The following is a 144179-nucleotide window of genomic DNA, read 5'->3' on the forward strand; positions in this document are numbered from 1 at the left end:
TTGACCTATCACTGTGGGAATAAAGTTGGGTATGAACACTTTCACCCCAAGAACATTCCATTGTGTCATTTTTTGGTCTCACTGAATCAAGAGTGAACTTGCCCGGGGCTGAAACCCACTGGCAACTAGGAGTCACTGATGACCTCTGAAAGATCAGTTTTGGAATAGTGGGGCAGAAATCACATCTCAGTCCCCTGACATATGAAGAGGGTGGGATGAAAAGATGCAGGTAGAGATTCAAGATTTCACTTCGGTGTGACTTGAGCTTCAAGGGTACCTGAAATACTTGTTGAATACATGAGTACAAAATGAACGAACACATACAATTTCCTCACCAGAAACAAATGTGGCTGAGGTCATGAGTAATGGTAAACAAAACATTATTTTCAACAGCAGAAGTTGTATAAAAATATTTTCCTAACCCAAATCAATTTTAAGAGCTGTTTTCCCTCAATATACACAGTCTATTCCTGTAGCTCTATTTTAATGAGCTCCTCTGACTTTCATTTGTACTTTTTTTTTTTTTTTTTTTTTGTAAAAATACATTCTTGGTTAATGCAGCCTTTAGAAATTTACCTTGAAGCCCCATCTCTGTCCTGGGGGATCTAACTTTTGTATTCTTTGGAAATGAGGGCCTCTCAGCTGTGCTTCACTGATTTAGCTCCCCAAGTATACCAGAGGCAACTATGATGCATGAAGAAGTATGTCCTGAAGCAAACTAATAAAAAGTCTAGTAAGGAAGGTAACATGGTAATAAAATATGCAGAAGATGAAAATCCACTGGGCTCTCCACTAGGAGGACCACCAAAGAGTTACATGTGTAAACATATTTATAGTGGTATTAACATATCAATATAAGAGTATGATTCAATTTCTTAAATTTTCTGAATCCACAGAAAATTTATCTTAGTCTGTCCCTGTGGTTCTCAAATGAGAATGTGCATCTAAATAACCTCGAGTATCTGTTAAAACAGATTGCTGACCTGTACTCCCCCAGTTTTTGATTTAGTAGGTCTGGGATGGGGCCAGATAATTTTCACTTTTAACAAGTTCTCACGTGATGCAGATGCTGCTGGACAGAACTATACTTCCAACACCACTGGTCTATGCGGACTCTCCCCTGCGGTTCCTAACTTCCTTCCCTACTTTTCTGTTGTCCTTCTGAGAAAACGAGGCAAATTCTCATTTCAACACTACTTCCCTGGCTTCTGTTAATTTCTCTTGAGAAAAATAAAATAAAATAAAACCTTAAAGCAAGAACAAAGTGATGTTAGTAGTAACCGAGCCTGGATTTCCAACCTTCCACACATTTTTAAGTGGAATGAAGGTTTCATTTTAGTCAATAAGATGTCAGTGCCTCTTAAAAAATAAGAGCTCAACTGAAATAATACAAATGTGATACAACTGACTAGCACTACAACTCTTTCAGTTGAAAAATATGCATAAAAATGCATAAAATACTTATCTTCATCCATGTCTCTTAATACTTAGAAAATAAGTGTGGTAGTCAGAAAATGATAGGAAAAATAGAACTCACTTGCCACACAGATATTTATTTTTTTTGTTTATTTTGTCAAAGAAGAAATAGCACATCTACAGTTTAAACAATCTAAGGTAGACTATAGTGCTTAAATTGGGATCTTTACAAGTAAGTTAATTATTTCCTTTTCTTAATGTATTGACAAAACAAAGAGGCACAGGATGGTATCATAAGTAGGGCATAATCTGATTGTTGTGCAGAGCTGATGGAGCAAATCATGTGAGGCTCTAAATGAGCTTCCCACCTGCTCTACACCTGAGCAATTCCAAAGAGGTTAGGGCCACGTTGATTAAAACATTTGTAAGAACAAATTAATATTCGAAGAGGTACCAGGTGTAGGTTTCTGCTTATCTTCCATTTCTAAAAAGTAGAGATTAAAAATAAAATTAAGGCCTTGCTTAATAAGTATTTTTTAATAAAATAAATATTAGTTTTCCTTAGAGATTTCACAACACTAATTTCAATAAGGACACACTATTCATTTATGCCTGATTTGCTCTTTTCTCACACAACCAACTAAGAAAGGCATACTCAATACTAACCAAAATTCAAATGATAAAGGATTATCTATGCTTTTAACCAAACATATTAGTACATTGTCTAGCCACAAAGTGTTTGGGATAGAGATAAAAAATGCACAATCCACACAAACCTGATTCTGTCCTACAGGGATGTTAAGTTGATTGATTAACATTTACTGAATTCCCCAACGGACATGTTGGTTTTGCCTATCCAGAGTTCATTTCCCATGGAAATTAATTGTTCTAGAACTCTTTGTTCACTGTCTACAATGTTCATTAAGATAGTCACTAGCTGAATTTTAGGCAAGTTGCCCAATATATGACTTAAATTTTTATACTTCAAATATTTTTTATTACTTCTCAGTGCACGAACAGGCCATCACCTGACCACTAATGTTGGAAATAAAGGCAACCTCAAAGCTCGCGGTTTGTTTTATAAACAACTTCTGAAGTCAAAACAGTTCTCAGTCACACAGCTAGTAGTTTAATTAGCTGATAATGATACTTGGTTTTATCTGAACCTATTGGGTCATCATCATCATAATCCACAGTGACAGAATCATGATTGTTCTGTACACTGTTCCACAAAAGAACTTTGAGGGCCCATTTAAAGTTTTGAACACCTAAGCACAGTTATTAATCCATCCTTGAGAGAGTAATAGCCTTTCAACCCTGGTAATAAATTAGTGGAGAGTCAAGGTCATACATAAATAAATATTACCTTCACATCCACCTCCAACAGTCACTATGAAGTATTCAGAGGATAATGGCACTATTCTAATGATAAAATATTTTGAATGAAGGTAGATAATGGTACAAAATCTTACAAACTGGACCTCTTTCCTAGAAGGAAGTTCAGTTGATCAATCAGCAAACATTTACTGAAATACCCAATAGGCATTTTGTTTGCCCTTGTCCAGTGTCCATTTCCTATTTTGCTGGCACAAAAAGTGTACCTTTTCCTTTGGGTGACCACCCCTTCTCCAATTTCAGTGTATATGTTACAGGTGGGACAGGGCAACTTATCTCACTCCCTGACTCAAGCCACATCACTCAGGCCCAGCACATAAATCAACAGCCCAATAAAGCCAATGAACATCAGCCCCAGGGCATTCCCTGGATCTCATGCAGAGGGAAACTCTCCCTCTACTAACAGAAGGCACAGTTTTAGGGAGCTTCCTCCTGAGAGCAAACCAAGACAAAGGAAAACAGATAATACAAAGAGAAGAACAGATTCTTTGGGTACCTAATTCAGCATGACTAAATATTCACCCAGACCTGTCCCTGGACCTTCTTTATTACTTGAGCTGGTATGTGAGTTGTGTTTCTTTAACTTGCAATGAAGAGTTCTAACAAATGATAAGAAACAACTTAAAACCTGTACCACATTAGGCAAAGTGACAAGCATACAAAAACATATAACAAACAATCCCTGATTCTAAGAAGCTTTTTCACAAAGAAGTTGTAAAGATAAGACATAAGCATACACAAAAAATACTAGAAACACAAGGCTTAACCCAGTGGTAGGTTCCATATGAGTGCAGAGAAGGGAGACACCACCATAGGCTGCATATTAAGCAAGATTTGAGAAAATAAGAAAATGATGAGCTGGGTTTTGACGGAGACTAGGAAGTGGCTGCTTGGAGAGGACATGAAAGGACATTCATAAAGGGTGAACCATGAGAGCAGAAATTCAAGAATGTGCATACTGTATTGTGGAAACAACACAGTGTAAACAATAAATAGACCTTAAAATGTTGAATCATAGTATATGAACAATAAATATATTAGCCCAAGGGTAAAAAGAATTCATAAGTGGTTTTCTAATGATAGACATATATTATGTATAATATTTTAATTCTTTTCCGTATAAAGACATATTGATTAGTTAGATTATAATGACTAGCTGGTGTTGTGATTGTGCTCGAAGAACTAGTGATGAAAGTCAAAAGCTACATGGTCCTTTTCCTTTCCATATAGCAGAAAACCCTTTCATCAACCAGCTGTTCCTGCCCACTACTGTGACATGTCATCTAGAACTAAAGGGCCATCAAAATAAACCATGCTACATACATTTTGCTCAGCTTCTGTTTAAGAAATTGGAACAAAGAGTAGAGCCATGAACCAAGAGGAGGTTACTAAAAAAAGACAAACATAAACCAAGGACGCAAGTGGGGCCATACAGTTTTCTGATTTGCTTAGTCCAATTTCTCCATGAGATAAGAAGTTTATAGCAGAAACTATTAAAGGCATTTTCTTTTTCCACTAAGGCTTTAGCCATTTACCTTTTGTCATTATGTCACTAAGAAATTATATGGCCAGAATATGGATTGACTTTTGCTACAAGCAGGAATGCAAGGTGTCTGTGCTCATTTTTCTTCTTCTTGGTGTCCTACTTTTTAATTAATTAGAATTACATGCTTTTTTTAAGGAACTTATTGTACCAAAGCCCATTTTCAGTTTTGTATTGAATAGGGAACTTCGCTTGTGATTATTTTCTAACTTAATAATTTCTACTTCAGATATAATATTTCTCAGGGCTATCAGTTATTTCTTGGAAATTTTACTGAGAACAAATCAACTCAATGTAATTCTTTGGTGACATACTTTTCCATCTAGAGTCATTGGGCTCAGTAATGTCTGCATGAAAAAGAAGTCTCTAATATCTTACCCCTTGTTATCTATTTAAATTTCTATTTCCATTTGTGACATCATGACAGCAGTTTCTATCTGTATGACATATGTCCATTTGAAATGAACATATTACAAAGGAATAATGACACACTCTTTTTAAAGGACATCTTTTCACAAATCTCTATTAACAAAACCTCACGATTCTGTCAAAGATAATTACTGCTTTGGTCATTGTTTATGATAGAAATTGAAACACTGAAAGATCTTTTTTGTCAAGCTCAAGTCAGAGAAGAGGAAAAGGAGTTGTCTATGATTAGACATGCTTTTATATTGAAAGTATATCTTTTTAGCAAAAAGCTTTAAAATCTGAAATGCTATACTAAAGTCTAATTTGTTGCTCTTTACTATTCACAGTGGAATGCATTATTTTATTTCCTAAAACAAAACACATGATGATATCTTCTCCCTATTTTAGGGAAAAGTAGTTTCACACTTTAAGTTTAAATATGCATGTTTACTAAGTTTTGTATTTGTTGAAGGACAGAATTGAGAGATTTTAAAATATCACTCACATACCTTGGTGACAATCACTGTCATATTTTAAACTTTGAGAAATCAAAGATTATTAAATAATATGTTTATATTATACAGTAAAGCTTTGGATAAAGTTTCAATATTACTTGAAGTACAAGGAATAGGAAAAAAGAGTATGATGGTTTTCTGTTTTCTCAGGAAAAAGTGTCACGGTAGGCAGGATAATGGCCCCACAAAAATGCCCATGTCCTAATCCCTGGACTGTGTGAGTATGTGTGTTACCTTACACGGCAAAGGGATTTTGCAGGTGTGATGAAGTTAAGGACCTTGAGATGAGGAGGTTATTCTGGATTATGCAGGTGGACCCAATTTCATCACAAGGATTGCTCAAATTGGAAGAAGGAGGCAAAAGAGAAAGTCCAAGTGATGTGGTGTGAGGAGTACTAGATCTTCCAATGCGGCTTTGAGGGTGGAAGAAGGGGTCCATGAGCCAAGGAATGTGGTTGGCCTCTAAAAGCTGGAAAGAGCAAGAATATGGATTCTCCCCTAGAGCATCCAGAAAGGAATACAGCCCTGCTGACATCCTGATTTAGCTGAGATGAATGGTAGGCTTCGGACCTAGTAAACTGTAAGATAAAGTAATTGGTTACGGTAGCAAAAGAAAACTAATACTGGTATAATGTTTCAAATTAGCAGGACCATTAAAAATATGACTATGACAGTCCCTTGTCCTCTTAGGAACTAGAAGAGATTTTGTTATAATCCCTTCATTGTCCAAACGAGGAAAATAGTCCAGATACAGTGAGAAGAATGGTAACTTTCTTTAGGCTTCACAGTTCGATGCAGAGAGAGGACTAGAATCAAAGTTCACTAAATTCTAAGTCAGTATTTGTCATAGTATGCCTCCCAGCTTTTTTCACCAATGTGGGGTTTTGATTATAGTTTAATAATAATTTGTAGAACTGTTTGGAAGAATGAACCATTGTTGGAAAGTGCACAGGTTTTCAGATAATGCAGGGAAGTATATTGCCTTGCTCTTCTGATCTGCCTCCAATTGATGGTTAAACATATTCACTTAAATTATCCACACATCACTTGAAACTCAGCCTGTCCAAGATGAAACTTGGGATCTTGCCTCCAAATCAGCTTCCCCTGGGATTATCTGGTTTTCTCCTTCACACACCTCCAAGATTCCCACATCCAATCCTTCAACAAGTTCTGTCATCCGAATTCCTCAAGGTGCTTCCTTTCCTTGCATTCCTACTGCTGTAGCTCACACCCACACTCAGCAACCAATGTAATAGGTCTCCTCGTCAGCTTTCCTTCTCTACAACTTTCAGTTAATCTAACACAGTAGTACCAGCTCACTCCTTCTGAAATACATCTTTCTTTATATCATTGATTTGTCCCCACACATTGAATAGGACTCCATTTCCAAACAGGATCAAGTTCAAACTCTTTATTCTATCCTTTGACAGATACAGAGAATTTGACTCAATTTATGGAAATGCCTCTTCTTCCCATTCCCATCCACAAACAACTTAATAGATTCACTGCCTGATGAACATGATCTATTCTCCTTTACATCATTCTTTTCCTCTAAAATAGCCATGCTGGTTCTTTCTCCATGTATCTGAATTCTGCCTGTCAAGATCCTATACAAGTTCCAGCATCTTTCTGGGCACTTTCCAGGACAGACAACCTAGAGTGATTTCACCTCCCACTTTGACACCCTAAATCAATTGGTCTCTACCACTCATTTAACATTTAGTTTTTATTGTTAGTGTATCTTACATGTTCAAAATTTAAACTCTGAGATTTTAAACCATTTGGGACAAACTAGGTCTTCTTATTTGCCTTTAGCACCCAGATTTTCTGCTTAAAGCAAATTCTCAAATTTTTTTTTTTTTTTTTAGATAATTATTTTTTATTGAAGGGTAGTTGACACACAGTATTACATTACATTAGTTTCAGGTGTACAACACAGTGATTCAACATTTATATACATGATAATTCTAGGTACCAGCTATCACCATACCAAGTTGTTACAATATTTTGACTATATTCCTTATGCTATACATTACATCCTGGTTACTTATTTATTTTACAATTGGAAGTGTGTACTTTTTTTTGGTTGTTGTTGTTAGGGCATCTCTCATATTTATTGATCAAATGGTTGTTAACAACAATAAAATTCTGTATAGGGGAGTCAATGCTCAATGCACAATCATTAATCCACCCCAAGCCTAATTTTCGTCAGTCTCCAATCTTCTGAAGCATAACGAACAAGTTCTTACATGGAGAACAAATTCTTACATAGTGAATAAGTTACATGGTGAGCAGTACAAGGGCAGTCATCACAGAAACTTTTGGTTTTGCTCATGCATTATGAACTATAAACAGTCAGTTCAAATATGAATACACATTTGATTTTTATACTTGATTTATATGTGGATACCACATTTCTCTCTTTATTATTTTTAATAAAATGCTGAAGTGGTAGGTAGATACAACATAAAGGTAGAAAACATAGTTTAGTGTTGTAAGAGAGCAAATGTAGATGATCAGGTGTGTGCCTGTAGACTATGTGTTAATCCAAGCTAGACAAGGGCAATAAAACATCCACATATGCAGAAGATTTCTCTCAGAACGGGGGGGTGAGGTTCTAAGCCTCACCTCTGTTGATCCCCAATTTCTCACCTGATGACCCCCCTGCGACTGTGCCTGTCTTAGGTTGTTCCTCTCTTGAGGAATCTTACCCGTCTCTGGCTAACCAGTCATCTTCCGGGGCCATACAGGGAAATGTTAAGTTGGTAAGTGAGAGAGAAGCCTTATTGTTTGAAATGGTTAGCTTTTTATTTCTTTGCATATTTATGCCCTGTGGCTTCTATGCCCAGCATTTGTCTTGAGGTATCTTTACCACTTGGAGGAGTTATGATACTCGGTAAATTTGATATGAGGCACGAATTCTATTTAAGAATTCGTTGTAATTAGGAAGGAAGAAGAAAAGCTATAGAAGTAGCAGGCGGGAGAAAACATGGGAAGATTGATTATTTCTTTGACATATCTTCTTGTAGAGTAACTTCAGCATGTATAGATTTTAAGCTACTACTTAAATTGCGCACATACATTAACATAATTGGAGTATAGTTACATAACCAAAGCATACCTGTAATTACCAGCCATCTCCAGTGAAACCAAGAAAACCAGTTAGGCACCCTAGGCATTTGTGAAAACTTATCAATGATATGATGGTTATTATCTAACTGAATTTGAATAGTTTGAGAAAAATCAGACAAATTAAAACAACCCATTCCTGGGCACTGTTCACATCCCATATGTTCTTTTAACAGTAAATAGTCTGTAGTTGTAAGATTTTGGAGCGCTACAATTTGCACTTCTCCTAATTCTTGGTTGAGTTCCAACAGTATAGATCCAGTCAAATTTGTTGTTTTACTGTATGCACAGGCCAGCTTAGATATCTCCTTCATTCCCATGGCAAGTCCAGGAGCTGGTGGGATGAGTGCATCTACAGCTGTAGCAGTGCGTGGATCTTTGTTGGGGTTTTTTGATGATCATCTTCTGGCATGAGTCTTCCCGAGAGTGCTGATGTTGGAAGTTCTCTTTCATATCATATCTTAGTTCATTTTCGGGGTAGCCAAATTAGGCTTTGATCCTCTGTATAAACACAAACAGACCCTTTGCCTACACTTTTATATGTCCTTTATATCATTGTGTAGAACTCATTAGAGGTCACCATATAGGAACTGCATTTTTTTTTTTTTAATCATTAATCTACACTTACATGACGAATACTTTGTTTACTAGGCTCTCCCCTATACCAGGTCCCCCCTATATACTCCTTTACAGTCACTGTCCATCAGCGTAGCAACCTGTTGTAGAATCACTACTTGTCTTCTCTGTGTTGTACAGCCCTCCCCTTTCTCCCACCCCGCTATGGATGCTAATCTTAATACCCCCCTACTTCTCCCCCCCTTATCCCTCCCTACCCACCCATCCTCCCCAGTCCCTTTCCCTTTGGTACCTGTTAGTCCATTCTTGAGTTCTGTGATTCTGCTGCTGTTTTGTTCCTTCAGTTTTTCCTTTGTTCTTATATTCCACAGATGAGTGAAATCATTTGGTATTTCTCTTTCTCTGCTTGGCTTGTTTCACTGAGCAAAATACACTCCAGCTCCATCCATGTTGCTGCAAATGGTTGGATTTGCCCTTTTCTTATGGCTGAGTAGTATTCCATTGTGTATATGTACCACATCTTCTTTATCCATTCATCTATCGATGGACATTTAGGTTGCTTCCAATTCTTGGCTATTGTAAATAGTGCTGCGATAAACATAGGGGTGCACTGATCTTTCTCATACTTGATTGCCGCATTCTTAGGGTAAATTCCTAGGAGTGCAATTCCTGGGTCAAATGGTAAGTCTGTTTTGAGCATTTTGATGTACCTCCATACTGCTTTCCACAATGGTTGAACTAACTTACATTCCCACCAGCAGTGCATGAGGGTTCCGCTTTCTCCACAGCCTCGCCAACATTTGTTGTTGTTTGTCTTTTGGATGGCAGCCATCCTTACTGGTGTGAGGTGATACCTCATTGTAGTTTTAATTTGCATTTCTCTGATAATTAGCGATGTGGAGCATCTTTTCATGTGTCTGTTGGCCATCTGTATTTCTTTTTTGGAGAACTGTCTGTTCAGTTCCTCTGCCCATTTTTAAATTGGGTTATTTGTTTTTTGTTTGTTGAGGCGTGTGAGCTCTTTATATATTCTGGACGTCAAGCCTTTATCGGATGTGTCATTTTCAAATATATTCTCCCATACTGTAGGGTTCCTTTTTGTTCTATTGATGGTGTCTTTTGCTGTACAGAAGCTTTTCAGCTTAATATAGTCCCACTTGTTCATTTTTGCTGTTGTTTTCCTTGCCCGGGGAGATATGTTCAAGAAGAGGTCACTCATGTTTATGTCTAAGAGGTTTGTGCCTATGTTTTCTTCCAAGAGTTTAATGGTTTCATGACTTACATTCAGGTCTTTGATCCATTTTGAGTTTACTTTTGTATATGGGGTTAGACGATGGTCCAGTTTCATTCTCCTACATGTAGCTGTCCAGTTCAAATATTTATGAAGTAACTGAAAATAATTTTAAAAATCCAAGATGAACACTCAGAATGACAGCTCCTCCATACCAGCAGTGATAAGGGCCAGCAATGAGCACTACTCTAAAGCTAACAGCTATATTTAGGATGTACAGTAATACATTCAGATTTGCCCAGATAGCTTGGTTTCCTGCTTTTTTTCCAGCTCTTAATAATGTCCACTTTCACTCTCAAAAGCATCTTGGCTTAGATGATACATTATATAGTCATTCTACCCTTAGGGCAGTTTTGACCATGGTGAGGGCAGAAACCAGAAAGGAAATCCTGCTCACGTTCCAGCCACCCAACGCAACAAAGCAGCATTCTCTCTTCTGCAGAGTGATCCTGTTCTCCATCGCCACCTCCAAATAAATCAATGGCCTCTGGATTTCATGTGGAAGGTTCAAACACTTTGGTTATGCTCAGCTTCAGATAAATGTACTGAAGCTGAATGCAGTTTAAAATTTTTAGAAGAAAAAAAAATAGATGCTGAATACAACAGTGACTCTACCCAGCAGTTTAAGAACAAAAGAAAGTACTCTAAAGGGAAAGGAGAATTCAGTGCATTCCCATAGGAATAGAAGTAATCAAGACACAATATGGGAGTTCATTTATACTATAATTGCTTTGCTATTTTTCTGAATAAAATAATAACATTCACACCATTTCAATTTTTCTAAACAATAAATACATATTACTTTCAGGACTGTTTAGAATTAGAAATGTGATTCCTTCTGATCCTTTTAGTGCCTAATGTACATCCAATTGACTAACCACTGCATAAATGTTTTAAAACCTATATTCATTTTCACAGTTGACTGGTTGAAATGATCAGTTTTATAAATGAATGTCAGTGGTATCTAAACAGTAATAACTTTTTACTGCAAAGTAAGATTTTGCTCTATAAGTAATGAGTAAAATTATTAAATGTAATCTTATGTTTCATTACTGACAGCTTGTCATAAAAAAGGAATTAAGGTTGCAAATTTTCATTTATTTTCATAAAGTAGATCAGCATTTTCACTCATTTGTAGTGAAAACTACTCAATCTAATCTCTTTTGAGGGTAGTTTTAATTACATTACATCATTCAATACAGGGTTGAGAGTTCATGTTTCAAACTGTTCCCTCCCTAAACTCTTCAACTTTAAAGGAATCTGGGGAAATGTTAAGTTCAACTAATGTAACTATAGGAAATGAAAACTATCAAATGCATAACTTGGGCACAGGATCACTCAAGTGTTTGGAAAGGATTTTATGAGACTATTAGATTACCTCTAAGTCACTAGTTCAAATATGGCCCAAGTTGGTAGTAACTGAAAAGGATTAATTTTTGATACCATTTCAAAGATTTATGTCATTAGTAGTTAATATTTAAATATCAAATTACATTAAAATTATTGATAATTCTGTACTTGCTGAGGACTAACTGAACTCAGATGGCAGGGACTAATCACATTTGGAAAAAGACAAGAGCATCTGGAGGAATTATGGTAAAGGTTAACATTTCATGTTGAATAAAATTGTTCAATGACTATTTTCCAATCCTCATCTCACTACTTCATAAGATAAGCATGACATAATTTCATATTTGCCTGAAGAGAAGCAATTATAATTTGATATTTGGTTGTTTCTAGTTCTATGTCAAGAATAAAGACCCATTTGTCACCAAGTGTCTCCATCCTTCAACTGTGCCTTCAAATGGCAAACTCCATCAAAACAGAACATTCTGTAAAACATAACAGCATAACCAGACGTTGGCATTATCAAATGGGTTCTCCCTTCATGATAAAGTATTTACTCCAAAGGTCAGAATTCTCTAAGCTTAGTTCCCGTTAGGATATTGAAAATTTTATAGAAAGGGAGGCTTCTAAGTGAACTAATTTTGAATAATCTCTCTAAAGTAGAAAAGCAGCATAAAATCCTAAAGATATATCAAAGCAACTGTTAAGCAACATAGTTAATCTGACTATCATTCTCACATATTTTGTGCATGTTTTCACTCTAAAAATAGGGAGGTAAACAACACCATTCAAATAACATGTTTCAATTGCAAAGCACATGGTAATGTATATTCCAAACTAAATTTTCTTCATCCAATTTGATTATATCTTTAAATTGATTTAGTATAATTTATAAAGTCATACTATACACTTATTCTAATTCAGTTATCATATACATTTTTCACTGTCACATACTTACTAAATGGTACTTGTTAAATTTTTTCAGTTATTTTAATAAGGTTAGAATCAATGGTTGTTTCAAAATAAAACAATTTTCTTTTCAAAAATTTTCTCTCACAATTTCCACCACTCCCATTTATTTTACCTATCAACTTACCTAGGTATACAATTCCAGATTTTGAGTTATTTTCTCTTAGTGCTTTGAAGATATTACACCGTTTTATTCTAGCATCTGCTTTCAGTCCATTTCCATTTCTTTGTAGGTGATCTATTTTTCTTAGAAAATTTTATCTTTAGCTCTTAATAGCTTCCCTTTGGTAGTATGCAGTTTTATCAAAATGTGTTTAGGTATGGATTTGGTCTTATATAATCTGCTTAACACTCGGTATGTTTTTTCAATATGAGAGACCATGAATGTTTTTCTTCACTATTTGAACACTTTCTGCCATTAACAAGGTTCACATGCAGGTCTCTGAGTTATTTTTTAACCATTACGTTTTTAACTCATGCTATATTCTTATGACACTCCATTGCTGTTTTTGTAATGCCCTCAGAACATATTTAATTGATAAAAATGTACCTTACTTCCGTTTTACGTTGTAAAATAAAATGTAGATAAACAAATATATTTATTCTCCTATTCTTTCTTCTATCCTTATTGTTTCTTCAGTGATGATAAATGTTAACCTACATATGTGTGTATGTATACAGTCCTGTAAGAAAATTCTTTCATTTATCTGGCCCAAATACCAGTGGCTCTATGTTCCACTCCACAGATGAACAGAGAAGCCTCATCTTCCTTCCATATGCCAGTCTTTCAAATAGGTTAAGGCAGCTGTTGTGAATAATTGTATCACCACCAATCAGTGAATTTACTTGTGCTTTCTCTTGTGGTTCAAAATAAAAATATGCACGCTATATTACAATGAAAGAAACCTCAAGGTGATATCAGGAGGCATAATCTAAAGTCTTAATTCTGTTATTTCCCAGTTTTGAAACATATGAGCGAGCTACTTGGTTGCCTCACTTGTGAATGGAGACAATGAAAACCAAGTCACCGAGTTAATATGAGGATCAGGAGGAAGTCATGTTATTAAAAACTACCTCCTCAGGAAAGTTTCCCTTAAGCCTCCTGATACAGGCTGAATGTTTGTGTTCCCTCCAACCAAAATTCATATATTGAAATCTTCATGGCTAATGTGGTGGTATCAGGAGGTACTGAGGCCTTTGGGAGATGATTAGGTCATGAGAGAAGAGTCCTCACGATCAGGATGAGTACTCTTATAAAAGAGACCGTACAGAGCTCCCGAGCTGCTCCTGCCATGTGAGGATACAACCAGAAGTCTGCAACCCAAAAGAGGGCCCTCACCCAACCATGCTGGTATCCTGATCTCAGACCTCCAGCCTCTTCTTTTTGGCCTACTCAGTCCTGTAAGGTGATGCAACAGATGAGGCTCATCACTTGGTAACCAAATTCTAGCCCTATTAATTACTTAAAGTAGGAAGTACATAATCAGAACATTAAACTCTTCCTGAATTGGCATGCAATAGATACTAATTTCAAGTTTCATCTTCTACTAGCTCCTTCTACAGCCTACAATCATGCACATATTTCCCCATCCTCAAAATCTTTCCTCAAGCCTTCCTCAACCCCCAGGGAACACCCTATTGCTGTTTTCCCTGTCACCCTGTACATTTCATGGAGATTAGTCAGAGCATGCTGGTTTCACTTTCTGTTCCTATTCAAGATTCTGGGTAATACAACCTGCTTCTAGCCCTCCCACTTAATGACACAAGGGACACCATCTTCCACCCCAATTTTCTAGCCTGTTTTTTCTCCTCACCCCTGAATTTCTCAACTTTAATCAACTCACTCTTGAGCCCATATTGTAGTAAGAGAAGAGCCAAGTTTTCTCATGACCAGAGAATAGTGTGGAAGTGGCTGAAAAAGGGACCAGCGGGCTGAAGAGACTTCAGTGTCAGAACAAGAAGGCACAGGACACATGGGTAGATAAGCAGAGACCAATGTCAAGTGGACAACTCATCATGGAGATAGGACCATATCTGAGGTCTTGACAGGATGACCATATACCTCAAGGGATACCCACGTGGAAGAGAGGACATCTACTTCCTATTGCTATGAGACTACTTAAAGAGCTCCAAAAGTTGGAGAGTACAAGAAGAAAGGGAGGGGAAGGAAATCCTGATGGGTCAAGAGTAAATCTGAAATAACCAAGAACATCCTAAAATTACCACATAAACCTGGAATTAACTAGAATAAGTTTTCCAGTAGAATAGGGGCCCAAATAGAAGTTAAGTTCAGCAGAAGAAAAAGTAAAAACAAAAAACAAAAAACTATTTCTTGCCTGTGTTATAGCTAGAAAACTGTACCTGTTCTACTTGGTTTTGCCCCTCCCTCCTTGATGGCATTTCCTTTGCTGACTCCTGCTTTTGTCCACACCTTTAATATTGTTGTTCTCAAGGGTTCTGTCCATCTGATCTTCTCACTTCATAATGTAAGTCTCTTTAGGAAATCTTCATTCCTGGTTTCAAGTGTCACACTTACATATAAACAGTCCTTAAATCAACATCACCAGATCCAACTTCTTTGTGTCAAAAAAAGTTTTCGTCTTGTCATCCACTGCTTCCACTGCTCTACTCTGAGTAACTGTTACAGGCTGAATTGTGTCCTCCCCAAATTTATATGTTGTAGTTTTAACCCCTAGTACCTCCAAAGGAAGCTGTATTTGGAGATAGGGTCTTTAAAGTGGTAATTAAGTTAAAATGATGTCATTAGGGTGGACCTTAATTCACAATGTGTGTTCCTATAAGAGGAGGAAATTTGGACACAGACATGCACAGAAGGAAGACAATGTGAAGACACAGGGAGAAGACAGCCATCTACAAGCCAAGGAGAGGGGCCTCAGAAGAAACCAAGCTTTCTGATACTTGTCTTGAACTTCAAGCCACCAGAACTGTGAGAAAATTAATTTTTGTTGTTTAAGCCATTTAGTTTGTGGCACTCTGTTATGGCAGCTATACCTGACTAATACGGAACCTTTCAAACTTATGTTCAAACTTCACATCAAAAGTCATCCTGATCTCACACCTGCTTCTCTCTCTAATCTCAACCCCTATACCTCATACTCACTGAGTTCCCTGTACTCATTGTACAATTTATTTATTTGTACAGTGTTACCTCTGCCCAGGCAGTTCCTTCACCTGAAATGACTGTCACTGTTCTTTATCTATTCTAATGCCTTCCTATCATTCAAAGTGCACATTTATAAGCAAGGTCTATTAACATAATTTTAACATGTATTATATATTCTCTAAGTACCAAATACAATCACTGTGTTTGTCCCAGAGATAGACTAGAGAATGCTCCATTTACCTGAGATAACTTCTTCTCATAGCACTCTATTCACTCCTCCATCACAGTACTCATCACAAGACTAGCCATTCTTTCTTGTCTTAAGGACTTGATTAAAAATATATATATATTCTTACTAAGCATTTACTATATACTATCCTTATTAAACACCTGCTGTGCTAAGCACTGTCTATGCATTGTCTCATCTATAATTCATCACAGCCCATGAGATAGGTACTATTACTATTGCAGTTTTACAGAAACTTAGCCTCAAAGAGGAAATTAAGATGACACAGGTGGTAAGTGGTAGCTGGTCATCAAGCCTAATTTGCCAAGTTCCAGTTACCTTATTATACCACTTTTGTGAACATGTGAGCTCCTGGAGGGCTGTATCCCCAGCCCTTGGTAAAGGAACTGACACATAGTTGGGAAAAATTAATGAGTTTGAATGGATTAATCAATGATGATAGAAGAAGTCTCCTTAACATAAATGCCTTAAATTCAGTTAAAGCAAATAAGGAATAACTAAGTGGGAAAGCATAGGAAAGATGGTCCAGAATGTCTGGTTAAGAGCAAGGAATTACACATGTGGGTTCCCTCCCCAGAGTCTCTACTTAACAGCTTTGTGAACATGGCCAAATTACTTTGTTCCTCTGTACCCTGGATTTCTCACTGGTGTCATGGGTTATTCTGAACATTAATTGAGGTATTCCATGTGACAGCTTAGCCCAATGTCAGACACACACTCAATATCAAATAAATGTTGGCTGTGGTTACTATTATTAGTTTACAATTTCTTTACTTGAAATGAGACTAGCAGCTCATCAAAGAATTCTGAGAGGGAATCTATCAGAGCAAGAATACTTTTCCCAAGAAAAAAAATGTTCATTGGGAGAAAATGCAACATGGCAACTTGTCCAAGGTGTTCATGTCATGGTCAGTGAACACAGAGTGTTCTGGAACTTTTTCCAAGTAATATGGTGTGTTAGATTCATTAAATGTCTCCTAAATGTAACAAGCTATTCCAGATGGTAATGTGAAAAATTTACAGATACGTTACACAAGTGATCCTGATTAAAGATTTACTCCCATCTTGAGAACTAACATACATTTCTATTTTCATTTTCCCACTGATGATCTCTGTTTCCTTTTGGTGTTTAATGTCCAGCTGGTTTGACTTTTAAATTTCTCCTCAACCATATTTCACCTTAACATTAGCCCCCATTAGCAATGGCTTGGCCAGATTTTTCTCCATTATACATTTGGTGAAATATATTAATAACCTAAAAAACAGAGGAGCTGGTATTCAAATCCAGATCTTGTGATTTATCAGTTATTCTTATAAATAAAATATGTACCAACTACTGTGCTAAGCTCTATCTATATAATGGGTACCCATCTTTAACACTCCTGCTTACATAGTACTGGAAATCCTAGCCAGAGCAGTCAGGCTGTAAAATGAAATAAAAGGCACCCAAAATGAAAATAAAGAAGTAAAACCGTGTTTGTTTGCAGATGAGGTGACCTAATATATAGAAAATGCTAAAGACTCCTCCAAAAATCTGCTACAAGTAATCAAAAAATTCAGTAAAGTTGCAGAAATACAAAATCAACATACAGAAAACAGTTATATTTCTATACACTAACCATAAAATATATAAAAAAGAATCCCATTCACCAGTTCATTAAAAACAATACAGTTCTTAGGTAGAAATCTAACCAAGGAAATGAAAGATCTCTACAACGAAAACTATAAGACTTTGATGAAAGACACCAAGGAAGACACAAATGTGAAGATATCCCATATTCATGGGTCAGAAGTATTAATACTGTCAAAATGTCCATATTACAGATTACACATTAATCTGTAGATTCAATGAAATAGCTATCAATACCTATCAAATCTCCAATGGTATTTTTCACAGAAATAGAAAAAAATCCTAAAATTTGTATGCAACCACAATAGACCCCAAATAGTCAAGGCAATCTTGAGAAAGAACAAAGCAGGATGCAACACACATTCTGGTTTTGGACTATACCACAAAGCTATAGTAATTAAAACAGTATGGTATTGGCCTAAAAGTAAACCCATAGAACAATAGAACATAACTGAGAGTCCAGAAATAAATCTCCACATATACAATCAACTAATATTTGACAAGAGAGCCAAGAATACTCAATGAGGAAAGGATAATCTCTTCAACAAATGGTATTGGAAAAACTGCATAAAACCACATGCAGAAGAATAAAACTGGATCCCTTCTTACACCACACTCAAAAATGAAGTCAAAATGGACTAAAGGCTTAATTTAAGAATTGAAGCCATAAAACTCCTAAAAGAAAATAGAGGGGGAAAAAACTCTTTGAAACTGGTATATGCCATGATTTTCTGGATATGACAGCAAAAGCATAGCAACAAAAGCAAAAGTAAATAATTGGGGCAATATCAAATTAAAAAGTGTCTGTGCAGCAAAAGAAACAACAAAATGTAATGGCAACCTATGGGATGGGATAAATCATTTGCAAATTACATATCTAACAAGGAGCTAATATCCTAAACACATAAGGAGCTCATACAACACAACAGCAAACAAAAAGAAGAAAAAGGAACCCAATTAAAAATTGGACAGAGGAACTGAATAGACATTTTTCCAAAGAAGACATATAAACGGACAATCAGTACATGAAAAGGGGCTCGACATCACTAACTGGGAACTCAAATCAAAGTCATAATTAAGTATCACTGCACACCAGTTAGAATGGCCACGATCAAAAAGACAAGAAATAACAGTGTTGGTGAGGATGTGGAGAAAAGGGAACACGTGCACTTTTAGTGGAATGTAAATTGGTACAACCACTATGGAAAATAGTATGCAGGCTCCTCAAAAGTTGAGAATCACCATAATCCAGCAATCCTGTTTCTGAGTATATATTCAAAGAAACTGAAATCAGGATCTCAGAGATATTTGCACTCTCCTGTTCACTACCACATTACTCACAGTAGCCAAGATACAGAAGCAACCTAAGTGTCTGTCAATGCATGAATGGATACAGAAGATGTGATATAGATATATACACAAAAGAATGTGATTCAGCCATGAGAAAGAAGGAAAAACTTGTCATTCACAATGACTTGCTTGGATCTTGAGGGTATTATGCTAAGTGAAATAAGTCCGACAGAGAAAGACAAATACTGTAAATCATTTATATATGGAATCTAAAAAAGACAACTCAGAGAAACAGTAAAGTGGTGGTTACCAGGAGTAGAGAGGTGGGGAAAATGGGGAATACTGGTCAAAGTATACAAACGTATTAACAAGTTTGGGAATCTAATGTACAGCATGATGATTACAGCTAATAATACTGCATCATATATTTGAATGTTGGTAAGAGTAGATCTTAAGTGTTCTCAATATATAAAAAAGAAATGATAACTATGTAAAAGGTAGCTAATACTATGGGGTAATCATGTTGCAATTTATAAATGTATTAAGTCAGCACATAAGATATCTTAAACTTATGTGTCAATTATATCTCAATAAAGCTGGAAAAGAAACATTATACTATCATCGATGTTAATTCTTAGATTTAAATCTTGCTTGTATTGGTTGACTTAGATAAGGACAAACAATAAGAGATATTATGCTCACATTCACACAAAAAACACAATTTACCTTTGATGGAGGAACAAACTCAACACATTCCAGCCATATGGCTAAAAAGAAGTTTCCACATATTGCACATTTTCTTCCTTGAGAGATTATGTCCCTGACCTGTGGGTGCCATGTTATAGCTTGCATTAGGAAAGGATTATTTGCTGCTAGCTGATTCATTATAAATCTTGATGTTATTTCCTAGATTAAAAAAAGAGTATAGTTCTTCAGATTATTTTCAAAGTAACTGTTTTACACTACATTTATTTCCATTCATTAATCTTTCTTTTGGTTTATTCCTCAGTTTCTGTTAAATTAATTTTCTACAGTATATATAATCAATTGTATTGTATTGTCAATGACTGGCATTGTTAATAAGTTCAGTCTTCAATAGCATAAGAAAAGTAAGTTACTTCTATAGTAAGATTTCTATGTCTCATTTACAGGAATCCTTGTTATAATAAACTTAACATCATTAGATAAAGTTTAGATTCAAATTTTATACCTCTCATTACAATAAGCAAGGACTATACAGATATTTAGATTGGATTCAAAAACTGACTCTGTCATATTTATAATGTGTAAATCCTTACTACTTAAACTGTGGGTCATGGACCAGTAGAATTTGAATCACTTAGAAGCCCATTTAAAAAAATAAGATTCCAAGCTGCACCCTAGACCTACTGAATAAAACCTGCAATTTACCAAGTTTGCCAGGTAATCCATATCTGAATCTTAATCTTAAACTGTTAAAGTTTGAGAAGCAGTGGTATAAGTTATCTAGTGCACTAAGTACCTGAATAAAGTTATATTGGTAAAGGGTACTGATTTCTATTAACCAAATCTCTGAATTCAATCTGTATTTAACCTATCCACATAGATATGTTTGGAAACTTCATTTTAGTTAGTAATAATAATAATAATATAGTAACATTAAAAAATAAAAGGGGTGGTGAGGAAATTTAAACTTTCACCAGGACCAACAACAAAATAAACATCTTAAAGTAAAAAAATATATATGTAACATTAAATCTTCACTGATGTGGGGAAACAAAATAAACTTATGCAAAAAAAATTATGCAAACAAAATAAACATTCGATTTACTCCACTACATGCCCCCCATTGTTTGGGACAGTAGCATATGAGTTCTGTATATATACAAGCATTGCATGAATTTCAATAGCATATGGGATGATTTTTTCTGGTCAAAACAAAAGATTTCTGTTTTATTAAAAATGTCCACAATATAGTCTTTGATAGAAATCTTTGGGAATTCATATATACATACACACACACACACACACACACACACACACACACATACATGCATACGTGCATCATAATCTTTTACTCATTTCTTAAAAATAATTAAATTCTTAAAAATAACAACAAAATCCTATAAATTGCTACCTTGCTTTCCTAATTACTCTATCCTTCCACGTAACTAGCATCTGGACAAGCTGCCTTTATAACACAAACAGCCCGAGTATGGGTTCCTTAAATGTCTGATCCTTCAACAGTAGAACCTCCTACCCACTTAAGATCATCCTCCTGGATGGTTACATAATGAGACCATCCTTTCTGACAGAATTACCCTTTTACACTAATATGACCAGAACTTCTAAACTAGATGTCTATTATCACCCTTTCTCTTACACAGAGCATAGCTTGTGAATCTGATGAAATATTGATTTTAGAGGTCAGTTTTAGCTCCCAGAATTCAGTGCTAGGTCAGAAAACAGACAACGGTTCACTTACTCAAATAGCAGATGGTAGAAGAATTTGTTGAAATACATGGACCTATAAATAGGTCACTATTCATACAGCTTAGTTTCCGTTTATGATTTTTGGAACCAAACATGATTGCTGCACCCAGTATGTCTCTTGTCAACTCTTACATTACCCATTATTTATATTCTCCTACTTGCTGCCAATGCGTTACTTTGAAAGAATAACATATACCATTGAAATATAAAGTTATTACTTGGAAATGGGAGTATATACAAAATGAGATAGTATTGGCATGACCAATAGTATCTTTTAGGATACCTTTTAAAGATTTATACAATCTAATATCATCTAGAAGTCAAAAAACCTTTTGTGAACAAATAAATTGTTCCTTTGGATTAGTTATATGCTATTTCATTAAAATATTTGCTAGTTAACTCTATATAGGTCAGAGTTTATTCATTCCTATGTTTAAGCTGTCATAGGTTAAAATTAGTTTCAGTTGTTTTCTTTACATGTGATGACTGAATTTGAATTATAAAATTATCCATAAACCAATTATATTAATAGAAATATGAAAAATTATAAAATGTAAAAACAAATATGAAGTCTTAGAAGCAAATGATGAATTCTGGAACTGTAGTGTGGTCCGTTGTCACTGTATGAATGATAGGCACTAACCAATAGCATCAAGAGTGAGGATTCTGAGTTAGAGTCAGATATACAAATAGGTACAAGTCCTGGCTCTGTGACTTACTACTTGTATGATCCTATTTGGCCAAGTGCTTAACTTCCCTGGCCTTGGATGGCTAATCTGTAAACAGGGATTTTTCCCAGTACTATCACACAGAATTCAGAGAATTAAGTCAGGTAACAAGGGAAAAACTCTTCATCTAGCATCTACCAATGCAGTATTTTCTGGTTCACATTTTATTATAACTGAGTTAACATTAAATTTTAGTTCATAAATCTCTTAGGTAAAGAAGTGTTTAAAAATATTAGCCAAAGCATAGCCTGAACCAACAGCCCTATAATTCTTTGACAGCCCACATTATTTAACCAATAATGTTAACCAAACATCCAGTAGAAATAACTTATATTCTAAGTATAAATACGAAATGTATAATAAATTTGTCACCTAAGAAAAAATCTTAGAGATACTTTCAAAATGCCCAAATCATTTATAGATACAATAAATGAAAATCGTTATTTCTACAAAGTATATAAAAAAATAATAACTCTTCTGTTCCTAGACCCTTACTATTTTGAAAATGAGAAGGAAGAAATGCTGCTTTCTCACCCTGTGTCTGGGTCTCAGCTACAGGGCAACATCCTTGGCCTGAAGGGCTCCCTGTAAGACCACTGCCACATTGGGTTAGTTGCTCATCCAGCTGCCTCCACAAACCAAAACCCCCTCCACCGAGGGAGCACTCTTGTTTCCTTTCTCAAGCCTTCCAACAGCCCTTTCTGGGGTAACACTGCAGGACAGACTCTGGAGCTCAACTGCTTGGTTGGCATCTTCATCCCAATACATACAAGTTCTGCGAACTCAGACAAGGTAATTAACTTCTCTGGGTCTCAGTTTATCTATAAAAAGGGGGCAATAATGGTACCCATCTTTTTGCAGTTATTAGAGAACTAAATTACTTCATTCCTGTTAAGCACTTACAACAATGCTTTGCCCACAGTAAGCTTAATTAGTGCTAGTTGTTATTATTATTATTGTTATTTAATTATTGTATGAAATGCTTGATTCCAGGAGAATGGGTTATAAGGGATTAAACAAATTCTGCAAATTCTTGGAATTTGCAATTCTTGGAACTCTATGCAATTCTTGGAAATCTTAAGACTTCCCTGCACACTCAGTTACAGACCTAAATAGACCCAAAAAGTCCAAATTCTTGATGGAGACTCATACTCAAAGGAGGGAAGATCTGTAATCTTTAATTCATCTACCACCAGAAGATACCCAAAGACAGTCCTCTACTATGCTTTCCTATTCCTTCTTTTAATATCATCAACTTACACGACTAAAGTGAACATTTTTTCTGGATCACAGTCATTCATCCACTAGGAATAGGACAAATGAAAAGGGGTTGGAAGAAGCAAAGGAGCCTAGTAAAATACCAATCAAATACATCCTTAGATAGCAGTGAAAAAATACTTAGAGGGTTAAGGTGAAAACAAAGTCCTCCCTTTTCTTTTTATCCAACAAAATGTTTCCATTTCTCTGAATTTAGTTACTCTAGAAATCATATATAGTCACACCACACAGGATTCTGTAAGCAAGTCAAAGATTATCTCTAAGATCCACATTGCCAATGGACTTGGGTTACATTAATTATCTGCTGGTTTGGCAATAATACTTTAAAATAAAACTCTTTAAAATTTAAATCATGATTTTAGTTAAAGACCTGTGTGAATAATATAAGGCTTCACCTGTAGACTCCAAACATCTTCCTGTTTTATAGCAGTAACTGGTTGTTTCAGAAACAGTGGGTTTTCTTCACAGTACAATTCCCTCAGCTTCAGAACCTGAAACTTTCAAAACAAAACAAAATCTTCATTACCTGCCAAAATAATAAACCACTTCTGAAGCTACATCTTCAATAAAATTAGATTAAAATTATTTAAGACTTATATTGCAAATCAGTATTTTAATAGCAGGACATAGTCTTGTTAGAAGCATGAGAATTGTCATGCTGGCATTAATGGCATTGACCTTAGAGGTCACTGGTGGCATTCTCCCATACTAGACAGCTGAGAAAACCTTTTCAGGATCATAGAACTAAAGTAATAAAACAGGAGTTAATTAACTAAATGCTGAGGCCATTTTACAAATAATATATTAGTTAGAAAACCAAGTATCATAAAAAATAACATTTTAACATACACCAAATTCCAGGTCTCAAAGACTGTCTTATAATCCATTTATGTTCAGTGAAGAAGGTAAGAGAGACAAACGAACATCAAAATGTTCTCATTATAACCTGCTGTGCACAGTGAAAATAAAAAGGGAAACATTCAGTTGACAAGTATACTGAATCTTCTATGAAGAAAACCTAAACTCAACTGGAGTTTACAATTGGAGTAGAAAAATAAGGAGTTCTCTTATATTATTGTGCCTCACCTCCCAAAAACTCATGTGTTTTTCAAAGTTAAACACATTTGGGAGTTCCTTTTCTGAACCTTAGTTTCACCTGTGAAATGGGGAAAGTAAGACCTATCTTCAGTGGTGTGCTGGTTCTCTGGAAAAAAGAAAAAAGCACTGATTTGTGGCATGTTTTGATTCCATGATGTAAATACTACTAACATGGCTGATTCCCATCACTGAACACAGAGTTGAGATGTAGAAAATCTGCTCTTGTAAGCAAGAACAACCTGTAGCCATTATATTAGTTCATCTCATATTTATGGGAGAATTAGAGATACTTCCCTGATTTCAGACCAGGGTTTGAGACATAGCAGGCACTCAACAAATTAAAAGTAATTGATTTAAAACATTTTTCCAGGGTATCATGTCTTTAAGGTTTCAACAGTCTCAGGAAATTTCTACAACACAGACAAGATGTAAGAATAAATATAAAGCTCAAAGTTGTGCTGGAATCACCCGTCTCTTGGTCTCACACATTCTGATTTTGCTTAATTCAGTTTCCTATGTTACCAGTCAACAAGAAGCAGCCTAAAGAGTTGAATCCATTGGTAGTCCCCAGTCAGTGCTAGGTGTGCTGAAATGAAAAGGGCACTCTTGTGCTTAATGGAACCACAGTTTTTCCCCTCTGTCCTAAAGAATGAGATCCTATAACCTAAACCAAAACTCACAGGCCTTTTCTCCAAAACTCATACAAACTTGAACATCTTTGGTATATATAAATATCATTAACATATAGGAACCTCATTTCAAATTTGACCTTGGTACAAAGGGCATATGTTTCTCTTTAGGGGTCATGTTTGTCTTCCTTCAAATTCTGTCACTATTCTTCCACTAAACATGGTAATAAATAACCTAGCTTACTAACTTACTATAAATAATTTATCAGAAAGAAGTTATCTCAATGAAAAGAAATTAATTAATGAAATTCATTAGCATGTGTTTTGCAGTTTTGCAGCAGGTAAGTTTCAATAACCTGAAGTCACATAATCTTTCAATGTATACTCTGAATATTCCTCAGAGCAACATTCCTCCCTATCTTCTCTCTATATGGACTACTGGTTTCCTATCAGCTTAGCTTCTGAAATAGAACAATATTCTTTGCTATTGTCCTCACCCCAGTAATGTAATCAGCTACATTGTCTTTTACTAATAAAGTTGTTTTAGCTTTCCAGCATCTCTTTACCATGCCTACTCAAACAACTGCTGTTACCTGAGCTAACCTCAGTAAACAATTTTGTGCTTCCCCACCAAACAGGAATCTACAGATATTTTTGTCTGTCTCAACTGGGATACAGAGAAGTGTCACTGGCACTTATGTAGTAAAGACCAGGGAGGCTGCTGAACACCCTGCAATGCACAGCAGAGTTCCCACAACATACAATTATCAGACCCCAAATAATGCTGAAGTTGGGAAGAGTCTGGTTTGAAGACATGATGTCATAAACATTCACTGACCCTTCTTATCTGGAGAGGGGTTGGCAGCTGGAGGGAAAGAAAGGTTCAGATGTGGGTTTTATTTTTTAAGATAAAACATGTAAAAAGTAAATGCCAACACAGAGAGACTGATGTGGAGAAGAAGGAACAATTGTAAGAGTAATCATGAGTTGAAGAACACAGAATGACCTTTGAATACTAACATCTTTGAATTGCTTCTCTTCTGTAGCCAGAATGACAGTGTAGATGCAGACATGGACAAGTTTGAAGGTGTGGGATTGGATAGTTGAAGGAGTCAGACATGATCCCTTAAATTGTCTCTTTGAAATAGAGAGTAAGACCATCTGCCAATTGAGTTGTGAAACAAGGTGTCAATATGGATGGAATCATAAAGAAGGGGGTGAAAGTCTGGAGGATGTTTGGAGGAAGGAACGTTTGGAGGAAGGAACCCGTTCAGGGCCAAAAAAAATATTATACAGAGATGTCGAGGGACCGACTAGAATCCACACAATTGTCAAGGTCGCTGTCCTTATGTGGTATGCCTCTGTATAGCACCCAGCAGTCCAGATCCAACACTAAGAATCCACAGAATGGATATGTCAGAAAGAAAGGGAACAAGCACGTTGTATGTACTAAAAGTAAATGGCTTGGCCTGGGTCTTTTATGACTAAATAGACAAAGAAGTAGCAGTACAAAGTTTCAGTGGATCAGGAGCAAAAGAAAAAGTGAAGGTACATGAAGTCTCAGTGACCTAAAAGAAAAGATGAGCTACAAAGCAATAAAGAGCTGGAACCTAGGAAAAGCCTGTGATCAAACTCTGACGCTGAACTTTATTTCTTCAAATTTAGAGCAGGTGAAGGTGATGAAGGTGATGTTAAGATGTAGACATGCCTGTGGTGGTGGCTTGGTGAAGCGAAGACCACGAAAGCTTATTAAAATCAAGGATTCAAGGAACTTTAGACTAAGTTGTTTGTATCACATCTTCACAAATCAACTTCCTGAGAAATGCTTCAAATATTTGGATGTCTACTGGACATTCTCCACCTGGAAGTCTCACAGTCACTGTAAATACTAACATTTGTAAAATGAACTCATGTTTTCCCCCAAATTTCCTCCTTCCTTTTCCTTATCACCCATATCAAATTTCCCACCATGTCCTCTCAATTCTATCTTCTGAAAACTTCTGGAATTATCCTTTATTTCCATGCCCCATCCTACCCACCTCCTCACCACCTCTGCACAATCTCCCCCTACTCCCCTCCTCAGTCGCTAGCTTTTGTTTGATTGAGGCCTGCGTCTTATATGAATTATTGCAATAGCACTCCAACTGGTCTCAGTGAACATTTTTGCTGCTGAAGTGGTCTCTTAAAATGAGACTTTGGTCATGATACAACCACAACTGAGATTCTATCCTAATACAACCTTTCAAAGCTCCCTTTTATCCATAGGTTAAATCCAAAAACCCTAGTGAGTCATAGTTGGCTCTCCTTGGCCTGTTTCTCCAACCATATACCCTGAAAAGCCCCACCTTTGCCCTTATACACCAGCCACTTTGAGGTACCCAGTGGTCTCACAAGAGGCCTGCACCTTATCTCACAGTTACTACTCTTGCTGGGCCTTTTACTCACCTCACTCATGAATCATCTCTTCAAGACTAAATATCACCCGTCTAAGCTTCTCCAGCTTCTACCAAATGTGTCTTCTCCTTGGGCTGAATATATGAATTTATCATACAACTTATAAATACCATGAGGCAATCATTGTTGAAAAGTCTATCTTCATCTATCAGGTTTTGTTCTAAGGACTGCATCTTAAGTGACTATATAATGCAAGCTCTAAATTCAGTACCTAGTACATAGTTGATGCCCAATAAATAATGGATAAATAAATGAATGTCTTCTCAGAAACTCAGCATACACCACTCTCCCTCAGCACTCAAGATTTTCACAAGCCTTCTCCTCCAGACTTGGTCAATTGTTAGAATTGTTCCTACAAAGTCTCCTGCCTCAGGAACAATGTATTAGTTTGGCCAATCCTTCCATTGCTTCAGACTAGCCTAATATAATGAAGGGCATCAGAAGGAGTTTGGTCTAGCAAGAACATTGTTTACGTAAACACAGAGGAAGGAGGCTGAGATTTTACATGGACTCAAAAACAGAACAGGTAAGTAGGCTATGGCAAATTACCATGTATGTACTCTTCAGACCATCTCAAAGCTCACAGGGTTACCCTTTCACACAGAATTGGAATTTCTAAATAAGGTAAAGATCAACGTGAGAGGAAGGTAAGATTTTAAGTATGGGGATTATAGCACCCAAAATATATTAACTAACAGTTTTAAAAAAGGACTGAATAAGATTTAGGATCAATGGGAAATATAAGAAAATGTATGATAAACTTGGTATCTACTCAGAATTGTGGAGTGATTAGGCTGGTAATACCGTCTGAACATAAGAAAGCCAAAAACAATGTTTTGGGAATTCCTCTTTTACACACCCTATATGAGTGGGAGGAAAAATAGGCAGAAGGTGACCTAGAGTCAGAATCCTTCAGTATCTACTAGATGCTTATTCCAAAAGAAGGCCCTTAGAAGTTGCTAAGAGTGGAAACCAAGAAAAGCCTGCAGGGGAGGAGATAAGTGAACTCCCAGGTTCTAAACACACACACACACACACATCCCACAGACCTTCCTCATTCTGGGCAGGGAGAAGCAGCTGAAGGTCCTCAAGCCCAGGTCCCTCCTTGCCTTCAATACCCTGGGCCTTAAAGCTAATAGGACAGTGGCTCCAGTGTCCTCTTCAGGACTCTCAATTTAAATACCACTGTAGAAAGAACTACTCATATGGGAAGGCTTATGTGTATCTACTCACAATCTTCATCCCATATGTTCTCCAGACCCCAGTCCTGTCCTTGAACTACCCAAGACCAGTGGCTGAAGAAGCCTTGTTCCTACTATGTTCCATCCCCAACAGTGTGATCTCCTCACAATGTGAATCGGATCACAGCACTCCCTTGCTCAAAACCATCCAGTGGTTCTCATCTCGCTCAAAATGAAATGCTAAGTCCTCACCTTGGCTTACAGGACTGTTATGACTGGACCCTGTACTGTCTCCCTGACCTCATTGCCTAGAAGTCACTCCCTCTTTCTCTTTTTCTCTCTTCACTCTGGCAACACAGGCTTTCTTTCCAAGCATTCTTCACCTCTGGGCTTTTGTACTTTCCTTTACTTGGAACACTTTGGTCTCAGATTTGTCCATACCATTAAAGTTCAAAATAAAATGAAGTCATATGGTTAGCAGTTTGAAAGAAGAAATACTTATGACCTTATGACCCATAGTTTCAAAAACCAGACAAGTTTTCTTTAATGTGCAAAGGCAATGGAAAGACATTCTCATATGCATGAGTTATGTACCTTAACCAAAAAAAATTACTCAAGACACATAGCAGCTGAGAGAGAGTAACAAAAACCAACACTTTAGGAAATACATTCATTTTGCCTGTCAAAATGCTAAGAATGAAAATTAGAACACCCACTGCCCCAATACAAACAAGATTAGGGCAATCTGTTTATAAGCAAATTGCAATGTCATTAAGAAGCCTGAAAGTTATTCTTACACTTTGTTAATTCTACTTACAGGAATGCATCCAAAATAAATATTTGAAATAAGGACAAATACTTATGCACAAAATTTATCTCAGAATTATTTAAAACAAAAATCCCATCCTATATTTTTTAAAATTTGTAAGTTATATTACATATTGAATCCTCTGGTCCTCTGCCTTTTCAATGCCTATGTCTAGCAAAACCTAACCCTGGGTTATCACTGCCGTCAACTTTCCCTGCCTCTGCATCCAAGCAAATAAGTGCTATTTGCAGAGTCACACCTCAGGACAGAGAGAGATCACAATAAATTCATCATCACCAACTTGCAATATGCCCTCAGTGGTTGCCAGAAATTCTACTCTAGTCAACATTTCTTCAACATAACTCTACGTTTTTATTACTGGCCTGTCACTCTTTGCTCAGCCATGAAATACTTCTCCCCAGAGCCTAACACATTCTCATTTCACTTTATTTTCTTTTCTCTTGGCAATTTTACCCATATCCATGACTTAAATGAAATCTTTATGCCTATGACTCTAGTTCCATACCCTATAGCCAACTGCCTACTCAAAATCTTCACCTAGATGTCTTTAATACATGCCAAAAACACTGCGTCCAAAATTGAACTCATGATCTGCCCTCCCAAAGTCTTTTTCCAAACATTTTCTATCTCAGTCCATAGAAAGCTTACTAGATCATCACCACTTCCAAATTCACCTCTTTAATGTCCAGGTCTTTCCACCCTGACTGGTACAACCTTAGTCCAAGTTGCCATAATTTTCTTACTTGGCTTCAACAAGGTCTACCCAAAGAACTCTCCACATTCCCTCTGGCCTCCTTCCAGTGTGTCCCCCACACTTTAGACAGATGATCTTTTTAAAATACAAATCTGATTATTTCACTCCCTACCTAAAACCCTTTGAGATTTGCACTGTCCTTCAAATAAAGATCAAAATCCTTAGCATATTCTACATTTCCTGGCCATGGCCCCCTCCCACCCAATCTCTGAACTCCAGCCACAGTGAATTTCTTCCAGTTCCCTGATCATATCCATGGTCCCTCTCACACCAAGGCCTTTCCACATTCTGTTCACTCTGTCTAGAATGTGCCTTTCCCCTTCACCAAACTGCCTCCTACTGATTCTTCAAGATGTCAGTTTATGTCACTTCACCTAGGAAGCCTTCCCCAACCTACCTGTTTAGACAGGCTCCTGTTCTCTCTCATAAATCAGTGGTTCTTTCTTTTGTGTACTAAACTGAGTACATAATAAGACACTCATAATGTTACTTATTTGATTAATATGCTTTCCCACCACACTATACCTCTAGGAGAGCAGAGATTATGTCTGGTTTCCTCTCCATTATATCCCTAGTTTCTAGTGTAGGGCTTAGAATACAGGCATACCTCAGAAATAGTATGAATTCCAAACCACCACAATTAAGTGATACTGCTATAAAGTGAGTCAAATGAATTTTTTGGTTTCCCAGGGCATATAGAAGTTATACTTATACTGTACTATAGTCTATTAAGTGTGCGATTCTGAAAAAAAAGATGTATGTCTTCATTAAAAAACACTCTACTGCTTAAAAAATCCTGACCACCATCATTGTTATCATCTGAGCTTTCAGCAAATCGTATTCTCCTTGCTGGTGAAGGGTCTCACCACAATGTTGATCGTGGCACATGGTTAGCGTGGTGGGTTGCTGAAGGCTGGAGGGGCTGTGGCAATTTCTTAAAATAATACAATTAAGTTCACTCCAGCAATTGGCTCCTTCTTCCACAAATGGTTTCTCTGTAGCATGTGATATTTCATAGCATTTTACGCACAGAACTTCTTTCAAATTAGAGTCAATCCTTTCAAACCCTGACATTGCTTTATCAACTAAGTTTATGAAATATTTTAAATCCTTCGTTGTCATGTTAACAGTCTTCACCACATCTTCACCAGGAGTAGATTCCATCTGAGAAGCCATTTTCTTTGCTCATCCATAAGGAACAACTCATCTGTTCAAGTTTTACTATGAGAGGCAGCAAGTCAATCACATGTTCAGGCTCTGCTCCCAATTCTAGTTCTCTTACTCTTTCTACCACATCGGCAGTTACTTCCTCCACTGAAATCTTGAACCCCTCAAACTCATCCATGAGGGTTGGAATCAACTTCTTCCAAGCTCCTGTTCATGTTGATATTTTGACCTCTGCCCATGAGCCATGAATATTCTTAGTGGCATCTAGAACGGTGAATCCCTTCCAGAAAGTTTTCAACTTAATTTGCCCAGATCCATTGGAAGAATCACTATCTACGGCAACTATAATCTTATGAAATATATTTCTTAAATAATAAAAACTCCTTGACCTGCAGAATGGATGTTGTGATAGTAGGCATGAAAACAACATTAATCTCATTGTACATCCCCATCAGGGCTCTTGGGTGATCAGGTGTGCTATCAATGAACAGTACTATTTTGAAAGGAATCTTCTTTTCTAAGCAGTAGGTCTCAATAGTGGGCTTAAAATATTCATTTAACCATGTTATACACAGATGTGCTGTCACCTAGGCTTTGTTCCACTTACAAAGCACAGGCAAAGCAGATTTAGCACAATTCTTAAGGGCCCTAGGATTTTAGGAATGCTCAATGAGCACTGGCTTCAACTTGAAGTCACCAGCTGCGTTAGCCCCTAACAAAAGCGTCAGCCTGTCCTATGAAGCTTGGAAGCCAGGCATTGACTTCTCCCCCTTCAGTTATGAATGTCCTAGATGGCATCTTCTTCCAGTAGAAAGTGTTCCCTTTACATTCAAAATCTGTTGTTTACTGCAGCCACCTTCATTAAAGATCTTAGCTAGATCTGCATTAGCACTTGCTGCTTCACTTGCACTTTTATTTTACAAAGAGCATCTTTCCATAAACTTCATGAGCCAATCTCTGCTAGCTTCAAATTTTTCATGTGGTGCTTCCTCACCTCTCTCAGCCTTCAGAAATTGAACAGAGTTAGGGCTTTGCCCTGGATTAGGCTTTGGCTTAAGGGAATGTTGTAGCTGGTTCGATCTTTTATCCAAACCACTAAAACTTTCTCTGTATCAGCAATAAGGTTGTTTCTTATTATTCCTTGGTGTTCACTGGAAGAGCACTTCTAATCTCCCTGAAGAACTCTGCCTTTGCACTTCAACTTGGCTAACTGTTTGGTGCAAGAGGCCTAGCTTTTGGCCTGTCCAGTCTTTCAATGTGCCTTCCTTACTAAGGTTAATCATTTTATGCAACTCTTCCTTTCACTTAAACACTTAGATGCCATGATAGGGTTATTAATGGCCTAATTTCAAAATTGTTGTGTCTTGGAGAATAGGGAGGACAACATAAAGGGAGAGAGATGGTGAAGTAGTCAAAACACACACATTTTTCTATTAACTTTGCCATATTATAGTGTGGGCATGGTTCATGGCACCCCAAAAGTATTATTATAGTATCGAAGATCACTGATCACAGATCCCCGTAACAAGTAAAAATAAAAATGAAAAAGTTTGAAATACTGTGAGAATTACCAAAATGTGACAGAGACGTGAAGGAAGCAAATGCTGTTAGAAAAAATGGTGCCAATAGACTTTCAACACAGGGTTGTCACAAAACTTCCATTGATTAAAAAATCTCAGTATCTGTGAAGCTCAATAAAATGAGGTATGCCTGTACAGTATAAAATGTATTAGTTTAGGAAGACAGACTTGGGAGTCAAAGTGCCTTGACTGAATTTCAGCTCCATTAAACATATGCTAAGACAGTCAAAATTCTCCTACTTTGCTGATGCTGCCCCCGTTCCCACACACTGTAAGTGAAGCCACCCACCCGGGAACCCTGCCACTTACAAATTTTACATGCTTTGACTCTAGTGCTTAGACACTTGAACAGGGACTTGACTCTTGAGCCAAAGAAAGCTAATCATAGGCCTGGCACAATCATCTGGAATCCAACAGGCTGGTCTAATCATATACTCTTTTTGGAATCTGAACCAGGAAACATGGAAATAATTTGCCATTTAGTTCTGGAAGCTAGAAGAATAGCTATTATGTCAAGGAGCTGAAGAGTCCATACTGGGCTATGTGTATGTTGAAGATACAGGACAACAGAAACAAGGTATAAGCAAAGCAAGCATTTGGAATATGCCTAAAAGGATACCATTATTTAAAAAGTGTGATGACCTATCAGTTTATGTACTGAAGATACCAGAAGCTCCTTGAACTGAGAGCACCACACTCATTCCAGTACTTCTGAGCTCTGCATAACCTTACCATATATTCTGCTTGAATATTTAATTAAATTCCACTTGTGTTGCAAAGAATGAAATAGAATTCATTCTTGCCCTACCTTTAGCAGATAGACGATTCTTTCCAATGTCTCTGAAATGCTCCAACTAACCAACCAGGGTGCTGTTCTGTGCATCCTCCCTTGCAAAACATAAAAATCTACTTTCTTCCCTCAACCTAGCTAAGACTTTCAGAGCTTAGTCACTCACTCTTGGAAATAGTCTTCTTTCCAGGTTTTGAATGAGAATTGTATATTTAATACCTGTCTATTTGACAGAACAGCTATATATCCATCTTTCATCTACATTTCTAAACCTCAGAGATCTGGTTACAGAGAAAAAGCAGAAACGAGTAGGAACCAAAATAAAAGGCACTTTCCTCAGAGAATAACAAAGAAATCAGTTCTTAACCTCTGCTCTGAGATAGTCTGAAATTTAAACTGAAGAATTCCATTTTAAAATTTACTCAAGACCAGGCAACAATTCAGAGCAGTGAACTAGAAGAAAAATAGTCAAAGATTTTGTGAGAGCTGTTTATGGTCTGAAAACCAATTTTGAGATCTCTGGTCTTCCTTTTTTTGACAGGAAATTAAAATTTGAGTGGCCAAATTCATGATGGGAACTGCAGAAAGAATGTCAGTTTGTATCTTCTGCCTTGGTTTCCACAAAAGCTCCAGTGTTGTTTTAAAGTCTCTCAAAGGAATAACACCTTTAATTCCATTTCATGTATCTTTGTTCTTCTTTATTTATATTAGATAGCAGTGTTTCAAGAGATTCTTGAATACTTTAATTTACCTTCCATTAAGTCACTGCTATCTTAACCAAAACACCCTTTTCTTTTAGGTTTTCCATATAACTTAATCTATATTTAATAGTAGAAAAGAGAAAGCACTGGGCTTAAAGGCTGGGGATGGGGTTCAAATCCATGTATTCCATGCAATATTTTTGTACAAGTTAAAGTTTATCTGAGCCTGTATTAACAGATATAATTCATCTTACTGGATCATGAAGATCAAATGAGGAATGTATAAAGTACTTGGTAAACTTGTAGGCATTCTAGAAAAATAAGGTACCACATCAGCATGTAGTCCATCGTGTAAAGTAGGTAAGTCATATTTATTACTTTTCTTTCAATAGAAAACACTTCTTAGGATCAGCTAATATTTTTGTCTTCCACTTTTTACCATTATTTTGCTTCTTTTAAGCTCTACAAGAATAAATACCCTTTCTATTGCTGCATATGTATTAGCAAATTGACATATACTTCCATTTTCAAGATGGTAAAACTAAGCAGATTTAGCAGTCTCTTCTTGAATGCCAAATCCTTATAAGAGGATACATTTTAAAAATAATAAATAGCCACCTAAAAATGAGATGAGAAAATCTCACAAGAACAGAAACTACGTGTAGACAGTATCAAGTGAAGAAGGAAGCATCAACCCTAAGTGAATATGGAAGCCCAGGAAAGAACTCCCAAAAAGAAATGGAACTAAGGGAACTCAACAGAGTGAGTAGTGACCTCCAGAGAAGAATGGGATGGCAAAACAATAGACAGGAAGATTACTGTACCCTCTCAGAAGCAGGGAGACATGTGGACTCACCCACCCACTCTTATCCATGGCCATACTCCAACTCCCACTCTCATATCTTCTCCTTTCCCTGAATTCCACATACTTATAACCTGGTAGGAGCAGTGATTTCCTACCAGCAGAGAGAGGTGAAATGGGATCCTAAGTGGTTGCAACACAGGGAGGAATGAGGAGCTGTCAGGAAGCACTATACCTGCTGGCATATCTCAACCATCTCCACACTTTCACTGACCAATGCAAGCTCCTCTAAGAACTTTTTCTTCTCCCATGAAGTCAACTACAAAGATAGTTGCCAGGCTTACAGGGACTCCTGAGTGTCCCAAACTTAAAAATAAGCTGAAAATTTCAAAATAAAACTATCTTATAATCATTGAGAGCCAACACCACTAGAAACAAGAGATGTAAGAATTTATACCAAAGGAAATAAACCTAATAGGACAGGACTTTATCCTGTTCTGTTATATAATTAACATTTTCAGAGGGATACCTGAAATATTGCTTACATAAAGCAAGAATAAAAGGCAATTTTAAAACTTGGAAATGCTGAATTATACAAGCCTTATAAAGCAAAATTTGGCAACATTTATCAAAGCTGCAAAATTATGCATAATTTTTGATCCAGCAATTACACTTTAAGTATGCATAATTTTTGACCCAGCAGTTACACTTTAAGAAATCTTCCCTAAAATAATTAATGATATGTAGAGATGTTCAAAGATTAGCAACAATGGCATTCACTAAAGCATTTTCACTGTGGCAGGAAGTTGGAAATATCCTTTCTGTTGAAAAACAGGGACTGCTTAAATATATACAAAATCAATACAATGCAGCCATGAGAAATAGTAAGGTAGGAAAACACTGTATAAGCCATGGGGAAATAAAAATTGAAAAGGCGTGTTATAAAACACTACTGTAGGTAAATAATACATTAATATTTATGAATATTACTAGCATTAATAACACATTAACAGATGTGAATGTTGCATTTTTTAAAGAAACCTGTATATGCGTGTATACACATGTATTCACAGACTTAAAAACAAAAGTGGAAGAGCAGTAAAGAAGTAAACCATTATGTTAATGGATGCCTCCCCCTATGGTCAGATTATGGTTAGTTTTGCTTTTCTTCTTTTTACTTTTCTCTATTTCCCAAGTAATCCACAATGAAAAGAAAATTTAAAATGTTTTTCCAGAAGTAATTAAGCTTATATCACCTTAATTCTAATTACCTATCTGTAGACTTTCAGAAGACAAATTTGAGAATGAGAGCAATAAAGAGATGTATTTCTGTTCTGCATTAAAGACTGAAAATACAGCCTCTCACAATGACTAAAATTTTCCCAGGGCTAAACTATTTCAAGGATTTCAAGAAAGCTATCTCAACATGTGCTGATTCTAAGATTTTCTCAGAAGTTTGAAAACTCTCCCACATATCTGGCCCATGAGGTATAAAAGTAAGAATGCAAGAAATATTTTTTTAAGTTTTGTGTTGCTTCAGCTTATGCATTTCAACAGTGAGGGTGGGAGCTGATATCATCCCCAAAGAAGTAAAAATTGGTTCATGGGGGAAGTAAAAAATTTTTGATATTACAGTGGTTTGTAATATCTAAATCAAAACTAAACCCTACCTGACAATATAAACAAACACATACTTGCTCTCTTGTACTAAAATGCAATGGGGTGAAGGAGGCGTTATTAAGGGAAAAAATGTCTAAGAAGCTCCTGGGAAGGGGGACATAATGAAAAAAAGGTTGAGAAGTACTGGTTCAGCTACGGAAACATGAAACCCAAATTTTTTTTTTCATAATCCTGGCAAAGTTAGGTTGCTTAGAGTCTCTACATTCACTGTCTTTTTTAAAATTTTATTTATATGCACACACAAATACATGTACACATGTTCCTTTGTGTTAGAAAACTCTGCTGATTAACTTTTCAATAACTTTCTTCTAATCGACTTTTCAATAACTTTCTCCTATATTGAAATTCCTAGACCAAAAAGAATATTTTATAAAGCGCTAGATTTCTTTTCTAAGCACTGTGTTACTTTCTGTTTTCAAATACAAATGATTTTTTTATTTGAAACTCTGATAATGAAGCTCTGAAAAAATGTCCACTAATAGCTCTTCAATATTAGCTCCAAGATTTTAGATTTACAAGTTGTTTTTTTTTATTTGACTCTAAAATCACTCACATTATTATGACTCCTGTTATAAAGTACAAATGAGGGATTCAAAATATTCTATTATTTACTGATTCTTTTATAATATGAAGAACATACGTTAATCATAAGGTAGTGATTAATAATAATATTGAGAGCATGCATTATTGCTTCGTACTTGGCACTTTACAGTCTCAAAATGGCTGGTAATTCTCAGTCATGTCTGGGTAACAAAGAGAAAGAAAGAGCCAGGGCAAAAGGTAACGGAGGTTAGGGAGAACCAGGTAAGTCTGTCAGATTTTATTGGCACAATAAAAGCTTTATCGGAGTCCCACCCAAAAGATTTCCATTATTTTTCTCTAGCCAGAACTTTGACAGAGGGCCGCTCTGCCTGAAAGTAGCTCAAGAGAATCAGGCTGGTGATGGAGCTGCTGAACAGCAACCCAATGCTGTCTATTTGCGCTTTTTGGCCATTCAAGTCTCTTCCATCACGTCAGCCCCTCCGAGTGCCTTCCTTGACAGCCCCCCTTTAAGTAGCAGACCTCTCTTTTATACTCTGATTCATTCTTGCAAAGTTGCAAGTGCTGAGAATAGGGCAATGTACAAAACACAAAATCTCCAGGGCTTACAGTGCCATAAGTGTTTTCTCCATGAACTGACTAAAATTAAATATATACTTTTTACTTGCTCATTACCTATCTTCTCTACCTGTCTTCTCTAGAATCTAAGTTCTAAGAGGGTAAAGAGTTTGTTTTATTCACTTCTGTATCCAGAAAACCTAGAAAAACAGTTCTGGTATACAAAAACATGTAAAAATACACCATACAAATGATTTAATGAATAAGGAAATGAGACTTGGGGAATTTAAGGATCTTGACGTTACACTACTGTAGGTAAAACTGCAATATTTCCAGAATCTCTTGCCTGGCCTTAGTGCATCCTCATATCAATAGATGTTTCCAGGGGTGGAGAGAATTATTCCATTTCCATATCAGTAGATGATTACAAGGGGAAGCAAGGGCATATCAGTACAGGAGAGGTTGGGTGGGGACCCTATTTGCAGTTGGGCTGTGAGAGACACTTGGGAGCAGAGGTGGACGACTGGTTGCTCCCACTTTATTTCTCCTTTTGACTGATTCTGATTTCAACAGTAATTTGCCCTGGTTGGGAAGAAATTTTCACCCTAGAGTTACAACTGGAAGTAGTCAGCAGGACCTCTGAACCTGAAGTATGTGTTCATGGGTGCAACGCTGGGAGGGCTGCCCTTAGAGATGGTAGGGAGATACCTAGAAAACCCCCTGTGGATGGTGGGGAGGCTCCAGTGGCTGCAGCATGGAGGGTGTGGCTTCACCCAGGAACACCATATCCATGGGGCTTCCTCTTGGGGAACCCCTAGTAGGGAACTGGTCTAGGGTAAAGCACCTTCTAGACAGGTGGGCCCTTCCCCAGAATTGAGGAAGGATGGAGACATGGGAAGTTGTGAAATTAGCCCTCCATGAGATAGAAGACTGCTTAGAGGCCCTGAGGGGCCATGTGTCAGCTGCGATGGTGGGATGTTTGTTTCTCAAGATATTGGAAAGGGTTATCGAGAAGAGAGACTTCGGCAGGAAAAAGACACATTTGGGCATTTCTTGGAAAAGATGGGTTATTACCTGTGGAATGCCCTTAAGAAAGACAGACAGTTATTGAGAAGACAGGTTGCACTCCTGGAAGATACTTTAGCAGTGAGGGAAGAGGCAGCAGGAGAATCTGCATTGCAGGATGCTGTGGGAGGGAAGAGCGGTGCCTTCAGCCTCAGAGATGGTGGAGGAAATTTCAGGGAAGGTTGAGGGGTGGAGCCAAAGGCCAAACTGTTGCTGAGGCCACGACCCTAAGCACCAGCATCTCCTGTACTAAAGGCATACCCAGTTGTAATTAAGAAAACAAAAATGCAACAACTGTGGGTTCCTCATGGGGAGGAGTAGTTCCCTCCCCAGGTTGTGGAGCACTCCATGCTCTCTCTGTCCCTATACCCAGGATGAGCTGGTGGACATGCATCTTGTTTTGGCAGAGGCCATTGGAATCTGTGCCTACGTGGCTTTTGCGTCTCTGGGATATGGGGGTGGAAAACATTGTTATGTCGGGCTCTGAAATGGGTAGACTGGCTTCCCTGATGACTCACCCTTCCATTCAGCAGCGGTTGCAAAGCACCCACCACACCTCAGGGAATCAGGCACTTCTGGATTAGCTGACAGCTGCCATCAGGGCAGTTTGGCCTAATCAGGGTGATTTACCATACTTACCCACTAGCTGGAAAATGTATGCAGAGCTCCAGCAGGTGTTAGAGGAGCTGAGCATGAAAAACATCATCTATAATATGGATCCACAGGGCCCTGATGAGGAGTTGTTCAATGTAGGAAGGAGAAATCTGGTGCTCCATACATCCCCCCATCTTTGTTTGGGTCCCTGGTGACTACTCTTGCCCTCCACCTAGGGCAACCCGTAAGTGAGGCTACCTATACTTTAGGCTATCTGATGAAGTTGAAAAATAAGAGCAAGGAAGGAAGTATGGCCTATCACTGAAAGGAGAAGGGCAAAGGGCCCTGTAAAGGTCTTGAGGCCCCATTTGTGGGCTGATTTGATAAAGGCAAGTGTAGTGAGAGAAAAAATTGATGGGCAGCCCAACAGGATCTTGTTAGAACTGTGGCACCAGTTAAAGCCAGAGCAGCAGTTCCAGCCACCGAGGTCTAGGGCATGCAATGTGGAAGCAAACCCCCATGTCTGGCCTCTGTCCCTGCAAGACTTCCTGGGGGACAGTACTCAGGCTCCTCCTGAGTTCTCACCCTCACAGGAAGAAGATTGGGTGTCACAGTTTGACTCAGGTGGGGGGGTCAAGATCCCCACCTTGGGGGATGTGGTGGGGACTGGAGCCACATGTAGAATTAGAAATTCATTGGTCCCCCATGAATGTACAATGTGTCTTGCTGCTAGTAGACACAGGAGCTGAATATTCTCTGATTTATGGCCACACTAAGCATTTTCCTGAGACCCCTGCTGTGACAGTTGGCTATGGGGGTAAGCCAATTAAAGAAAGCCATTGGGGATAGGGCACTTACCCCCAAAGGAGTATACTGTGTACATTTCTCTCATCCCTGAATATATTTTGGGGGTTGATATTCTGCAGGGCTTGTGGTTACAGACCACTGCAGTTGAGTTCAGACTGAGGGTACATGTAGTAAAAGCAGTTCTAAGGGGATATTCTAAGCATCTGCCTGTACCTCAGTGGGTGACATATGCTAAGCCATATAAATTGTTTGGGGGACATAAGGAAATTGGAGAAACTCTATAGGAGTTGGAGAAGGTGAGCAACATAACATCTATTCATAGTTCTTTTAATTCCCCAATGTGGCCAGTGAAAAAGCCACACAGCTCCTAGTGTATGACCATAGATTATGGGAATTGAATAAGTCACCCCCCCCCCTTTGCATGCTGCTGTCCCCTCTATAGCAACCCTTACAGACAACCTCAGTCATAAACTAGGGATGTATGATTACGTTGTGGACCTTGCTAATGCTTTCTTCTCCATTGACATAGCACAGGAAAGTCAGGAACAGTTTACCTTCACATGGGAAAGCCAGCAGTGGACATTCACTGTCCTTCCACAGGGATGCCTCCACAGTCCGACCATCTGTCATGGACTTGTTGCCCAGGACTTGGCCACATGGAAGAAAGTGAAAATAGTGTGGCTGTATCACTACATTGATGATACCATGCTCACATCTGATTCTCTTGCAGATTTAGAAGGAGCAGGTCCTAGACTGCTGCAACATCTACAGGAGAAAGGATGGGCTGTGAACAGCACCAAAGTTCAGGGACCTGGTTTGCCAGTAAAGTTCTTGGGGGTTGTCTGGTCAAGTAAAACTAAACTTATCCCAGAAGCAGTTATAGACAAGGTCCAGGTTTTCCCAACCTCTACCACTTTGGCAGTATTACAAGAGTTTTGGGAGCTTTTGGGCTACTGAAAAGTGTTTATCCCACACTTAGCACAAATTCTGAAGCCCTTATACTGGTTGGTATAGAAGGGCATCAGGTGGGCCTGGGATGAAACAGGCACAACTGCTTTTACTGCTGCTAAGAGAGCAGTCAAGCTGTCCAGGCCTTAAGTGTAATGCACTCATCGAGGCCCTTTGAGCTAGGCTTTTCTTGCACATCATGCAGATCAGCAAACCACCAAAAGGGGCCTTGAGTGTCTCTTTGCAGCCTATGGATGGCCACAGGTGATTGAGAGTGATCAAGGCACCCACTTTACTGGACATATGTTACAAGAATGGGTGCAGCAATTAGGAATAAAGTGGAAGTTTCATGTACCATATAACCCTACCAGGGCAGGCATGAGAGAGAAGTGCAATGGTTTGTTGAAATCTGGCCTGACGTCAGACACCAACAGTCTACAGAGCTCGTCATGGACAGTGCTACGACTTTTGAGCAAGAAGCCCCGAAAAGGAGCCTTGAAATTTGTGGACATGCTAACACACATTGCTGCCTTTCCTATATAAGTATATGTTCCTATATAAGTATATGTGAAAACAAAAGAAGAATTATTAAATAATTATTATTATTTATTATTAAATCATATGGCCAGCAGAGCAACATCCTGCTGCCAGCCCAAACTGCATTAAACCCTGGAGACACTGTTGAATGGACGTGGCCCTGGACATTTCAACACACGGACCAGTGATGGCTGGCCCTTCTGGCACCTTGGGGAAAAAGGCCTAGAAGCTGGCCTCCTCTGTGTTCCTGGAGTAACAGCAGAGTGGCCCCCAACAATCATGGTTGTGTACCCAAAATGTCCAGGAGGTAAGAGCATCTTATGAGGAGGTTTTGTTTTCTCTTTATGGCCAGTGCATGTACCTCCTGTAGCCCTATATATTGACCTCTCTGTAGCTCCCATAGGGAGGATGATGAAAGTCTGGTATACTAGACTAAGACAAGATTCCATTTCTGCCACTGTCCTATCACAGGACCATACTCTTGCATACGTCCTACCTAATGGACAAGATTTGCCTATGCTGGTGTCATTAAAACATGTGTCTTTTTGCCCTTAATGTTATTTTCTTCTACAGTCCCTGTTGCCTGGAACCACCCCCTGGCTGCAGCTGCCTTGTGATGATTGCTCTGAACTCCCTACCTGTTCAGCTACTGATGACCTGTGTAATGGGCAGGTATGGACTTAATCTGCATAGGACATTGAACCTAGCTGGATCCTCTGGCTTAAGGATTATAGTGATTTAACTGCTGTTGTTATTGTCTGTTATTAGTCTCGTTATATGCTCTAGTTTTCTTGCACAGAGGCTGTTGCAGAAGATGGGTAGTGAGTAGATTGTGAGGTGAGATTTCTGGAGGGGTGGGCTGTGGGTAAAATTGCAGTGTTTCCAGAATCTCTCACCTTGCCTTAGTGCATCTCCATATCAGTAGGTGTTTCCAAGGGGTGGAGAGAAGTAGTCCATCATCTCCATATCAATAGGTGATTACAAGGGGGAGCGAGCGCATATCTGTGTGGGAGAGGTTGGGTAGGGTCTCATTTTGCAGCCAGGTCTCTAAAGACATGAGTGAGCAGAGGTGGATGACTGCTTATAGGCAATAAATGGGCTTCTCCCACTTTGTTTTTCCCTTTGACTGATTTTGGTTTCAGTGATAATTTGCCCCAGGCTGGGAAAATATTTCCCCCCCCAGAATTACAACTAGACAGTTAATAAATGGCAAAGCTAATATTTTTAGAATCTCTGACACAAAAGAAAGACATACTATTTCTTGAAATTCTATAGCAGATCCTCCAACTTACCAGTGGTGCTAAGGTTATTGCCATTAATGTGCTGACTGGTTCAGAGAGCTAATTATGAGCATCAATTCCAACTTGGCTTTTAGTGACATGTTGATAACTTTAAACAGGCTACAGTGAGAGTATTTTCCCCATGGGAATTGGCAGATGCCACATATTAGGGCTTCCCCCTTGCCCCCAACAGCTAGCTATTTAACATGTACCAGCAAAAAGGATATTTCCTTCCCACCCAATTCCTTGCCTATTAATGCTGAAAGCACTTACATGAGCTATCCAGACTTTCCCCCTAGAAGCAGTCCTTATTTTGCTGCTTCTGTGGAATTCTGCATTTTCAGCATAGTACTCTCCTCTTGCTTTCTCCACTTTCCAAATCTCCAAATCTTTGAAGGATCATGGCCCAACAGGAGTGGAGCAAAACAGTAACTAAAAATTGTAACTATTCAGCATGCATATCAGGCAGATAACCGGTGTGTAGGTAAAGAAAGAGAACAACAGAATTTATAACCAGCTTTGTGTCTATGAAAATGCAGAACCTTTATTGAAAGACAGTGTTTGGTTGGTAGTCCTCGGCTTACTTCAAGGAGGCCTAAATCCCCTTGTTCTTTTTGTATAAGGACAGTTAGTGGTGGATGACTCTACCTGTAATACCCCAGGGGACAGTCAGTGGAACTTGAACTCTAAAACAGTGAATACCTGCATAAGAATTATATTGGAGAGCCTTAAAATGTTTCATAAAGCAGCCTCTTCCACTCTAATAATACACAGAGGCTGTATGATTGTCTTACTTAATTTTGTTCTTGCTTTAAGGAAGTTATCTTTGATCCAGGAACATAAATTTTTTCCTTTTATTATTCTTCCAACTCCTTTCTCCATTCATTCTCTCACAGTCTGAGTTAGATTACCCTAGAAAACTTTGAGTTTTATAAAGAGTAGACTAGGAAAAAAAGTGGGGGAGGAAGCAATAATTACATCTTCTTGCACAGCTTGTCTTAGGCCTTGACATCATGGTGGCAATCCCTCACCACCATAATAGTGTATATGGGTGGGGGAACATTCTTGTGCTTTGATGGTGATAGGCAAAGATAGAAATTAGAGCTAACATAGTATATAAACACTAACTACATTTAGTTAGTTTCTGACTTATGGGCATTAGATTAGGAGTAGAGAAATAAGACAATAGTCAATATCAGGCTATTTAGTAATTCATTCATCCAACATATATATATTGAATTCTTACTATTTGTGAAGTAGTACTCTGGGTAATAAGAATATAGCAATGCATAAACAGACAATTATTCTGCTCTCATGAGAATTTACATTCTATTGCAGGTAAAAGAATGGAGAGGGAATGGATAAAGACAGACAATAAGTAGGTAAACAAATAAATAAAGTATATCTATAACAGCAGTAAGTGCCATAAGGAAATTTTTAAAAATGATGCAACAGAGTGATGACAGATATTCAAAGAAATGAGTCCCACATCTAAAACCACTTTTGCCCTACTGAGACCAGACAAGTTGTTTTACCTAAGAATAAGGGCCAATAAAAAAGTATCCAGTCCCTACAGATAGCAGGCCAGCTTTGAATTTTCTAGGTGACTCTTAGGCATTGAAACTAGACTAATGTGGTACCATATTATTGTCTCCATCAGATTAAAGTGATACCATATTGCTTTTTAATGGGAAAAACAAATGAAAACTTCTCTAGGATGTTACATCATCTGAGGCCTCAAGTTATTTTCAAAATTAAAATTTAAAATACAAAGTCTAGGACATAATCAAATAAAACCACACACATACAAAGAAAATGTGGTGCACAGGAAAATATAAAAGTAACAAAGTAGATTTAAAAAAGAACCAATCATAAATTACAGCACTGAATAAAATTGAAAGAAATAGCCTGATGGATGGGTTTAATAGCAATTAGATAAAGCTGAAGAGTATATTACTAAATTATAAAATATATAAGGAGGAAATATCTAGAATGAAGCACAGAGAGATAAAAGGATAGAAAAATGGGTGTGGGGAGATGACACGATAAAAGAAAGATAAAATGAGAAGGTATAATATTTAGGAATTTATCAAAAGGAAAAGGGAAGGCAGAAGCAATATTGGAAAAGACAATAACTAAATATTTTTCCAAAATAAAAAACCAAACAAACATTTTTCCACATATTTAAGAAGCCAAAATAATTCCAGATTGGATAATCAAAATTATGTTTACAGCTAGGCACATCCTATTTGAAATGCAGAATACGAAAGACAATGAAGAAGTTTTTAAGTTGGTAGGAAAAGAAAAACAGATTACCTAAGAAAGAGCAACAACTATGCTGTCAGCAGACCTCTTAACAGAAACAATGGAAGCAGGAAGACAATGGAATGAAATTTTAAAAGTATTGAAGTATAATATTGTCAGTTTAGAATTTTATACCCAGTAAGAATTGTTCTTCAAGAATAAAGCTAAAATAAAGGTAGTTTAATTCAAACAAGAACTGGGAAAGTGAACCATAATAGACTCATTTTAAAAGATAGACTAAAAAATGCTTTTTGAACTGGAGGGTATCCAAAGGAAGACTGGAGAAACAAGAAAAAGTGAATAACAACAAAATGTTAAACCTGCAGATAAAGGTAGATGAATACTATCTGTGTAAAATAAAAATTAAACCTTTTAAAATACAAAAAGAATTGTAATACACACAAAATATCAGAGAATGTAGGTGGGTAAATATTTTTAAAGTGTCCTAAAGTCCTTACATTGTCTAAGAGGAAGGTATAAGTATCAACTAATTAATAACAAACTTTCATAAAGCAAGTAGGATTTTTTTAATTTTAAGGTAATCAATTAAAAGAATAAAATTATATAAGAATTCCTGACAAATATTTGGAAAACTGAATCATAAAATACCCAATCATTTCAAAAGAGGGGAAGAAAATAGAAAAAAAGGAACACAGACCTAGTGGAAGAAATTAAAAATGTATAGGAACATACTGATTTAGCCCCAAATAAATTAGCAATTACATTAAATTTAGATGAACTAAATGCTGCACTTTAAAGACAAAGGTTATCACATTGGATTGTTAAAAATGAAGAGTCATATACTATTTATAAGAAATATGTCTAAAACCTGAGGAGATGGAGAGGTTAAAAGTAAGGTATTAAAATGGATATATCCTGCAAACATGAATCAAAATAGAGCTGATACAGCCACATTAACAGAAGATTAAACTTTAAAGCAAAAAGCACTATTAACCATAATCCAGAATATATGCACATGAGGCCAAGGCATCAAAATTTTTAGCAAGCACCATTATGGATTCTTCAACACTCTGCAATATATTTGATAAGGCTATATTTTATAAGGATTATGACCTGGAAAACAAAGAGGAATAAATAGTAAATCCCTAAAACTAGGACTTCCCAATCTCAGCACTGGCATTTGGGCCAGATGGTATTTGCTTTAGGGGACTGTCCTGTGTACTATGGAGTGTTTAGCAGGCTCCCTGGATTCCAACCACCAAATACTAGTAATATCACCACAACACCTCAGCTGTGACAACCAAAATATTTCCAGATATTGCCAAATATCCCTTGAAAGGCAAAATATTCCCTTTTTGAAAACCATGGCATTAGCCCAACTCTTTTATTACCAAGTCTCACAAATCAGTTTTGATTTCTCAGAGCAAAGAAGTTATGGTTGTGAGGTCAAGTCCATATCTATCCAACTCATCCATCTACCCATCCACCCATTCGGCAAGTATTTATAGAGTGCCTATTTTCAGAGAGTCACTGTTCTAGGGGTTGGAAATACACCAGTGAAAAGAGACAAAAAACTGCTGCCCTCATAGAGCTTATTTTGTAAGGGGTTAGGAGGGTAGATTTGAAAGATCTCATCATCTACATGAAAAAAATGCTTAAACAAGCTGCAGAAGAGCTGCATTACTGGATTTCAATCAAAGCCTCTCTTTATAACATTACTGGATTTCAATCAAAGCTTCTCTTTAAAATTTTTCTCATTTTTTTATTAAAAAATGAGAAAATACTGGCCCTCATTTTGAAATAATTTAACTCCACCTTTATCACAGGCAGAAAGGAGAGCAGCTCTGACTCTCTGAGAAAATAACCTTATCCTCCCTTCCTCTCAATGAGTGAAATCAGTGTTACTTAAATTTTAGAATCTCCATTTTGAAGATAAGCAGCATCCCTTTTACCTCCTGAATCACTTTCTTTAGCTACTTGGCTAAAATAAAATCTCCCAGGGTTAACTAATGACTGCTAACCACTGTTCAGCAGTCATCATACCGTGTGGAATAGGATACTTAACAGCACTTTCAGGCATCCGGGACCAGTCTGTCCTCAATTCTGATAAGAGCACATATAGAAGTAGAAATGAAGAAATAAGATTATTTAACTAAACAGAAAAATCACTTATAACCCCTAACTCAACTGAGCCCTCAATTTTGGAGCCAGAGTTCTAACAAAACTCTCATGGGTTTAATAGTTAATGAATTTTCTCTATGCTTTTCATTTCAAAAGTCTGTCTCATGAAATTTTAGTATTAGAAAGGTGAAAGAAGAAATCACATATAATTCAACACCCTCCTCCTTGCCCACCCCCCCATAAGAAACAGCAGAAAATATGATCTCATTCTCGTAAAAATAGTGACAGGCGAAGCATTTAGTCAAGTTTTGGATCTTACAAATTCTATATTAGCTAAACTTACATCACTTACATAAACCGCAGAGCCCACAAGGGGTTTTCATTAGGCAAGCATTGGCTTGCAGCCCATTTTTTTAAAGGTCACTAACTGTTGTTTTAAATGTATATCTCCTAATAAATTGAGCCACTGAAGGCAGCACTGACAACCAAAGAAAAATATACTATTTCCCAATTAAGGTCAAATTGTAGAGAGGATTTAATGAGTTTTGAGAATAGGGTATAGTTTTCCTTAATATTCAACAGAGACAGAAAATATACTACAAATATAAAAATAAGAACAAAGTGGATCTCTAATGTTGCTATTTTTAAGAAGAAAAGCAAAGGGGATGAGGTAGACGAATGGAATTTTTCATGGCTATTTAGTAAAGTGGACGCCTCAAACCAAATCCTAGATTGTGGAGATATCTGTAGATGTCCTTGACCACAGTTTCATGGAAATTTCCCTGAATATCATTTTTAAACTTTTAAACTATTTTCTAATCATCTTGCAAAAGAGTTTCAAAAGTTTTGATAGAAGTTTGATACAACATAAACATCACAATTTCATTCTCCCAAGAAGTTCCTTTTCCACAATTGTAGTGCCCTTTTGACCACTCAAGGACATTTTTAAACATGGACATGTTTAAATTTTTATATAACCATTCTCCAAGTGTCCAGTCAATTTCACAGAAATATTTCTCTTAACACAAAGTTAAACAGCCTCCCTATGTGTATATGCATACATATTTCTATGTAACTGCTCATATATGGATATCATTCTTCTAAAAGGCAGATAAACTCAATTGGAAATGATGAGTCATTCAAAAATGAAATGGTTTTCTTCACACGACTTTGTGTTAAGCACAAAAAAGTAAAAACAACAAAGGACACTAGGAGCATCTGTGAAGTATTTATGCTTTATGAATTAGACAAATATGAGGCCAAGAATGACACTAAGCCAGGGTCTGAGCCATGTTATGTGCAAGGCAAGTATCTGGAATCAAGGATGCCATAGCCAGATATGCTTAGACTGGTATGGATCAAAGTCAATCAGCATTGGCTATAAATGGGGAAACTATTTTAAACTAAAAGAATTCAAGGAAAGAAAGGACACCAGGATAAGTAGTAGGCAGCAAATTGCATAAAGGGTCTAAGAAAAAGGGAATTAATTAAATAGGGGTCCTATTTTCAAATGAATCTGGATCGACAATCAGAAGCCAAATGAACCAGGAGGTAGGGGAAAAGGTGAGACTGAAATGAACAGGGAATCAAAGGTGAAGATCCAGGGAAGGAAGCACCCTCTTCAGGTAGATAGTTTGTTGGTTCTGTTTTCTTGCTTCATCAAGGTAGGCCAGAAGAATGTGAATGGGTCTGCAGAGGAAAACAACCTGGGATAGTTATTCAGGCAAAGAGCATATGGAGAATAGGAAGCTGCTAACAGAGACTCTATCCCCCTTGCATACCAGCCCATACAGATCAGGGGTCACCCTGCTCTCTGTTAAGTTGGAATCATTGCAGAGCTCTCATGGCTCTAAGAGCCTGCAAAGTCATCAGTGCATTTGGGATGGATTTCCACAGAGGCAGGTAGCTCAGACCGAACTTTAAAATGAAAACATTTAATATCTATCATATACCAAGACCAGTAAAAAATGTATATATATATATTATCTCATTTAATCCTTCATTAATTCTGTGTTTGCTGAGCACCAACTGTTGTGTCAGACACTTTCCCAACAATGTTAGGATACATGATTACTAATATTACCCCAACTTACAAAGGGAAAAAGATAAGACAGTAACTGTCACACAACTGGTAAATTGCTAATCTAGGCATATTTAAATTTTTTGATTTTTTAAAATTAAGGTATCATTGATATACAATCTTATGAAGGTTTCATATGAGCAACATTGTGGTTACAATATTTACCCATATTATCAAGTCCCCCCCCACCTTATTGCAGTCACTGTCCATCAGCATAGTAAGATGTTACAGAGTCACTACTTGTCTTCTCCATGCTATACTGCCTTATGCATAAGCCACCTACATTCTGTGTGCTAATCATAATAGGCATATTTAATTTTTGTCTGGGAACAGTGGATTCAAATCTTCTCTTTGCCATTCAAATGATTTGTGCTTCTAGGATACTTGTTTACATTTTTTTCTCCTGTGTTTCTCATACTGTAAAAGGGGAAAGTCCTTGCACTGTTCACAAATTTGATTTATGATAACAATGAAGAATTCCTGAATGGAAAAGGGGGACATTGATAAAATGGAAGAGGTGCTATAACTTTTATTCCCCCATATATACCCAAGCATAATAATTCTTATAGCAATACCATTGCAATGAGCCCATTTCTCTTTGTATACCTTTAAAAAAAAATAAAAACACTATGCCTACAGACTTTGGGGATATACAAATTCCTAAGATTGTTTAACTCGGACACAGAATCTGTTTATGGAGGCTATAGATGCAAGAAGCAACTTTGAAAAATGTAGCATTGGCTATGATTTACATCTTCTCAAGCTTATTTCTTCAATATCTACACTCAACAATACACTTTCTCATACACAGTCACATTTATATGTGTCTATGTAAGTATTTTAGCTAAACCTGAGTTTCACTTCCAAATACAACCATCTGATATAAATAGGGAACTTTATAAAGACAGAACTCAGAAGCCATTAAGTTTCATGGTAAAGATTTGGCCTTGCCAAACTTTCTCCAAAATAAAATTTACTGCTTAATGACAGATACTAAAAACCTCTCCGGTGTTTAGACTGGCTGATGAATAAATATTTAAGAAGTTGTGTCAATGGCATATATGCACCAAGTATACACACAATGTGGCTGAAGAGAACAACTAACATATAAAACTCAACTTCCAACTTTATAGGCATTCCTTGTGTTCACAAACCAAATCTTAGCTTCTATATAAAGTACTGTCCAAAAATGCTCCTTGAGTGTCATTTTAGTCAAGGACACAGAGAAACTCTCAGAACCCAAACTCCCAGTGATTTGAAATAAATATTTATTTGTGTAGCATAATGAGGACTGCCTCTGCCTTTCACTCGGAGACAAACAAGAGATTGCTCAGTACCTTTTTCTCTCAGAGGCAGGGTTCTAATATGAGAAGAGTCCTGGGCTTACAGCCAAAAATCTTGATTGCAAGTCTAAGCTCTACCACTGTTTATATTTCAGACCTGTGGTTCTGCAAGTAGGTTCTGCAGACTTGAAGCAAAAGCACTAATGGAAAACTTAATAGAAATTAAAATTCCTGGGCTCTCCAACATACTGGAGCAGAAGTTCTAGGAGTAGGGCCCACCCATCTGCATGTTAATAAGCCATTCAGGGAATCCTGATGCATGCTCAAGTTTGAGAGCAAATGCTATAGGAAAATTAGTTCTCTGGAGCCTCAATATCCTCAATGCCAAAAAGCAAATCTGTCTACTTCACATGCAAACTTGCTTTGCAAATCTTAAAATTACTAGATAATTGAAAAGTATTGCCTCAAAAATATAACTTTTAATGCCATTTCTCAATTTGAAGAGGAATCATAATATGTAAGGGTTTTGTTTGTTGTTTTTTCTTGATGCAGCATTTATTAAAAGTGTAGATTCATAAGGGGGGAGAAGTAGGGGGGTATTAAGATTAGCATGCATGGGGGAGGTGGGAGAAAGGGGAGGGCTGTACAACACAGAGAAGACAAGTAGTGATTCTACAACATTTTGCTATGCTGATGGACAGTGACTGTAAAGGGGTTTATAGGGGGGACCTGGTATAGGGGAGAGCCTAGTAAACATAATATTCTTCATGTAAGTGTAGATTAATGATAACAAAAAAAAAAGAAAGAAAGAAAGAAAGAAAGAAAAGGGGGATTACTCCCTGATAGGATAAAACTAACTATAAATTAACGATTAATGCATGCTTTAAATATCCTTAATTTTGATCACTTAAAGGGTGTCAGATGATCAGCTATGGAGGTACATTTTTCTGATATTATTCCTTTCTCTTAAAAAAAAAGAAAAAAGCAGTTCCTGTGTGGTGACCTCCAATGAGTTCTACACAATGGTATAAAGGGCATATCAAAGTGTGGGCAAAGGGTCTGTTTCTGTTTATACAGAGGATCAAAGCCTAATTTGGCTACCCAGAAAATGAACTAAGATATGATATGAAGAAGAACTTCCAACATCAGCACTCTCTGGAAGAGTCATACCAGAAGATGATCATCAAAAAACCTCAACAAAGATCCAGGAGATGCTGCAGTTGTAGCTGCATTCATCCCACCGGTTCCTGGACTTGCCATTGGAATGAAGAAGGAGATATATAAGCTGGCCTGTGCATACAGTAAAACAACAAATTTGACTGGATCTATACTGTTGGAACTCAACCAAGAATTAGGAGAAGTGCAAGTTGTAGCACTCCAAAATCTTACAACTACAGACTATCTACTGTTAAAAGAACATATGGGATGTGAACAGTCCCCAAGAATGGGTTGTTTTAATTTATCTGATTTCTCTCAGATTGTTCAAGTTCAGTTGGACAATATCCACCATATCATAGATAAGTTTTCACAAATGCCTAGGGTGCCTAACTGGTTTTCTTGGTTTCACTGGAGATGGCTGGTAATTATAGGTCTGCTGTGGTTATGTAACTGTATTCCTATTATGTTAATGTGTGTACGCAATTTAATTAGTAGCTTAAAACCTATACACACTTATGTTACTCTACAAGAAGATATGTCAAAGAAATAATCAATCTTCCCATGTTTTCTTCCATCTGCTACTTCTATAGCTTTTCTTCTTCCTTCCTAATTACAACCCTTAAATAGAATTCGTGCCTCAAATCGAATTTACCAAGTATCATAATTCTTCCAAGTGATAAAGGTACCTCAAGACAAATACTGGGCATAATAACCACAGGGCATAAATCTGCAAAGAAGTAAAAAGCTAACCTTTTCAAACAATATTGCCTCTCTCTCACTTACCAACTTTACATTTCCCTGTATGGCCCTGCCTGGAAGATGACTGGTTAGCCAGAGACGGGTAAGATTCCTCAAGGGAGGAACAACCTAAGACAGGCACAGTTGCAGGGGGGCCATCAGGTGAGAAACTGGGGATCAACAGAGGTGAGGCTTAGAGCCTCACCCCCCTGTTTTGAGAGAAATCTTCTGCATCCATGGATGTTTTATTGCCCTTGTCTAGCTTGGATTAACACATAGTCTACAGGCTCACACCTGATCATCTACATTTGCTCTCTTACAGCACTAAACTGTGTTTTCTACCTTTATCTTGCATCTACCTACCACTTCAGCATTTTATTTAAAAAAAATAATAATAATAATAATAATAAGGGAGAAATGTGGGATTCACATATAAATCAAGTATAAAAATCAAATGAATATTCATATTTGACCTAATTGTTTATAGTTCATAATGCGTGATCAAAACCGAAAGTTTCTGTGATGACTGCCCTTGTACTGTTCACCATGTAAGAACTTATTCACTATGTAAGAATTTGTTCACCATGTAAGAACTTGTTCATTATGATTCAGAAGATTGGAGACTGACGGGAATTAGGCTTAGGGTGGATTAATGATTGTGCATTGAGCATTGAGTCCCCTATACAGAATTTTATTGTTGTTAACAACCATTTGATCAATAAATATGAGAGATGCCCTCTCAAAAAAAAAAAAAGTATAGATTCATAAGGTATCACACTCCCTGATTTCAAGTTATGAAGCCATAATAATCAAAATAGTATGGTACTGGCACAAAAATAGATAGATCAATGGAATAGATTAAGCCCAGAAATAAATCTATGCTTATATGGCCAATTAATCCATGACAAAGGAGGCAAGAATATACAAGGGGGAAAAGACAGTCTCTTCAATAAATGGGGTTGGGAAAACTAGACAGCTACATGCAAGAGAATGAAACTGGACCACTTTCTTACACCATACACAAAAACAAACCCAAAATAGATTAAAGACTTAAATGTAAGACCTAAAGTCATAGAACTCCTAAAGGAAAACACAGGCAGTAAACTCTCAGACATCAGCCTTACCTTTTTCTGCCTACATCTCTTCAGGCAAGGGAAACAAAAACAAAAATAAGCAAGTGAGACTACATCAAACTAAACAGTTTCTGCACAGCAAAGGAAACCATCAACACAATGAAAAGGCAATCTACAGAAAGGAACAAGATATTTGCAAATGATATATCCAATAAGGGGTTGGTATCTAAAATACATAAAGAACTCATACAACGAAACACCAAAAATACAAATAGTCCAATTAAACAATAGGCAGAGGAACTGAATAGACATTTTTCTAAGCTTATACAGATGGACAGCCAACATATGAAAAGATGCTCCACATCACTAATCATTAGGGAAAGACAAATCAAAACCACAATGAAATATTACTTCACACCAGTCCAAATGTTAAGAACAAAAAAGACATGAAATAACAACTGTTGACAAGGATATGGAGAAAATGGAACCGTCATACACTATTAGTGGGAATGTATATTTGTGCAACCACTATGGAAAACAGTATGTAGGCTCCTCAAAAAGTTAAAAATAGAACTATAATATGATCCACCAGTTCCACTTCTGGGTATTTATCTGAAGAAAGTGAAACACCAATTTGAAGAGATATATGCAATCCTATGTTTATTACAGCATTGTTTACAATAGCTAAAATATGGGAGTAACCTTAGTGTCCACTGACAGATGAATGGATAAAGATGTGGTATATATATATATATACACAATGGAATATTATTCAGTCATTAAAAAAGAATGAAATCTTGTTATTTGAGGCAACATGCATGGCCCTAGAGGGTACCGTACTAAGTGATATAAGTCAGACAAAAACAAATTCCATATGATTTCAATTACTTGAGGGGTCTAAAAAACAATACAAACAAATAGAAACCCAAAAACAGACTCATACAGACAAATGGTGGTTGCCAGAGGGGAAGGGGATGTAGGGACAGGCAAAATAGGTGAAGGGAGTAAAGACGTACAAATCTCCAGTTATAAAATAAATAAGCAAGGGGATGAAAGGTACAGCATAGGGAATATAGTCAATAATATTGTAATAACATGGTATGATGACAGGCAGTAATTCTACTTAATGTGAGCATTTTGTAATGTATATAAATGTCAAGTCACTACTACATTGTACACTGCAATTATTATAATGTCAACCGTATGTCAATAATACATATATATATGTCCATATTAGTTTGGATTATGTTTTACTGCATGTAAACCAGGCTATAATTGTGTAATGAAATAAGATTTTACTTTTCTCATACAAGATGTCTGAAAGGAAGCAGTCCAGATAGGGTGTAGTTGATCAGAAATGAAGGAATGAGCCTCCTTCAAGCTTCAGGCTTTACCTCGATAGCGCATGTCTTTGGTCCTAAGAACAGCTATATAGTGGCTCCACCTGAAGGCATCCTGTGTGGATCTCTCTTGCAACTGCAGCTCCATAGAACACAGAAGGCTCCCTCTCTCTGAATTCCCATTTTTGTTGGTTTCAATAACTGTGCTTGGATTATTAGTGAAAGATTCTGATCAAGAGTGTTACAGAAATGTGAAGTTTTCTGTTAGGCCTGCAAATGTTTTATAGATGATATTTTGTTATTAACTTCACATCAAAGACAAAGGTCATGATACCCATTAAAACCTTTTCTCACTTCTGTCAGGTCATTTTTTTCTTCAAATGATTGCAGTTTGAAAAAGAAATGGGTTCTTGAGGGAAAGAGGAACCAGACAAACATCTTTGCTTAAATGATAAAAAAATAATTGTTTTAAGGGAACTGAAAAACTCAGTAATTATTTTTTTCCTTGATTAAAGGCTGAATCATAACTACTAAAGTGACAAAGTTTTCTACTCTTTATGTTATAATCTAGAAAGTGGTTGGTTACTTTTTCCTTTCAGAAATTCCATTATGACATCTTAATCCAAATAACAATATGAGTTTTTTTCATTATCAACAGTTATGAAGTCAACTAATCACTTTCCCCTTTATACTTTGCATTAAGAATGAAATTACGCTCATCTGCCTTCATTCTCTTTCCAAGGTAATGAATACCAGTTTCTTTAATTTTTCTAATTTTAAATTCACATTTCAATTTCTAGAGCTTTCTTCAAACATGAATTCCAAAGTTCCTACAGGACAACATCCACATTTGCTTACTTGCCTCCCCAGAGTTCCCTAAGAGTAGAAATTTTTCAAATCTTCATGCCTAACACTTAGAAGACAGCTCTGTCACAGAGAAGATACTTAATAGATTTTGCTGAATTGTCATATAAGCCTCACATGGAAGAGTTACATCTATTATACAGACAGGTGCTAAATAGAGTACTAAACTCATTAATCTACCCAAGTACAATGGGTTGAATAGTACCCCTCAAAAACTCATGTCCATCTGGAACCTTACAATGTGACCTTATTTGGAAAGAGTCTTTGCAGATATAATAACATAAGATGAGTGAGTAAGATATTAGGGTGGGCCTTAATTTAAGGACCGGTGTCCTTATAAGAAAACAGAGAGATGTTATTTTAAGTTCCAGTTGTGGTACTTCATTACAGCAGTGCTGGGAAGCTCATAAACCAAGCATCAATATATTCTGCACTATTTGAACAACTGGCAGTGTTTCCATATGGGCCACTATCCATGCCAGGCCATGTTTCAGAAATATCACTCTCCCCAAAAGAGATGCAAATAAGTCACTTTATTTCAAATCATCCTTTTCCTCAAAGGCTTGTTCATTCAAAATCCAAGTGAAATTCCAGCCATAAATAAAAATGTAAGTCAAAGTGAACATATGATACAGAAAAGGTAGAACAACACCCAATCACTAAAAATCACATATTTGAAGAATATTCATTTAAGGAAAGTACTCAATGTGAATAAAAAAATATACTACTGTGAAATAACTGCATTTTCCAAATAGCACACAAAGTTTTATGTCATAAAATAGCTAAACACTCTTTTAAAAGAAAACTATCTTCTTAAAAAAGGAAGAGAAGTGAGGCAGTAAAACAAGCCACTTAAAGAATGCATTTTCAAATCTTTGCATTAAGACTATACTTTGGATAATGGGTAGATCAAATTCCTTTTGCTCCTCTCTGTGTTTTTCTTTTGTTGTTTTTTTAAATTTTTTTATTTTGGTATCATGAATGTACAATTACTTGAACAACATTATGGTTACTAGACTCCCCCTATTATCAAGTCCCCCCCACATACCCCATTACAGTCACTGTCCATCAGTGTAGTAAGATGTTATAGAATCATTACTTGTCATCTCTGTATATACTGCCTTTCCCATGTCCACCCCCTACATTATGTGTGCTAATCATAATGCCCCATTTTCCCCTTTATCCCTCCCTTCCCACCCACCCAACCCCAGTCCCTTTCCCTTTGGTAACTGTTAGTCTATTCTTGGGTTCTGTGAGTCTGCTGCTGTTTTGTTCCTTCAGTTTTTTCTTTGTTCTTATACTCTACAGATAGGTGAAATCATTTGATACTTGTCTTTCTCTGACTGGCTTATTTCACTGAGCATAACACCCTCTAGCTCCATCCATGTTGTTGCAAATGGTAGGATTTGTTTTCTTCTTATGGCTGAATAATATTCCATTGTGTATATGTACCACCTCTTCTTTATCCATTCATCTACTGATGGACACTTAGGATGCTTCCATTTCTTGGCTATTGTAAATAGTGCTGCGATAAACATAGGGGTGCATCTGTCTTTTTCAAACTGGGCTGCTGCATTCTTAGGGTAAATTATGAGAAATTACAAGGGATAAAATTTTGTGCTCTAGAAAATAATATTTTCAGAAAGCCTGAGGTGACCTAAACTAGTATATAACAAAAAAACCACTTAACCATAACTAATATATTAAAATATTTATGATAGCAACCATGGTTCACTTAGTTCTATAAGGTAGCATTCCCAAAAGGTAGCGATTTCAAACAGATATTTGTATGCCCATGTTCATAGCAATATTACTCTCAATAGCCAATTCCTGGGTCAAATGGTATTTCTATTTTTAGTTTTTTGAGGAACCTCCATACTGCCCTCCATAATGGTTGAACTAGTTTACATTCCCACCAGCAGTGTAGAAGGGTTCCCCTTTCTCCACTTCCTTGCCAACATTTGTTGTTGTTTGTCTTTTGGTTGTTGGCCATCCTAACTGGTGTGAGGTGATATCTCATTGTGGTTTTAATTTGCATTTCCCTGATGATTAGTGATGTGGAGCATCTTTTCATGTGTCTGCTGGCCAAATGAATTTCTTCTTTGGAGAAGTGTCTGTTCAGCTCCTCTGCCCCTTTTTTAATTGGCTTATTTGCTTTTTGTTTGTTAAGGTGTGTGAGCTCTTTATATAATTTGGATGTCAACCCCTTATCAGATATGTCATTTATGAATATATTCTCCCATACTGTTCCTCTCTCTGTTTTTATGTGTTTGAAAATTTTCCAAATAAAAAAAATTTTTAATGTACTTCACAAGTTTAATTTTTCCTATGAATGTCAGTAGACAGTGGATAATCTCTATAATTATATATTATTAATAATATTTCATTATTGGTATATATTGCATATATAATACATAACCACAAAAGTTTCCATTCCTTGAATATTATATACAAAATGTTTTATAATCAGTATCTTACTTAAAAACCTTATGAGGATGGTGTTATTAATACATCCATTTTACAGAGGAGGGAGTGGCAACTTGAAGTTAAGCAACTTGCTTGAGATTACAAAGTTAGTAAATGGGAATTAGGACTTCAAACCTATATGTATATGACTCAAAGTCCATGTTCTTCATTTCTGTATTATTCTGTCTCCTGAAAATCATGACTTAATTGTTTTCAAAGTTCACTATCATTACTTTGAAATGTACTCTATTTTCACTGATGATCACATGACCTGTGATCTAGGGTCAGTCATATAGTCTCTATGTTCATCATTTGCCCCAATAGGTGACCCATCTATCAGACATGGAAAATTTATTAATTTGAACCAGTTAGACCAAAGCTCAGATGAGTTTGCAGAATATCTTATTTCAGAGCTTTCACAGAAACTTTAGTAATAGGTGCTACAAAGGCAAAAATGACTCAGGTTAAAAATTACTCTACCTGAGTTATGGTGTTTCATCAAAACTGTAAGCACAGAATCAGTTTGTAGAAGAAACAATGAATCAATAACACTACTAATGTAAATACTGAATGTAGTTTAATCACATTATTAATACTCATTGAATTAAAATTTGAGATACTGTGGGCATCGAGGTGAAAACGAGTATTCCTTCTCTTTGGAATACTGCAGTCTAACTGCAACAGACTTAAAAAGAATTACTTCACTCTGTGGTACAAACTATAATGGTACCATTGGAAGAGGAGGCACCAGAAGGGAGCTTTGGGAGTCAGGGAAGGCATCATAGAGTAGGGAGAGCTGAACTAAGACTTCCAGGATGAATAAAATCTTGTATCATTTACCAGGTCAATATTAACAACATCAAATTCTTTTAAACATTCAAAACTGTTTTTTGGAAAATGTTTTGGCAATTTCTTAAAAAAATTAAACATGCAATTACCATAGGATCCAGCAATTATACTTTTGAGTATATGCCCCAAGAAGTGAAAGCAGAGATTTCAAACAGATATTTGTATGCCCACCTTCATTGCAATATTACTCTCAATAGCCAAAAGGTGAAAGCAACCCAGGTATCCATTGACAGATGAATGAATAAACACAATGTGGCATATAAATAAAATGGAATTTTATTCAGCGTTAAAAAGGAAGAAATTCTGACACATGCTATATTACAGATGAACTCTGAAGACACTGCTAAGTGAAATATCGTTTGAGTCTACTTATATGAGGTACCTAGAGGACTTAAATTTGTAGAGAGAAAATAGAATGGTGGTTGCCAGGAGCTTGGGGAAGAGGAAATAGGTAGTTGGTGTTTAATGAGAACAGAGTTTCCGTTGGCGAAAATGCAGACCTTCTGGAAATAGCTGGTGGTGATGGTTGCACAGTGTGAATATGCTTAATGCTGCAAAAATATATATTTAAAAATGGTTAAAATGGTAAATCTTAGGTCATGCATATTTTGGCACAATTTAAAAAACTACACTTTTTCTAAAACATAGCCATTACACTCATTTTTCATATTTGAGTCATTTCTAACATACAAAATTGAAAAGGACTAAACTCTCAATTTGGAGATGATCAATCACAAAAAGTAATTAAAAATAAAAACTATTCTGGATTGATGGGCTTCTAATTATTACTTTGCATGTGGAAACATGCTAGCTTAGATATAAAATTGCCAAATGAAAAACTGCCACTTCTTTCCCAAAAGGTAGAAGTTAACAAGACCAATTGATTCTCACTTATTTGAAATAAAACAAGATCAAAATTCATTTCCAAGTGGAAAAAAGTGCATATTTCATTGTTTATGGCTTTAAAACAACTAACAGAAATGTCACCTATGCATTAATTACAAGGGATAAAAATTTATGCTCTAGAAAATAATATTTTCAGAAAGCCTGAGGTGACCTAAACCAGTATATAACAAAAAAAACACTTAACCATAACTAATATATTAAAATATTTATGATGGCAACCATGGTTCACTTAGTTCAAACAAGTTCATCAGGTACAGAACAGAAAGGAAAGAATAGGAGAGAACAGATTTTGACATTCAAGAACAAAGCAAATCGTTGAGTCATTTGGATACTTCAACGTTCCGATTATTACAGGTTTTATTGGCTGTCCATATTTTTCTAATCCCAATAGCATAAACAAAATTATTTTTCAATTATAATAGAAATTGACTCTACTTACTCCTGGGGGAAATATACGAATAATATTTCCAGCTATGTCCAGGGTTCTTAGGTTCATAAGATCGCAAAGTCCCTATGTTAGAAAACAAGATAAAGATTTTTTTAAATCTAATATGTAGAATCATAAATATATCTCCTAAATTCAAACTTGAAGGGTTTGACCATCTTTCCTAATTACCTGATCAATCTTTCCCAATGAGATCACTATGTCCTGATTGTCAGATTCTTTGAGTTTGCCATTTCCTTTGACCACTCCAGAGCAACGTAACATGGTGACCAACAGTTAGACACTTCTAGATTCAACTCTCACCTCTGACACCGACTATGTAACTATAGACAAATTTCTTAATCTACTTGTATTTTAATTTCTTCAATTAAAAAGTGGGAATGCTACTGGAACCCCCTATTTCAATATGGTTGTTTAGTAAACAAATTATCAACTAGAAAATACTTACTAAAGGGCCTAATACATAGTAAGCACTCAATAAACCTACTTCCATTAAAATAGAAAAAAACCTTTGACAAACAGAAAACAGAATTCTAGAAAGTTCTGTCAACAATTCCATTGGCATTTATTTCACATCTGCCTTTGGCTTAACAATGTGCTAACACAACTTTCTCCATATTAAGAAAATAATATGTATTAGTGTCTCTATCTACATGCTCTATGCAACTACATGAGCATATAAAGACATACACATGATTTACACGTACCAGAAAATGATTAATAATTTTTTCATTATTAAAACAAATGATCATTTTCTGTAATGCCTTATAATTTATAATGCAGACCAAAAATAAAATGATAAACTGAGTCACATTAAATCCCTAAGGACATTAATTATCATATAAATTCTTTACGTGATAATTCAGGATAGGACTCAATAACATTTAGATTTTTTAAAATACAAACTCCTATCGATTTATAAAATTGTAGTAAGCATACTGACTTGAAGTACAGACTTTTAAGTTAGACAGACATGTATTTGAACCCCTTCTCTGACCTTTGCAAACTGTGTTCAAGTCACATAATCTCTCTGTTCCTTATTCTACAATTGGTATAATAAGAAGAGCTACATCAGAGTTGTTCTAAATACTAAATAGTATAATGTTTCATGATGACGATTCTGTTGCTGCTGCTATTGCTTTTCCCTCAAATAAAGGAGGTAACACTTTTAATAAATTGATTACATAATTTCAAGGTATATTATTACTTGTTCATAGAAATTAGGATATGGAATTTAAGAATAAAATCTTTGAAATATACTTATTTATAGCCTACACCTTAGAATATTTTCATATATCACATTACAATGTGCACAGAATTTTTGAAGAGAAAACCCTGAGAGAAAATGAAACAGTAGGAATTGATCTGCATTTTTTATTCTTCAATTTACTACATGACATGCATTTAGTCCTATCAAATTAATTTTAATTTGCATAAGGAATGAACCTATTGACGTCCCTAGTAGGAACCAGTACTCTCAAGCTGAAAAATTTGAGTTTAATAAAACTACTATTTATAAAAATTTGACAACAAGATTCCTTGAAACAAAAAAGGTAGGTCTCTAAACCACAAAGTTCCCAAAAGCCCACAACAGCAGGGAGTTCTTTACCACCATAGGCCTAAGAGCCAAGGTGAGGTAGTAACGTTTCCTATGAGGACCACCTGACATTAGCCATGGCCTTCCAGAAAGGCGTGAAGGCAACTCACAGCACCCTGTCAGGGGAATACCTGGTACTCACTCTCCTGCTGTTTCACCTTCTGCTAGAACCTCTCTTTGGTCATGCCTAAGAGAAAGCCAGAGGACAAAGCAGCTCACTGATGCCAGTACAGGTCAGTCTCCTGTGCACAGAGCAAGTTAGAAAAGGATGGAGAGGCCATATGGAGGAAAAATGGAAGCTAGCATATATTCCAAAACCAAAATGTACTTATATTTTTCTCTATATAGGATTGCAGATAAAATATAGGGGAGCTCACTTAAATCTAAGCTTCAGATAATGATTTTTCTTTTCGTATAAGTATGTCCCATATGCAATATGTAAAACATAATAATACCAAGAAATTATTCATTGCTTATCTGAAATTCAAATTTAAGTGAGCATCCTACATTTTTATTTTCTAAATCTGGCAGCCCTAGCTATGACTAATCCAAGTTATAGCCCTCCTTTGTCATAGAGATTTGGGAACTAACTGCATCTACTCAGAGGGAAAGTAAACGATGGATTGCACTTGGATGCCCAAATCTATTCTACAACCATCCCCCATTGGGTTGTAATGAGTACTTCCCCAACCAAAGAAAAACCTGGTTACATTTTTTGCTTACCTCTGGCAAAGCTTCAATGTTGTTCCTGACCAGAAGAAGCTTCTGGAGCTTCTTCAAGAATTTAATCTCTTCAGGTATGCAAACAAGCTTATTGTAGCTGAGTTGAAGTTCAGAGAGGTTGTTAAGGAAACAAAGTTCTTTAGGAATGCTGTCCAGCTGGTTATGATTTAGACTCAAATATGTAAGGCTTTTTAATCTAAAAAATAAAATACGTGAATGAAACTCACAAGAATAAGGAAGTCCATTGTAGTGACACCACCTATCAGGAGCCATGTGTCAATTTATCTTTTGTGGTTCATCCAAGCCTTACTTCAGCCAAGTGTTAACAACTACTATGAATCATTTAAACATAACAATCTTTGTTGTAATTTCACTTTTAAAGATATTTTTTAATCAGAAAGCATTTGTTAAAGGTATTTTATGTAATCAAACCTAGATTTCAGAAAAAAAAATTCTGTTTTCATTCTTTGTATACATACAAGAACTGAAGTGTATAACTGCAGATATAGTACCTCAAATATATCATAAACATGTTGTGAGAATCAATATTTTGAACCTGGCCCTGAATAATATAACTTGCAAAATTAGGGCAACAGGAGGGCATAGTAAACTGAGGAAATATTAATATACTGAATAAAGAGGCAGAAAGAAATTAGCACTACTGAGCACCAATTATGTACCTGTGCATTAAATTTAATCATGTGCACAACAGTAAGGTTGGAATTATTACACTTAATTTAGAAATGAGGAAAATAAAGAATCAGAAGCAGTATTAGTTTGCCCAAATTACCCAACCAGTAGATAACAGTGTCAAGATTCAAATGCAGAAATGTCGCTTTGCAATGCTAAGAATGAAGCTATATAATGATCCCAAGGTTAAGTGTTTTGAGCAGATTAAGGTATTAACAGAATGAGATGAAATTTTTAGACAGTTAAAAATGGGGGACTGACTAATCTGTGGAGCATAAGAACAAAGGAAAAACTGAAGGAACAAAATAGCAGCGGAATCACAGAACCCAAGAATGGACTAACAGGTACCAAAGGGAAAGGGACTGGGGAGGATGGGTGGGTAGGGAGGGATAAGGGGGGGGGAGAAGAAGGGGGGTATTAAGATTAGCATGCATGGGGGGGTGGGAGAAAGGGGAGGGCTGTACAACACAGAGAAGACAAGTAGTGATTCTACAACATTTTGCTATGCTGATGGACAGTGACTGTAAAGGGGTTTATAGGGGGGACCTGGTATAGGGGAGAGCCTAGTAAACATAATATTCTTCATGTAAGTGTAGATTAATGATAACAAAAAAAAAAGAAAGAAAGAAAGAAAGAAAGAAAAGGGGGATTACTCCCTGATAGGATAAAACTAACTATAAATTAACGATTAATGCATGCTTTAAATATCCTTAATTTTGATCACTTAAAGGGTGTCAGATGATCAGCTATGGAGGTACATTTTTCTGATATTATTCCTTTCTCTTAAAAAAAAAGAAAAAAGCAGTTCCTGTGTGGTGACCTCCAATGAGTTCTACACAATGGTATAAAGGGCATATCAAAGTGTGGGCAAAGGGTCTGTTTCTGTTTATACAGAGGATCAAAGCCTAATTTGGCTACCCAGAAAATGAACTAAGATATGATATGAAGAAGAACTTCCAACATCAGCACTCTCTGGAAGAGTCATACCAGAAGATGATCATCAAAAAACCTCAACAAAGATCCAGGAGATGCTGCAGTTGTAGCTGCATTCATCCCACCGGTTCCTGGACTTGCCATTGGAATGAAGAAGGAGATATATAAGCTGGCCTGTGCATACAGTAAAACAACAAATTTGACTGGATCTATACTGTTGGAACTCAACCAAGAATTAGGAGAAGTGCAAGTTGTAGCACTCCAAAATCTTACAACTACAGACTATCTACTGTTAAAAGAACATATGGGATGTGAACAGTCCCCAAGAATGGGTTGTTTTAATTTATCTGATTTCTCTCAGATTGTTCAAGTTCAGTTGGACAATATCCACCATATCATAGATAAGTTTTCACAAATGCCTAGGGTGCCTAACTGGTTTTCTTGGTTTCACTGGAGATGGCTGGTAATTATAGGTCTGCTGTGGTTATGTAACTGTATTCCTATTATGTTAATGTGTGTACGCAATTTAATTAGTAGCTTAAAACCTATACACACTTATGTTACTCTACAAGAAGATATGTCAAAGAAATAATCAATCTTCCCATGTTTTCTTCCATCTGCTACTTCTATAGCTTTTCTTCTTCCTTCCTAATTACAACCCTTAAATAGAATTCGTGCCTCAAATCGAATTTACCAAGTATCATAATTCTTCCAAGTGATAAAGGTACCTCAAGACAAATACTGGGCATAATAACCACAGGGCATAAATCTGCAAAGAAGTAAAAAGCTAACCTTTTCAAACAATATTGCCTCTCTCTCACTTACCAACTTTACATTTCCCTGTATGGCCCTGCCTGGAAGATGACTGGTTAGCCAGAGACGGGTAAGATTCCTCAAGGGAGGAACAACCTAAGACAGGCACAGTTGCAGGGGGGCCATCAGGTGAGAAATTGGGGATCAACAGAGGTGAGGCTTAGAACCTCACCCCCCCCTGTTTTGAGAGAAATCTTCTGCATCCATGGATGTTTTATTGCCCTTGTCTAGCTTGGATTAACACTTAGTCTACAGGCACACACCTGATCATCTACATTTGCTCTCTTACAGCACTAAACTATGTTTTCTACCTTTATCTTGCATCTACCTACCACTTCAGCATTTTATTAAAAAAAATAATAATAATAATAATAATAAGGGAGAAATGTGGGATTCACATATAAATCAAGTATAAAAATCAAACGAATATTCATATTTGACCTGATTGTTTATAGTTCATAATGCGTGATCAAAACCGAAAGTTTCTGTGATGACTGCCCTTGTACTGTTCACCATGTAAGAACTTGTTTGTTATGCCTCAGAAGATTGGAGACTGACAAGAATTAGGCTTGGGGTGGATTAATGATTGTGCATTGAGCATTGAGTCCCCTATACAGAATTTTATTATTGTTAACAACCATTTGATCAATAAATATGAGAGATGCCCTCTCAAAAAAAAAAAATGGGGGACTGGAGGTTAGCAGAATGGTCAGTGCTAGTGAAAGGGATTTGGGGAAGCTGTAAACATGACAGTAGAATCCATGTGGACAGATAAGACTGACAGAAGAATGACAAGAAAAAGAGGGAGGGAGAACAGAGAGAGGGAGCCAGCAGAAAGATTCTTGAGAAATGTCAACATCTGACAATTTTTTTAAAAAGGCATCCAGAGAAGACACAGTAGAGAAATAAAAGATGAACCAAGCTGCCTTACTCTCAAAAGGCATGGGAGAAGAGGATGTCAAAATTAAAGAAATAGTCAAAACTTTGAATGGTAAAGAGAGAGAATGCAAACAAAGATATTAGAACTAAAAAAAAAGCAGTGTCACAGACTATAAAGTCACTATTAAAAGGAAAAACTGAAGGAACAAAACAGCAGCAGAATCACAGAACTCAAGAATGGACTAACATGTACCAAAGGGAAAGGGACTGGGGAGGATGGGTGGGTAGGGAGGGATAAGGGGGGGGAGAAGTATGGGGGTGTTAAGATTAGCATGCAACTACCCTTCAATAAAAAAATAATTATCTACAAAAAAAATAAAAAATAAAAATAAATAAATAAATAAAATTAAAAAAAAAAGTCACTATTAAAAAGTTCATTCTATTTCTATATAGCGCCACAAACAACTGGAAAATAAGAATTCAAAAAACTCCATTGTGGTAATATTGGTGAAAAGAAAGATAGTTAATACATTTAATAAAAGAAATGAGAGAACTTTACACTAAAAACTATAAATCATTACTGTGAAAATTTAAAGGGGCTCTAAGTAAAAATAGAGATACATCTTGTTCATGTATAGAAAGGAACAATATTGCTAAGATGCCACTTCTCCCTAAATTGATCTACAGATTCCATTCAGTTCAAATAAAAATCCTGTTTCACTGTATAAAAATTGACATATTAATATAAAAGGTCTATGGAAATTCAAAGTACCTAGTATAGCCAAAGTCACAGGACTTGCATAACTGATTTCAAAGCTTACAATACAGCTACAGTAATAAGATAGTATTTTATTGTAGAAATGACAGAAAAATAGATCAATGGAAAAGAATGGAGATCCATAAATGGTCATTTGATTTTTGGCAAAGGTGTTAATGTAATTCAACTAAGAAATTATAAATACAGAAAGTTTTAAATACAGAAAAGTCAAGAAATTATAAATGTAAATGTAGAAAACGTCTTTCTACAAATGGTGCTAGAATAACTGGCTAAATATATGGGAAAAAAAATTAACTTTGACCATTACCCCACACCATGCACAAACATTAATTTTAGATGAACCATAGGCTTAAATATAATATAAATACAAACTTTAAAATAAAGCATATGGAAGAAAATATAGGATAATGGATTGATAATTTGGGGATAAGCAAAGATTGCTGTAAAAGGCCACAGAAAGCACTAATCTTAAAAAATTTATACTTTGTGCTTCATCAGAGTTAAAAACTTCAGTTCATCTAAAGGTACCATTAAGAAAATTAAAAAGCAAGCCACATACTAGAAGAGCATATCTACGATATGTACACTTGTCAAAGCACCTGCATCCAGAATACATAAAAACCTCTTAAAACTCAATTCTCAGATTGAGACACAAACAGGAAACAAACATCACAAAAGAAGTATATAAATGGTGAATAAGAACATGAAAAGGTGCTCCACATTGTTAGACTTCAGGGAAATGCAAAGTAAAACTACAGTGACTATGACCTCAAACCCATGACCACAGCTAAAAGTTTTAAGACTGCTGGGATGCAAAATGACACAGCCACTTTGCAGAACTACTGACAGTATAAATTAACATAAATACTTACTCTCCTACTCTATAACTCTATGATTCTGTTCTCCAGAATTGGAATGAAAAATAAACAAATGTTCAAAAAGACACAAAAATACTTGTACAGGAATATTTATAATAACATAATTTATAATAGCCCTAAATGCCAAATGACCCAAATGTCCATAAACAGAAGAAAATAATTTGTGGCATATTCATGCATGAAATGCTATTTAGAATAAACAAAACACAATAACTACTGATAAATGCAACAATAAGGCGCATCTCAAAAAAAATACGCTTAGCAATAGAAGTCACAAAAGAACACATGTTGTATGCTTCCATTTATGTGGTTCTAGAACAAGTAAAACTACTTTTAGAGATGGGAATCAGCATAGTGAGTGCCTATGAGGGGTAAGAATTCATTGGAAGTGTGCATCAGCAAATGTGTGGATGAAGAAACAGTCAATATCTTATTTGTCAAAACTCACTGAGTTGAACACTCACGATTTTTATGTGATTTTTAAATAGCAGAGAGTTTTTTTTTTCCCATATATTAGCCAGTTATTCTAGGTAATACCATAATCAAAGGGCATTAATGGCCTTTGAAAATGATATTCTGTAGAACAGAGAGGGAAGAAGAGAATATAAGGGAGTAAACAGGAAACAAAAGCAATAAACAGATGGCATGTTTGAGAAGGTTGGTTATGAAAGAAAGAAGAATGAGGAAGCAGGAGAGAAAAGGCAAGAAATAGACTTTGCCTTAAGGTCTGTGTAAGGCAAGAAAAGAGTCTGAAAAGGGAATTAGGTAGACCGAATTTCTCAGTAAAATTGGGAGCAGAGTCATTTGCAGAGAGTACAAAGGATCAAAGAAGGACATCCCAGTGTCAAAAGAGAGTACAATTGTGTGGGAAAAGGGACAGGGAATTTTCTTTACTCATCATTGTTAGAGTCATTATTTTAATTAAGTCTACTCTGAATGACTTCTGTGATGGTTGGCTTTTCCTTTTGTTATTTTAGGGCACCAAACTGAGTTCAGAGGCTATTGTTAATGTGCCCATCAATAGTTTGGTTGAGTAAAGAGCAGAGGGGAGAAACAAGTATCTGCCATTGTTTCAATTTCCCTAGAGCAGGGAGAACTTCTACTTTTCCAAGAGAAAACTAGAGGAGGTACACTTGTAATGCTTCCCTGTTCTTCCACTCCAGTGGTGAAGAATAACTTCACTGACTGATGAATTTGGACAAAGAATGGAGCCACTTGTCCCTTCCTCTCTCCCTCTCGTTCTTTCAGAGATCTGTCCCCAGGGTGTCCACGTTCTTCCTCTGCTTCTGTGGTTGTGCAGCTTTGTCCAACAGAGTTGTTTAGGGACAGAACCCTCACCTGCTCAGGTTTGATTCCAAGTCCATGAACTGATCCTCCATAGTTTAAGTAAGCTAACAAATAAAACTCCTCTCTCCCCTTCACAGGCTCTAAACCAATTGAGAAATAAAACGGGATGCAGAAAGAAGGGAATCATACATCAGCACAGAGCTGACATGAACACTCGCAAGCTCTCTACCAGCCCTCCCCTGAATTACACTAAACATTCCAACCCAGTCCCAGCCTTTCCTGCTAAGGCAGCTGATACTTGGCAAAGCAAGAGGAGGATGCTGCATGCTCAAGGCTTTTTGCAAATTGACCATTAAGTCAATCTTTTGCCTCTAAAAAAGAAAGAATGAGAGGAACAGAAAGAATAATAAAAAATAACATCCAATAATAGTAAAACCTAAACATCCATTGTTTGGACATCCTTACTATGTCCAGGCTCAACCATAAATATCTTTAATGGATTAGTTTATTTAATCATCAAAACAACTCTATGAAGTAAGCACTATTATTATTGTCCTCATTTTGCAGTTGAAGAGACTAGGTACAGGAAGGTGAAGAAACTTTCCCATGGTCAGAAAACTGAATCCTGCTTGAAGAGGTAACCAATCAGCTTACATCTAGGGCAAAGCCAGAATACAGGCAATCCAGAATTATCTATAAACAGCATGGACCTATACATTTTGCAATCCTGCTTTTTTCAGTGAAAGCTTTCATTCACTTTTCTGTCACTGTAAATTTATACAATTCCTTGGATATTGTACTTTGTATACTACAAACAGAGCTAAGTTTACTAACATGTTATAGCTGCAAGAATTTTGAAGTTCATCTACTAAAACTTCTTCCTTTAGAAATAAGAACACTAAGGTCCAGCTCAGTTAAATTATTTGTCCAAGGTCATAAGGCTAGTTGCACAACCTAGGTCGCCAGATCTTCCAAGGTCCTTTTTTCATTACATCATCAATGTGTAAATGAATGATAAGCTGAATAAGTAAAAAGGCAAGCAGACTTCTGGCATTTTCATTGCTATAAATATTGTTCTTCAAAAATTAGATTGCTTCAAAATTTTTTCTAGTCGCTTTAGCTGAAAACATTACTTTCTCTATTAAAAATCTGAGAAACCTAATACACTGGCTAGCAAACTGAAATAGACTTTAGGTGCTGCAGGAAGCCCTTTGTTGAGGACTGTTCATAGCTTTGTATCCCCTTTTAAAAATCTGGATGTTCTTATGTTGTAATACATCTGTTTCTATTCAACAGGCAATAAAGAGAGTCTCCCAAGTGAAGTAAACCAGAGCAGGATTCTCTCTCCATCTGTCAGTCGAAAAGCCCAAGAGGGTGTTTTGCCTGCAGAAGGGCAAGCCCTCAACTGGCTCCAGAAAGCCACCGTAACAGCTGCCATCATGCAGATGTGTGGGATAAGGAAAAACAGCATTTTGTTGTTATTGACAATAAAATGTGGGGGTTTTTTTAATGACAATGACATCTTGGTTTCAAATACTTTTGTTTTTATATTACCTTTTCCATCAAGCTGAAAATAGTTTACAGTACTTACATGAAATAAAATTTAATGTCCCCAGTTCTGCAGTAGAACAAGATCCAAGAACCCCAGAGTTGGGAAATCAGTAACACAATCAACTTTCGAACTTAATGATTCAACCCTCCACTTTTACCCTTGGACTACCAAGTCTTGCAGTTTCTCATGTCTCTTAAGTGTTTAAGGAATCATCTGCTTAAAATCAGTGGCTTGCCTCAGTCCTTCAGATGCCTTTTTGCTATGTACAAAATCCGACTTAAGGGCTAGGCATAATAGGTTCAGATGACCAGGGTGGAGATGGGAGTGGGGCTGGCAGAGTTAATCAAGTCTCACTATAATACAATTACCTGCTGATTTCTTCAGGAATCCGTGTGAGCTGATTGTTGTTCAGATTAAGCAGAATCAAATTTTGTAAGCCATCTGTTAGAAAATAATTCGTCACCTTAGCTGTGTTGGAAAATAACTTGTAACCATTTTTGTGTGTGCTTTTCTTTTCCTTCTCGTTTCTTGCCCTGGCTCTTTGGGTTACCGGTAACAGATACCCTCTTAAACTAGCTTAAGCAAAAAACGGGAAATTATCCCAAAATTACAAAGCTAAATCATGACGCCTGAGGACCGAACCATGCTCTCCACGAACTGGAACCAAAAACTAAGACACTGGAACCCAATTTTTGTTTTTGTTTTTAACTTAGAACAGCAGTCCCATAAATGTTTGTTGAGCGAATGAAGTTCAAATGCTGCTCTACACAAGTGCCCTCATATATTCAACAGAGAGACGGCAGAGAGACACCGATCTAAGTGCCACTGCCGGCAGGCATCTGCGGGGTCCACTCCCCCGCGGCGCGTCCTGGCAGAGCGAGACTGCGCGCCTAGCTTCCTGGGAGCTCCGGCTGAGCGTGCCCCGCACGTGCGTGCCCCTACGCAGACACGTACGCACACGCAGCTCCTCTCTGCGTCTGCACGCAGGCCCCGGGGCTTTCCTTTCCTTCCCCTGCAGCTGTGCGCGCGCGCGCTCCCGTCGAGGCCCCACCATCGCGCTTGCACTTAAGTGAGGCCGTCGGTGACCGCGGTCTCTTTGCGGCCAAGCAGGTTGCACTACCGGATGAAGAGGATGAAGTGGACAGGGTATGTTCAAGTACCCGTGCAGCTTCAGGGCCAGGGTGGACGTGGGACGAGATGTGCGCTAGCACATGGAATATGCACTTGTGGATCTTCTTCACCAGAGACTCAAAAGGAGCTGGGGAATTATCTGCCATATTTCATGGGGAACACGTCGTTGTGGGTCACCAGCTTCTGCTTGCCTCTCAAGACAAAGTCGACATACTGGGGGGCTGTGCACTGACTGACCTTGTTTCCCCTCTCCTCATACCAGGAGTACTGTGTGTGGCAAAGGGCTGTTGACTGGCATGCCTGTCCAATGCGGAGCTCTGAGACGGTGCTATACTGCAGGTGGACATAGTGGAAAAACGTCGTGATGTCGCTCCCCAGTTACTCGCCAAGGTCGATCTCCTGGGGCAGCACCACCAGCCTTTGCACTCTAAGAGGCAATTCTGGACTTGGTGTACTCTGGCTCCACGTTATGTAGTCTTTTACACGGCAGGCTTCTTCCCACTGGGCTTGGCTTTTGACTTCCCCACAAGCCAGTGAGTCCATGGCTGTTAGGAGCCCTGTGCCTGCCTCTCACCACCTCGGCCCTCAGCCCATGGCTGCAGCAGCCAGAAGTCATATTAACATGTTTATATATATACACATAATATTGTATAATTATAGGATCACATTTATGTATATATATTGGCTATGTATATATACATAGTGCTTTGGCTGCTCTTGGTAGTCACAGAATTGCTCAGGCTTGGGTCTCCTAGCTTTCTGATGCTTCTTCTGAACCAGTAAACCAAGTTGTGAACTCCAAGGAGACCCACACCATGCTCCAGGCTAGTAGTCTGTCATCCCCCAGGAACTTCTCAAAGTCTGGTAGAATTATACTGTCTGGGAATCTCTGCTGAACATAGTTTCATGTCCCATTACAGCTTCTCTCAGCTTCACATTCGTATTTTCTCTCTTTCTCCACTCCCCAACTTCCCATTCTTTCTCTTTTGAACAGATTTTCTCTAATTTTCCACATATTCACAGCCATCCCACAACAACTACTGTGTTTGAATGTTTGCAGACGGAATAGACAGAGTCCTCAAAGTGAAATGCCTACAGAAACCAAAAGGATAACTCAAGACATAGTGGGCCTAGCGGGACTGTACCTGTGCTTGGGAGGAGTGCACAGGTGAGCACATGCTTTATCTAACAGGGCAGCAGCCATTCAGCCAGATGCAGGCACTTGCTGTCACATGGGAATGTGATTCCCTAATCTTTCTTTGTTAATATGGATGAAACAGAGCCAGAGATCAGACTTTTATATGAACTCTCTTCATTTGCAAATTTTAGAACCCTAATTCAAAATTTTAAAAAGGCAGACAAAATAACCTATTTGTGAACAAGATCCAGCCTATAAACTACCAATTTGCAGCCTCTGTCTTAGTTCATGTGATTAGCTAAGACCAGTCAAACTGTTTTAGACTCTATGGTTGTTCCCAAGAAAGAGGATATGACTGACCCAGCTGGGGACATGTGTCTAGTTCTGGTCCATTCTGTTCTGGTCAGGGGGACAGGGTCATGTAACATGCTGGACAGGGCTCAACTCCCCAACACCAAACTACTATAGCTCTTGGATAATCAGGACCTGACACTGAAGATAATTTATACCACTCAACACGGGATTTTCAAAGTTCAACAGCCCTAAATCAAGAAATACAGAATCTACAGACACTCAGGGGCACTGTACACAGATCTACATATATTTCATAAACCTCAAATTTAAGGGCATCATGAGAAGAAAAATTATATTTACAGAAACCTAAATTATGATTAAACAGGTTGCTTAATATCACAGCCATCAGATTTTACCTGTCTGTCCCCTCAGTATAGTTCATAAAACATTATTGTCTATTTCTTTGCATGCCCTTAATTTTTCCTCACATATACTGTTTTCTTTCTAAATAAACTGTAATTGAACACAGAATCTGGGTTTGCATAAATAATATGCATAAGTATCAATAAGTGTTTGTTAATGGTTCTTAATCTGAGGGAAAAATTTCTCCAAGATACATGACCTAAGATTTTAAAGTACTTTAAAGAGATGGTACGAGAATCCATTAGTGCCATATATACCTCTAATTCAGTGCCACATGCAATAATACCCTTAAAAAAATGCTGCTTGATGATGATAGTGATTATATAGCATCCAGGCTGGCCTCAAAAGTCCACAGAACCTTAAATTCTATAATATATCTCTAGTTTTGGGAAAAAGACATGGAGTGCTGAAGTACATTACATGAGTTATTAAAACTATACATATCACTCAGATCCTTTGTCATGCATTCTGTTCTTAAGCCCACTCTATATTAAATAGGAAGAGTGTCATACTGAATGGAGAAATTACAGGCTTACAGGAAACACAAAGAAAAGAATGCCAATGGTTGGATCTCATACCTTTTCTTTAAAATCCTCTTCAAACTGATTTAAACTTAGCATCTTGATAAGAGATTGTGACTCAATATTGAGACAATAAAAATGTGAAAAACAAGGAGATCTGTGGAGCACTGCTTTTTTTTAACTGAAGCATAATTGGTATACAATATCCTGTTAGTTACAAGTGTGCAGCACAGTGATTCAATGTTTTTATACATTACAAAGTGATTGCCAGTATAAGTCTAGTTACTCACCATACAAAAGTATTATAATATTTTGATTACGTTCCCTGTGCTGTACATTACTTCCCCATGACCTACTTATTTTATAGTTGGAAGTTTGTACCTCTTGATCCCTTTTGCCTGTTTCACCAGCAATCCCAACATCTACCCACTCTGAAAAACAAGTAATTTTTTTCCCTGTTTCTGGTTTGGGTTTTTTTTGTGTGTGTTTTGTCTAAAAGATTCCACATGTAAGCGAAATCATATAGCATCTATCTTTCTCTGACTTATTTCACTTAGCATAATGCCCTCTAGGTCCATCCATATTGTCCCATCTGGCAAGATTTTTTCATTTTTATGGCTGAATAGTATTCCATTGTATATATGTATCATACATATATATGACATTGTTATCCAGTTATATATTAATGGACATTAAGATTGCTTCCATATCTGGGCTACTGTAAACAATGCTATAATAAACATAGAGGTGCATCTCTCTCTTAAAATTGGTGTTTTTGTCTTCTTCTGATTAATACCCAGAAGTGGAATTAATGGAACATATGGTAATTCTACTTTTAATTATTTGAGGAACCTCCAGCTGTTTTCCATAGTGGGTCCACCAATTCACATTCCCACAAATAGGATATGAGGGTTCCTTTTTCTCTACATCCTTGTCAACACTTACTCTTTCTTGTCTTTTTGATAATAGCCAATCTAACGGGTGTAAGGTGAGATCTCCCTCTGGTTTTGATTTGCATTTCCATGATGATTAGTGATATTGAGCATCTTTGCATGTGCCTTGTTGGCCATCTGTATGTCTTCTTTAGAGAAAATGTATATTCAACTCTTCTGCCCATTTTTTAATTTTTTAAAAATATTAAGTTATATAAATTCTTTATTTGGTATATTAATCCCTTTCAGATGTCATGATATGTAAATACCTTCTCCCATTTAGTAGGTTGCTTTTTCATTTTGTTGATGGCTTCCTTTGCTGTGCAGAAACTGTTCTGTGTGATATAATCCCATTTGTTTATTTTAGCTTTTGCTGCCCTTGTCTAAGGAGACAAGGTCCAAAAAAGTATTGATAAGACTGATACCAAAGAGCTTACTGCCTGTGTTTTCTTCCAGGAGTTTTATGGTTTCCAGGTCTGATGTTCAAGTCTTTAATCTATTTTGAATTTATTTTTGTATATGGTATAAGATAGTGGTCCAGTTTCATTCTTTTGCATATAGCTTTCCCAATACCATTTATTGAAGAGACTGTCTTTTCCCCCTTGTATATTCTTGCCTCCTCTGCCATAGATTAACTGAGCATATAAGTGTGGGTTTATTTCTGGGCTGTCTATTCTATTCCATTGATCTATGTGTCTGTTTTGGTGCTACTACCATACTGTTTTGATTACTGTAGGTTTGTAGTATAGTCTATAAATAGGGAGTGTGATGCTCCATCCTTGTTCTTCTTTCTCAAAATTGCCTTGACTGTTTGGGGTCTTTTGTAGTTCCATACTAATTTTGTTCTACTTATGCAAAAAATGCCATTGGTATTTTGATCCCCATCAAATTTTGACCCCCATTGCATTGAATCTGTAGATTGCTTTCAGTTTTGTGGACACTTAGGTTGCTTCCTAAGTGGACATTTTAACAATATTCATTCTCTAACCCATGAGCACAGAATCTCTCTCCATTTATTTGTGCCTTCTCCAATTTCTTTCATCAGCGTTTTGTAGTTTTCAGAGTATAGGTCTTTTACCTGCTTGATTAGACTTATTCCTAGGTATCTTATTCTTGTGGTACAATTGTAAATGAGATTGTTTTCTTAAATTTCTCTTTCCAATAGCTCATGAGAATATAGATATTCAACTGATCTGTATGTTAACTTTGTATCCTTCAACTTTACTAAATTCATTTATTAGTTCTACTAGTTTTTTGGTGGAGGCTTTAGTGTTTCTCTATATAATATCATGTCTCTCCAAATACTGACAGTTTTACTTTCTCCTCCTTAATACTTTGCCTTTTTTTTTTCTTGCCTAATTGCCATAGGTAGAGCTTCCAATACTATATTGAGGAAGAGTGGTAAGAGTAGGCATCTTCATGTAATTCTTAGGAAAAAAGGTTACATCTTTTCACCATTGAGTATGATGTTAGCTGTGGGTTGGTCATACATGGCCTTTATTATGTTGAGGCACATTCCTTCTATACCCAATCTTTTGAGAGTTTGGGGGAGCTTTCCTTGATGTGATTTCTAACTAGTGTTCTCTCTGGCACAGAGAAAAAAACCCCAGATTCGAGAGTTGAAATGCACACTGATTCTGAACAAGAAAAAGTCACTAACACTAATGCTAACTTTCTTTGTAATGTCAACATGTGAAGAACTATATAACACAATAGTTGAATAAAAAAACTATTGTTCCCAGTTTCCTTAATATCAAGAGTAAATATCTCTAACAAAAAAAAAAAGATAAAAATGTAAAATTCCTTTTTCACTTTACTGCCAAATTGCTCAATATAAAGAGACTATGTTTAATATATAATGTTGCTCTTCTTTGACTAACTTACCACATACTCCTGGTGCAAATCTATAAATCCTATTTCCAAATAAATGGAGCTTCCTCAGAGATGTAAGATATTTAATCTCTTCTGGAACTTCTTCTAAAAGATTGTTTCCCAGATTTAGTTTTGTCAACTGCAAACATAGAAAGATTTAATGAACTCACACATCATTCACCTTCAAATGAGAAAAAAAACATAATTAAGCCCCTCTGCTGAAATACATGTAACCTAAGAAAACTTGAACATAATCTTAAACAATTATTTCACATACACATAGTATGATCTTTATAAATAAAGTTCATTTGAGCTTCATGTTAATTAAAGCAGTTTAATTTCCAGTTGTAGGTAAAATAGCAGTATTTCCGGAATCTTGCCTGGCCTTAGTGCATCTCCATATCAATAGGTGTTTCCAAGGGTGGAGAGTAGTAGCCATCTCCATATCAACAGGTGATTACAAGGGTCTGGGGAGCAAGGGTACAACTGGACTGTAGAAGATTGGTGAAGTCTGTTTTTGCAGCTGGGTGGTAAGAGACATGGGAGAGCAGATATGGATGACTGCTTATAAGCAATAAATGGGTTTCTCCCACTTTATTTCTCCCTTTGACTGATTTCAAAGGTAATTTGCCCTGGACTGGGAGAAATATTTTCACCCTGGAGTTAAACCTGGCGGTAGTCAGCACAACCTCTAAACTCAAAATCTGCCTTCATGGGTGCAATGTGGCTGCCCCTGTGGATGGTGGGGAAACCCCAGTGGCTGCAGCTGTGGAGGGTGATGCTTAACCCAGGAGCCCCCACCCATGGGGCATCCTCTTGGGAAGCCCCTAGTGGGGAACTGGTCTAGGGTAAAGCTCCTCCTAGACAGGTGAGCCCTTCCCAGAATTGGGGAAGGGTGGAGATAACAGAAGCTGTGGAATTAGCCCTCTGTGAGATGAAAGACTGCTTAGAGGCCCTGAGTGGCCATGTAGCAGCTGGGATTATGGGATACATGTTTGTTGAGATAGTAGAAAGGGTTATCAAGAAGACACACTTCATCAGGAGAGAGACACACTTTGGCATTGCCTGGAAGAGCTGGACAATGACCGATGGGATGCCCTTAAGAAAGAGAGATGGTTATTGAGAAGACGAGACACGACCCTGGAAGATATGATAAAAGCAAGGGAGGAGGCAACAGGAGAATCTGCACTGCAGGAGGCCATGGGGGAGGGGGAGGAAAGAGTGGTGTCTTCAGCCCTGGAGATGGTAGAGGACATGTCAAGAGAGGATGAGGGGGTGGGGCCAAGGGTCAATCCGTTGCCAAGGCCACGTCCCAAAGTACCAGCTTCTCCCATATTAAAGGCCCACCAGGTTGTAATTAAGAAAGTAAAAATGTAACAACCACAGGCTCATCTGGGTAGGAGCAGCCTGCTCCCAAAGTTGTGGAGTGCTCCATGCTCTGCCCCTATACCCAGGATGAACTGGTGGACATAAGCATCTGGTACAGGCAGAAGCTACTGGAACCTCTGCCTACATGGCTTTTGTGTCTCTGGGATATGAGAGTGGAAAACGTTCTTATGCTGGGGTCTGAAATGTGTAGACTGGCTTCCCTGCTGACTCACGCTTCCCTCTGGCAGCAGTTGCAAAGTACTTGTCACACTTCAGGGAATGAGGCGCTTCTGGATTGGCTGACAGCAGCCAACAGGGGAGTTTAGCCTAATCAGGGTGATTTACCATACTTCCCCACTAGCTGGAAAACATGCAGAGCTCCAGCAGGTGTTATGGGAGCTGGGCATGAAAAATATCATCTATAATATGGACCCACAGGGCCCCAATAAGTTGTTGTTTACTGTATGAATGAGAAATCTGGTGCCCCATACAGCTCTCTGTTTGGGTCGCTAGTGATTCTTCTTGCACCCCACATACGGCAACCCATAAGTGAGGTTGCTCATACTTTAGCAGATCTGGGGGAGGTTGAAACAATAAGAGCATGGAAGGAAGTATGGGCTATGACTGCAAGAGGAGGTACAAAGGGCCACATGAAGGTCTAGAGGACCCACATGTGGATTGATTTGATAAAGGTGGCTTTAGTGAAAGAAAAACTTGATGGGCAGCCCAACAAGATCTTATTAGAACTGTGGCACCAATGAAAGCAAGAGCAGCAGTTCCAGCCACTGAGGTCCAGGACATGGAAGCCAGAGGCAAAGACCCATGGGACCTGGTTTGTCAGTAAAGTTCTTGGGATTGTCTTAAGGGTAAAACTAAAGTTATCCCAGAAGCAGTCATAGATAAGGTCCAGGCTTTCCCTACCTCTACCACTGTGACAGTATTACAAGACTTTTTGAGTCTTTTGGGCTACTGGAGAGCGTTTATCCTGAACATGGCACAATTCTGAAGCCCTTATACTGGTTGGTACAAAAGGGCATCAGGTGGGACTGGGATGACACATGTGCAGCTGCTTTTACTGCTGCCAAGCAAGTAGTCAAGACCATACAGGCCTTGAGTGTAATCATCATCGAGGCCCTGTGAGCTCAATGTTCATGTAACTGAAGATGGTTATGGATGGGGCCTTTGGCAACAGCTTGAACGGACACACCACCTATGGATTCTGGTCACAACTATGAAAAGGAGCAGAGGTCTGATACACCAGAGAAGCAACTGGCTGCTGTGTACCACAACTTGCTGGCTACAGAGTCCATCACCAGAACCATTATAACCAAGGTAATAACCACCTATCCCATCACAGGGTGGGTACAAGACCTGTGTAAAGCCCGTGTAAAGGCCATGGAGTGGTATGGCACAGATGTCTACATTGGTCAAATGGGGCACACACTTACAGCAACTGAGTAACCAATCTACTAGCACCTTAAATGGACAACTCCAACACTTACTGGGGCCAGTGACATATAACAGTGGAAAGCAGGAAGAAGTTGCTTTTGAGCTATTAGTAGCCAAGAGCCCCTATACCTGAAGATGCTTGATATACAGATGGCTCCAGTCATGGGCAGCCCTCAAAGTGGAGGGTTGCGGCTTTCCATCCTAAGACTGAGACAATATGGATGGAGGATGGTGAAGTCAATGGGCTGAGTTGTGGGAAGTATGGCTCATGATCACACAGATTCCTCCCCCATAGTTGTCTGCACTGACAGCCAGATCATCTATTGGGGCTTGACCCTGTGGCTGCCAACATGGTACCATGTCAACTGGGTGGTTGGTCACCATCCTCTTTGGGGGCAAGAATTGTGGCAAGACCTATGGGCCCAAACTAAGACTGCTACTGTATATCATGTGACTGGCCATTTGCCTTTGGCATCCCCAGGGAATGCTGAAGCATTCACATTGGCCCAGGTGCAGTAGCTAGAAGGAAAGCCTACCTCTGATGCAGCCCAATGGTTACATCAGCATTTGTTGCACGCAGGACAAAAGACAATGTGGGCTGTAGCCCATAGGTGGGGCTTGCTGTTGACCTTTGAAGAAGTCAGCAGAGCCCCAAAGGAGTGCCTTGTGTGCTCTAAGAGAGATGTACACTGAGTCCTGCAGCAACATGGGACAATAGTAAAGGGGCAGATACCCTGTGTGAGGTGGCAGATAGACTGTATTGGGCCTCTGCCCATATCAGAAGGATATCAGTATGCCATGACTTGTGTGGATACAGCTACTGGACTGTTGGTTGCCTTTCCTGCAGGTCATGCAGATCAGCAAACCACCAAGAAGGGCCTAGAGCATCTTTTTGCAGCCTATGACCGGCTGCAGGTGATTGAGAGCGATTAAGGCACTTTCCTGGACATGCATTACAATGGGTGCGGCAGTTAGGAATAAAGTGGAGGTTTCATGTACCATATAACTCTACTGGGGCAGGCATGATAGAGAGGTACAATGGTTTGTTGAAATCTGGCCTGAAGTCAGACACCAGTAGTCTATTGAGCTAGTCAGCTCACTTATGGACAGTGCTATGGTGTTTGAATGAGAATCCCCAAAAAGGAGCCTTGAGTCCTGTGGACATGCTAATGCACATTGCTGCCTCTCCTATACTATTGAATGTGCAAACCAATGAGGAGTTATTGAAGCCAGCATATAGCCAGCAGAGCAACATCCTGCTGCCAGCCCCTACTGCACTAAACCCTGGAGACTCTGTTGAATGGACGTGGCCCTGGACATTTCAACACATAGACCAGTGATGGCTGGCCCTTCTGGCACCTTGGGGAAAAGACCGAGAAGCTGGCCTCCTTTGTGTTCCTGGAGTAACAGCAGAGTGACCCCAAAGATCACGGTTGTGTACCCAGAGTGTCCATGAGGTAAGAGAATCTTATGGGGAGGTTTTGTTTTCTCTTTATGAGCAGTGCATGTACCTCCTGTAGCCCTATATATTGACTCCTCTGTAACTCCCACAGGGAGGAGGGTGAAAGTCTGGTGTACTAGACCAAGACAAGATTCCATTTCTGCCACTGTCCTATTACAGGACCATTCTCTTGCATGCATCCTACCTACTAGACAAGATTTGCCTATGCTGGTGTCAATAAAACATGTATCTTATCACCCTTAAGGTTTTTTTCTTCTATAGTCCCTGTTGCCTGGATCCGCCCTCTGGCTACAAATGCTGTGTAATGATTGCTCTGAACTCCCTACCCATTCAGCTACTGACCACCTGTGGAATGGACAAGATATGGATTTAATCTGCATAGGACTTTGAACCTACTGAAACCTCCATTTTGAGGATTATCAAATGCTACTGTTATTGTATGTTATTAGTCTGGTTACAGGGCTCTAGTTTTCTCGCACAGGGGCCATTGCAGAAGATGGGGCACGAGTAGATTGTGAGGCAAGATTTCTGAAGGGGTGGGCGGTAGGTAAAATTGCAATATTTCCAGAATCTCTCACCTCGTCTTAGTGCATCTCCATATCAGTAGGTGTTTCCAAGGGTGGTGAGAAGTAGTCCATCTCCATAGGAATAGGTGATTACAAGGATGGGGGGAGCTAGAGTGTAACTGGACTGGAGAAGTTTGTGGGGTCTGTTTTTGCAGCTGGGTGTTGAGAGACACAGGCAAGGAGAAGTGGAAAACTGCTTGTAAGCAATAAATGGGTTTCTCCCACTTTATTTCTCCCTTTGACTGATTTCGATTTCAAAGGTAATTTGCCCTGGGCTGGGAGAAATATTTTCCTCCTCGAGTTACACCAGATAAAGCACTGAGCTTCATTAAAATTATATTACAAATGATTCTAAGGGTATTTAAAAACAGAATTAATGATACAATCATCACATGAGCAACTTCAGAGTATTGTAGCATTGTGACCCGTAGAAACAAAGCCATTTTAACACTCAGTAAAGGACTAATTTTCTGAAATCAGAAATGTGGCCTAAGGCCTGAGGTCCTCCTTATATACTACTGACAAAGTGTTCAGACATAAGAAGGAGGAATTAGAAATGATATACAAGGAATTAGAAAGATTCTCCTTGAACCACTAATCCAGCTAAATCAGTGATACAGTATTGGTCTCTAAAAAAAATGGTGTTTTTCTTTGATTCGAAATCTAATTGTATCTTCCAAGATATAAAATGAGCCTTTTCTTTTACTCCCAAATATTATCTACCATTCAAATTTCATTACCAACTCTAAACTTAAGAATTTTAATATTAAACAGTAAACATTTTGACATGGGAGTTTTGACAAATTAATGAGCTTACATAAGAAAGAAAATTTAGGCAAGTTATGATCTATAGTTAAAATATCACTAGTTATTTGGTATGGAGGTGTGTTAATGATTTTAATTAAAGTGGACAAGATATATTTACAATGAAATTCCATGTTCTTGGAATTCATGGAAAAGATTTTGCTTCCATACATGCTCTCCTCTGAGAATTACCATTGTCCTATAAACTAAGAACAATAAATCTACCATCTTGGAGGCCTTCTTCTTTCCTAAAGGTGAAGTTAAAGAACGCTCGTATAGCCATTCTAATGAAAAACTTATTCCAAAATAGGTGAACATTTTAATTTTCTATTGAACTGTAACAACCACAGAGTGGCTTAAAATAACATAAATTTATTATCTTAGAATTCTGGAGCTCAGATTTCAGAGATGGGTCTCACTGCCTTAAAAACCAGTGTCATTAGGGCTGTTTTTCTTTCTAGAGACAAGGAAGAATCTGTTTTCTTGTCTTTTCTAGCTTCTATAGGGTGCCCACAGTCCTTGACTTCTCCCCACCCCCATTTTATCTTCAAAGCCAGCAGTGGCTGGTGGAGTCTTTCTCAAATCACATCACTCTGATATTCTCTGTCCCTCATAATTACATAGGGCCCATGAAGATTATCCAAGATAATCTCATTATCAAGGTCAGCCGATTTATCAATCTTAATTCCATCTGCACCTGTGAGCCCCCTTTGACATGTAACCTAACATATTCACAGATTATGAGGATTAGGATGAGCATCTTTGGGGAACCATTATATGCCTACTTTAGTGACTATTTGAAGTATTTCTAAGAAGGATGTAGATTTCTTTGGTTTGCCTAAATTTAGTGAAACATTCATAGCAGCCAACCAGTGCTGCTTGACAAAATTTCTGTGAGCACTGGTGAAAAACACAAGAATGTCAGGAACTGTGAAAGCTCAGAGATTTTACCCAATTGCAAGCTAGTAGTTACCCTGCCACCATTTTATAAATGCTGGTAGAAAGCATGAGACCTCTGGGAAAGAGACAAAGGACAGTTTGTTACATATAGCAACAGCAGTGCCCAGAATATTGGTCTTCTTGCACCTGCAATGCACAGTCAGATAATACCTGGATATTTGGTGGTTGTATTACAGACGAGGAACATGAGTTTAGGGAACTGAATATTTTATAATAGGCAGTAGTAACCATGCTATCCCTTTACACTGAGCTCTGGAGGAAGATACACTCTCTGATTTCCAAGATTATCTGCTATATAAACATCCTTGGAAAGTTAGTTCAGAACAAAGGCAGTTGGTGCTTCTGCTTATAGGATGTGCACAGGCATGAGAAACTCATGAACAATTGCTAACAAAGAGACAGCAATATGTATTTTAAAGTAAATAGGTAACAAGGAACAGAGCTTGAGATTTCTCACATCATCAATGCTTTCCAGGTGTTGCTGAGGGCACAGACCATATAGTGTTCATTTTGCATGTTACATCAGAAGTTTTCATTTACGAGCTAAATGTTTTTTTGTCATTGATTTTACAGAATTAAGGATATGGTCTAGATATATGAAGGTACATTTGATTTCATGGTGTATCAAAGGGAAATCACAGAATATAATTAAGCTTGACTATAAAGTGGGGTTTTTTTTGGATGCTTAGAAATATATCTACAAATAAATCATGAAAGAAACACAGTCTAAAATGCCCATATAACAATTTCTAAGGAAGCATGTGGGTCAGCGTTCATTTAAAAATATGCATTGTATGCCTACTATGAATCACCAGTCCTAGGTGTTAGATAGACATAGGACATGGAAGACCTTTACCCTCAAGCCTCTTACACAGTAACAGAGAAAACAAGCCACCAAATTAATGAGTAAAGGATCAAGGCTAACCAAATTATTAAGAAAAATAACAGACAGCAGGAAGTGTTCCGTAGATTATTAAAAGGAGTAGGAGATAGTGATTGGTTGATCAGGGAACATTATCTTAGAAGTTGATATTTACACTGAGATCTGAATAAGAGAGAATAAATGGCCAAAATAAAGATCCCAAAACAGAAAAGTTCTTGGTGTGGTTGAGGAGCCAGGAGATGTGGCTGATGTGACTGAACATAACGGGTAGAGGGAAACCCAGCAAAACATGAGTTTGGAAAGGCATACTTGAGCCAGGTTGTGTATGGTTTTGTAAACCAGGGTAAGGGGTTGGGATTTTACTCTTAAGTGTAGTGAGAAATGCCTAGGGTTTTGAGAAGATGTGTAAAGTTATTTGATGTGTGTTGTAACAGGACCAAGCTATATTAAGAATATTTTTCAGGGGTGCAAGAGTTGAAGCACAGAGATAACATTCAGGTATGACCACAGGAGTGCAGGTGAGAAATGATGGCTTGGTAATGGAGGTGGGAAGAAATGGATGGGTTTGAGATATGCTTTGGATATAGAGCCAAAACATTTTTAGATGTAAGACAAGGAGAAGATTCATGGACAGAATCCAGCTTTGAAGGTTATATATCTGAAATGAGGAAAACTGGGACAAGGGCAAGTTTGGAGGAAAGACAAGGAATCAAAAGTTCTGTTTTGCCCACCTTAAAATTAAGATGCCTTTTAGATCTGTAAGTGGAAATATCAAGTGGGAAGTTGTAAATGCAAGTCTAAAAGTTCTCTAAAGTGGTCAAGACCAAATGGTAAATCTGTGAGTCTTCAGCAAGTAAAAGGTAGCATATGGGATTGTAAAAGAGAAGGGATCACCAGTGAAGTAGAAGGGAAGGGTGGGACACCTTCAGGATCTGGTATACCAGATCCCTTTTATTGAGACAGTGCTTAATCCTCAGAAACTAGAATTTTCCTGCTGAGAACTTTCTCCTGCATACTTCTCTAAGGAGTTTCCCTCAGCTACGAGGATACGAGGAGAACCTTTACCCAGAGATCATATGCCTCTACTCCATCCTCCCAGGGTGGTCTATAGCCCATAATGGGTGCACGATTATAACAGCCAGTCCCTTTGTCTCTGTGGTGCAAGTCATGTTCCAGAACTCTGATGGGATAAGGCTGAGGCTAAATTTCTCCTGAAATCACATCTTTGCCTAGATTATTTTCCTGCTCTGTTCTGCTTCCCTCACACCCTTACAGATTTCTCCTGAGACCATACCCTCAATAAATTACATAAATGTATGGCTCAGGCTCTCCAAGATATATGTGTCACAGAAGCCAAGGGGAAAGAAAAGGAAAAGAAAACTATTTTAAGAAGGAAGATGTGGGTCAAATTCCAGAGAAAGGTTAAGTTAAATAAAAGCATAGAAATAACCACTGGATTTAGCAACATAAAAGTCCTTAGCAACTTTGACAATCAGGGAGAAGAGTTGGGGAAGAAACTTCGACGGAAATGGGCTGTGGAAAACATGTGAGAAAGCAAAAACAGTGAGTTATAAATGATTCTTTTAAGAACTTTTGCTATGAAGGGACACTAGAAAATTAGGAGGAAGCTGGAGGGTTTGTTTCCCGCAAAATATAGTACAACTTATTTATATGCTGATGGAAATAATCCTGTAGAGAATGAGAAACTAATGATATAAGCGGAAGGATAATTGCAGATTCAAAATACCTTAGAAGAGAGAGGATAGGATCCAAAGTACACGTGTGTGCTGGCCTTAGATAAGAATAGGGACTCTTCATGGGGCTCGGGGCCCCCAGGAAGGTGGGCAGGAGGTAGTAGGAAGAAAAGGTGGCAAAGGTGAATACAGATGAGGGCACTGGAGGATTTGTGATAGGAAGATGAGGAAATTCCTGACAGTGTCTGTTTTTTCAAATGTGAAACAAAGTCATCTGCTGGGAGGAGATAGTAAGAGGTTGAGGAAAGATAATTTTAAAGAGCAATCTATGGTAATATAGTAGGGCAGTTGACAACCACAGGTGGCTTTCTGATTCAACTTAGTTCCCAAGAAGATGATATACAATTGTTAGATGACCTAGGAAAATGTACTTTCTCTGGGTGACACATTAGCTACATGGCCCTTTGGCTACCACGTGAAATTCTGGGCTTGCACAACCAAGAATATGACATATAAGAAGACGAAGAGGGTTCAACTGAAAATGTCAAAATTTTTAAAATTTCGATTTACTTAAAACTAAAATGAAATGAATGGAACTGGGATTATTCTTGATCAAATTAGGATAACAAAAAAAGATTTCATAGATAGCCTGTAAATTCATAAAGGTATCTTAAGGAGCATGTGGTTATACTCTCTGTCAGAGCTTCAGCCTAGATTATATCAATTATACGGAAATTTCCAGAGACACTGTAGCAAGGACTGAGTTACCTGTGATAAATACCTAACTTTGATTAATAAATTACATAAAGTAAATGTTTCACTAATTCATATTTGTTAGGTTCTATTATGTATGTAGTATTAATTCTGAATGCTAGAGTAAAAAAGCCACACAAGATCCCTCTCTCACAGTGCTTACATATTGGGAAGTGAAACAGACAACTAAGTAAACAAATAATTTGTTAGTGGCAAGTGTCCCATATAAAGGAGAGAAAACAGGATAATGGGGTGGAATGTAACTCAGGGCCAGATTGGGTCATTAGGGAAGACTCTGAAGAGGTGACTCCTTGTGATGCTTTGACAAGGTTGTTCAAGGTGAGCTATTTGGGATACCTTGATAAGGTTTTTCCAAATGGCATTTTACTCACAGAGGGTTTCAGAAATTGCAGGTACCCCAAAAGAGCACATGCAGTGTTTTATTAGTAACACTCTATGGTTATGGGTAGTTCCTGAGGGAAGGGTTTAGTCATGTAAAAGAAAACTATTTGACAAGTTTAAAACTTGTATTACTTCAATAATTATCTCTATTGAATTTCTATTGGTATTCTCAGAATGGTAACTCTTCTGTCCTTTGGAAACTAACATATCGCCGTAGATTGAAAGATACCATTGCTGCTAAATGGTTGCTCATGGGCCTATGACACAGGGAAATTAGAGCATCTTAGAATCAGAAAGAACTTTTATATGTCACCTTAGCGCTAACATACAAAATACAAGTGGGCGACTATGTACCTTCCTCATGAACACCCTCAGTAATGGGTAGATCTTTCATCTTGTTAGGAACTTTTATTATTTACTTAAACTTTTTGCTTTGGTTATGCTCTCTGTAATTTCTCTCCAGTTATTCCCACAATAATCATAAGAAATGGCTTTACTCCCCCTTCTGTCTTCCACATAACAATCTTTCAAATATTTGAAGATTGCTGTCATATTCCCTCTGAATTTCTTCCATTCTTCCTTCACTATTTCCCTCAGGACATAATTTCCAGAACCCCTCACCATTCTGGTGACTCTCCAATGCCTGTAACCCCACTCTCTGGAAATACAGTGCTGAGGTTGAGACAGGAAACATGGTCTCACAGGGTGGATGCTGGTGAGACCACAGAATTTTTCCAGCAGATGAGTGCACTTCCATTAGTGCAGCCTAACATGGCATGCACTCTTACAGCGGCAATGCACATTGGTGGTGCATAATGAATTTTGGGGTCAACAAAAACCTGCTGTCAAGGAGACAACATCCACATCCCAGACTTGTGCAGCTGAATTATTTTCTGAACTTAAATGTAGGAATTTACAGTTATTCCTGTAAAACTTGTATCTTGTTGATTTTGGCTCAAAAGACATCTCAAATGGATGTAATGTTGTCACTTTAAATTAGTCTAAAACTGGACAGTGTCAGTGTACAAAACAGATCTGCTTTTCCCAGCCCCACTTTGGTTAATGCATCCACCATTCTTGTAATCCTATGGTGGCCATACGGAATCACTTAGAATTTCTTTTCTCTCTGCCCAAATTCAATTAGCCACCAATTCCTTTTCTCAAAATCCCCTTTAGGTGCATCTTTTCCAGCTCTCATACATCTCAGTCACCCTAATACTAGCAATTATTACTGCTTGCCTATAGCATTACATAGCTTAAGAATGGAGAGAATGGACTGTGTTATCATTTAAATTTCCCTTATCTAATCCTACCAGATTACATATAAACAGTTGCCCAAATAACCAGTCCATGTGGATTTTCCCTACTCAATATGTCCTAAATGTCTCCAATCTCCCTGCAGTCTTTTCTCCATCTTTGTACACTTCTGTACTCTGCCTCAAATAATGTCTATCCCAACTCTTCCTAAATTTGATTACATTTATTTGATTACACTGGCCTTCTCATACCTCTAACTTATAAACCTATCTGTGACCTGCCTTGAATAGATATGTTTCCTCTTATATTGTGGAAATGAGATGTCTCAGTGTCCATTGATGCCTTTGGATTATGGAATCCAGGTTTGATGTATAGCAATCTTTATATAACTAGGAAAAAAGCATGAGAAATTTGTGAAGAAAAAGAACTGATTAACTTATTGATGATTACACTAATGAATAACATTTAAATATAACTTAATATGTGCCAAACATTGTGCTAAGCAGTCTGGTCAAGGATGGTGTTTTACAAATAAGGAGTTTCAGGAATAGCAAGCATCATAAAAAGCATATGCAAGTATTTTGTTAGTAATACTCTTGTTATGGGCAGTTCCTGAAGGAATTCTTTGGTTCTTCTAAGAGGCAATTACTGGATAAGTTTAAAACTTATATTACATCAAGAAATACCTATAGAATGAACTTCTGATGGTATTCTCAGAGTTTAACTGTTCTGTCCTTTGGGAACTAGCATGTGGACCTCATAGTATCCACAATTTTATAGAAAAGGGACTTCAGGTCCAGGCTGTGATTTATGGTGATACAATGTAGTTTCAGTCTATGGCCTATACTCCTGAATTCTATACTACCCCATCTGTAGTAGTGTGCTGCCTATTTTTTTATTGAAATATTACTGATATACAAACTTGTATTAGTTTCAATGTACAACACAGAGCTTCAACAGTTACCCACATTATTAAATCCTCATCCCAATGAGTGTGGTTTCTATCTTGTCAGCATAGGAAGATGTCACAGAATCTTTGGCTATATTCCCCATACTTTACTGCCATCCCTGTGACCAACTTATATTGAGATTGAGAATTTTTGTGCCCTTTTATCCACCTCACCCTCTCCACCTACCCACTCCAACCCCTCCCCCATAGTGACCGACAGTCACTTCACAGTGTCTATGCGTCTACTGCTATTTTGTTTTGTTTTGTTTTTAGATTCCATAAATAAGTGAAATCATATGGTATTTCTCTTTCTCCACCTGGCTTTTTTCACATAGCACAATATATTCTAGGTCCATCCATGTTATTGCAAATAGCAGGATTTTTCTTTTTTATGGCTGAATAATATTCATCGTGTATCTATACACATCTTCTTTGTCTACTCACCTATTGATGGATACTTTGGTTATTTCCATATCTTGGTTATAGTAAATAATGCAGCAATAAACATAAGGATTCATATCTTTTTGAATCAGGGATTTTGTTTTCTTTGTATAAATTCCTAGAAGTAGAATTACTGGGTCATCTGATATTTCTCTTTTAGTTTTTTGAGCAACCTGCATACTGCTTTCCACAGTGGCTGTACCAATTGACATTTCCACCAACAGTGTAGGAGGGTTTCTTTTTCTCTACGTCCTTACCAACACTTGCTATCTCTTGTCTTTTGGATAGTGGCCATCCTAACTGCTGTCAGATGATAACTTATTGTGGTTTTGATTTGCATTTCCCCGATTAGCAACATGAAGCATCTTTTCATGTCCCTGTTGGCCATCTGTATTTCTTCTTTGGAAAAATGTCAGATCAGGTCCTCCATCCATTTTTTAATCAGGTTATTTGTTCTTTTAGCATTGAGGTGTATGACCTCTTTATACATTTTGGATGTAAACCTCTTATCAGATAAATCATTTATGAATATATTCTCTCGTACTGTAGGTTGCCTTTGTTTTCTGCTGATAATGTCCTTTGTTTTACAGAGCTTTTTAGTTTGATGTAGTCCCACTTGTTCACTTTTTATTTTGTTTCTCTTGCATGAAAAGATGTGTACAGGAAAAAATTGCTCACACTTATGTTCAAGAGATTTTTTTTGCCAGTTTTCTTCTGAGAGGTTTAGTTTCATGTATTCCATTTAGGTCTTCAATCCATTTTGAGGTCACTTTTGTGTATGGCATTAGATAGTAAACCAGTTTCATTCTCTTGCATTTAGCTGCCCAGTTTTCCCAACCCTAGTTATTGAAGAGATTGTCTTTTCTCTATTGTATATTCCTGGCTCCTTTGTCATATATTAATTGACCATATATGCATGGGTTTGTATCTGGGATCTCTATTCTGTTCCATTAATCTATGGGTCTGTACTTGTGCCAGCACCATACTATTTGATTACTGTAGCTTTGTTGTATAGCTTGAAGTATGTGCTCCCTGTTTTTAAAAAGAATTTACTGTTGCTCAGAATATCATATATATGTACACAGTACATACATCCATTCAAATACACATACAAAATGGAATTGTCTTGTATGCAATACATGGAATTCTTGTTTTAAATCTTCTTGATCTACTGGTGTGCACACTCTTTAATCAGTATTATGCAGTCAGCAAAGCATAGTCTTTGGAGACTATTATGCAGTGTACCAGCTATATAATCTCAAGCAAATCACCCAAATTCCAAAATCTCTTTTCCTTTTTTTAAAATGGGGATGCTAGCAACTACTACTCAGAGCTGTATTAAGGATTAAAGATAATATAATAAAGTACCTGTCAAATAGCAGATACTATGAAATGCTAACTAAAATATTAGATACAGAAGACAATGAGACAAAATATACACACACACACACACATACATACGTACATATATGTACGTATGTATGTGTGTGTATACATATATATGTGTGTATATATATATATATATACTGACACTTCCACTTGGTTTTCAACTTTTAAACCTATTTTATTAATGATTTCTAACACTTTTTTTGAAGATTTCTAAATTCACAGCTACTTCTAAAAATTGAAATATAATTGACAAAATATTTTGCAAATTTAAGGTATACAACATATTGATTTGATAAATTTATATATGCAATATGTTTACCACCATAGTGTTAGCTACACCTCTATCAGGTCACATAATATTCATTTCTCTTTTGTAGTGGGAACAATTAAGATGCAGTCTCTTAGCAACTTTGTAGTTTATAATACAGTACTATTGACTATAATCACTATGCTGTGCATTAGCCCTCTAAGAGTCTACTGGTTTCCAGTTTGTCCCCTTAAACAATATATTCCCCAGCCTAGGGAACCACCAGTCTATTCTATCAGCCACTTTTGAATGACATCTTCAGGAAAGAGAAAAATCTTGGCCACAGGGTAATGACTTTGTTAATTTGGTAGATAAAAAAATGTATTGTTTCTACAGTGATAATGTGTTTCAGGATTCAGCTTCTATTAAACTATGACTATACCTTGGTTCTCCAATTATTATAATGGATTTCTGTGTTTAGTGGCACTCTTTGGCATTTACTACCTTCCCCAGGAAGCCATCTTCCTTCTGTAGTTGCACAGCACTGTGTACTTTTGATGGCTGATTATTATCTTCTGCCTTTTATTATAATGATTCATGTATGGATCTTACCTCTACTATTAAGTAGGAAAGTTTACAATGACAGGATCTCTATGCAATTCATCTGGCATTCAAAGAACATTTCTGGAATATAATAGTTGCTCAATAAACAGCATTCAATTGCCACCTGCCTAAGCTAATGATTCAAACTGTAGAATACTTGTTACAGCTTCATATTTTTATTTTTGCAAAATCAAGTATACCTGTTGAGCTCAGTCAGCTTCAGTCTTCTCAGCTTGATCACTTCCTTCTAATGGGCAGCATGCTTTCTTTATTCTGGCCATCTGTTCATTTTTTACTAACCCCTATATTCAGTTCAGTGTAATGCCTATCATATGTATGTCTAGAACTTGGACCAGGCAACTTCTCCTAACATTTAATTATGCTGTGCTTGTAGCTATTTATTACCACTAGAAAACTATATGCTATTATATCTTTCAATTACTTATTTAATTTTTAAATGATATCTATGACTAAGGTGGATAAAAACATTTTTTAAAGTATAAAAAAGAAGTAAAGCCAGCTGAGACATTCATCTTATCTGGAAGTTTCTGAACTAAATTATGGCTTGATGATACCATTTTGGAATAAACTATTAGATCATTTGGCTATAGCATATTAAAAAATTCAGTTAAGCTAGTATTTGAAATACTAATTCTTAAATTCCTTAAGGACAGTGAACATTGCCATTTGCTTTACCTAAGTAGGACATAATACAGTGTTAGGTTCTATAAACTACTTAATAAAAATAACTGAATCAAATTAATGAGAGAATAACAAAATTTTCTCATTTTTTAATTAGTATGTATATGGCCAAGGCATATGGGGAAAGGCAGCATTATGGGTGGGTCACTCTGCTAATCCTTATAAATGCCTTTTTTTAGAAATCTGTGGCATCTTTAAAACCAGTTCAATATAATTGCCAGATGCTTCTTCTGAGTCTAGCTGTTCCTGAAAGAATTTTGAGTAATTTTGCTAATTTCAAGACTATTTTTTAATTTTTCATTAACTTAACTAAGCCAGATTTCTCTAAACAATTATAATTTCATTGGAAATAGAGGGGAAGGTTCCAAGTCCAGCATGGCAGCTCATCCCTAGAGATCCCTAGAGTCTGGAAGCACTGGCTGCTTAGAGCCTATAGTTAAACCCAGCGCCATGGGATTGGCACTTGCTACTCAGTATAAGGAGGATCTTTGACTGGCATTTATGGTACAAGCTTACCAAGGCATTACCTTTTTAACATCCTGTCAGAAGCTTCTTACGGAAAGAATGAGTAAGAAGCAAAGACAAGTGTACTAAATCATCAGAAAAGGGGGATTACAACACAAGACTGACAGTCAATTAAAATGTGAAACCTTATGTGTTAGCATTTGTATACGTTTGAGTAAAGGCAGGGGCTAAAATTTCTGAGTAACCAGCATGAGTAAGGCATTCTATATGAGGTAATGTTGACAGCAACGTGAGGAGTTAAGAATGATGAGGCCCATTTTACACAAGAGCCAAGGGAGGCACAGTGAGAGAATGGGAGTTGTTACACATCACTCAGCTGGAAAGTGAGAAAGGAGGGTTGGGCCTCTTCTAGACACCTCACTGCCAGCTAGAGGAGGAGGTTTAGTTCCAGTATGGGTGCAGGAGTCTTAACACAGGCTTGGGCAAAGAAGCAGAGAAGGAGGAGGAATTTAAGATTTTGGAGAGAAGGAACTCACAAGGTGCCTTTGTACCAGGACAGGATACAATAAACCAGGATAATAAGTCTATTTTGATAGAAAAGCCAGGCTTAGAGAATAGATGTATTACCTACTTGATGGAGCAAGAAGAGATGACTAGTGGATGGGACAGAAGGATTGTACTGCTGACAAACTACAAATGACAGCAGATCTTTTCTGTTCTGCTAGGCTCAGAGAGTGAGCCCCCAGGGGGCCCTAGAAGGGAGTGAGGGAAGTCTGCATATGCTGTCCCTATTGTCTTCCTCTGCAAAAATCTTACCCTTCAGATCTTAACTCAGTTGTACTTCTGCAGGTTAACCTTCTCTGATCTCTGACTAGAGGTGCTCATAGCACTGTATAATTCTCCTCCACAACATTTTTCATAGTTGTAATTTTGTATCTATTTATATATTTGATTAACTTTCCCTACTAAACATGAGGATAAGGACACATGTTTTTGCTCCTTTTGTATTGCCCACAGAATGTTTAGTCCACAGCAGGCACATGTAACTACTTACTGAACATGGGAAGGAAGGTAAGGAGAGAGGGACGGAGTGAGGAAGTCAGTTAAGGATCATCAAGGACAGTAAACATACACAAAGGAAAGACTAGGGACACAACAACAAATTTACAAACTGCCCAACTCTAGCATTGGTCTTATTTACTGTCAATTGTTTATGGTCAAATAAAAAGCTATGGCGGACCATATCTTCATCCTGGGCAGCCACATACGTGAGCCACTTGAGGGAACATTGCTGTACTGCCTGCCATTGGACTTATGATGCATGTCAGCAATGCTACACACAATGAGATGGTGGCTATTTTTTTCTTTAGGGATTTTAAAACTGTGACCAATTTACCTATGGATAAACTTTTTCCTAGATACCACCACAGTCACGATAATACTGTTTGGTTAAGCTGAACCCTGAAAATGGCTTCCACCCCATTCTTCTCAAGTTGATATAATATGGTATACTAGGTGCTGGCCACTAGGGATAAGACAAGGTGTCCACCCTCAAGAGTTATAAAGTGCTTCTTTGAAAATTGTTGATATGTCAGCATGTCATCAGTCACAGGCCAAACACATTCACCATGAATTTAGGACATTAACCTAGTTTTTTTACGGCAGTAGAAATGACTGAAATTTCCCAGTTTCACTAGTCAAATAAAGCAAAGAAGGAAGAGGTAGCACATATGTTTCTATTAGATCCTTGTTGTTAGTTATGCCATAATGGTAATACTAATCAAAGTAGCAACTATAATTTATTAAAAATTTCCTATGTGCCAGGCACTGAGCTTTACATATATTAATAATTAATTGAATCCCTAAACATAAAGACAGGGAGAATGTTTTTGTCATATCGGTATTGTCAGGACCAACGTAGACACAAAGAGATGAATGGTAAATATTTGTTAAAAGAATGTATATATAAACAAATGGGGACAATCCATGTGGTGTTCAAACCTGCCATCTTTATGTAACTCAGTTTTTATTTTTAGGAGATATAAACTGAGCACAACACCCTGGTTAATTTCACACTAAGAATTTAAATAATAGAACAAGAATGCTGAAAGAAACCTCAGAAGAACCCTCATTTTATAGATATATTCACTGGTTGAGTGACCTTGACAAATGACTTAACCCCTTCCTGATAAATTTTTTTAACAATATGAGTGTAATAACTTCCTTGAAAGTGAACCAAGAGTCCTAGCGTTGTGCTTGGCTCTCAATAAATAATTGATACTGTTATTCTATTAACACATTTTATGAGTGCTGAAATCTAAAAATAATTTTGTTGTAGGAACTTAAGAAATATCAAGACTATTTTAATGCTTTGCATTCTATGAAAAATATGATGAAAAAATCAGTATATTGGGGCAAACTGGACCTCCTATGATGATAAAAGAAAAGTAGGTCCAAAAGGCAAGCACAGTGTAGACCCCCAGACACTGTGATGGGAGGGACAGTTTCAATATTTATTAATAAAGGGTGTGACCTGTAGCAACATAAGAGTTCAAACTAACTTCTGAAAAATACATTCCGACATTTTATAGAAAACTGTTAGAGTAAGAATTGTTAGGCTCTTAGAACCATGACATTAAATATATCATCAAGTTTTAAAGTCCACAGGACACTGTGGCATAGGTCATTCATCAACATCTCAGCTGAATGTGACACCATGCCCTGTGCTTTCTCTGCTGTATTTTTCTCCTTAGCACCAATTACCAACTCATGTCCTGTTTTGCTTGTTTGTTCTTAAAGCTCTTCTGACTGGAATGTAAGCTCCATGAAGGTAGGGATTTTCATCTGTTTTGTTTATTGCTGAATTAGTTCCTAATGCCTGAGGCACAGAGGATGCACAATACTTAAGTGTGGATTGAATAAATGAAGGCAGAAATTGAGGACCAGTGAGTGGATTTAAAGGCCTTATATTTAGCTGGTTATTGGCGTACCAGTTAAGGTGTCCAGGACTTTAAACTCTCATCCATAGCTCCTTGCAGCTCTGAGAGCTCTCTCATCTCTAAAATCCTTCAATTGCCCTTTTTATTAGCAAACACAAGAATGATTGAACAGTATTTCTGAACTGTGTGAACCATCTGTACTCATCTTTTGAAGGTCTCCAGCACTTCTAGAACCCCCATTATAAAGAAGTTGATGTTTTCAAAATTCCACAACCTTGGAGACTCTATATAAGAAAAATGTCTAGTTCATGAACAGCTAAACAATAATGCCCTTAGTTTGAATATGACTTGTAAAGCACTTTCCAGGTAGACCTAGTTTCTAAATCAGTTGAATTCTTTAAAAAGAAGGTGTGATTTCTTCTTTAATAGTAATGGATGAGCTTAGCCAGATACCTTTAAGAAGAAATTGTGAGCAAACAAGTAAAAATTTCAGGTCCCTCCTAAATAAAAGGATGTGAAAGAAAGTAATGGGGGAGCCATCAGAAGAAGATAAAGTATTGATAACCAGACTCAGGCTTTTTTTCCCTGAGAAAACATACTTTACAATCTGTAATTTTTTACTTAACAACTATTAATCAAACGTCAAGAAAGAATATGTTTTCAGATATGCAAAAGTTAAAAAAACTGACCATATACCTAGACTAGGTTGATTTGGGAGACTTACTCCTACAAACTAAGAGAATAAACCAAGAGGAAAATGAGGTCTACAGGAACAGTGAGTCCAGAACAGCTGCAGAGGGCTGTCCCTGGCCAGCAGACCTAGATGGGTATCAGCTTACATTGGGGCAGGAGCACGGAAGCTCCTGTAGGGAAGTCACTCAAGGAAGGCATGCATTTGATAGAATGTGTGGCATTAATATGTAATCCAGTTTGAAAAAATGAGGCCATGACGAAGGCAAAAGGCACAAGAATTAAAGAAGGCAACAGGGAACTCCAAGGGAACAAAAATGGTATATGTAAATAAGGAAGAGAATAAAGTCATAGTACATCAGTTGACTCTGTGCAAGTGAGATTTACTTATTAACGATACACATTTTAGAATTTTAGAATTCTCCAAGAGATAGACTATTTACTCATGGTTATAACCGAATACAATGTAAATGCTGTACATCTTACAAAAGTAAGTTTAGAATTTGTGAAGGGGAAAGGAGAGCCTAAGGTGGATTACAGATGCTAACATTGTCATCTTACAGAATTGGGAGTAGAGAGACTGTAGTTGATGAAACAAAGATTTAATAATACTAAGTTTGAAAGATAACTATGGGGAAACTAAACATATTAACTGTACTGGAAAATGAAGAACAGTGATATCTAAAATGGACTAATAAAAAATGGTGAGTTCAAAGTGGTTATATATGGAGATCAGGAAGGACAAGAGGGAGTGAAACAGAAAATAGATGCTTTTTATTAGAGGCCTTTTGTAGTATTTGATTTTCTTAGAATAATGCACTATGTTACTTTAATAGAAAAAAAATTCAGAGGGGAAGAATCAGTTCATGGCTGAGTCAAATTCTAAAATCTTTTGCCTAGAAAGTTCTCTCTCCTATTAGAAAAGTCCAAATACTTATTTTCCTGTAACTATAAATGCATTTTTGGAAGTTAGTTTAAGGGGGAAGGTTGTGAGTATTACCCTATTTCATGTGAAGACTTGGCCACAGATTACAAGCTCAAATAATTTTGTGAACCTAAAAGTAAATGAGGCAGGTGAAGGTAAATAAATATACTTTTTTGATAACTGAACTCAAAACAAACTGACTTAGCTGCTTACAGGTTCTTTCAGTGCTGATAGTTTAGAAGTGAACAAAAAGAAAACCAAGAAGTTAATATTCCTTGCCTTCTCCCAACCTCAAGATTTTTAGCAGCTGGAGGTTCACTTTGTTCAGCAGAAATGTTTAACACAAGCATCTGGGATTCATTCATGTTAACTGTTGCTCTTTAAGAAGAGTATTCTTTATTTAAAATACTACCCTTCTTTTAAAGACTACTTCAGAAGAAATGAATGTTCCCTCCTTCTCATTCCCTGCCAACACTCCATTTCAAAGTTCAGCCTGCTCTAGGAAATTGAAAAGGAACCTCCTTCCTACATCTGAAAAGTCTCTTCATTCCATATGCAAAAGCTTGAAGACAGTCCCCCGGGTACACAGCATCTCTGGGATCCTCAGAGACCCACTTCCAGATGGAGCCCCCAAGGTAGACAAGCAGATCCAGGCTCCCAACCTCTTTCCACATGACAGCCTCCAGAAAGATGAGTGTGGCAGAGACTAATCCCAATTTCAGATGTGGGCCAGAGAGCACAGGAATAAATTGAACCATCTTCTCCCCTACCATATGCAATCCCCTAAGGGAGAATCTTTCTGATGCATCTCCAACAACATTCCACAGGAGTCTCCAGGGAGCTAGGCCTCCAGAGATTGAAGCCATATTGTTCTCACTTCTTTCCTCTCTTCCTACATTCCATCCTCAATTCAAAAATATTAGATACGTGGTTCCTCACCTGAGTCAAGGTGTTTATCTCTGGGCACACCTTGGAGATTAGGTTATTCTGAAGGTCTAGAGTCCTCAAGCCAGGCAGTCTTTCTAATGATGAGGGCATCTTTGTTATCTTCTTTCCATTCAAGGTAACAATCCTAGTGTTTTTACCACCTTTCAATGCTCTTATTAATAACTTTTCAGCCATGGGCTTGGGAGAGAAATAGAAAAGGGAGAAGGTAACCATTAGGAATTACATGTCTTATGCATCTTTGGAATACTTGCAGTATTGGTGTGTCATGGAAACAAAAACATTCTGAGATCTACCATGTTCAAGGTGGGAGGCATCAGATAATTTCCTATGCAAAAGGTAGGGAGGGGAAATAGCTGTTTCCAGATTTGTGGCAGGAAATAATGTGCAAGATGAGCCTAGGATGTCATATGCCAGAATCAGAGAAGTTATCAAAAGCAAATGAAATCACATCAAAAGGACACAGAAGCCAACTTCTAAGGGGCTCCCCCTGGTCTAAAATGGGAAAATCTTAGGATCAGAGAGAATAATCTAGAATGAACTGAAATATATCAAAATGCATTAAAACCTAAGTGTTCATAATGATATTTTAAAAATAAGTCACTGATTATGTAAGGAACTATAGGTTCTAGGTAACCAACTCATAAGTCTGAAAATTGATGAAGAAAAAAACGTTAAGTATTTACTCTGCTTTTCAAGTACAAACTGTATTTTTGTGTAACTTAATAGTTAATAAGTTCCTATTCATAGAAAAATTGAACCTAATAAACGAGGAAGGTCAAATTTAGAAAAATCACCATCTTTGCAAATCCTAATGAAATAATAAATCTAGACAAAGATCATAATTGGATACTAAAAGCATCAGGTGAGAGACTGATGAGGAACTTTACAAGAATGAAATCAACTTTTAGCATCATTAAAATTGAGACAATCATGTTATAAGTCTTATGATGTGTGGTGCAATAAAAACTACACAGCACCACCTATAAAATTATGGTGCCCAAACATTGAATTTGAATCTAATCACACTTTTAGATCTAACTACCATTTACAGAAAACATGAGGACTACAAAACAAGTTAAATTCATCTCAAGGAAACAGTGATCAAAATCTAGAACATGGGGAATTCTACACGGCAGATGACTCAAGGTTTAGCCAACAAATCAATGGCATTAAAAAAAAGGAAGGGAAAATTACTAGATAAATAAGACCCAAGAGAAATAACAGCCAAATGCAGTTGTCTTGCCAATGGGTTTCAGCCCTGCGCAAGGTCACTATGGATTCAATGTGACCAAAGAAATTGACAGCAAAACGTTCTTGGGGTGAAAGGGTTATACCCAACTTTATTTAGAAGCAGGTGGCAGGTCAGTCAATAAAATCCCGTTCACTCAGTCCAAGTCTGCATGCAGCAAGCCGGTCTCTGCCTCTGGGCCCCTCTGTCTGGGCCCACAGCCATCCTCCAGGCCTCTTTGCCTGCACAGCTGTCCCACACAGCCGTCCTCTGGGCCTTTGTTCTCGGTGCTGCCACCACTCCAGCCTCTGCTCTGCTCTCCTGCAGCCTTGCAGCCATGCCACTGTGTCACACCCAGCACACTGGGCGGAGCTCTTTATATAGAGTCAACAGCCATATATCACCCACAGGTGTGCAGTGAGCTTGTCAACTGGGGCCAGGTGAGAATCCTGGCCACAGGAACACTCATTTTATCCATACTCCACCTCTCCAAGATTCTCTCCTCTCAGTCTATGTGCCCTTAGTCCTCTGCAATGGTCCCTGTGCAAGGAAGCTCGAACATTGTTCTCCAGCCTCTCCAGCAAAAAAGTCTTGCAGAAAGAAACACAGGCTGGACTTGTGGCTCTGTCTCTGACCTCGGCTTCTTTAGTCTTAATGGCTTGAACTGCTGCACTGGTTTCAGTTGTTGCCATAGCTCCAGTAAGATCCTATTTGCCTTCCTAATTTCCTTCCATCTACTCCTGCCTGTATTAAATCAACCCACATCTGGGTCCTCGTAACCTTCATGTGGCCCCTTAAATTCTTCTTGTGAGTCACCTCGCATTTTTTAATCACTGCCTCAAGGCAGGCTGCACTGTCAGGGAAGACAGCTTTCCCATCTCTGATCCCGACAGAACAATTCCATCCACCCCTAAGTCCCACAGCCACCGGCTCAGCCTGAGTATAGGGGCAGACCATAGAGTGCTCCACGACCTGGGGAGGGGGCTGCTCCTCTCCTTGGGGAACTTTCAGCTGGTGGGTCTTTATTTTCTTTACAACCACTGGGTGTGCTTTCAACACAGGAGGGGCCAGTGCCTCTGGCACCACCCCTTCATCCTGCTCCAGCTCCTCCATTTCTGGGGCTGATGGCACCTTTCTCTCCACTCCCCCAAGTGCCTCCTTTGCTACAGTGCCTCGCAACAATGCCAGCTCAGTCTTCAGCAGCTCTCTTACCTTCAGCTCAACGCTTCGCAGCTGACGTTCTCGTGCCACCTCTGCCTGTGCTTCCCTCAGGAGTTCGTCTTTTTCCTTAATGGCCTCTTCCTCCTTCAGAACACCTGGCAGTGCTGCTGTCTTGTCTCCAATGGCACCTTGCTGTCAGCGCTCTCGTGCTGCCTCCTCCCACATCAAGGCCATCTCCTTCCTCAGGGCATCCACAGAGGTTTGCAGCTTGTGTTCTCATGCTGACATTTCTTGGGTCTCCTCTGTAGACCTTTTTAATACTGTGGATAAAATGAGAGTTCCTGTGGCCAGGATTCTCACCTGGCTCTGGTTGACTAGCTCACTGCATACCTGTGGACAATACATGGCTGTTGACTCTATATAAAGAGCTCTGCCCAGTGCTCTGAGCATGACACGGTGGCAGGGCTGCAAGGCTGCAGGAGAGCAGAGCAGAGGCTGGAGTGGTAGCAGCACTGAGGACAGAGGCTCAGAGGATGGCTGTGCAGGACAGCTGTGCAGAGAGGCCTGGAGGATGGCTGTGCAGACAGAGGGGCCCAGAGGCAGAGACCGGCTTGCTGCATGCAGACTCGCTCTGAGTGAACAGGATTCTAGTGACTGACCTGCCACATGGAAATAAAGTTAGGTATAACCCTTTCACCCCAAGAACGTTTTGCTGTCATTTTCTTTGGTCACACTGAATCCACAGCGAATTGGCCCAGGGCTGAAACCCATTGGCAAGACAAATACTGTGAGAAGCAGCCAACCCACAGTCCCCGCTGCCTCCCAGGCACTCTGCTTCTCAAACAATCTGCTTACTATACCAAGGACCACCCCTACTGCCTCAGGTGTCACCTCCCCTTACCTTCAGTCCTGGGGTGGGGCCCAGTCCTCTAGGAGGCAAGCCACCTCAGACCACATACCCACTGGGGGACGATCCACTGCCTCCCCATTCACAGGGGCAGCCCACTGAAGCATCTCTCCCATAAGGGCAGCCTGTCTTTTTCCTTGGTCAACAATGAACCCTGCCGACTTCCATCAATTGTCTTGCCAATGGGCTTCAACCCCGGGGCAAGTTCACTATGGATTCAATGTGACCAAAGAAATTGACAGCAAAACATTCTTAGTGTGAAAGGGTTATACCCAACTTTATTTCTAGGTGGCAGGTCAGTCACTAGAATTCCATTCACTCAAGCGAGTCTGCATGCAGCAAGCTGGTCTCTGACTCTGGGCCCCTCTGTCTGCACAGCTGTCCTCTGGGCCTCTGTCCTCGGCACTGCCACCACTCTAGCCTCTGCCCTCCTGCAGCCTTGCAGCCCTGCCACCATGTCACACCCAGAGCACTGGGTGGAGCTCTTTATATAGAGTCAACAGCCATGTACTGCCCACAGGTGTGCAGTGAGCTAGTCAACCGGGGCCAGGTGAGATTCTTGGCCACAGGAACTCTCATTTTATCCACAGCAGTATGTGGACTTTTGTTTGGATCCTGATTTGAATAAAAATGTCATGGAGTCATTTGGGAAATTTCTTCATGGATTAGATTTTAGATGATAGTGACAGTTCTGTTGTGTGTAATAATGACAATGGTGGCAGTGTTTGTTTTTAATGTACTTAATATTTAGAAATGCATCTGAAATTTCTAGGAGAAATCTGATGTCTGAATTTTCTTTAAAATAATCAAGAGGGAAAGTGAGTGGAAGAAACAGATCAAACAAGATTTACCAACCATTGATAATTACTGATGCTCAGTAATAGGTACATAAGTGTTTATCATATTATTCTCATCTTTGTGTATATTTGAAATTTTCCAAATAAGAGATTAAGACAAGCAGAAGAGCTAAAGCCATGATATATGCTTACTGTTAGAACCCCATTTGGGCCAGTTATGAGGTGGAGGCATTTGGGTTACATTATATATATATATATATATACACACACACACACACTCACATACATGCCTATACACACATTATACATATACATACACACATATATATACTGTATATATATAAATATACATGCCACCTTTAGATTTGATTTCCAAAAGCTTGATTACTATATAAAATACATTCTGCATTGAAAGTATTCAGAGCACAATTCACTTTTTTTAAAATTCACAGATCACTTCATTCAACAAATCTTTAGGAGCACCTACTATGTGTTCAACACTGTTCCAGGCACTGGACAAAGAGGAGTGAATTAAAAAGACCAAAATCCCTCTGTCTTGCCAATGGGTTTCAGCCCCGGGCAAGTTCACTACGGATTCAATGTGACCAGAGAAATGACAATAGAACATTCTTGGGGTGAAAGGGTTATACCCAACTTTATTTCCATGTGGCAGGTCAATCACGAAAATCCCGTCCACTCAGTGAGTCTGCCTGCAGCAAGTCATCCTCTGGCTCTGTCCTCAGCACTGCCACCACTCCAGCCTCTACTCTGCTCTCCTGCAGCCTCTCAGCTTGAGCTCTTTATATAGAGTCAATAGCAACGTATTGCCCACACGTGTGTAGTGAGCTAGCCAACCAGGGCCAGGTGAGAATCCTGGCCACAGGAACTCTCATTTTATCCACACCCTTCTGTCAATAAAATTACATCGTAGGAGTGGGAGAAAAACAATCAAGATAACTAAGTATCTAGTATGTTAGATGGCGTTAGGTGCTAAGGAAAAAAAGACTAAGCAGTAAGAAAAATTGGGAATATGGGAGTGAGCAATTTTAGCTGGGATGACCAGAGAAGGCCTCTCTTAAAGGGTGCAATTGGAGACAAGAGCTTTTCCAGTAAGAAGGTAAAACAAGTGTTAAAGTCCCAAAAAGAATTACTAAATTTATAAACAGTATTATTATCATTGTAACAGTAAAACAAGAGGTGCTGATTGATAGTAACTTTCAATTGCTATTGCTAGAATGATTAAAACATTTTCATCTACTTAATCACTGCTCTTTGTCCCCTCTCTTCTAAACCTCTGTATTGCAACTCCCTTACTCTGATGTTGTTTTAGTTTCCTAAGAACAGGCATGTTGTTAACTATCTAAAACAATTTATCATAAGACTTTGTTTAAAAAAGTCTCATGGACACTTGTCTCTTCTAAAGAAACTCTCTGTGACTGGTATCCCAGCTCATACTACCCAAACACTGGTAATTCATTACTACTTTAAATGGGCAGACTTCTTTCTCTTAATTTGCTTCAGCTAGAAAATCTGGTAAACATTCTTGACTCCTTCTTCTCTCTTACTTCCAACATGAAACCAGTCCTATTAATAGCACCTGTTCTACTTATCTACTGCTTAGTAACGAACTATTGTAAAATTTCATGACTTAAATAAAACACCTATTTTATTCACAGATCTACAATCTGGGCAGGACTCAGTGGGGACAGTTTGTCAATGTTCCTCTTGGCAACAGCTGGGGTGGCTCAAAGACTGGAGCAGAAATCATCTAAAGGCTCACTCACCATCTAGTGCTGGTTGTTGGCAGAGATCTTAAGGCAGTAGTCATAATGCCAACATGTAGCCTCTCCAGTGTGGCCTGAGCTTCCTCCCAATATGGTGGCTTTGTTCTGAGGGTGAGCATCTGTCTTGCCAATGGGTTTCAGCCCCGCGCAAGTTCGCTATGGATTCAATGTGACCACAGAAATTATAGTAGCATTCTTGGGGTGAAATGGTTTATCACCCAGCTTGTTCTCCCAGCAGTAGGTCAAGCACTAAAGTTACGTCTTCATCCATCCAACAGTCTGCAGGTCTGTAATCCTCTGTAGTCTCTGCCTCCGTCCAGAGCACTGGGTGAGCTCTTTATATAGTGACTCAGTCAATAATAGCTTACTGCCTATGGATATGGATGCAGTAGCCTAGCAACAGGCCAGTTACATCATCAAGTGAGGGTCCTCACCATAGGAACCCCAACTTTCCCCACAGCATTCCAAAGAGAAAGCAGAGTGGAAGTTATATCACTTTCATGATCTAGCTTCAAAAGTCATGCAACATCACTTCTGCCACATTGTGTTCTTTAAAAGCAAATCAGTGAGGCCAGGCCACATTCAAAAGAAAAGGAATTAAACCCCACTCTTGATGGTAAGTATACATGTCTTAAAACCTACCACAGGGCACCCCTCAGCCATGCGCTGTGCATTCCTCCAGCACACAAAATAGAGACACTTTCTCCCAAGAGTCCCCCTTCCCAGCAATTCATCTATTTAGAGTATCAGATCCCAATATCACATCATCTAAATGAAGTACAAAGGCGGATGTGGCTCCTCAGGGGGCAGTTCTGTGAGTCTAGCTCCTGTAGTTTATCATGATCTGAAGGTCTGTGAGCTAGAGACAAGTTATCTGTTCCACATACCCAGAATTCAACAATAGATCAAACATAGGACAGGCAATAGACAGTCCCATTTGCAAGAGGGAAACATTATGGGATGACAAAGCAGCTACTAGTTCATAGCAATTCTGGAACCCAAAAAGGTACATGTTGTCAGCTCCTTGGTTAGAGTTCAGTCCTACTGCCTGCGACTGGCTCTTTAATCATCTTTCCTTTTCCTTAAAACATAGCCCATGCTTGCTGATATTCTCAGACTACTTCCTGTCCATAGAAAGTTGAGGGTCCAAAGGCCTCTTTTCATTTTTTTCGTTTTTGATACCAACTTTGAACTGTAATTCACATACCATACAACTCACCCATTTATACAATTCATTGCTTTAAGTATATTCACATTGTGCAGCCATCACCACAATCAAGTTTCAGATACTTATCACCCTAAAAAGAAACTCTGCATCCTTTAGCAATCACCCTCTCATTCTTCCCATCCACTCTAACCCTAGGCAACCACTAATCTCCTTTCTATCACTATAGTTTTGCCTGTTTTGGCCATTTTAGATAGATGGGAACATACAATATGTGGTCTTTTCTTTCATTCAACATAACATTTTCAAGGCTCATTATGTTATGGCACGTATCAGTACTCCATTCTTTGTTATTGGATAAAAATATTCCATTATATTCCACTGTAAGGCTGTACTACATTTTATTTATCCATTTATCAGTTAATGGACACATTGTTTCTACTTTTTGGTTATTTCAAAAAATGCTATGAACATTTGTGTACAACTTTTCTTAGATATATGCCTAGGAGACAAATTGCTGAGTTATATGGTAGCTTTTGAGGACATGATCTTGGTATTGTGTTATATCAGCAAATTCTGTATCAGGATTCAATCACAGAAAAAAAACAAGTAGAAATCATACTGATTTTCCATAATCATGGGAACTGGTTAAATCTGGAACTATGCAGGAAGGGAATTCTGAGATATAGTCTGAGTTTAGCTAAATTGATTTGATGCAAATCTACCACACCACCACCCTTCATACCTGTCTGCTTCTCTTTAAACTGCTACTATCGTAGTCCAAAGGCTCATCATCTCTACTTGTACTACTGTCCGCTTCTGTTATATACTCTGCCACTTTATCATTATATACAGGGTCACTGTCACCAGTCATCTTCCTACAATACATCTGTAACTCTAAATAAAATATTTTAATGGCCTCTCATTGCTTGTAAGTTGAAATCCCAACTATTGAGTTGGGACTTAAAACTCCCCTGCCCAGCCCCAGCTTTGTCACATCATTTCCTTTCCCAAACCACATACACTACCTTTAGGAGACCACTTGCTATTCCCTAACAGTATTGAGTACATTTACACCTTTGCTTATACTGTTCATTTTGCCTGTATGCCCTTGCCATCTGTCTACCTTCATAAATGTTCCTCTTCCTTTGAAGGATCTGTTCAAGTATTTCCTTTACCATTTTCCTTGAACTGTAACCTCTCCAAACTACTAATTGCTTCCATATTTGTGGTTCAAGATAACTTTATATAAACTCCAGTTTAACATTTAATGCTTCATATTATTATTATTCTCATAGTTCTCCCTTGCTATACTTTTTAACTGGACTATCTAACAGCATGCTTGGCATAGAGCAGGCATTCAGTAAATGTTCATTCAATTAAATTGATAATTTAAGCTTAGGTGTTGTCTGAAAGCATAACTTATATAAAGCCCATCAGTAGCATAAGCATAAACTAATGTTTATATAAAACGTGAAGATCACATAAGTTAAAAACTGTGAGTGATTGTTTGTCAGGTACAGCCCAAGATGCCTAGTATATAAATCTAAGTGAGAGTCATTGCCCTCGAGGACCTAAGAGTCTAGATAGAAGTTAGAAATGTAAATAGGTCACTGATTCATCAAATAATTTTTTTTCCAGTTTAACTGAGATCTAATTGATATATACTTAAGTTGTACAACACAATGACTAGATATATGTGTAAACTACAAAATGATCACCACAATAATAAAGTATTTAATAAGTGCCCATAATGTGCTGGACCTCATTACGGCACTGAGGCACTGGAGATAAAGTAATGAACAATGTAGATTAGGTAACTTCTTTCATGAAGCCCATATTTCAAGGTAATTTAAGTATACAAAGTGGTGAGAGTCTGATTTGTTGATTTAAGGAAGATTTTTTGCTGTTGACTGCTGCATCCAGTCATAATGATTTAAAAAGAATCAGTTGTTGAGATAAATGTGAAGGGGAAGCATTTAAATAAAACAAGCATGAAAAAAATGTTCATAGGCATGAAATACATGAGATCATTGGTAATATAAATAATTGTAGTGCATAAGTCTAAAGAAAGAGCAATGGGAGGTGATGCTGAAGAGGTACACTGGACTAGCCACTAAGGACCTCCCTTAAACGCCATGGTAAGGAGTGGACTTCATCCTACAGGAATGGGAGCCACTGGGAAGTTTAGATTAGGAAGACAATAGTCAGATTTGCATTTTTTGGCCATGAAGGAAGGAAGGGTTTAAGAGAGTAAGACTAGAAGCAGGGACAGCAATTATGAAGCTTCTCTACTATTCTAAGTGAACGAGTAAAAGGGATAGAGAGGAAATGATTGGGTATAATGTAAGATTGTCACTAGAACCTGATCTCCTAGGTACATCTGATAGAGTGAACCACAATTCAGGGTGTTAAGTGGGGAAATGACAGTTGGATAATATTTGGTAGGGTAAGGCTTTAGCACAGGCCCAGGTACATGACATCAATAGAAAGCTAGGAAGAGAAATGTAGAAAAGGAAATGGGGTTTACTACTTCAAACTTTTGAGTTTTAACCTGCATTTTAAATGTACTTCCTGTGAACTTGCAGCTGAAAGCTCGGATCTCTCTGCTGCATGGCTTAGTCTTGTGGAATGTTAGCATTCAGAGCTTTCCCAGCAACCAGAAATCAGTCTGTTTGGCAGGAAAATTAAGAAATCATGCTTTCTGAGACAGCATCAACCTGTGAGCTCAGCACAGAACTAGGAATCTTCAATTCAGTGTTAATCCAGACACAAAGAGCAATTGACTTATTACATAAACTTAAACAAGTGAGTCACATTGGCTCTCTCTCCCTTCATCAGTAAAACAAGAACACCAGTCTACTCCACTGAGACTGTGTGGGAAATGTCTAACTAATAATTAAAAACTACTTCAGAAGTATGAAGTACTGTAAGAATGCTAATATATATAGCATACTAGAATCTCAAGGACCTTAAAGAAAAAAATCATCATCAATTTTGACGCAGAGAGGGCTTGTTCCACTTATTAACATTATAATACTAAAGAACCTGCCTAATTCCTACTATGAGAAGTGTCCCTTTGACAAATTAAAGGATCCTGGAATGCATGAAATGCAAAAATTCATGAGTTCATAAACACAGGTTTATGGCAGAAACTAGCATACTTGTTTGATTTGTTTTGCCAGGCTTGTTTTGTGACTGAAATGTGTTCTGAGACTTGGGGTAAAAGTTTGCAAACATGAGCAGATGCTTCATGTACTAGCAATCTACTGTAGAAATTCTCTCCCTGTCATAAAGAAGGTTTTTAAGTTTCTCTTGGTTCATTTTATTTTTAAATATAGAAATGGAAGTTTTGATTTAAAGGGTTTTGAATTCTGAAAGGCCTGCCTTCTAGGGTCAGCCTTACCACTTCCTAGCCATGTGGCTTAGCAAGTTTTTCATTCTCAAATTCTCCAAGTCTTATTCTGATTATCTATAAGACAGGGATTATAGATACATAGATGAACTGATTGATTCTTTTTAAACCATTATGACTAGACTAGATGCAGCTGTCAACAGCAGAAAGCCTTCCTTGAATCAAATCAGATTCTTTACCACTTTGCTTACTTAAATTACCATTTATTGAATTGAAATATTGGTTTCATGAGAGAAGTGCCTAATTTACATTGTTCATTGATTGTTCAACCCCAGCGTTCTTTGAGGACTAAACAAACCCACTTAGGTAAAGCATTTAATTTAGCACACTGCCTGACACATAGTAAATGCTCAATTAATTACATTTTGTACAACCTCACAGACATTTAAACCAAGATCTCCACCTTTTGTTAAATCTCCACTACACTTTGGGACTGATAAAAGGTGCTAACATGCGTACAGTGCCAGGGACACGTATCCCTGATACAACCTGCACTCCACCCTTTTCTCTTTTTTTTTGGTATCATTAATAAAAAGTCACTTGAGCAACACTGTGGTTACTAGATTCCCCCCATTATCAAGTCCCCACCACATACCCCATTACAGTCACTGTCTATCAGCATACTAAGATGCTATAGAGTCACTACTTGTCTTCTCTGTGCTATACTGCCTTCCCCATGCCCCAACCCCTACATTATGTATGCTAATTGTAATGCCCCTTATTCCCCTTCTCCCTCCGTTCCCACCCACCCTCCCCAGTCCCTTTCCCTTTGCTGTTAGTCCATTCTTGAGTTCTGTGATTCTGCTGTTTTGTTCCTTCAGTTTTTGCTTTATTCTTGTACTCCAAAGATGAGTGAAATCATTTGATAATTCTTTCTCCATCTGACTTATTTCACTGAGTATAAGACCCTCTAGCTCCATCCATGTTGTTGCAAATGGTAGGATTTGTTTTCTTCTTATGGCTGAATAATATTGCATTGTGTATATGTACCACATCTTCTTTATCCATTCATCTACTGATGGACACTTAGGTTGCTTCCATGTCTTGGGTATTGTAAATAGTGCTGTGATAAACATAGGGGTGCATATGTCTTTTTGCAACTGGGATCCTGCATTCTTAGAGTAAATTCCTAGGAGTGGAATTCCTGGGTCAAATGGTATTTCTATTTTGAGCATTTTGAGGAACCTCCATACTGCTTTTCACAGTGGTTGAACTAATTTATATTCCCACCAGCAGTGCAGGAAGGTTCCCCTTCCTCCACATCCTTGCCAGCATGTTGTTCCTAGTCTTTTCTATGAAGGCCATCCTAACTGGCATGAGGCAGTATCTCATTGTGGTTTTAATTTGCATTTCCCTGATAATTAGCAATGTGAAGCATCTTTTCATGTGCCTGTTGGCCATCTGAATTTCTTCTTTGGAGAAGTGTTTGTTCATATCCTCCACCCGTTTTTTAATAGGGTTATTTGCTTTTTGGGTGTTGAGGTATGTGAGTTCTTTATATATTTTGGATGTTAACCCCTTGTCAGATACGTCATTTACAAATATATTCTCCGATACTGTAGGGTGTCTTTTTGTTCTGCTGATGGTATCATTTGCTGTACAGAAGCTTTTTAGCATGCTATAGTCCCATTTGTTCATTTTTTATTGTTTCCCTTGCCCAAGGAGATGCGTTCAGGAAAAAGTTGCTCATGTTTATAGTCAAGAGATTTTTGCCTATGTTTTCTTTTAAGAGTTTTATGGTTTCATGACTTACATTCAGGTCTTTGATCCATTTTGATTTTAGTTTTGTGTGTGGGGTTAAACAATCCAGTTTCATTCTCTTGCATGTAGCTGTCCAGTTTTGCCAACACCAGTTGTTGAAGAGGCTGTCATTTCCCCATTGTATATCTATGGCTCCTTTATCATATATTAATTGACTATATATGCTTGGGTTATATCTGGGCCCTTTAGTCTGTTCCACTGGTCTATGGATCTGTTCTTGTGCCAGTACCAAATTGTCTTGATTACTGTGGCTTTGTAGTAGAGCTTGAAGTCAGGGAGCGTAATTCCCCCATCTACTCTCTTCTTTATCCATCACTGTTTCCATTTATTACTTAGATATCTGTGTGAACTCTACTTAGAAGAGTTCAAAGGAGGGCTAGGTAAGGATCTGTTGGAGATGTTCTACAAGGAATTCTTAGAATGGTTATGAGGTTAGAAACATATACATATACACACACACACACATATATGGATATTTTTTGGAAGTCTCCATCAAAAACCAAACATATAGAAAACAGAAGGAAGTAACCAATTAAAATTAAAAGCAGAAATGAACAGATTAGAAGAGAACAGTGAGATAAAACCAAGCTTAATAATATATTTAAACATCTATAAAGTCTAATATAAGGATGGAATCAAAGAAGCAAAAATGGGAGCGCGAAGGGGAATGGTATAAAATAATGCCAAGCAGGGTTTTGGCTTGGGAACTATGCATTCTTGACTGAGACATAAAATAGCAGACCAGGTGGTGATGGTGGTGGGCAAATACAGAGTGTATGCCCTTCATAAGGCCACAGCCACAACTCAGTCCTTGCCCAGTGCTACCATAAGGAAATCCTGGCCAGAGCGACCATTTTAATTATTTTGAGAAGCTGGAAATTAGAATTTTAAGTGAAATCTCCAAGTTCTTAAATACTACCAATGAATTCACTTTTTCCTTTTCTTTAAATCACTACATAGGACAAACAAAATACATCTCTGGACCATATTCAGCCCATCAATTTGGAAGCTCTGGTGTAGTAAAAAAAGAGGGTCAAGGATAACATCCTGAGAGACAGAGGAAGAGGTGCAGCCCAGGACAGAACCTTAGGAGGGAGAACCAGCAAACAGCAGTGTTGTGAAAAGTAAGAGAATTTAAAGGAGTGAGGGGTCCACACTGTTAAATGCAGCAGAGATACCCAATAAAATATAACAACAGGTAAGTGATCACTGGTGCTACTTTTAGAAGCAGTTTCACTGGGATTGATGGAAGCTAAAACTAGCCTGTTGTAGGTTGAAGTATATATATATAATTCCATGTGCGAAAAGTATCACTCTTCAGCAATAATTAAAACAAGCTTTGTAAATATATCACAACGCACACTAAATATTTCTAAAGAGTACTTGAATAGTCTTTGTTGAACTTAGTAAAGGTGTTTTCTTAATTCATATTAATTCATCCATAATATCAAAAAAGTTTGAGAATTCATATAATATCATAACCAAACCTGACAAATTCTGTGTTGATCAAAAGTCTTGACAGTCATTTCCAAATAGAATATAAATGTCAAACTTTGATAACAGGAAGGAAAATTAATATTATGAGACTTTTTCTTTATTATCTTAAGTTACTTCTTTGGTCTCATAATGGCCTACAAACCACTGAAAATTCCTCCATGCTGAATTTCAAGGGCAACAGTGAAGTTTCCCCTCATTCTAGCATTGTGAACCACTTTGACAACCCCACTTTTCCAAAAGAAATCAATGCCCTTTACGTCATGGGTCTGCCTCAGTTCCAACCAACATATAGGCAAAGAAAGAGGAGAGGGGAATGGAGGGGAAGGGAAAGGAGGGAAGAAAGCCAGCAAAATAATAGCCATTATTTTCATATTTGCAATAAATTATATAGCATATGTTAAAATCCTAAATGTCTAGACTTTCATATTTATTTTTATAATTCTCTTACTAGGTAAATATTATTCCTATTTTATAATGATCAGAAAAGCTCTGAAAAGTTAAATATATTGCACAAGCTTATAAAGTAAGTGCCAAGGTCAAGATTTAAATCTAGGTCTGATCCCAAATTCCACTATTTTCAGTACATGCAAAAATCCTTAACGATGCTCACCAAATATTCCAACCTTAAACATAGATGGTAGGGCTCTATCTCTGGGTACTTTCCTGTTTGGGTGAGAACATATAATTCCAGCCACTGAATGGAAATGTGTTTCTTCTGAAGCACAAAATTTATTTGCTGAAATGAGACTCTCCACATACTCTCTTCCAGAAAAATTTAAGACAGTGACAGCTCCATCTAGTAACTTGGGTCCCAGAATGTATGAACATGGAACAGAGCTCCCAGCCAACTTGCAAAATGTAGCATATACAAGAAATACTCCTTTGTTGGAACAAGCCACCAAGATTTCTGAGTTGTTACCACAGCCTAATTTAGTCTGTCCTGACTGCTACTACTAGTGGTATCAAAGTCAAATAAACACATCTCAGTGGGTCAGGATACAGTAGTTAGAGAAGGAGAAAAGGAATTTAAGGTCCACTAAGCTTTTCAAAGGGGGTTCGTGTAGTTTGGCTGTAAATAGTTGCCAACGTTTAAAAAAAAACAGATGAGTCACTACCTAATGCATCCATTTAAAAAATCTAAAATGTTTTCCTTACAATTTACCAACCTCATTAGCAGTAAGTTTTATGATTTAGTAAGGGTTCTCAAATGGGGACGATTTTGTCCCCAAGAACATTTAGCAATGTTCAGAGGTATTTTTTCCCCTCACTTCTCTAGAGCAGTTAACTACTGGCACCGAGCAGAGGTGAGGAATGCTGCTCACCATTTATAATGCACAGGATAACCCCAGTGACAAAGAATTACCCAGCTCAAAATGTCAAAATGCTGAAGAACTCTGATGTAGGTGTATAAAGTCTTTCTGATTTCAGGGTGGAAGAGATGCCTGATTCACAAGCAGCGATTTACTTTATAAAACAAAGTCATTATTTTCACTCAGCAGTCTCATGCATTGGGGTTCTTATTAATCCTCATGTTGCTACTTTATTGGATGAGATTATAAACAATAGGACTTTCTTTTTTGTCAAGGTAAGGATAACACAGATAAGAAGTCATCCCTGTTCAGCAAATTGATAAAGTTCAGCAGTTTTATAAAAAGGCAGGAATTTGTTTCACTAAGGCACACTAGTCATCCACATTATACTGAAATGAGAAAACTATAAACTTCTTCCTGATCAGTGTATTGACAAAGTTTTTAATATTTTTTTGGTCTGTACCATTATTTTAGAAGACCTTTCTATTTTGTAGATTCATTAGAATCAGACTGTCATAGATGACACATGAAAGTAAATTAACTGTATCACATTATCAGAAGTTAAGAAAAAAAGCTTTCTTGGGTCCCATTCCTCCTTTCTGTAGACCAAAAGCCTTAAGAATCCATCCAAGGGTAAGGTAAATTAAAAAGCAGCCCTTCTATGAACAAGCACAAGCACTCCAAGTCAATACCTCTCTCTCTTCCAGCTGGTCCATTATAGACTAATACAACTACTCAGGCATACCCTAGCATCTCAATCGATCTTACAACTATCAACAAACATTTATTAAGCATTTAATATATAGGCCAAGCAATGTGCTAGATATTTTAATAATAGTCAACAAGTTCTTGTTTCTAAGTACTTAACAGACTAAGAAAATAAACAACAATAAATAAATGCAAGTAACTAATTACAAGTTTGTAGTTACTAGAAAGCAACGTGCATGAACTGGGATACTAACCAGCCTGGCAGGAGGAGTCTGGGGAGCTTGCCTAGGTTGGTGCTACTGAAGCTGAAACCAGGAGGATAATTAGCTAAGTGAAGTGGGTTGGGTGAAGCATTCATTCTAAAATGAAAACTCAAAAGCCTCAGATTAAGAGACAATAATGGTGGGGCAAAGAACAAGAATTGGTGCTCCCTAAAATTTACTTTAAAAAAGAATTAGGAACACCGTATGTTCTACTTTTATCACAGGATGGAGAAAGATTATCTTAAACAAGATGTATGATAGCAGAGAAGAATTAATGTATGTGAAAACATATGGGGCTGGGCATAGAAGCTACAGGGCATAAATATGCAAAGAAATAAAAAGATAACCATTTCAAACAATAAGGCTTCTCTCTCACTTACCAACTTTACATTTCCCTGTATGGCCCCGGAAGATGACTGGTTAGCCAGAGACGGGTAAGATTCCTCAAGGGAGGAACAACCTAAGACAGGCACAGTCGCAGGGGGGCTATCAGGTGAGAAATTGGGGATCAACAGAGGTGAGGCTTAGAACCTCACCCCCCCATTCTGAGAGAAATCTTCTGCATACGTGGATGTTTTATTGCCCTTGTCTAGCTTGGATTAACACATAGTCTACAGGCACACACCTGATCATCTACATTTGCTCTCTTACAACACTAAACTATGTTTTCTACCTTTATCTTGTATCTATCTACCACTTCAGCATTTTATTAAAAATAATAATAAAGAGAGAAATGTAGTATCCATGTATAAATCAAGTATAAAAATCAAATGAGTATTCATATTTGAACTGTTTATAGTTCATAATGCATGAGCAAAACCGAAAGTTTCTGTGATGACTGCCCTTGTACTGTTCACCATGTAACTTATTCACTATGTAAGAATTTGTTCTCCATGTAAGAACTTGTTTGTTATGCCTCAGAAGATTGGAGACTGACGAAAATTAGGCTTGGGGTGGATTAATGATTGTGCATTGAGCATTGACTCCCCTATACAGAATTTTATTGTTGTTAACAACCATTTGATCAATAAATATGAGAGATGCCCTCACAAACAAACAAACAAAAAAGTACACACTTCCAATTGTAAAATAAATAAGTAACCGGGATGTAATGTATAGCATAAGGAATATAGTCAAAATATTGTAACAACTTGGTATGGTGATAGCTGGTACCTAGAATTATCATGTATATAAATGTTGAATCACTATGTTGTACACCTGAAACTAATGTAATGTAATACTGTGTGTCAACTACCCTTCAATAAAAATAATTATCTACAAAAAAAAAAAAAGAAAACATATGGGAAGGAAACAAACACTCTCATTTGTTGAGTTAAAAACAGTATGAAATTACCAATTAAATTCTCAGAAAAACAACTAATCTGCTCCTTTAGCTAGTTCATGACAACCTGTACCAAAACAGCATATTAATTTTGTGCCAGCAATCATTTGTACAAATTTCCTTCTTACTGCTTCACATCCTTACACATAATTATTTTACTTTTCTTTAACACCCACACAACCCTTAGAATATTCTTCTAATTTATTTGCCTTAAATAAACCTTCACCATGCTAAAAAGGTTCTGAGCTTCAAACTGATTTCTAAGAGCCATGGCTTAAAAGGTTATTTATCTCCCTCCCTGCCTGGAGCATGCTATACTTATGTGTTTACTCCAAATTCCTTAGCTGTGATTGTATTACTCTCAATTATATGTAAGAACAAAATAAAGGATATAATTCTAAAACAAAATCGGTTTTCTCTATTTCTAAATTATAAAGCTGTTAAAGAGTAACAGTTTGAACACATAAATGTTGATTTAATTCATATATCTTTTATTCTTCTTTTGGCAAACATCAGATAATATGAGCAAAACTGTATTTTTCACTATAGTTATACACATTCTTTTTTGCTTTACACAAGTTGTAAACATATTTAAGTGGACAAAATTCTTGGCTAAAGACACATTCCAAAATTCTGACATAAACTTTTCTGAGTTAGGACAAAAGAAAGCTTATGAAACTTCCATTAGACCATTATCATAAAGCAAACTAAATGATATACGCTGCTTTTAAATTAATATCTGCTTCTTTCATGTTCCAAAAACATGGAAATTTAAAGGCTTCAAATTTAGGTTACAGCTAAAATAATTTTCACCTTTTAAGTTTTATGAAAAAACAGAAGCTGACCAACAAATCTTGTTCATAACCAAACTGGCTATTTAAAATAAATAAATAAATCTGTAATCATGAAAATTCTACTCATCTTGTTAGAAAAAAAAACAGCAGTCAATAAGTTATTTTAGAATACTTTAGATGGAATTTATAACTAGCTTTAATGATATCTTGTTTTATTACTTCTTAATGTTTATCTTTTAAAGTAACATATTATATCAAAATAAAACTAAGTTGTTTAGTATTTTGTAACTTCATTCTTTTATAAATTCGACCCCCCAAAAATTCAAAACAAAGATTACAAAATAGGCAGTCTTCAGAATATATTCATTTGGCAGACAGAATGGTTTTTAATCTCTTGAACTGGAATGCCTTCATGCAGTACTCACTTGTTCTCATTGACCACAGTCCCTACTACCGTCTCACATTGTCACCAGCTCAGCATGTGCGGCTGACACCCTATTTTCAATATTATAAAACCCAATATATACTTACAAAAATGAGTTTCATTCATGGAGCAAAAGTTCAAATATTAAAGCTTGATGCTTAATCATACTTATTTCTAATGTAGGAAAAACAGATCAAACCAAAAAGGTCTCATTTTCGTAACAGTACTTCCTTACATAACAAATCATTAGATACATATGGGTACTATCTTCTTAGAGAGAATACTGTTAGGACTAACCTGAAATCTGAGCTAGATAAATTATTCACAGAAAAGTACCACATACTGATTTTGCTAAACAGCCTTGGCTCCCAAACAGTGGCTTTCAATTTTATCCATACATGTAACAAAAAGATTCTCAAATATTTGGTTTAAAGGAAGTTAGTATTAATAAGATTAACAAAATAACAAGCAAAAAAAAGGCTTTCTTCTAATCCTAGAGAGTGAAGCAAAGAGAGAGGTCTTTTAAGACAAATTGGAAAAAAAGAATTGAAAGTAAATTTGGTCTTGGACCTTTTTTCATTGCTACTCCTTCAATTTTTAAAAGTTATATAACAAAAGAAGCCACAAATTGTTTTTCTCTGAAACAGGCTAAAGGAGAGCAAAGCAACTGAGCAGTGACGGAGAAAACACAAGAATATACAAATTTGTAGTTATAAAGTTATAAACAATGGTATTAATCTCATTTTGAATTTTAAGAAACAGCAAGGAGTAATGAAAATTAGAAAGACAATCTGTTAGACTTTTTAAATTACACACAAATAAAAGGTTAATCTTTAATTCTTTAGAGATTTAAATCTGATAGAGAACACTTATTTACCTTTGAATTTATCTCATTTCTTAAAACTTAACAAGTGATTCCCTTGTGAATATTTTAAATCATTAATTATTAAAGCAAGCTTCCTAGCTGCACTTTGATAGCATTAAAAAAAGCTTCACATCATGACCCCAACAATACCGAAGTCACTGCAATCAAATTCATTTCCAAACATTAATTAAATTTGCTATCACCATCACATTATTAGAATGACAAAGAGACTGGGTCATTTTATTTCTTCAAGAAAAACTACATTGAATTGGTTACTGAAAGCTTTTAGTAATGTGGAAAAAAATACATTCAAAATTTATTTCAATGAAGAACAGACGTTAAGTTCCTATATTAATTAAAATATCAGCAAATAGGGTACCATCTCAGTATATAAATGATGTTCTCCACAAAGGACTTAAAAGTGTTTTTAAAATACCACTAAGGCTGGTTAGTTTCTCTGACACATTTTTTAAAAACTGTTAATAGCTTTGTCATAAAACTGATTTAAGATAGTTGTGTTTTTCAGTAATGTTTAGAACAATCCAGCACTTAATATGAATACTCAGATCAGCACACTGTACTAAAACATAATTGTGCAACATTTTGTAAACTAGCTACAATTTTCAGTAGCTGTGTTCACCAACCGTGTAACAGAATTGTAATGTTCTCCTAAGCCGTATGCATGTCTCATATATCTGAAATGAAAAAAGGAAAAATAAGTAGTTTAGACAAAAGTAATTCAATGTATATAAATGCTGATTATAGATATAAAACCAAGCACTTTGAATAAATTACTCCACAGGGATATCATTCAATAGACTTCATCAACATAGTACTTAAAAATTCAACATCATTTGAAAAGCATCAGCAGTCAGTAAGATCTGGTTCAGTAATTCTGTCTACTGAGTTTAAGTTAGGTAAAACACAATCACTGTAGAGAAAAAGAAAAGAATGAAAGGCTGAGTGCTCAAGAAGCTGAAGTTTTTACCTATATCCAAGCCATAATGACTTTAGTAGGTTTAGCTAATTAACACTAAAGCCAATAGCAAATTCTCCATGCTGTGTTTCAGAGAAGAATTCTTTTAACATGTAAAATACTTCCACATATGAAGGAAAAATCTCTAAGGGAATAAACAGGCAATATATACTTCAGCTTATACACTTGTTGAAACTTTTAGTTTTATTAACCTCAAGTCAGGATAATATGAAAACTAATCCTAAAACTTTGTAACCTCTAGAAATGACTTTATTCTTTATACTTACACTCACTAGAAGTTTAAACAATTACTTAAATCATGTATTTTGACAATGCCTTCTAATTATATGCATAATTAATAAGCATAAAGTAAGTATAATAGCTGAAGATACATTTTTTTTTATTTATCAACATACACAACCTAAAAACTTTTATTAATCTTTTCAAGTATGTAACATTTGATATTTCCAGGTACTTACATAAGTAATAGTGGTTTTTTTGGATATTCTTCACCAACTACAATAGGAGGTGAATCTGCCTGTATTATCTCAATTGGCGTTTGTAAAATGTGAGACAAGGCTCTTAGCTATAGGAAAGAAAATGTATCAGTTAAGAAATAAAGAAAGGTAAATCTCAGTCAAATTATAAACTACTGGGCCTACATGAATAGGGCACAGTCAAACCACAGATCTATTCTGTTCCTTCCTCACTGTACACCAAGAGCCTGACACAGAGTGGGCACTACATATGTATCTGCTGAAAAGACAAATAAATGTAATATTTATTAAATTGAATGCAGAAGTTTCAAACCCTGGCTGCATGACAGCTTTTTAGAAATATCAATGTCATAGTTAATTAAGTGAGGGGATTAAGATGCTTAAATCACAAATTCCTTTTGAAGGATATTTATTCATAAATTGTCTCTGAATTAGAGAGACAAACTAGACTGGGTTCATGATGACAATCACTTTACTTTTGAATATGCTTGAAATTTTCCATAAGGAGATTTCTACATTATCATTGTTCAGGCACCAGACCAAATCAACTAGAATTTGGGAGGGGCTGAGGGAATAAATAAGTGGTTTATTTTTTTAAAGCTTTTCAGATGATTCTCATGTACTAGTGCTGAGAACCACCATTCTATAATTTTCAAGGCATGAGCAGAATGAGTTATGTTTATGACTTGTACTATCCTTTCACAGCATTTCCATCTGATTAATACACGATCTTAATTACAGACCGTATGATACAAAATTAGTACTTAAACTTGGGTTAACAATAAATATTGAGAGTAACATTTCTTAGGCCTACTACGACCAAGCACACGAAGCACTTTATGTGTATTAATGCATCAATCCTAACAATAACCTTATGGGATAAGTACTACTGTTACACATTTTAAAGATCTAGAATCTGAGGCAGAGAAAGGTTAAGACACCTCCCTGAAGTCAAGCACAAGGAAATAAAACGACCTGCAACTGAACTGAGGAAGTCTGGTTCTAAAGCCCAAGTACATAAACAAATTAACTAATTAACTATTTGACACTTCAATCATAGTGCCCTGATCTATGTACCTGTTCCAATGTAAGAACATTCTGTGGAGAAAATGGTCCGTTTAGGAAGTTTTAAACAAAGGTAAGAAATTACTTCAGCAATATGGAAAAGGTTCTTTACGCATGGTGGCAAATTTAATCCTGCATTCTTCCTTGTAAAATGTCCCTTAGAGGTTTTTTTTCTTAGAGTAACATTTTCTAAAAGCTAGCACAGAATAGAGAGTGTCAATCAAGCTCTGGAAATCTTAACATCCTTTCTAAGTCTTCTGAGATCATACACAGAATTTATCTTGAAATTGAAATTTACCCATTGTGAGAACACAACTTTTATTTCATATGAATTCAGAGACAATTTATGAATAAATGTCCTTCAAAAGATGTTTTAAAAGGTTTTTCTCAATTTAAAAAGAGCCACTTAGGTCTCCAGTTCTCAAATTAATTTGTGATTTAAGCATCTTTATTCCTAATATAATCACAAAGCTGCTATGAAAACTTCCTGAGTTTCAGAGACCCAGAAGAGGCATACAAAAGGAATGAACATAGTTCCCCCTGGTGGCTCAGAATAGGTACAGATAGAGCACTGCTGAGAAAGATTTGAAGCATTCAGGTTACTTTACCTTCAAGCATGGATGTGAAGCCTCAGAGCCACTAACTATTCAAGACGACTAACCACTACACAATAATATTAATGATACTGCTAGATTCCTCCACCTGGCACTTTAGTTTACAAACTTCTATGCATATACTCCTTGTCTTATTTAATATCAACAAATGACCTACCAAGTACACACAGGGGTTTTATCATCCCCATTCAATAATTAGGAAACTGAGCTCAGAAGGTTGGCTAACTCCCCAAGTCACAAACCTGGAAATAGAAAGAAAAGCCAGGACCCAAACCCAGGACTTTGACTTTCCCTCTTAACCCCTGCCTTTCTAATACACCAGGCTGCCTTATCACTACTTGGACCACTTAAGTGTTTTATTTTGTTTTAATGAAACAAAGTTTATAGTACAATAAACAGAGCTTTAAAAAAATCCTGATTAAATCACCACAAGTGACTGGACGTATTTTTTTCTTACATGTGAACTTTAAGGCATCAAATACTGCTTTCAAGTCAAGTGAGTCAGTATCAACTAGGAATTCAAGACATAATTGTAAGAGATGTATTATGGTAGAATTTGACCTCTAATTTTACATGTTGTTTCCTATTCTAATGTAATGGATATGTTACTTTTCCAATAGTGATTTTCATCAGTTGAGCCATGAGGGTAAGTTTTACTGTAATTGAGTAAAATCCTCAATTTCATATGTCCAAAAAGTCAATATATTGCCAGTAGCAGCATCACAAATAGGAACACTTACAAAGATGCAACAGTAGCCTCACCATCCCACAGATCCAACACAAGCCTATTTAAAATGAAATGGTGTGTCCCTTTCCAAAGGTACATCTTTAAATCAAATGTCTAAGGATTTTACCCCCCTATTTTCAATGCTCTGTCAGAGAAAAGTAGCAAATATATTAAGAAAAGGAATCTTCAAATAGGGATCATCTGAAAAATATGTCTGAAAACTACAGATGGGATTTAGAAATTTTTAAGAATCCATAATGACTATGAATAATTATAGACTTACCTCAAGCTGACCTCCCCATGCAGCTGTGTTTACAATATCATCACAGTACTTTCCAAACTCTTCTGTAGAGAAAAGATCAGAATGTAGCAGTTAGTAATTTTCATAACTCATGTTATAAGATTGCTTTTATAGCTCCCACAATTCCTGATGAAACTACCCAAATTATGAACCTTCTCCTTCTCTACCTGTACTTTCAAGAATTTAATCCACTTCCCAGAGCCAAACTTCACTCACTCCAACTTTCCAAGACCTCTCCATCCAAGAGCAAATAATTCATTTCTGCTTCTCTCCTTTAGCTGGAGGCCCAGGGGCCTTCATACATTAACAAGCCTAATCTCTCTCTTTATCCAAGCAATGACCCAAAACTGCTACCATATTTACTATCTCAACATGTATTTTAAAGCCCAAACCTGCATTCAGAAGAATATACTGAAAGACTAAAAAGCCTCTGTAAAATCAAGTTCACTGTAAGACCCCTTAAGAAATTTGAGAATTAGGGTAAAAGTACAAATGAGTTGAAATTCCCTTCCCAACAATAGCATCAAATAGTGCTTCCACTTGTTATTTCAGAATTATTTACGTTATTTGCATCAGTATCAGTTCTAGCCAAAGAAAGGGCTTCTTGGATCAGTCCTGAAAGCAAGTAAAAGACCTAACTGCAAAGCTTAATGGCCTATCTTGAGCATATATGCTTTGATAGAGCTAAAACGGGAAATTAACACTTTCCTGGTGAAGAGAGGGGAAAGAATTATGGGCATCTAGGAGAAAGTACATCCTGTGTGTACATTTAACACCCTGCTATATCCCCAGTGCTGAGTGATGGCCTTTAATACTGTCTTAATGAAAGAAGATAATTAAGTCTCTTTTGTCTTTTTCTCTGTGATTCAGCATGCTGAGCTGCCACCTCCTCTCTACTACACTGATAACCAGTGAAGGTGGGGACTCCCTTAAACCAGTCAGCCTTAACTTTCGGCTCCACAAACCATCCTGGCCAGATGACTTGCTCCCGAAGGACACTACCACACCATCTTTTCTTAAGGATTAACTTTCCTCTCTTACATCCCTTATGCCCCCAAAAGTCAGATTTTACTTGCTCTCTCCTTCATTTGCTTTCTGTGCATTTTTTTACTTCCCCATAAATACCTTATCATAATTATCAAAGGTATTATAAAGAATAGGTAGGTTATTAACTTGTTTCTGGTTTTACAAAGTTAAATTCTGCCTGAAAATTATGGCTTATTGTGAATAAAATTAAATAAAACAAGTATAGGAAAAAAGGAGAAATTAGTTTTCCTAGTCATCTCTGCTTATGGTCTTTAGGCCCTATACTTCCAAAGACTTACCTCTCTCTATGCTTAACTTTGTGAAATATTGAAATTATGATATTTTTTTCTAACAATAATGAATCCTATTCCTATTTTTATCTTATATAAAACCACTAATATATTTAAACTACAAAATGGCTAAGCACTTAAAAGATCTTAATAAAGCAAAATGCCCTAGTATCTATTAAAATTATAGAAAATAATTCTGCCTAAATTTTGAGGTTTCTTTTCCCGCAAAAGGACTATATGGGTTTTCCTTATTCTCCGTCCTGGGAAGCACTTCAGCAACCACTACCACAACAGCAGCAAGACATAGTAAAGAGAACAAGTTACCTGGAGTACACATGTCTCCTGTATTAGGGTTTGTTAAAAATGGCAGAAAGTCTTCCACATGGCTTTCCATATATTTAGCAGTTTGACTTCTTAAGGCAGCCACAGTCAGAGGGCATTCCTGTTCTTTCAGTTGATCTTCAAGGGCTCTGTACATACAGTGGCCATCAGATGGGATCTGTTTAATTTCCAACTGTCTAGCTGCCAATATGTGAGCAAGTTTTTCACTTTCTACATGTCTAGCTCCAGATAAGTTCTCAATTTCAGCTTCAGCTATCCTTTCTTCCCGTTCCTTTTCCAATGCAGCTTTTTTGTCCTAAGAAGAGGAGAATGTAGGAAAGTTAATTAACAATAACTAGAACTAATTTACATTTATTAAAGGAATAGGAGGATTCTCAAAACTTTCTGCCAGTTTTTCTTCCTTCTCTCACAAACACTATCAAATTGATGATCTTATCACATATAGAATTTTCTACACTGTGAACTCCTTTAAAGGCAAATTATCTTTTTATCATAGTATGTACCTAGCACCTAGGTCTGTACTAGGATAAAAGAAAGCTCTTAAATTTTTCTTTGAAGTCTATTTACAAACTACATGCCAAGTTTCTAAAACTTTACTGATTTCAAAGTACTATCTTAAGACGAGATGTCTTAGATCTTAAGGCAACATCATCATTATCATATTTAAGTCCAAGCTAGTCCAAGGTTTTTAACTTATCACTCCACCAGTGAGGCATTAATATGTTAAGGACTTTAGAAGGGTACAGGAACTCTATCTAGTTTTTTAAAAATGTGTGCATATACAAACACACATAAGTTATAGACAAAAACATTCTTCTTTATAATAAAAAATTTAAACATTACAGATAAGACTGAAGTTCCCCTTAAGGACCACTGCCAATTCCAATTCCAATGCCTGCTTTACAAGTCTGGTGTATATCCTTCTAGATTTTTTTTCTAAGTATTTTAATATGTATGTACTCATAGAAAATGTATAGAAAAAACTCAACAAAAATGGTACCACACATTATATTCTGCAACTTGCTTTCAAATGTCTTAAGAGATCTTCACATCACAGCATATGCAAGGGTTCAAGGATGGGGTACAATGAGAGATTTGTGACATGAAGGACGGACAAAAGTAGAGTATGAAGGTTGGGGAAAAGAGAAAAAGTTCCTGACAGTTGAACTAGAAAGGATCAAAAAGCCGGAAAGCACTATATGTTTCATAGCTGAACATGATTCGTATAGCTAAAGTACCAGAGTGTCAAGAGATGAGGTTGGAGGCAAAGATAGGCTATAAGTGATTATATATTACATCTATGTGTCATAATTAAAAAAAAAAAACACTAGAAGGATATACATGAAATAGTTATAGTGCTTTTTTTCTGGATGCTAGGATTACAAAATAAGGTTTGTTTTATGCATGTGTGTGCTTTTCTACATCTTCCCAATTCTCTACCATGAGTGTGTTTTACTTGTATATTGGGGGGTGAATGCTTTTATTTTAAGAGAATAAAAATAGCTAAACTAAATTTTACAAATCTTGACAATGGTAGCAATTACAGTGACGGATTCGATAAACCAAGGAAAACAGTAAGAAAAGGTAAAGATTATCTCTCTTATAAAATATAAAGCTATTTAAGTTTTCTTCCTCCCAACTCTAACCCTGCAAGTAACACGAACAAATTTATTATACTATATATACCTACAACTATGGATCACAGTGGCATAAAATCTTAAAACACAAGATGGCACTGTTACTTTATAAAAGTCTAAACATTTTCAGAGGAGAGAGGGAGGATAAGCACCTTGGATATCATCTAATCCAAAACCCCTCATTTTCCTCTTCTGAGGAAACAGCACGCAGAAAGATTTCCAAAGGCCAAACAGCTGGTTAGAAGCAGAGCAGGGACCAAGGACAACACTGAGAGCTCCTTCTATCCAGGCACCTAAATCAGAATAAAAGTTGGAGCAGATGGGAGCTGGCGTTAATGATGTTCATGTACTAGTTACTGGAAGAGTGGAACTTCATACTATCTGTAAAACCGTTTAAGCCTCTAAAACTAATCTCATCATTTCATTTTGTCCCTAATGCTCTGCTTCAATAGTACAAAACAATTCTGTTTTTTTTCTAGGGCACTATGTGGGAAATTCATTGAATTCTTTTCTCAGCCATGTTAGCTTACCAATGGCAGTAGGCACTTTTTCTACAACCCTAGTGCTGGTGATAGATAAAATGACAATAATGAAGCCTAATGAAATGGTATATAAGGTGAAAACAGCATGTGACTCATTAATATATTGTCGGTAAAACTACAGTCATATTGGTATAATAATACAGCAAAAACAACTCTGAAGAGAAATCTTAAGAGCTGGCTACTAGTCCAAGGTTTGCATCGAACTTTCAGTACACCATTGAAACATGAGCTTCAGCTTTCTCATTTGTAAAATAAATTGAACTAGATCTCATTCCAGCTTTTGAATTTCCTATTTTTGGAACCCAGTTCTTCTAATTTCTACCCAGCTTTTCTATCATACTAAAGAGCCTCCACTGCAGTTCTCTGAATTAAATAAAATATCCCCTATGTTTTTCTAAATTAAAAATAAGAGATTTGCTCTACAATATTCTAATAACAAATCTTCATAAAGTTTTGTCACATTTTTTCTACCAGAGAGATTATCTCCCCAAAGATAAAACTTCACTAGTTAACTGGTTTTTCAGTGTTTGGTGCCTTTGGCAAAAAAACGGGGGGGTTCAAAATAAGCCTAATATCCAATTATTGGCTCTGTTTTCAGGTTCTGTTTTCTTAAATAATGTAAACTTTCAGTATTTTCAGTTCCAGAATCCTATTAATATAACAAAGTAATAAGAAACTTTGGCCATTACTCTTAGGGTGTTTTCTCTGCCAAGTGTGAAAGCAGCTGACTGTAAAAGATACTAAATTTTTTAATGGTATAACTGAAAATCCAATTCAGCTATGCAATATTTTAGGTGAAAAGTAACAAAAAGTTTGAGAAAGATAAGGGAGTTTAATTTATTTTTATTTGTTATATTTCCTCAGGGTCCAGGTGAAGATGAGAAGTTTTGCTAAAGACAGGAAGGGAGCTGGGTCCATGTTTTCCAGAATTAAATAGGCTACTCTGAGATGTATCGATTTTTAAGTAGAGGCAATTCCAACAAATATTTTGTTATGCTACTGCCAAGCAAAAATTGTGCCCTTTGCTTTTGATCTACAGAAGCCATATGACAATTATAAGATTATCACAAAAAATACATAAGTATGGAGTTGAATTAAATAACCTCCAAGATAGCATGAAATCTAAATTTCACAATTTTATTAAATTCACAATCATATTTCCTCAGGAATAAAATCTTACATAAAGATGAAAAATGCTCAACAATCTGCAACTTAATTGACTTTCAAATCAACAAAAATAGATACTGGTCTTAGACTGAATTATTTAAGAGGCATACTGTGCAGTACTTAATATGGTAAACAATACTATCATTTGTTGAGACACTAGTTCTCCAGGCCTTGTGTTTGAGCTTTGGAAACAGTGTAGTATTTAATATTCACAACAACTGTATAAAGTAGGTACTGTTTCCCCCACATTTTACACATGTAAAACTGAAGCTTAAAAAAAGTTAAGCCACAACAATAAGTGGGAGTTAAAACCACCATCTGTATGACACCAGACCTGTGCTCCATTAAATTATGTACTACTAAATTATAAGATGCAAAGCTAGCTTAAAAATAAACATTTAAGTCCTAGAAAACATTAAGTGCTAATAAAACAGTATTCGGTACTAAAAAGACTGGGTTCAAACCACTTTTTCAAAATGAAAAAGCCTTACTTTCCTATCTAAATCTCATTCCCAGTTTAGTACCATCATGAACTCATTAATTATAATAAATCAGCTTCTTTAAGGCTCTTTGATGATGCAAACTTTCATTTCCACTTTTTTTTTTTTGAGCATGCTCTTTCTACTTCAAGCATCCTACCTAAACAAATTCCAACTCATTATTTTAACACCTAGCACAATGAACTTTTCCTTCTTTGAATTTTCATTGCAACTAACCATTACATAGCTACTACATAATTCTCTGAGAATTTTGTACATCTATATATATCTTGCTTAAGTTCTAGGTTCAAATCCTTATTTCACCATTTAATGCCACAGTTTTTAACCAAAATTGTGCATCAGAATCACCTGGGCCCATACCTTAAAGACTGTGAATTATTAAGTCTGGGAAGTTGTATTTGTAAAAAGATCCTTTGTATACCCCCTCCCTAGCTCCACCCTCCTGTGAGAACTGGAAACTGGACAAGTTATTTTATAGTGCCTTAGGCCTATTTTTCTTCTCTGTAAAACAGAGATAAGAAATCTTACTTACTGAATTACTGTCAGTACTAAATGAGGTTTCATATAATGTGTAAGCTTAGCACAGTACCTGGCACATAGTAAACGCTTAGTAAATTTTGGCTTAAGTCCTGGGACAAGGAACTCCATCTCTCTCTCTCTCTTTCTTTTTCTCTCTCTTTCTTTCTCTCTCTGCCTCTCTTTCTTTCTCTTTCTTTTCTCTCTCTCTCTCTCTTTCTTTCTTTTTCTATTTCTTTCCTATAAACATAGTATTGAGTACACAAGAACTGTCTTAAATACTTGGTGACATGACTTTCATACCCGTCTCTTTTGTGCTTTTGATATCCGAGGCGGCTGATTCTCAATACCCAAGTTTGAAATGTTAACAGCAACAGAATCTATCTGAAGGAAACAAAAAGTATTAACAAGTTAATGAAAAATACTTCTAAATTATTATTCAAAAGTATTAGATTATTAAATTTTTCTTGAAAAATCACAAATATGTATAATCCCACAATTCAAATTTGAATAATAGCACTAGATACAGTATTAGATGACATGGTTTTGTTGTCTCCTTTCTCTGTTTTTAAGGGAGAATTTGTCAGATTTCCAAGAAGTTTCTTTACAGCTCTTCAAGATAATGTTCATCCCTGTATGATTTCCTTATCAGAATGCCTATTCCATTAATCCTGTAAGTACAAATTTACTCAGCATTCCACCATTCCCTTCTTTAAATGTTCATAATACTTACAGGATATATAAGGTCCTGTGCTGGTTCAGTTCATTACTATTTTCATACCCTCAAATATGGCAACAAAGGCCTTTCTCAATCTTAATTAGCTGGACCCTGATGAGCACGGCACTTTTTCTATCACTTCTCATCTACAAACTGATAACTATAGGTAGAAAATTTAACTTACAATTATCATTAACCTACTACAGTCAACCTTAATCACCAAATGGTTATCATGTTTGGTGAAGCAAGAGAAAAGATGCTAGATCTGTAATTAGCAGGATTAGTAGCTAGTATTTTATTACTACAACTATAAATTAAGCTAGTTTTTAGTATGACACATACATAAAATATATTGAGGCCTATAATCACAACAGGAGTCTCCAAGGCTATGGCCCAAATGATTAAAATATAAAAATCAGATTAAGACTTCAAAGATTGATTATCAACTTCAGTGAAATCAACATTCTTCTATTTTTCAGTGATTTGCTAAAATTTACAAACTGCCATGCTGCATACTGACAATTAACAAGCACTGAAGCAAGAGAGAAGCATCTGGAAAAAAAAGAAAGCAATGATATAAGAATTCAGGAAGTGTTCAGAAAGAAAACAAGCTTAAGATAATGAAAAAGATGTTAGTTCAAAGTAAAATGGGAATCTGTATTTTAACAGTTGAATAATTTGTAGCCTTAGAACCAAACATTTTTGTCCTTGAAAACCTAGGAAAGAAATCTCAAAATTGAAAGGCCTGAGAGTGCAAATAAAGCTGTATCTCACTAATAGAAAAGATGGGGATACAATGAGGAATACCATGACAGTGACAATACAACTAGACACAAGGAGCATTACGCTCTGTTACTTGGAAATAAAATATGCTAAAGGTGAGGAAGGACTGGACGTTGATGACTAGCTTATAAAGTTAAAGAAAATGAGACTACGTTTAATATAACAACCACTGTAAATCAGTAGAGACAAGCTGTTTTCCCTGTCAACAAGCAGACCAAAAATGAACCAAAAGAATTTAATGATGACAGATAAAATTTTGGATAGAGAGGAGCCAAAATGAGTACGGCAGAGGAAATTTCCTCCCAAAACCATACATATTTTTGAAAATACAACAAATACAACTATTCCTAAAAGAGAGACCAGAAGATACAGTACAACAGACAGGCTACATCTACATCTGCAAGAACTCAGCACCTCATGAAGGGGGCAAGATATAACCCACGACCCAGTGGGACCCGAGCTCTCCCGTACTCCAGCCCACTGGCAGGAGGATATGAGCTGGACCGGGGAGGGAGTGGGAGCTCAGGACTGCTAAATACTCAGCCCTAGTCATCCGCACCGGGAGCACAGACACACAGTGCACAGTGTGCTGGATATTAGGGAAACGGAACAGTAAAATCTGCGAGCAGGTCCCCACAGCCGGTGTCCCTGGGACAAAAGAAAAGCTAGTGCTTTTTGAAAGTCTTAAAGGGACAGGGGCTTCACAGCTGGATAGAATCGTCTCAGCACACTCAGCCCAGCAGGCTGGGAATCCCAGGGAACATCAGGCACCCTAACACCTTGGGTGGCAGCATAGCTCTAAGACCCTCACAGAGATAAATGGCATGCTGTTCAATCCCCTACCTGCGTGGCCCCGCCACAGCAGGAGAGCAGCCTGTGAGCGGCTGAGCCCAGAGCGGCTGCCCAGAGCATCCTCCATAGCAGCCCAGGCCAGACTCAGTGGCCCTGTCAGCATGTGGCAGCCCAGCACAGACAGAGGAAGCCAGGATAGGGTGCGAAGGGTCGCCATCAGCGCACTGGGTGTGCCTGCCACTCCCTGCAGGGCTCTGGGCTGCTCCGCCCACAGTGGCTCAGGAAATAAAACCAAAAGCTGCTCCCCATGTGCGGTTAACTGGCACAGGCAGTGGAGAAGGGAAAGGTGACCAGCAAGCAGGAAGGGATATTGTTCTCCCAGCTGACACACATGCCACCTGCCTGTGACTACCTTTATCACCATGAAAAGTCAGAAGAATTTGATCCAGTCCAGAAATACCCAGACAACCCCCGAGATCAAGCCTGGGGAGTTAGATTGAACCAATCTTCCTGAAAAATAATTCAAAATAAAGGTTATAACCATGCTGATGGACCTGCAAAGAAATATGCAAGAGCTAAAGGATCAAATTAGGAGGGAGAATACAGAAATAAAACAATCTCTGGAAGGACTTAAGAGCAGACTGGATGAGGTGCAAGAGACCATTAATGGAACAGAGATCAGAGAACAGGAACGCAGAGAAGCTGATGCAGAGAGAGATAAAAGGATCTCCAGGAATGAAAGAATATTAAGAGAACTGTGTGACCAAACCAAATGGAACAATATTCACATTATAGGGGTACCAGAAGAAGAGAGAGAGAAAAAGGGATAGAAAGTGTCTTTGAAGAAATACTTGCTGAAAACTTCCCCAAACGGGGGGAGGAAATAGTGTCTCAGACCAAGGAAGCCCACAGATCTCCCAACACAAGGGACCCAAGGAGGACAACACCAAGACACATAATAATTAAAATGGCAACGATCAAGAACAAGGACAGAGTATTAAAGGCAGCCAGAGAGACAAAAATGGTCACCTAAAAGGAAAACCCATCAGGTTATCATCACACTTCTCAACAGAAACCTTACAGGCCAGAAGAGAATGGCATGATATATTTAATGCAATGAAACAGAAAGGCCTTGAACCAAGAATACTGTATCCAGCATGATTATCACTTAAATATGAGGGAGGGATTAAACAATTCCCAGACAAGCAAAAGTAGAGGGAATTTGTCTCCCACAAACCACCTCTACAGGATATTTTAAAGGGACTGCTCTAGATGGAAGCACTCCTAAGGCTAAACAGATGTCATCAGAGAAAATAAAATCACACCAAAGAAAGCTGACCAACCAAATACTAATTAAAGGAAAAAAATTAAATCAACTACTCAAAAAAGCAGTCAAAGGAAACACAAGAGTACAGAATAAAACACCTAACATATAAAGAATGGAGGAGGAGGAATAAGAAGGGAGAGAAATAAAGAATTATCAAACTGTGTTTATAATAGCTTAATAAGCGAGTTAAGTTAGACAGTTAGATAGTAAAGAAACTAACCTTGAACCTTTGGTAACCACGAATCTAAAGCCTGCAATGGCAATAAGTACACATCTTTCAATAATCACCCTAAATGTAAATGGACTGAACACACCAATCAAAAGACACAGAGTAACAGAATGGATAAAAAAGCAAGACCCATCTATCCGCTGCTTATATGAGACTCACCTCAAACCCAAAGACATACACAGACTAAAAGTCAAGGGATGGAAAAAGATACTTCATGCAAACAATAGGGAGAAAAAAGCAGGCGTTGTAGTACTAGTATCAGACAAAATAGACTTCCAAACAAAGAAAGTAACAAGAGATAAAGAAGGACATTACATAATGATAAAGGGCTCAGTCCAACAAGAGGATATAACCATTATAAATATATATGCACCCAATACAGGAGCACCAACATATGTGAAACAAATACTAACAGAATTAAACGAGGAAATAGAGTGCAATGCACTCATTTTAGGAAACTTCAACACAACACTCACTTTAAAGGACAGATCCACCAGACAGAAAATAAGAACACAGAGGCACTGAACAACACACTAGAACAGATGGACCTAATAGAAATCTATAGTACTCTATACCCAAAAGAAGCAGACTACACATTCTTCTCAAGTGCACATGGAACACTTTCCAGAATACGCCACATACTAGGCCACAAAAAGAGCCTCAGTAAATTCAAAAAGATTGAAATGCTACCAACCAACTTCTCAGACCACAAATGTATAAAACTAGAAATAAATTGTACAAAGAAAACAAAAATGCTCACAAACACATGGAGGCTTAACAATATGCTCTGAATGATCAATGGATCAATAACCAAATTAAAATAGAGATCAGGCAATATATGGAGACAAATGACAACAACAGCACAAAGCCCAAACTTCTGTGGGACACAGCGAAGGTAGTTCTAAGAGGAAAGTATATAGGAATTAGGCCTATTTAAAGAAGGAAGAACAATCCCAAATGAATAGTCTAAAGTCACAATTATTGAAATTGGAAAAAAAAGAACAAATGAGGCCAAAAGTCAGCAAAAGGAAGGACATAATAAAGATCAGAGTAGAAATAAACAAAATTGAGAAGAATAAAACAATAGAAGAAAAATCAATGAAACCAAGAGCTGGTTCTTTGAGAAAATAAGCAAAATAGATAAGCCCCTAGTCAGACTTATTAAGAGAAAAAGAGAATCTATCTACACACATCAACAGAATCAGAAATGAGAAAAGAAAAATCACGATTGACCCCACAGAAATACAAAGAATCATTAGAGAATACTATGAGAATCTATATGCTAATAAGCTGGAAAACCTAGAAGAAAAGGACAACTTCCTAGAAAAATACAACTTTCCAAAACTGACCAAGGAAGAAACACAAAATCTAAACAGACCAATTACCAGCAACGAAATTGAAGTGGTAATCAAAAAACTACCCAAGAGCAAAACCCCCAGGCTAGATGGATTTACTGCAGAATTTTATCAGACTTACAGAGAAGACATAATATCCATTCTCCTTTAAGTTTTCCAAAGAATAGAAGAGGAGGAAATACATCCAAACTCATTCTATGAAGCCAGCATCACTCTAATACCAAAACCAGGCAAAGACAGCACCAAAAAAGAAAATTACAGACCAATATCCCTGATGAACATAGATGCAAAAATACTCAACAAAATATTAGCAAGCCAAATTCAAAAATACATTAAGAGCGTCATACACCATGACCAAATGTGATTCATCTCAGGGATGCAAGGATGGCACAACATTAGAAAATCCATCAACATCATCCACCACATCAACAAAAAGAAGGACAAAAACCACATGATCCTCTCCATAGACGCTGAAAATGCATTTGACAAAATTCAACATCCATTCATGATAAAAACTCTCAACAAAATGGGAATAGAGGGCAAGTACTTCAACATAATATAGGCCATATATGACAAACCCACAGCCAACATCATACTTAACAGCGAGAAGCTAAATGTTGTTTTTCGTCTAAATTCGGGAACAAGGCAGGGATGCCCACTCTCTCCACTGTGATTCAACATAGTACTGGAGGTCCTAGCCATGGCAATCAGACAAAGCAAAGAAATACAAGACATCCAGATTGGTAAAGAAGAAGTCAAACTGTCACTATTTGCAGATGACATGGTATTGTACATTAAAAAACCCTAAAGACTCCATTCCAAACAACTAGAACTAATATCAGAATACAGCAAAGTTGCAGGATACAAAAATAATACACAGAAATCTGTTGCTTTCCTACACACTAACAATGAACAAGCAGAAAGGGAAATCAGGAAAACAATTCCATTCACAATTGCATCAAAAAGAATAAAATTTCTAGGAATAATCCTAACCAAGGAAGTGAAAGACCTATACCCTGAAAATTACAAGACACTCTTAAGAGAAATTAAAGAGGACACTAACAAATGGAAACTCATCCCTTGCTCTTGGCTAGGAAGAATTAATATTGTCAAAATGGCCATCCTGCCTAAAGCAATCTACAGATTCAGTGCAATCCCTATCAAAATACCAACAGCATTCTTCAACGAACTGGAACAAATAGTTCTAAAATTCATATGGAACCACCAAAGACCCCAAATAGCCAAAGCAATCCTGAGAAGGAAGAATAAAGTGGGGGGGATCTCGCTCCCCAACTTCAAGCTCTACTACAAAGCCACAGTAATCAAGACAATTTGGTACTGGCACAGGAACAGACCCATAGACCACTGGAACAGAATAGAGACTCCAAACATTAACCCAAACATATATGGTCAATTAATATACGATAAAGGAGCCATGGACAAAAAAGGGGGAAATGACAGTCTCTTCAACAGATGGTTCTGGCAAAACTGGACAGCTATATGGAAGAGAATGAAACTGGATCATTGTCTAACCCCATACACAAAAGTAAATTCGAAATGGGTCAAAGACCTGAATGTAAGTCATGAAACCATAAAACTCTTAGAAAAAAACATAGGCAAAAATCTCTTGGACATAAACATGAGCGACTTCTTCATGAACATATCTCCCTGGGCAAGGGAAACAAAAGCAAAAATGAACAAGTGGGACTATATCAAGCTGAAAAGCTTCTGTACAGCAAAGGACACCACAAATAGAACAAAAAGGCATCCCACAGTATGGGAGAATATATTCATAAATGACAGATCTGATATTGGGTTGACATCCAAAATATATAAAGAGCTCATGCACCTCAACAAACAAATAGCAAATAATCCAATTAAAAAATGGGCAGAGGACCTGAACAGACACTTCTCCAAAGAAGAAATTCAGATAGCCAACAGACACATAAAAAGATGCTCCACATCGCTAGTCATCAGAAAAATGCAAATTGAAACCACAATGAGATATCACCTCACACCAGTAAGGACCGCTACCATCCAAAAGACAAACAACAAATGTTGGCGAGGTTGTGGAGAAAGGGGAACCCTCCTACACTGCTAGCGGGAATGTAAATTAGTTCAACCATTGTGGAAAGCAGTATGGTGGTTCCTCAAAATGCTCAAAATAGAAATACCATTTGACCCAGGAATTCCGCTTCTAGGAACTTACCCTAAGAATGCAGCAGCCCAGTTTGAAAAACACATATGCACCCCTATGTTTATCGCAGCACTATTTACAATAGCTAAGAAATGGAAGCAACCTAAGTGTCCATCAGTAGATGAATGGATAAAGAAGATGTAGTACATATACACCACGGAATATTATTCGGCCAGAAGAAGAAAACAAATCCTACCATTTGCAACAACATGGATGGAACTGAGGGTATTATGCTCAGTGAAATAAGCCAGGCGGAGAAAGACAAGTACCAAATAATTTCACTCATATGTGGAATATAAGAACAAAGAAAAAACTGAAGGAACAAAACAGCAGCAGAATCACAGAACCCAAGAATGGACTAACAGTTACCAAAGAGAAAGGGACTAGGGAGGATGGGTGGGAAGGGAGGGATAATGGGGGGAAGTAGGGGGAGAAAGGGGGCATTATGATTAGCATGTATAATGTGGGGGGGTATGTGGAGGGCTGTGCAACACAGAGAAGACAAGTAGTGATTCTACAACATCTTACTATGCTGATGGACAATGACTGTAATGGGGTTTATGGGTGGGACTTGGTGATGGGGGGAGTCTAGTAAACATAATGTTCCTCATGTAATTGTAGATTAATGATACCAAAATTAAAAAAAAAATTTTTTTCCATACACATAAGAACTTTGCAACTTTCAAAACTGGAGTGTGGTTATGGAGTCTATGATACTTTGATATCCAAAACCCATGAAATAAACTAGACTGTATAAAGTTATAACAATTCATTATTCACTTTCTAGAGTAAGACAGCTCTGATTTTGTATCCTGGCTTTGACACTTAAGTTATTATGAATTCAGGACAAAATTTTTAAACTCTTTTAGTGTGTTTCCACTTGATATGTAGGATTAGGTACACTTACTTCATAGGTAACACTCCACGTTGTAATTATGAGAATCATATGAGCTAACGCATGCAATATGTTAAAGTGTTTGGCACATAATACAAACTAGCTGCAATGACAACAACAGATATTAGTTAAAATGATCATAGTATGCTCCAATTTATGGAATAAACATCAGTAAATTTTCATTCATTACATGTAGTACTTGTTCATAAAGCACTTTTATAACTTAGAAATGGCTTCACATTTGTTGTTCCATTTGATTCTTTAAAAATCTTGTGCTTAAACAGTAGAGGTATTTGTATCATATCACTTGTGCAGAAATTTATGTTCATAAGTTAAAGTAACTTGCCCAGGCTAAAATCCTATTTAATGGCAATTGTGGGACAAGAAGTCTGGTCTTCCAGCTTTCATTTGGTGAACCTTCCTCCAGTCCACTTTATCAATCTCTTCATCTTTTGGGCAAGTAAATAGTTTAAGAAGTATATTTCTTTGCTGACCTTTCTTACAGGAACACACTAATATGTAAATATAGTCACAAAAACATTAATGAAAGGTGGTGTATGAGCTTGACTGACTGACTTCATTTCCCTCCAGTTTTATGACTTCATATAGCAAATTTTATGACTTAGTTTGTGAGAGTAGACAATTGTTTTCAAATACTGTAGGCAAAGAGAAAGATTACTTCACATACTTCACTCTCATTCGACGTCAGCTTCAATTGCTCCAGTTCCTCTCTATGTTTCTGTTCCATTTCTGCTTCCAACTTGGTAACATCTTCAATGAGTTGCTTCCTCCTCTTTTTGTCATTCTTGGGAACAGCATTCTTCATACCCTGAATTTTGGCTGAAAGGCCACCAAAATCATCAAGTCAAAAACCCAGGTACTAAGCGGAAATGAAAAATAGGAACAGTAAGAGGATGGTAAGAAGACAAGCGTATAGAAAAAGTAATTATGGAAGCAAGAAGAATAACTGCGTAACAATCATTTACAGAGAGTCCAGGTGTAGCTTAGACCCACCCACCCCAAAAAATCATTAACATAACCCAAATTTGGTGCGCTAGGAAGAGGAAAAAGGAAATAAAAAAGTAATGAAGTTTCAAATCCTTCAAGTATCCTTCTGCGTCCTCAAAACTTAAGTTATTTCAAAACGTACCCACTGGAGTCAAGTGTCGGTAACTGGGGCAGGAATCGGAAAGGGGGACGGCGGGGGGGAGGCGAACAGTCTGGGTCCGAGATCGTGGCTTGGGGGTGCCTCCAGTTACCAGCGCCAAGCGGCGCGGCGCCACAGCAGGACGCGGCGGACTGACCGGAGGCAGCTGCGCAGCGTTTGGGGGATTCGGGGACCGCAAGGGCCAGGGGGCGGCAGAGAAGAGACCACCAGAGACTTTGGGGCGATCCGGGAGGATGCAAATTCCCTCTTCCTCCAGACCGACCCGCCACGCGCCCTTCCCTGGGTCCCGGCGACTTTCAGGTTCCCACTCTCCCGTCACCTTGCAACTCCTTCTTCTCTTTGCGATGCCTCCTCACCAACTGCTCCTCCTCACCAAGCTCCTCTGCCACGACTGCCTCCATGACGACCAGGTAGCCCTGCACACGCGCTGGATAGAAACCTGCACCACCGGCTGGCAGGCACCTTCCACCCCTCAACTCTCACCCGGGACACCATTGGCCACGGCTGGGATCCAGCCCCGCCTTCAAGGCGGTACCGGATCGCCCAAGAATCACTGGAGCGGAGAAAGTAGACTGGGAGCCTGCGCGTGCGCATTCCGTGCTCAGGTCTGATGGGGCGGGGCGCGAGGGAGGAGCGGGAGGGAGCGCGGGGGTGTGGCTTAGCCAGCCGAAGTTTGCAGTCTCGCGATTGACTAGCGTGCGAGAATTTAGGAGCAATAAAGCTACGCACCAGGCTATTGGTCCTGATTGGGGCGCGCACAGGTGACGTAAGGGGAGCCATTTTGAACGGCCGTTTTATTTCGTTGGTTCCTTCGAAGACTTTCATCTTCACTTTTGGTCCGGTTTCACAGGAGCTATTCTAAAGGTAAAAAGGAGAAATAAAACATTTCAGTAAATGTTAATGATTATCAGTGGGCATCTTTGGGCTGAATCAATCGAACGGTAAGGAATTAAGTTGTTTTTATTGTTTTCAAGGTCCTAATACCGCATTTCTGAAAAAACAGCTAAGTAATCGAGAAAATGCCGCCTCTTGAAACGGACGTAGAGGAAGGAACAGATCGGAGACTAATGATGGAGTATCATATGACAGAGATTAAAGAGCTGTGCTCAGCGATAAAGAGAATAGTATCAGAGCGTGTGAAAAATAGCAGGCATTTGAGAGAGAGAACGGAAATGTGCTAGCCTAATGGGGCACAAAATCGAGTTTCTGAAGTAAAAGCAAAACAAGAGAAATCCTCACAGCAAGCGGAAGAAATGGAAAAGAAAGGTAGAAGAGAGACCTAGAGAGCGGTCCAGTAGATAAAATCTGTGCCTAATAAGAATATCTGAAACAGGCAAAACAAATGAAGCTGAAACGATAAATAACTAATAGAAGAAAGTTGTCCAGAGTTGAAGAGCGAACCAGATCTGCAAGTGGAAAAAGCTCAAAGATACTTTTTTTTGAAGTTCAACGAAAAGAAAGCAACAGCTTGACATTCCTGGTAATGTTTTTAAATTGGAAGAATGTAAAAAAATTATGCAAGTATCCAGAGAAAGCAAGTTTATCTATAAAGGGGCAAAAGTTAGGCTGACTTCTCTCTGACATCAGATTTCTCTCCTGCAACTCTAAATGCTAGAAGACAGTGTAATAATGCTTTCAGTTTTAAGGGAAAATAATTTTGAACCAATATTTATATATCTTGGCAAGTTATTTCTGTATGAAGGCAATTGGAAGACATTCACAGATACGCCGGCGTTAAAGTATATCACCCAATTATCATCCTTGAAAGCTTTACTAAGTACCGCAGCCAAAGAATGAATTAAAGTAACTGAATAGTAGGGAAGTGAGTGTATGAAAAAATTAGTGGTAAACTTTAAACTAGTTAAACAGTATTAAGATTGTTATAGGTAGTTATAAAACTAAATGCAAAATAGATTTTTAAGTTGGGTCTGTGATTTGTTTGAAAAGACATGCTAAATGTTAAATATAGAGAGCAATGAATACTGGGTTTTTTTTGGTATGTAGTGTAGATATGCATGTTCTTAGCTAAACAAAAATAAAATGGCTTTGTCACTGGACAGGACACATTACAAATGTTAATCTGACAAAATGGGAAACCAGTTGGTACAATTGTATTACCCCTCTTTTTAACTGTAAAAGAGAAAAAAGTTACCAGTTCTTAATATACTAGTACTGTAAAAAGAACATTTCCAAATCACTGGTTGGGGAGACAGTGGATTAAAACCTTATTTTGTGTATACATCTTGCCTGAGGAAAATCAATAGGTACTGCTGGTGTAATAGTTCATTATAAGTAAATTTGACATTGAGGTTTAAGATGAAAATAGAATATATATTCTAATTGGATTGTAGCTGAAGTGGTGAAAAAACAATAAAAAAAGCAAGGAGGTATTAAAACTAGCATAGGATAAATTAACAGGTATAGATAAGTTACCACACTCATAAACAGGTTAAATATTCCTATTAAAAATAATTCAGATTGGATCAAAAATTGCTCTGTAACCATGGATACTCTCATTTGTATTACACAAGTATACAAGTTTAAAGATAATGGAAACAAGTCATAGAAATAGAAGTAGGCATAAACATTTTATTAGAACTCAAGCTACAACAAATTATAAAACAGTACAGGATGTTTAAGAGGTTTTATGGTAAATAACAGCATTCAGAATGTAAAATGATAATCTTGATGCGAGTGGTAGTTATACTGATGTATGCATATGTTTAAAAAGTTATAACTTAAAATTAGTCTGTTTTATGTACTTAAAATGAATAGAGTAATTCAATTAAAAATACATACTGCAAATACTGTTGGACTGAAATACAGTCTTTAGTAAATCAAGTAAATAAAAAGTTGAAATAAAGATAGCTAAATAGTTAATGAGATGTGTGTATATTTCATTTGCATTCTTTTCAAATTATGAAACATTTCTAAATTATAGGATACAGAGAAAACTAATGCATTTCTAGAATGCACAAAGATCACATTGCAAAACTTAAAAACTCAGTTTAAATGCTGAAAAATCACATACTTGAAATTTTTGAAATGTTCCTAAATAACCTCTGGGTCAAACAGGAAGTTATAACAAATACTGTTAATTTAGGAAATGGAACAATATGGTGTTGTACAGTATATGTTATGGGGTGGATGTACAAAAATCAAGGAATAGAATGCAAACACTAATATGAAGGATGAAATATGCACCTACAAAAGACCTAATTACAAGTTTCTAAATTTTGCTACCTTCCAATCCTATATTTACTCTAATATAAGCTATTCTAAGTGCCATAATTAACTTCTGGTGACAGTTTTCTCCCAAAAAATTTTAACATAATGGATTCTAAGCTGCTGACAAACATTGATTCTCAAAGATGGGGAAGCCAGTCCCTTCTGCCACCCAACACACCCACTGTTTTTGCTCTGCCTTTCTCAGCCCTCCATTTAAGACTTCTTACTCTCTGATCTTTTTATTGAAAAGTATGGTATTCAGAAAAGCACCATCAGCCATTGCCTAAGAGCTTGTTAGAAATGTAGTGTCTCAGTTTAATAGCAGCATGGGATTGGATTATAAATATTTCATTAACATCTATAAGCCTCACTTCACATTGTGCATTGTGCGTTATGAATGCTTAATAAATGTTGAATAGTAGTATTATTAGAATCTGGAAACAGTTTTGCTTAAGCAGTGTTAATGTACAAGAAATTTTTGCACTTTGCTGTTGCATAATCCCTATTTGAATCAAAGATTTGGTCAAATTTTCCAAATATTTTAAGTGAGGACTGATGCTTCTGTTTTTCCCTGGTCTTAGAAATTTGTAAAGATGGTACAGAAGGGAAACTTCAGGTTGAACCATCCAAATTTAGAAATGTTGAAGGAGTACAATTTAAAATGGTTAAGTAAAGAATAAGCTTCTCTCTAGTGAAAAAAATACCATGGGGTAGATTTAAATTCGAGTGACATCTGGGTATTTCAAGGTCTTTGGATAAAATCACAAAGCTCTATCTATAAAAGTTACAAAGAGCCTACATTATATAATCTGTGTCAGGTGGGTAAATAATAGTAGTAAATGGAATGGCAACTACTAAAGTTATAGACAGGACTTTTTGATTCTCCAATAATCTCCCCTGAAGGTGATAACACCCTTCTATTAGTAAGAGTGGGCTAGACTAGTGCAACTCAGATTTGAATATGCAAGCCAGTTGCCTGAATATGACACTAACGTGCAGATACCATTGTACCATATTTGGGGTAAACCTGAGATTCTGCTTATGTGCTGAATCTGCCAGTCTGGATACCTATCACACTTCATTTAGAACAATAATAAAACCTACACTGTATCCACTAGCCATAAAATGAGGCTCAAAGTAATTGGTGTAAGTCCACACAGTAGTTATCAGAACTAAATTTGATTTCAAAATTAGTTTTTGCCATTTACGTAATCCAGCCTTTCATCCATAACACAGCACTTACCTAGAAGATTGTTGTGAGGATAAACTTCTAATTTATATAAGAAAGCTCATGCTTCAGGTAATGCAGAAAATAGCTCATGGAGGAGAAAAATGAGTTCTATTTTAACTTGTTAAACATGATTTGTGTGGGACATTTGTTCAGACAGGTATTTGGAAATTTAGGTCCAGTGCCAAAAGAGATGTCAGGATTGCAAATGCAGGTTTGAGTTTTCTGGTTTGAAGATGGTGTTTAAGGCCATGAGAAATCACCAGGATGATAGAAAACAGAAAAAAAAGGAAAGGAGATTAAACTTTTTTTGTGGTATCATTAATCTCCAATTACATGAAAAAACATGTTTACTAGACTACCCCCATCACCAAGTTTCCCCCACATACCCCATTGCAGTCACTGTCCATCAGCGTAGTAAGATGCTGTAGAATTACTACTTGTCTTCTCTGTTGTACAGCCCTCCCAGTGCCCCCTCACCCCCCACACATTATACATGCTAATTGTAATGCCCCTTTCTTCCCCCACCCCCCTGCCCTGTTATCCCTCCCTTCCCACCCATCCTCCCCAGTCCCTTTCCCTTTGGTAACTTAGTCCATTCTTGGGTTCTGTGATTCTGCTGCTGTTTGTTCCTTCAGTTTTTCTTTGTTCTTATACTCCACATATGAGTGAAATCATTTGATACTTGTCTTTCTCTGCCTGGCTTATTTCACTGAGCATAACACCCTCTAGCTCCATCCATGTTGTTGCAAATGGTAGGATTTGTTTTCTTCTTATGGCTGAATAATATTCCATTGTGTATATGTACCACCTCTTCTTTATCCATTCATCTACTGATGGACACTTAGGTTGCTTCCATTTCTTGGCTATTGTAAATAGTGCTGCAATAAACATAGGGGTGCATATGTCTTTTTCAAACTGGGCTGCTGCATTCTTAGGGTAAATTTCTAGGAGTGGAATTCCTGGGTCAAATGGTATTTCTATTTTTTGTTTTCAATGGTTGAATTAATTTACATTCCCACCAGCAGTGTAGGAGGATTCCCCTTTCTCCACAACCTTGCCAACATTTGTTGTTGTTTGTCTTTTGGATGGTGGCAATCCTTACTGGTGTGAGGTGGTATCTCATTGTGGTTTTAATTTGCATTTCTCTGATAACTAGCAACGTGGAGCATCTTTTCATGTGTCTGTTGGCCATCTGAATTTCTTTGCAGAAGTGTCTGTTCAGATCCTGTACCCATTTTTTAATTGGCTTATTTTCTTTTTGTTTGTTGAGGTGCATGAGCTCTTTATATATTTTGGATGTCAACCCTTTATCGGATCTGTCATTTGTGAATATATTCTCCCATACTGTAGAATGCCTT

The 144179-nt window shown here is 37.4% G+C and overlaps 2 protein-coding genes and 1 pseudogene across 4 annotated transcripts; all 3 read right to left on the bottom strand.

Annotated features, from left to right (window-relative positions):
* Positions 1-1646: 1646 nt before the first annotated feature.
* LRRC69 (leucine rich repeat containing 69) lies at positions 1647-99451 on the bottom strand. 2 transcript variants are annotated; one of them, XM_036932462.2, is made up of 8 exons: positions 99269-99451; positions 77394-77520; positions 71439-71511; positions 63261-63456; positions 60935-61006; positions 23754-23855; positions 19607-19786; positions 1647-1900 (listed from the first exon to the last, which is right to left on the bottom strand). In XM_036932462.2, the coding sequence occupies exons 1-8, from the start codon at positions 99449-99451 to the stop codon at positions 1790-1792; spliced, it is 1044 nt and encodes a 347-aa protein (XP_036788357.2). In that variant the 3' UTR covers positions 1647-1789. The 2 variants fall into 2 exon arrangements, with proteins under 2 accessions (XP_036788357.2, XP_036788367.2); XM_036932472.2 differs by lacking the exons at positions 60935-61006; positions 63261-63456; positions 71439-71511; positions 77394-77520.
* Positions 72136-74676, bottom strand: LOC118935863 (MOB kinase activator 2-like; annotated as a pseudogene).
* A 17635-nt stretch (positions 99452-117086) lies between the features above and the next one.
* On the bottom strand, positions 117087-138901 carry OTUD6B (OTU deubiquitinase 6B). Of its 2 annotated transcripts, none has more exons than XM_036932811.2 (7): positions 138682-138901; positions 137883-138034; positions 129202-129282; positions 124519-124831; positions 122861-122922; positions 120154-120260; positions 117087-119393 (listed from the first exon to the last, which is right to left on the bottom strand). In XM_036932811.2, the coding sequence occupies exons 1-7, from the start codon at positions 138761-138763 to the stop codon at positions 119309-119311; spliced, it is 882 nt and encodes a 293-aa protein (XP_036788706.2). In that variant the 5' UTR covers positions 138764-138901; the 3' UTR covers positions 117087-119308. The 2 variants fall into 2 exon arrangements, with proteins under 2 accessions (XP_036788706.2, XP_036788712.1); XM_036932817.2 differs by lacking the exon at positions 138682-138901 and adding an exon at positions 126326-126466 and having other exon boundaries at positions 137883-137936.
* Between the last annotated feature and the right edge of the window lie 5278 nt (positions 138902-144179).

The sequence above is a fragment of the Manis pentadactyla genome, chromosome 3 (genome assembly GCF_030020395.1).
Source record: "Manis pentadactyla isolate mManPen7 chromosome 3, mManPen7.hap1, whole genome shotgun sequence".
NCBI classification, from domain to species: Eukaryota; Metazoa; Chordata; class Mammalia; order Pholidota; family Manidae; genus Manis; species Manis pentadactyla.

What these genes read in the sequence shown, in the direction of transcription:
- LRRC69 (XM_036932462.2), bottom strand. Translation starts at nt 99,451, where the DNA reads ATGGCTGAAAAGTTATTAATAAGAGCATTGAAAGGTGGTAAAAACACT. An exon ending in ATTTGCACCAGGAGTATGTG is followed by an intron (nt 71,512 to 77,393) that starts GTAAGTTAGTCA and finishes ATTTTCTAACAG; the next exon opens with ATGGCTTACAAAATTTGATT. An exon ending in TTCGTATATTTCCCCCAGGA is followed by an intron (nt 23,856 to 60,934) that starts GTAAGTAGAGTC and finishes TTGTTTTGAAAG; the next exon opens with TTTCAGGTTCTGAAGCTGAG.
- OTUD6B (XM_036932811.2), bottom strand. Translation starts at nt 138,763, where the DNA reads ATGGAGGCAGTCGTGGCAGAGGAGCTTGGTGAGGAGGAGCAGTTGGTG. An exon ending in CATGGGGAGGTCAGCTTGAG is followed by an intron (nt 120,261 to 122,860) that starts GTAAGTCTATAA and finishes TCTTTCCTATAG; the next exon opens with CTAAGAGCCTTGTCTCACAT. An exon ending in AAAAAACCACTATTACTTAT is followed by an intron (nt 119,394 to 120,153) that starts GTAAGTACCTGG and finishes TTTTCATTTCAG; the next exon opens with ATATATGAGACATGCATACG.